General features: G+C 55.6%; 2 protein-coding genes across 6 annotated transcripts; one reads left to right on the top strand and one right to left on the bottom strand.

Moving 5' to 3' along the window:
- Positions 1 to 11,764: 11,764 nt before the first annotated feature.
- On the bottom strand, positions 11,765 to 80,209 carry OPHN1 (oligophrenin 1). 5 transcript variants are annotated; one of them, XM_082323651.1, is made up of 24 exons: positions 79,993 to 80,209; positions 59,599 to 59,694; positions 55,255 to 55,316; positions 52,750 to 52,821; positions 43,731 to 43,832; positions 42,610 to 42,720; positions 41,767 to 41,871; positions 40,641 to 40,770; positions 39,157 to 39,257; positions 36,920 to 37,011; positions 36,712 to 36,790; positions 35,475 to 35,508; positions 33,604 to 33,666; positions 32,514 to 32,588; positions 30,218 to 30,302; positions 29,809 to 29,867; positions 28,309 to 28,414; positions 26,605 to 26,764; positions 21,469 to 21,616; positions 19,828 to 20,130; positions 17,247 to 17,412; positions 15,650 to 15,700; positions 14,790 to 14,840; positions 11,765 to 14,405 (listed from the first exon to the last, which is right to left on the bottom strand). In XM_082323651.1, exons 1-23 carry the CDS (start codon positions 80,144 to 80,146, stop codon positions 14,798 to 14,800), a joined length of 2,397 nt encoding a protein of 798 aa, XP_082179777.1. In that variant the 5' UTR covers positions 80,147 to 80,209; the 3' UTR covers positions 11,765 to 14,405; positions 14,790 to 14,797. The 5 variants fall into 5 exon arrangements, with proteins under 5 accessions (XP_082179777.1, XP_082179776.1, XP_082179778.1 ...); XM_082323650.1 differs by having other exon boundaries at positions 19,828 to 20,133; XM_082323652.1 differs by lacking the exon at positions 59,599 to 59,694 and having other exon boundaries at positions 19,828 to 20,133.
- Positions 80,210 to 80,755: 546 nt separating this feature from the next.
- YIPF6 (Yip1 domain family member 6) lies at positions 80,756 to 88,343 on the top strand. Its single transcript, XM_082323396.1, has 7 exons — positions 80,756 to 80,815; positions 81,533 to 81,661; positions 82,184 to 82,262; positions 82,674 to 82,716; positions 83,737 to 83,862; positions 83,968 to 84,125; positions 84,731 to 88,343. Exons 1-7 carry the CDS (start codon positions 80,777 to 80,779, stop codon positions 84,847 to 84,849), a joined length of 693 nt encoding a protein of 230 aa, XP_082179522.1. The 5' UTR covers positions 80,756 to 80,776; the 3' UTR covers positions 84,850 to 88,343.
- The last annotated feature ends 51,124 nt before the right edge of the window (positions 88,344 to 139,467 follow it).

Here is a 139,467-nt window from a genome sequence, read left to right on the forward strand (position 1 = left end):
GGAGATTGGGAAGAAAAGAAACTTAATAGGGATTTGCATACACTGATTTGCTGGTGGAAGCATAGTGCAAATGAAAAATGGTTTAGAAGGGGATACTGCCTATGCGTCATCTGCCAGATGCGTGCGACTCGTGCCTGATGCCTCTCCAGCCGCGTGTGCTCCGAGAAGGGCGCAGGAGCTGCGGCGCAGCAGCCCCGGCCGAGGGGCAGGGGAGCGCCCGGCTGCCGCTGTCGACAGGCACGGAGCCCTGTGGGCTCCAGCCGGGCACCGGGCTTGTTGTTGGCCTCTGCAGCATCAAAGCAAACTTCTGCAACTTTTTATTCAGAAGTTGACCTTTTATGATATTATCAGAGGGATGGCTGGAGGATGCGGGAACCAGGATCACTGGCACCTGGGTGTCTCTTTGCCAGGGAGAGTTAACACTGTTTCCTTGTTTATTTTCATGGGCTGCTGCAGGAACTGGGGAAAGAAGAGGCTTAATACCAAAGTCCAGATCCTGCCATATATCTTTGTACTTTGTGTTTTCTTCTGTGTTTTCTTGTCTAGTTTCGCTTTAATAAAGCAAAGAGAATTTCACCATCTTCACAATCACGTAGAAGCTGTCCCTGAGGCTTCCCTCGGGACGGCCGAGCCCCGGGAGAGGGGACCCCCTTGGCATCGCCGCCTCGCCCAGCCGGGGAGCAAACCACGTCCAAGTCCCCCTTTGGTTTCACTGGCTCTGCTCTGGTTTATCTAGGATGTGTGGGCTTTTGCGCTGGCTTCATCTGCGTCACGGCTCAGACCATCAGCTCCTGCCGAAGGCAGCAGATGGAAGACGAGGAACACACACGTTGGCGTCGGCCCAGGAGCAGCATTTTTGCACGGAAGGGTACAATTTCATGAGATAAAGGCTGCAAGATGAGGTTGCCTTTAGTTAGCGCAGGAAGAGCTCTTCCTCAATCCCACGTAACGCCAGCAGTGGGCCAGATGACGCGGTGCAGTTGCGTGCCCGGGCAGGCAGCGTTCCTGGGCCAGCGGCCGCAGACCTTCGCCCACCTTCACGCGCCTTCGCCCAGCAGGCTCCTGCCAGCACCAGCCGCGGTCAGCAGGCAGCTTTGCTTAGCAGGAGTAAGAGCTAGGGTAGCGGCTCTCGGAGTGAATGTTTCTGGAGAGCCTGGCAGCATCTGAACACCCTTCCCATAGAAGTCAAAGGCCCTTTGTGCTTGGCTTCAGGAAAAATGGAGTTAAGCCAGAGCAATGAGCGTCGCGCACCGTGCACGGCAAGGTAAATAGGGAGTGGGGCAGCCCTGCGGAGGGAGGGCGGGACGCTCACCGCCTTTACCACCACGCGCTGGTTTCACGCTTGGCGCTCTGGCCCGTGCGGCGCCGGCGGGGTCGTGGCCGCGGTCGGCAGGGATGCTGAGGTGGTCCCCGGTGTCGCCTGCCGCCCGGGCCGCGGGGCCGGCGGCGCCGCTGGGAAGCGCTGGCCTCCCTTGCAAGGCCACTTGCCAACACAGGCTGGCTCTGCAGCTCCTGGCTACGTGCAGCTCTCGCTCCACTTACTGATCTCTCCCCCTAGATGTTTCAATAACGTAATATATGTTAAACATATTTTATATATATATATATATATATAAAAATATATATATATAAAAAAAAGGCATGCCCCATTTTATATTGCTAAAGATATCTATTTAATGTAATGCTTTAAGAGAGTTTCTTTTCTGATTGCCACTAAATATTCTTCAGGAGATGAGTCAGTATGTGCCAATGTTAATGGAAACTTTCAATTTAATATTTTTTCCTGGTTAGGTACTGCCCAGTTTTCAAAGGTCCAGCCTTTATTGGCAGGAACGGAGCATACACTGGCATAGTCTGGTGTCGATATCTGCTTCTCCAGCTTTCTTGTAGCTGATGCTGGCTAGATAGGGATAGTATTTGCACTTGGGGGACAACAGAGTGTCCTTTATTTCTGCCCTCTTTGACTGCACAGAGTGTCCTTGCACTTTAGGGCAGAATACTGGAATTATAGAGCGGTAGCTGTTTTCTGGCTGTTTCAAAGTAGACTTTTAGAGGCACAGAAGTCCTTTCTTGTACCATAACGACTGGCCGAGCCGAGCTCTGCGCTGCCACGTCCCGGTGCCTTCTGTCGGATGGCAGAGTGCCTGGAAGCCGGCAGCCGCGCGCGATGCCCGCGTGGCAGGGGGAGAGGCAGCGGTCACCAGGCCGCGGGGCCGGGACCCCCCGCGCTGCCCGGGGCAGCTCCAGCGCCTTGGCGGGGCCGGCGCGGGCCGGGGGGGCCGGCGCAGGCTGCAGCCTTCCCGCGCCCGCCTGCGCTTGCTCCCCTGCTGCCAGGCAGCACGGGGGGACTTCTGCTCGTTCCCTTTTAAAATGGCAGGGGAACCTGCGCTTGTGATTCAAAAAGTAAATATCTGCGCCACACGTAAAACCACAGCAAATTTGTAATAAGCTGCTCTCTGTGCCAGGTATTTTGTGTTCTGTGGCAATTTAATGCTGTTTTTATTCGTTAACATGTCTCTGTAATAAAGAGAGTTCTCTATATTGATATATTTTATTTTCTTTGTAATAAGCTAAAAAGCTCATCGCTGGTGCCTTTTTGCCTGGGGAGGATTCCCAGCTCACAGCTAGATTCATGGAAGTAACAAAGCGTAATGTCTCTGCAAGTAAGCGCTCCTTTCACCGTAGCTGAGTAAAGTCACGAAGCGAACACCACAGGGTTACAAAAGACGACCGAGTAGCCTGCAGAACGGGCAGAAGGACTTTAGGTACAATAACGTGGTTATTTCCCTAGGCCTGGCTCCAAGGCGAGGGCTGAGCTTTCGGCTTCCCGTGCGTGACACGAAGAGCCTTTGCCCTGTCCGGGTGGGCCTCTGCTGCTGCGCCGCGAGCCTTTGTCCGCCGCGAGATGCGCAGTGGGGTCGAAGCATGCACGTATCATTTTATTACAGTTGCAATTGTACGACAGTTGTCTTTTCAGTCACCTTGCAGAAATGGCAGTGTTTTGCCTAAATTAATAGCGTCTGAGGCCAAATTCTGCTTCTAGAAAAGGATGTTAGTTGGATTGTTGCCACTGCTCCTTTTTTTTTTTTAATTGGAGCTATGATCTGGCCCGGAGTACATTGAATAAGGAAAGCAGAGACCCGCGATGTTACGACATCAGCGAGGCTGGAGAGCAGTGACGGCCGCTGCCTTGGCCAGCGAGAGGCGGTGGGGGATGCCCGGGAGACCGCTGTCACTTGGCAGTCACCGTGCGGGACTGAAGGACAGCAATTCTCGTAACCAAACCGCGGAGCCTGTCTGCCATCCAGGATAAAGGCAGAACCCATTACGCGATGCTAGGGGGAATGAAAACACTCACTTTTCTACTGTTTCAGTCCGTGCTTGGGTGCCATGCAAGCGCTCGGCCTGTGCCGTGCCACAGGGCAGACCTTCACGCTTGGTGTTCGGCTCTTTTTGTAATCTTGAAATCTGTTGTTTTTCTAAGTATAATAAAGGCAGAATCTCATTTGTTGGAACACTGCTCTATGCGTGTATTTGGCTTTTGTTTCAGTTATGTGCATGAAAAACATTATCCGGTGTGACAAGTATGGGCTGTTGACAATGCCAGGAGTAAGGGGGTCATTTTTCAGTGGCCGAGGCTGGATGTTGGGTTATTCATAGGCTGTTTTTCACAGTCAGATTTTGCTATTAATCACGTCTGAACTGCTAATTCATTTACACATCAATTGACTAATCCTTACATATATGCCTCTTTGGGTCTTTTAAATTGAATTTTATTTGATGAATGTATTTTTCAAAGCAAGGAGCTAATAAAGGCCAGTGTCCTCCTCCTTTTGTTGTTTTCAGTATCTTTATGAGCAGTTGTAAATCCATTCTTCTGGAACTGTGTTATAAAATTGACCTACACTCTCCAAGTAATAAAAAAGGCTGCTTATCAGCCCACTTTTTAAATTCAAAGCACAGATGCGAATACTGCACAGGGTCAAGATTTTGTTCACTGTGAGACAAACCAAAGAGCTTGGGAAAAAAATAATACCTCATCAGGCCACAAAGAGCTGGCACCGTGTGGTGTGTAATTGCACAGCAGTGGTACACGTACCGATACCCCGCAAGCTGGAAGCACAATGCACTGAGCAGTGCAAAACCCCTTGCCCACGTGGAGTGGTGTCGTGTAGTCATCTGCGGAGAATCTGGTCCCGTCCCTCTGTGTGAGTCACAGTTAAAAATGAATGTGTTACTTACTTTCAAAATTCACCCTTAATCGACATTGAACAATCCGCCACTGTTCCCGGGCTGCGGTGCCGTCTCGGATACCTGTCAACGTCGGTGTCCCCCGTCAGACGGTTACTTGGCCACCAGTGACCCCGGGACCTCCAGGAGCCGCCGGTCCAACATCTCATGGGGTGATGGACCCAGTCCTTCCCGTGGTAACGCATCTCCCAGTCCTAGGCCGGCCTCTGTCCTCTTAATGGGCTCCAGCCTCTGTGGCTTGCGCGGTATTTCCCTGTATGGAACAGTGAGGACATCAGTCTGAGCGTCTGCGGAGGATTGGGTCTGGCCAAAAGGGCAAACTCGATTCATCTGAACCAGTTTTGCTCTGTTATGCTCCAGCCATTCCTGCTGCACGTCGTGCATCCATCCACCGCGATGGTCACCATGACCTACAAATTACCTTGAAATTGCTGATGCCCCTCACCGCTTCTAAGAGCGCGCGAGCTGTGCAGCCTGGCAGAGCTGGTGACCGCCGCGGTGCCGGCTCTCGTGCTGGGCCACGTGCCTGGAGTGCTCCGGAGCCGCCCTTGGAGAAGCCTCTGCTCTCCAACTGACCGGCACCGAGCTCTGCAAATAGAGTCCAGTTACCGTGAGGAATAAGAAGGTCACTGTGGTGTGCAAGTCCAGGATGGGTTCAGCCAACATTGTCCTTCTTACTCTGCCCAAAGCCAAGCACACCCAGGTAAGACACGACCAGGCAATGTCTGGCAAGGATGGTTTCTGGGGCTAAGAACTGTAGAATTGGTCAACTCTGCCCTGGCTCTGACTTCAGAGCACAAGGTCTCCAGATGAAGCTGCCAGCGTCACTTGGGTCTGTCTTTTGGGAAGTCCTTGTGATGGCTCGCAGACACACATACATACAAACAAGGGCTCCTTTGCCTCTTAACCGGGTCGTAGAGCTGCCGGTGCCACGCTGCACCGATCGCTGCCCCATCGGCTCTGGCGGTCGTTCGTCATCCCCCAGCCAGAGGAAGGAGCCTGGGCACAGGAGGCAGGGTGGCTGCAGGCGTGGAAGGGCTCCAGGGTGGGCGAGCGACGAGCCCGGGGAACCAGGCCTGACGCTTGTGTTGGTGAGGGGCACCTCAGGGCGACGTGTTTCTACACAGAAACAGAGGGAGAAGAGACACACCTAGGAAATCTCATGAAGGTGGTCGTGCAAAAAAAAAAAAAAAGACACTTTCCCCCTCCGCTGCTTGCGGCACAGCCCCGTTCCCAGCTGGGTGGCAGGGCGGTGGTGCGGCTGCTGAGCACCCAGCACCTCGGTCGGGGGGCTGCGAGCTCTCCGCCACCAGCGCTGGCAGGGCTGCCCCGTCTCTGCCCCGCAGCATCGCCTCTAGCCGAGGCCAGGACACGGCCAGCCGAGCAGGGGCCGGGCACCGCGAGCAGGGCACCGGCGGGCTCTCCCGGCTGTGCTCTGGGCCGTGGCTGGCGCTCGGGTGTCTCCGTCTCTGCTGTGACCACAGGAGAGCGAAGTCCAAGCGCCGAAGCCGCTGTGCAGGCAGAGCCAGGGCTCGGGCGGCCCAAAGGGACGCAGGATGGGCAGCTCCTGCCGGGCAAAGCTGAGCTCCTCAACCCGGGTGAGAGCCGCCCCAGCCCTACCCCCAGCGGAGACGGGGGCTCGGGGGGCTCAGCGCAGCCCAGCCTCTGGAGGGAAGGGAGAAACGCTCGGGCCAAGTGCTCTGTCCTTGGCAACGGTCTTGCTCTGGAGCAGAAACCCACTTAATAGCCATAATAACCATTCAATTTAGAAAAAGCAACACTTTTCAGCAGGGAGGAGGGCTTGCTGCGAGGTCTAAGAGGGCTGCAGAGCTCCACCTCACGCTGCCAGGTACATTTTTCTGTGGGTGTCTGCAGACTCCGGGCCCTGACCCTCCGGGCCCCGTTAGCAAATAGCCCCTCTCCCAGGGAGGCTGCCGGCTGCCCTTTCTGGACCTTTGCGGTAACAAATGCAGTGGGACTTTTTCGGACAGACCCCGCCAGCCGGGCGAGCGGGGCTGCCCGGGACACGGCCGCTCTCCCGAGGAAGGCGCGGGGAGCAGCGGGCTGCGCCTGGCAGGGGCCTCTCTGCTGCAGGAGGGGCTCGAGCAGCAGAAACCACCCGAGGAATCAATCTTGCCTCTTTTTTTTTTTTATGTAAACATCTCATGTCAAGCAGCCCTAAAATGGCTCCATGCTTTAATGCAGTTTGCTTGCCTTTGTCCTTAGAACAGCCAGCGGGAAATTTTTAAACCAGAAAAATTGTTCTATTTCCTAAAAGGATAAGGAGTCGCTTTAAACACACATGGCGACAGTGGCGTAGCTCCCCAGGGGCCCTGGGCGCGCTGCGCACGCTGACACAGCTGCGCTGGCGACCGGTTCCCTGCGTGCCCTCCATTGCAGCAGGGCTTAGGCTGCGCTGACCCTCAAGGCTGCCCCAGAATGAGGGACCACGGCTGCTCGCTGTTCGGGAGCTGTGGATGGACCTCAGTCAGCAGCACAGCCCAAACCCACTCCAACTGCAGGGACCCCAGCGGGCCGCTGGGCCAGCGTCCGCGGCCCCCGCTCCTCCTCCAGCCACGGCCACAGTCGCCGGTCCCCGGTGGCCCGGGCAGCTCCTCCGTCCCCCTCGCCAAGCCGGGCTCAGCTCCGTGGCTGGATGAGCACGGGGCGCGATGCTGAGCTGTGCCGGCAGGCAGGCCGGTGCTGCGCATGCGGCCCGGGCCACGCACGCCTCTGCATCGCACGGAGGGCTCAGAATGCGGCCGCTGAACTGTCCCGTGTCTGGCGGGACCGTACAGCACCCGGTCAAGGAACAGAAACAGGACCAGGAGCCACCAGGACACTAGCTTCCCATGGGTCTAAAACTGCCTGTGGACTAGTTAAACAAAATTTAAACTATTTATACAAACCCTAGTGCTAAAGGACTCTTGTAATTGTTTATTATGAAAGTCCTTTAAATTTAGTTTAGTTTCTCCAATTTGCGTAACATAAGTTTTTGCAACTCCCTCCGGGACAGACTAATGAAAGCTCCAGGCTTCACCTGGAGCCTGCGGAGAGCTCGGCTGCCACCGTCCCGCTGACCCCTGCGGCACCCGGGCTGTGCTCAGCGCTGCTGCAGAGCCCCGGCTCCGGCCCCGGCCCCCAGCCCCCCTTGTACCTGCCCTCCCTGCGGGGCAGCTCCCGACCGCCCCTGCAGCTCGCCCCAGCCCTGCCCGGGGCAGCAGGGAAGGCGGCAGGGGCTGCTTGCACGTTACCTCTCAGGAGATCCCGCCTGCAGCACCAGTATGTGATGCACCGGGCGAGGAGCATGCGGCGCGAAGGCGTTGCTGCTGCACTGGAGGGATGCTAGAGCCGCCAGAAACGTGGTTGTTCGATGACAGGGGTTGCCTGTTTCTCACTACCGTTGATGTTGGTGTCTCGGCACACTCGGCACCTCCTGCGTCCCACCTGACTCCGGCAAACCGCGCCAGGGGAGGCGCCGGGAGCAGCTCTGCCCTCCAGATGCGCCGGGCTCCGGAGACGCAGACCTCGGCGGGGTCACGCCGACTCATGTGCTCTTGACATGAGGAACGCCAGCCAGCTCCGGGGTTTGCTCCTTGTCCAAAATCACTGCCGCCTCCCACCACCGCCGGCGGGTAGACGCCAAGGAGGGGGTGAGCAGGGCCCTGCGCGTCCCGTCCCCACCGGAGCAGAGCGACCGCAGGGGCACGGTGCAGCGGCGCGGTGCCGGGATGAGCCCGCAGGGCCGAGGCACCGGTGAGGGACCGGGGTGTGCGGGACGCGGAGCAAGGGATGCCGGAGCCGTGAGGGGACGGAGGTCCTGGGGGGGAATTTGCTGCGGGGTGAGGGGGTGTATTTCTCTAAGCCCCCATGGGAATGGCAACGTTTTACGTACGATTTCAGGAATCTTCAGAGCTTCTGCCTTTTAGGAGCTCTCGCGCAGACTCCAAGAGAGGCTGTGAAAGCACTTCTTCCATAAACTTCTGAAAATATAAGGAAAATAAACATTACAGCTTTTACTCGTTCAAAGCATCTACTGATTTTTTTAAGCCAATTGCAGAGGTTTTTTTGGTGGCCCAACTCTTGATTTATGGAGGTATAGGCCGAGTAATGCTCCTGACGGTTGCCAAGAAAACGTCCGGTGTAGAAAGCTGGTCCTAAATCAGAGCGTTGGGCTGTTAGTTGTGCCGCGAGGTGGCCCACAGGGCGTCATGGAACTTAAACCTAAGCCTCTGAGCTTGCGAGAAGGCCGGCGCGGGCGGATTCCTGCACCTTTGCGGGGTCTCTCTGCAGCACATAAATTTAAGATGTCAGTGCTCTACTAAGTACATTTCAATTCTAAATTTATCATATAGATGTGTCTACTGAAGTCTGCCTTTAAGCTCTCCAAATTCTTCCTCTGGGAAGTTCTCACTCAAGCTTTGAAACTTCTTGTTTTGATATCTTTTCTCTGTATAAAAACCTACAAGGTTTTACTTATGCTGGAAAATATTTTTCTTACTCAGATGAAATCAAAACATTTTCCTTAAGAAAGCAAACCACGTACCTGTGGGTTGGAACAGCAGAATTGTTGGGATAGTGCCTCGGTGCTTATTCCAATCTGTAATCATTTACTACAAGGTCTAATAGAAAAAGAAAACAATTTATTTCCCTGAAACACTGTTGTTTTGAAGGCATTCATCCCTGGAGAAATTACAGCCCCAGAAGGAAACTTCAGAGAAACAAGGAGCCAGGAAAAAAGGGAAAAAACCCCAAAGCCTCGAGCTGCTGCTTCAGCTTGTGGTACCTGGGCATCGAGACCCCGTGCCCGCCCTCGGCAGGGGACACCGCGGGCACAGGCGCGGGCTGCGGCCGCCGTTCTGCATCGCTGCCGTTTGTGTTCTCCAGCTTTAACAAGGATCTTTTGTTAGTTCCTGGGCTGAAGCATTTTATGCTTAACCAGCAGGCCCGGAGCCCGAGCGACTCCGGGTGAATCATGCAGTGAGATTTTCCCCGGTACCCGCGGTGGCAGCTGCGGCTGCAACAGACCCTTTGGGCGCAGGTCGGTGCCGCAGCCGCAGCGAGACCTGGGCAGGCGGCTCGCCTGCGATGGCAGGGCAGACGGGGGCTGCTCCCAAGCCCACCCATCCCTGCACGCTTTATCCAGCCTCTCCCTGCATCCCGCACCGCTCCCAGCACATGGCCCCGGCCCCGCTCTTCATCTCCGGCTCCTGGCTGCAGCAGCACCCTCCAGCTGCAGTCCTGGCACGCTGCTCCCATCTCAGTATCACCATTTCCCTCCCCAAATTATCGCTGACAAACCGTCACCCTGTCCTTCTGTACCCTGACGGTAACTCAGCAATAACAGCCCCAAATACCCCGGGATGAAAACAGGGAGAAGGTTTCTAATCACGAGAGAAATGAGATTTTGCAGTCTGTATGCTTGCCTGGGGGGGCTAATCAAAACCTAGCTGTGGCTAAAATGGGATTAGGTTAATGTATAAAAGGACACACACAGGCTCATGCCATTGCCTGTGCCGGGGACAGGCAGGAGCCATGGAGCATCTCCAGGTGATGTCCCAGCGCCCGCCGGAGCCACCTGCCCGCTCCTGCCCTCCCCGGCCCCTCTCGGGCCCCCGTGCCGGAGGGTGCACCCCACGGGCGAGCCGATGGCCCCGGCTCCAGCGCCCGCCTACCTGCTGAGCTCTCCTAGGCAGGGATTTGCTCTGAGCCTCGCCAGGGAGCGGTTTCACCCTGCGAGCACTCGTGCTGTAATGAGCTGCACATGCGGCTGGAGAGGCTGGGAGGAGGTCTCTGCCAGGCTCCCTGGCCCGTCCTGCGCTGTGGTAATCTGATCGGGACCGCGGGCTCCTGCCAGCTTACATTGTTAGGATTAGTCTTTCCAGCTGAAGAGATGGGGAAAAACAAAAATGGAGCAAAGGAAGCCTTGCACGTTACGTGCCATGAGCCTCACACATGAACCGTGCGATTCGGCCAGCACTCGCCCACCGCTAACGGCAGAGCACAGCTATGAAGAAATCAGCATTTCACTCGTGCTCCTGCCGCGAGAGCAATCTTCTTCTTTGGTAAGAGAAGAAAGGTCACGACTGTCAAAATGCACGGAGCTGCAGTAAATCCTGCTGTGGGGAAGGTGCTTCAGGGACTCCTTTTCCATTCCTGCTCCCGGCGGTGGATGGTGCGGGGGCTGAGCAGGCACCAGCGATTCCCAAGGCTGGAAGAACGATGCGGTGGCTTTGGGGTGCTGGGGGGCAGGCGCCCCATGCCCAGCCGCCCCTCGGGGGAGCCCGGGAGTGCTGCGTGCTGCCGCTGCCGGCTGCTCCTGCCGCTGCAAGCGGGGTCCCAGGCCCTGCGCCGCGATGCCGAGCGGCAACGGGAAGGCAGGACCGTGCTCGGCGGGGACGGTGCCCAGCCGGGCGCTCGCTCGCGGGCCCGGAGCTGGGGCAAGGCACAGACCTGCTCCGAGCCTGCAAACCTGGGGCTCACGCTGCAAAGCTCAGCACCCTTGAGCTAGGGCTGGGACGGTACAAAATAATCGCAGCAAGGATACTGAGAAAAGTACAGCGATTAGCAGCCTAAAAAGGGCGTAGGTGAGAACGCTCCCCATCGTTCAGCTGAAGACCCTCAGAGACACCAGAGCTGAATTCATTCATCTCAAACCGCTGGGGCAGTTCCTGAGCGGCAGCCTTCTCCATCTAAATGCTATTAGGTTAAAAAAAAAAAAAAAAATCCCTCAACAAAGCAGCGAGTGGTGTATTTAGGAAACCTCGTGGGAAGAGGCTGCGTCTCCTCTTCGGGGAGGGCAGCGCGCGCAGGCCACGCAGGCCGCCGGGCGCAGGGGGCGGCTCGCCCGCCCCACGCTGCCCCAGGACGCCCTCCCGCTGCGGCACCTCGCGCGCTGCGGCGCGCTCCCGCGCGGTCGCCTGGGTCGGGCACTTCTCCGCAAATTCAGGCTCAAAAGCAGGTTGCAAGACTCCCATTTAAGAGAGAGAGCTGTTTTCTCCTGGGAGAGGCCTTTTTGGTAAAGAAAAGCAAGAAGCCTGAAAACCAAACGCAACGCAACATCATGATGTTGGAGTTGAGAGGGATGGGAAAACAGATGTGAGGAGGGGGACAAGATGCCGGACAGATGGAAGGAAGCCGGCACCGTGTCTGCAGTAACCATAAATAAGTAGAAAGGTGCTTATGCTGACAGAGGCAGATGAACAAGAAGCTGAGCTGAAATTAAAAATGAGAAAACATTTAAAAAACCACACGCTATCAATCAAACATGCCTCTCTCTGACAGGCAGAACAACGCGCCCCCGTGCAAACCCGCTGCCCCGAGCCGCGCTCGCGGCGACGCGCAGGGAGGGCTGGCGGCGTCCCCGGGTGCTGGGACGGCTCCTGCCCTGCCCGCGGGACCCCAGCACTGGGATCCCCGCAGCAGAGGATGGCTGCAGCGTCCGCAACACTGGGACATTGTTTAAAGTAGGAAAAAAGCACACTTAGACTCTTCTTTTTTTACTTCATGGAAACTTTATAAACACTGGAAGTAATCTACGCTTTTAAATGACAAAACAGCTCCGATGGCTGATGCCCAGGGGCCCTGCCACGCTGCGCTCCGTGAACCCCGCGTTCCTGACTGTTGCTGCCGGTTGCTCCTGCGGCACGGGGAGCAGGGATTGTGCCCCACAGCCCGCCACCAGCACAACCGAACACCCTACAGCCGCTCCACCGCAGGTCCCCAGCGTTCAGCTCTGCGCACGGAGGAGGAAAAACCAGCACAGACACACGTGTGACAAATGACTTTAAAAGGTCACAACGAAATACGTTTCTAATAAGCTGCTACCCTCCATTGTTCACAATGTCAGACTTAAACCCAAACTCCCTCGGCTTGCTTGCTTCCCACAGACCCCAGCTCTGTCCCGCAGGCTGACCGGGCACGAGCAGTGTGGGGGACGCAACAGCCAGCGTTTCCAACGGGACGGGTGCGGCGGGCGCCAGCGCTGCGCAGCGTCCACGTGCAGCGTTGGGGGTGCCACCGCCAGAGCCACCCGCGTCCGCGGGAGCCCAAGTGCTTCCCAAACCAACAGCCTCGAGGGGACCTCAAAGCACAGCCTCGAGAGGGGAAGGCATTTTGGGAAACATTGGCTTTCTGTGGAGGAACCATTGGCCCGACACCTCTGGGACAGCCACCCCAGGAGGTGACGAAGCCACCGAAGGGCAGCAGGAGACGGGGCTGACGGGGCACTGCCTGCAGCTGAGCTTGCGGGCTCCTGGAGAGGCTTCCCAGCAGTCACAGCCCTTCTGGCTCGTCAGGGCACCTCTCCCCTCCTTCGGACTCGCTGCCTCGCAGCTGCGCCTTACCTGCTCTCTTAGGTACCTGATCACAAAACCACGCTGCGCTCTGCTCTGGTGCTGCTCACACCTCCCGGCTGCTTGCGAGAGGGTGCAGCAGAAAGGGCTCACTGTAGCTTCGAAAAGCCCTGAGATGCCGATGTGCGTAATACAGTCTAGGCATTGAGAGCACTGGGGTTTTTTAAAGCCACTTTTATGCGCCACTGTTGAAAGCAGGAGTACAGGAGCGAGCAGCTGGGGCACCACCAAAGCCCGAGGGAGCAGAAGCACCATTGACACGACACGCGTGTGTCCAGCGAGCGCCAGGGCTACATTCAGCAATAAAGCAGACAGGCGCTGGATGCGCGCACAAGGCAAGCGTCAGGAGACAGCACGGGAAGGACCACGGCAGCATCCCGCCGGCAACCCTGCGCCAAGCAGGACACAAAGCGCGCTCGAGGGGACGGAGCAGCCGGGAAGCAGCTCATGGGGATGTTTGGTCACTGGTTTGGGAACGCTCCCAGCACCCAAGGAAAATCATGCAAAACAGGGAAGCTGCCTTTGGGCTGGTGAGAGGAAGCAGGGAAGCCGCTCATTGCCTATTTACAGGTAAATGCTCAGGAACTGAACCCTGGTGTCAGCTGGAACCACAAATAAGCCTCTACTCCTAACAGGGGTACTAGGGGTGGTCCTGGCCAGGAGAAACCCTTCCAGACCAAAGGGCATCCTCTACACAGCCACTGCTGAGGAAAAGAGACTGGACATCTCTTGGATTGGAAATTAATGTAACAAGCCACCAAGAAACTGGGTGCACCTTAGGAAAAAGGTGGGCTTTGACCCATATGCAGCGAGTTTCAGTTCCTCGCCACCTCTGTGCTGGCCCACCAGAATGACCCCAGGACAGAGACTTCTTGGTGGGCCTGTGGGAAGTGGGTCTGGCGGGAGAGTGCCTGGAGGAGGAGGAGGAGGAGGAGGAGCACCTGCCGCCTCCTTCTTCCAGCCACGCTCTCGGAGGCTGCTGACCTGACCGGCGCTGCCCAGAAAGCCGATCTGCAGGCAGGGGATGTGCTCAGGCAAAGCGCCTTGGCACAGCCGTGTCTGCCGGCGCGGTTTCCCAGGAGGGGGGCATGCTGACGCCAGGGAGGAGATGCGGAGATGTCCTGCAGAGCTAAGTGCAATGGTCCCCAATTCCTGTCCTGCCTGCCTTAGCACAAGCAGCGTTTCCAGTAACATACACTGCTCTCCTACACAGTGAAAAACACAGTATAGCTTACTGAGCAAGGAAAACATAACAGAAAGGAAGGAGCTTCTCATGGCAAGGGGGGCCAACCCAAACTCCAGTCATTCTACCCTTGCGTCCAAGCATGGGGAGTCAGCCCCTCGCATTTCGACTCCAATGTCTGCCCAAGGTCACCCTTGCCAAGGTGCATTTCCCAAAAAGTGAGCAGGTAAACGGCCACTCCCGTCCTCCGCTGTCCCTTCCACAGCCCGTCGGCTGGATGGCTCTGCCCAGCGCTGCCGGCGCTCACCCAGCCCTGCAAACGCTGCCGGTCACCTGCAAAGCCACACGCGGGCATCCCTCACAGCCCGCGCAGAGAGGAGTGGCAGAAGGACTGGGAACAGTTCAACACAAACGTCTGGGTAGGGTCGTCTCTCCATCGTTATCTCCCTTTCTTCTAATTTCTTGAGCCACTTATGACAGCATGCTCTGAAATTATCGTCCGGTAAGATAGCTGCTCTCCAGGGGCACTGGAACTGGAAAAGTCTTAGCTGTGACACGTCCGTTTCACAAGCACAGAAAATCTCCTGGGTCTGTCTGGGCTGAGGTGGTTACAAAGTCTGGAAGAAGAAAACAAGCATGGTCTATGCAGCAGTGTCAATTCATTAGCGATGGCAAAACCGCAACCAGAGCAAGCCCGGATCTCGGCACCGCCGTTCGCATAGCGCTCACGTTTCCCTGAGCGCTGCAGCGAGGAGGCCCAGGAAGGGCAGAGCAGGCTGAGGTACCCCACCCCGCCACTCCACCCCCCCGCGAAGAGCAGGCACCACCTCCAGTCATTATCTTCCCTCCTGCGAGGGTCTCCTACAGGAAGGACATTTCTCCTGATCTTTCTTTTGAGATCCCCATTGCCTCCACTGGATTCCCACCACCCCATAAATGCTGAATTTGTGTTACATGCGTGCTTTTGGTTTATTATTTGATTTACTGTCATAAACACGTACCTTTAGCCTCAGCTCTCATCACCTGGGATCCTGCCTTGTGGTGATGAAGAACTGTAGATAAGAAAGTAGAAGAATACAGAAAAAAATTAATGCAGTAAGAAGCTCAAACGCAGATCCACAAACCTAAATAGAGGGTTGGGTAACAGTCAGGTCAGGGATATGTTTTTCAATATTAACAAGTGAACTCACTGTCAACACTGACAGACAACGTTTACCACTTACATGCAAACCTGCTCACACTTTTGGCAGAGGTTGGTGATCTTTAAAAGCAGGAAGCTGAAGCTTATTTGAGCCATGTTATTACAAATGAAATCGGCTGCCGCAAACCACAGTGCTGGCAATTCAAAGCCCTGCCATCCCAGCCTAGCCCGAAGGCTTCGGTGCCCAAGCGATCACTCCATCACGCCGTACCTCTGCGGTGGAGCTACACCTGCACATACAGCGTGTGTAGGACCTTCCGCTCTCTGGTCTCGCACCTCTGATCAGCTGCTGCGATCTAACCAGCCCTCCTCATCTCTCCCACGATCTTATCTCTGCTCTTCACAAAGGCCGAGAAGTGAGTACAACGTGCACTACGCTGACTTAGATCCACACACGTGATAAAAGGAATCCATAGATACGTTTATTACTTAGCAGATTTATATTTAACTTATCAAGCCTGTATCTGGCTTCACGTTTTACACTTTGTGCTCTTTGTTTAGGTCCAGCACTTTAGCTGAGACCCATCTTCTGCCCACCAGTAGGAGGCAAGAAAGGTCGGGGCTGGGGCTTGCCGAGCTGACTCACTCTGCCTCAGCGGGAGCACCCCAGGCAGCAGGGCTGCTTTTATTTACATGCCAGCTTTTCAGTGCCAGGCTTACTTGCTTGTTCTTCGGGAAGCTGTCTCAAAGAACTTTGTCCTAGAGGCCACCCTGCAAAGAGAACAAGAGAGGTCACTCCAGTTATCCAAAAAGGCAATTTGCCAATTAGATCTCGTCTGTGCCAGGGAAAAGAGCAGTAGCATTAGCAGACATCGAAGACGATCACCTTTGAACGATGTCTTTTCTGCTGAGGCAGCAGCCGTGCTCCTCATGCTGCCAGCTCCGTTCCCCTCCGCCCTCACACTGCCCTGGCCAGGCAGCCCTTGATCGCTTTTGGCTAGACTGCTTACTTCCATGCTCTTGCTTATAATCTGGTTTGTACCTACAAACCTACCTGCTGGTTTATAAACCCGCATCCATCACTTTTTATGGCCTCTCCTTCAGTTTTTATGTGCTTCATATTTAGTTTCCAAACGTCCTCACAAGAAGACAAGTTCTAACAAGTGACTCAGGAGAGCAAAGGCAAGGCCTGTTCCTGCCCTGCAGGTGCGGAGCTGAACCTCACGGCACCTTCGCTGGATGCCGGAGCGAACGCGCAGGACGTGGATCGCTGCACAGCGCGGCTTTGCCGGGGGCTCTCCGCAGCGCGCGGGGGCCAGCGCAGAGCGAGCTCGGGAGCTCTCCCACGGCAGGCGCTTCCCCCAGGACCGCTGCGGGAGATCGTCACTCGCGGGCTGCGTGGCTTCCACGGTACAGAGGCATGTCGGTTCATGACAAATGTTTTTGCACCTTGTGTGACTAGGGGCAGGGTGAGGCCCCGGGGGGCGGCCCCCGCACACCCCAGGGCTGCGGCGCGGTGGCAGAGCGCTGGGTGAGGGCGTTAGCACAGACCTGGGGTGCTGCTCTGCGAGGATGGCAAGGGAACAAAACGCACGTCTTTGCTGGACGTGCAGCAGCAGCGAGCTCTGTGGCAGCACCCAGGTTACAGCCTCTGCACCAAACCAGCCCTGGCTGCTGGGCTGAGATCCCCGTGTATCTAGTCACCCTTTTTTCTTTTCCTCATTCCCATTGAAGCCAGCAGGGTTTCTGTCTCTTTAAAATCTGAAAGAAATCTGATGATGGAGCTGAACTCCATCCAGTGTCCTTAAGAGAGATCCAAGCTGGATCTTATCCTTCCCTGGAAAGTGCCTCACTCGAGAGGCTTGCTCACAGCCAGGCAGGGAGGGGCTCTCCAGCCTCACTGGCACGAGAAATAGCAGAGAAGGTGATGGGACAAAGCTCAGCCCCAGAGCTGGACTTGAGAAGGTTCAGAGCTTTGTTTTCCCTGCGTGCGTTTGCCTTTGCTATGGCCACGCTCCCCTCCGAGGCCGTGCCCCCTGCACAGCTTTCCAACGGGATGTTCAAACCCACGCCTGTACCGGTGTCGAAGGGGACGTCCACGGGCTCCAGCCATTGTACACCACCAGTGCTGGAAACCAACGTGGTATTTCTCCTCCTCCTCTTCCAAAACCCCTGGTAGGTGACACCAGCTCCTGCTCCCGCCGCCCGGGCTGACCTCGTCCCCCACGCGCTCCCCAAGCCCCCGGGTGCTGGCAGCTCCCTCAGGCCGAGCTGCCCGCCCCGGGTACCGCGTGCCCACCGAGGGCTGCTGACTTACACGGATGAAGGCATCTCTTCTGCCGTTCCTGCTATCAGATCCGGCCTCTGCTCCAGCCTCGGAGGGACAGGAGTCCTGCATGGTGGGTCCGGAGGTCTCACGGGGGGACGCGTTATCACAGGCTTATCGCCATGGGACCGTGGCTTAGGGACACCGTCGTACTCGCCTGCAAGGTTGAGGATTACAAACACTGATTACAAAGCTTTGGTGGAGGGCTAGATGTTTATGAAGAGGCATTAAACAAGTTAGTGGGCTTAGTTCTTTCTGTCTGTCTGCCCCAACATCCTCTCTTTGACAGCAGCCAATAGCCAGAATTTAGGGAAAGAGTCCCAAGAAAAGGCAGTTTCCCATGCTGCCTGCCCCAGCACAGCCTTCCTGGCACTAGAAAGAGGGCCTGATGCTGGACCCAGTGATGACAAACCTGATATAGTTGCTGATTGCAAAGACGATACTGCCTGGGAACAACACGTCTTCCTAAACAAAACCTGTGCAGTGCTGCTCTTCAAAAGCGGGAGGACTAGCACAAACTGGCGATCCCTGCAGTCCAGGGCTGCTGCTTCTCCAAGCTTTTATCTTGGACAACGGCACTACCTGTCCTCTCCCCCGGCTTTCTGCTCTGCAGGAGTTCCTGCCTCGGCTGCTTTTCTTCCCCAGGATCCAGCCAACCTTGTTATTCACTTCACCCTTGAAAGTCTTCAAGGGTGAAGTGAATACGGAATAAGTGTCAGACTTTACCTGACACCCCTGGTGACCCCACAGCTTCCCTCCAGCGCCCAGACCTCCGGGGCGCATCTCTGCAGGACAGCGATCCTTGCGATCTTCTCATCTGGACATTTATATGGGTCAAAACCATCTTAAGGGCTGGATTCCCACCCTTGCGATTTAGACATTTCCGCTGCTAGGGAGTCCTGTTTCTGATTAGAAATAAGTCAAAGATGTTTTTCTATTTGGAAAGATAATTAATTGCTGCAACTACTTAACCAAGGCTTTGTCAACCCCTTGGTTACTGAACATTATTATATACTGGTGTGCTAGCTCACACACCAGTCCTTAACCAACTTTCTTCCATACTTGGATTTGTAAATTCTGATCCTAAATTTTCTCCCTGGTAAGCTGTATAACTTGAATTTCTCCGTAAAAGGCCTGTTTTCTAATCCTTCAGCCTATACTTCTTCTTGGTTTCTCCAGTTTTCAAAATTACCCCCAAACTGTGCACATTAACAGCTCGATACAGCGCTCTAGCACTGACTGGCAAGTATCAACACAGATGTAATATAACTTTATTACTACTTCAGCGTTCTTCTAGATATATGTTCAAGGATCAACACAGCCAGTTCTGTTACGCTGTGGCTCCAGGACATGCTGTCAGCACGCTACGTGCGATAACGCAAACCCATAAAACTTGGAAGACTAGGTGCAGTTGATGTATAAGCCAACTTTAAAAGCTATCTCAATCTTCCAAAAGCAGATTTCCACCTACCATTTATGCAACAAATTTAAATAAAGCCAGTAGTGTCAGTCAGATGAATTTGATGTTTGTCCTACCCAGCCGGGCCTTCTTTCTCTCCACTGCACGCGGGAGTCATTTGTCAAGAATGCAGCCTGGTTTTTATTTTCTAAATAGAGGACTGTGAAGCTGTCAGGGTACGACAGCATCTGAAAAGCACTGGCAAGTGCACAGGAAAAGCTGGCAAATTGCAATACATTTTTTATTAATTATGACCATCATCCTGCGTATTTTATAAAACTCAGCACCAAATACCTGCGGTTACGGCAATGCGTCCTGTCCTGCAAACGGCTCCCTGGCGTTGCCGGGGAGAACGCCTACAGACAGGCAGACACACAAACACCCACCCTGCCTTCCTCCACTGAAGCGGACAACGCCAGCTCAGATCTGGCCCCAGACTAATTATTTCTACCTGTAATAAATTTCTGTATAAAGCTTCTTAGAATACAAATAATAATCATTATTTATATTTAACACCAACGGATGAACCATTGAAGTAAACGTTCCCAGTAAAGCCTGGGTAAGCCAGGAGCTGCATCACGGCGGGCCCGACAGATAAAACCATCAGAAATTAAAATGCGAAAGTGACTTTTGCCATTTTCCTTGTCTCTGCTGAGGAGAGCGCTGACAATCCAGAGTGCTTACGGCTGGTTTATAAACCTGCATCCGTCATGTTTTAAAGCTGGTTAGACCGGGTACAATTCGCTTCGAGTTTAACGGTCCGGCAGCACCAGCACCAGCACTGCTACCAGCACCGGGCTCCGCAGGCTGCTCCGAAACCCCACGGCAGCCGCACCCCCAGTAAGCAGCAGACCAAAAGTACCCACTGTCTGAAATAAAACCGGACAACTCGGGAGGCCAAGGCCTGATCAAACCCTCAGGCTGTGGGCCCGTGCCCACATCTCAAGCTGTTCTGCTCTCCCAACCCCTCTTGCTGAGCTACATCAACAGGACTCAAGGCGAGAAGCCCACCACCCGCTCCGGCCATCCCAAGCTTTCCTGGAGGATGGCACTCCTTCTGCCTCGCTTCGCCTGGGATGCTGGCGTGAGCCACGGCCCCGGGCGCATGCTCACCCTCTCTGCCGTAGATCCCTGGCCGGGGAGCCGGTCTCTTGGCCTGGAGCGTGGAGGTCCTCAGGGCAGGGCTGGCCACCACCCCGTTGGCAGCCTTGCTGGCCAGCTTCGCTCCTCCATCCTGCAGCTTGGCCACCAGCTTCCCCACCTCCGCCTCAGCACGTGGGTCGGGCCGGCCCTCGGCCGGGGGACGCCCCGGCTCGTCCCCCCCTGGCCGGGGCGCGGGCAGGCGGCTGCGGTGCAGCGGCTTGGGGGCCTCCATGCCGATGCTGCTGCTGCCGTTGGGGGTCTGGCCATGCCGGTCTGCTGCGGAGCCAAGGGGACAGACAGCCATCGGGTTAGGACGCAGCGCAGAGGCGTTGCGGTCTCTGCTCTGCAGGAGGGCAGAGCTCTCCCGCAGAGCGGCACAGATCCGGCAGCACCATGGGACACACATGCTCGCAGCGGGGAGCCTGGAGGAGACGGCTGCTTTGGCAGCGATGATTCCTCACTCTGAGCAAAATGCAAATAGCAAGTGGCTCATGCCAATGCTGAGGAATAAAGAAAACTGGAACAACGCTGAATATAACATAACATACTTATGGGTTTCTTTTAAATTTCCAGTACCCTTGCTCATGAGAAGCTGTACTGTGCTTTTATGTCCCTCCAAAATTCCTTCATCCCATCGCTCTTGCTGTGCTAGAGCCCCACGTGCAGGGTGCAGAAGTGCTGCAACGAAACTGACTGCACCCCACAGCCTTGGTGCAGTCAAACGCTAATGCTTCTGCTCCCGGTTTGGAGAAACATTTAAATGCAAGGCCATCTCTAACTGCATGATCAGTCTTGTGATCTTACAGAGCAATTTGAATCAGTCACGTTTTGCCAGTGCCAAAAACTACACTTGTAGTATTAAGCCTAAAACACCATCAAAGCTCTGAAAACTGTAACAGAGAAAAAAGACTTTTCATCTCTTTGGTGATGATGTGATCAAAGGCACAGCTTGCAGTGACAATTAGAGCAAATCAGGCGCAGAGAGAAACATGATTTTAAATTGATGTGCCCTTCAACATGATAATAAGGGCCTTACCATTTCCTTATAATCAAATGAATTTAACAGCAGAGTTGTACTTGGTCTAGAAAATACTATCACTGGGTCCTGAAAAAGCGCTCCAGTGTTCTGGCTCTGGACGTGAAGTGGCCAGCGGCTGAGCCAGCCCTGCGGACCCTCTCGGGACCGGTGGGCTCTGGCAGGACAAGCTCCAGCAGCACAGAGCCCAGCCCCAGCCCAGCCCCAGCACGCTCGCTCCCGTCCCACCAGCTCTGCTCCTCAGCTGCATTTGCATCACTTTGCGTTTTTGCCTCTGAAGCTACAAAACCTCTCCAATGGGTTTCTCATATGCAAGAAGCAGTCTTAGTTTAGCTAACAGAGAATGCGGCAAGTAACAGGGCAAAAAAAAATCCCCATGGAGTTTGAGTTGCGAGATGATGCAACCTGTGTGCGAGTATTTTTTTGCTTTCCTTTCTCACTGAACAACAGACCTCGCTGCCTGCCGTGTTCACAGCCTGGGCAGCGCAGCCCCGCTACTGTTATCTCCACTGCTCCTGGAAAGGGGTTAAAAGGAACAGGATGGGTGAGAGGCAGGCAAGGCATCTTGGACTGACCTCCGCTTTCTTCCACAGAAGCACCGAAGAAGACGGGTCTTTCCCTCAGAGGACGTTTGGAAATGGTGATGGGCTTATGCCGCCGGGCAGCCACCCTGGGAGGAGGCACTGGGGGTGCGGTGGTGTCTTCTGGGGGGCCGGAGTAGATCTGTAAGGGCAGACACATTTAGATGACCCAGCCCGACATGAAGGGACCTCCAGCCGCAGGCGCGCCCGCCCAGCACAGAGGTGGATGACGGCCACCGCCGACGCCTCCCCCGCGGCGCTGCCCGGCCTCCAGCAGCGCGCGGCTCAGAACCCCCCGGCCGGCGCCGCGCCGGCGCGTTGGGCAGCCCTGCGAGCACGGCACGCCACAGCCGCGCTCGAAGCCCTCGGGTCCCTCGGCTCTGGGAAGGGGTTTGGCGGTTGAGCCACGCCAGGAGCAGAGACCCAGCTCCTGCGCGGCAAGTGGCCACCCGCTGCCTTTGCCAAGGGCTTCCCTGCTCCCCTCTGCTCTCCAGCCCGCACAGACACGGTCTGTGGCCCGAGTCACCTCGGACTGACCCAGCAGGGCTGGAAAAGCCAGGGCTGCTCCAAACCACCCCGGCCAGCCGCGGCCCAGGAGAGCCCGGCAGGGCCCTGGCAGCCCTTTGCTCCAGCCTGCGACCCCAGCTCCTCCAGCCTCTGCAGAGGGACAGACGGCACGCACCGGCCGCTCTCAAGACTCGGCAGCCCCCGGGGCTAGCGAGGGGCTGGAGCAGGGCTGGTGCTTTAGTTATGGCTCTACAGACGTGTCCTGCCGTGGGCTTTCCAAGGGACAGGCTGCCTGCTCTGCACCTTGTACACCCCAGCAGCGCTGAACTAATTAATGCAGCAAAATCACAGATACAGACAAAATGTGTAGAAGCAAATCATCCTGGAGCAGATGAAGGAAGCTTTGAAGCTGACAGTTTCTGAGAAACATCAAGATTTCCACACCAGTGAGGCGATACAATCTACAGAAAGCACCCAACAAACCATTGCATTGTTTTAGATTTAACGCTAAAAAACCCTTCAGCTCTCGGCTTGCAATGAAGTGTGTAGCACTATGAAATTATCTTGGATGAAATACTGGCATAAAAACAATGCTGCTTAGGAGTTTTATCTCCTTTTCTCACTGGTCATATGGCACCTATTTGGTTGGGTTTAATTTAGAGGTTCTTATTTATGTCAGTGCTTTTTTTAAGAGCTGAAAAAGAATTAAGCCTCTGGGCGGTCTCTTGAAGATCTGAAACACCACATTAAGGACCCAAACCAACTGCTCTTGTGTTTTTCCCACGGATATTAATTTGATTTATATCCAGCTTTAAAGAGTGAGTTACTACGAACGGGGTGGCACGGGCTGCCGAGACCCGAGGCTGCGCTGCCTGCCCTGGGAGAACGCGGAGCCGGTCCCTCCCCGGCTGCCGGCAGGAGATGGCTCAAGCCCAGAGGATGAGAGCTCGCACCAGACCCAACCGACGAGCAGGGTCACCGCTCCCTCAGTGCACGCTTTGTTATGGAAGAACAATTTTATTGTGTCACCCAGAAAAATTTTTAAATGAAGACATTATCATTCTGATTTGATTACGTACACCATTTTTGTAATTTAAACCAAAAGCATGTTTTTTCTTCTCCCAGCCAAAGAGCAGTTATGGCAAATCAAGATGGGGGATGAGAGAGAAAAACATGGCCCCACTTTAGCCTTCTTGATCCCAGAGACCAGGCCGGGTGTGGTACGGTGAGGGCGGGCACCGGCCAGCGCTGCGGCCGGGCTCCCCACACCCCTCCTGCCTGGCCAGTGCGGGGGCAAGGCTGGACCCGAGCTGCGCCTAAGCCTGGCCTGCCCGGGCCTTCGCTCGGCAGGCTCGGTACAAATACAGCGCTCTGGGACTCCCGCTCTGCTCCCGACTTAGTCTGCCCTACTCCGCACGAAGGGAGGAGGAACGGCACGCGCTGCGGCTGCCCGTGCGGCTCCTCTTCGGCACTTAGGGCAAAGACCCAGGCGAGCTCCAAACCCCAATCTCGTCATTTCAGCTGCTTGTCCCTCCCGCTTCGGTGACACGGCGCGGCTGCTGACGCTTAATGCCAACAGGGGCCCTGCCCTTTGCAGGGGCAGTGCATTTTCTCCACTCCAGAGCACAGGTCCAGCGCGTTCCCCCTGCCTGGATTCAGAGGAATTTGCTGTGACATTAACAGCCCGTGATTTAAAAGCAGCAGCTCATCTATTATTAAAATAGCAAAGATTGACCTGCAGCAGGACAATTTTTTGGAAGCATCAATCTCATTCCTGTATGTTGACAAGTGTCCCATATTGTTTTTTAAAGAAAAAAAAGTGTTAAGTTCCCCATGGATGCTTATACAGGTACCACCGAATGCTGTTTTCACGAGATGCTTTTCAACACCTGAAAACCCTGCTCAAACCTATCTCAAACTACTTTTTTAAAGATGTGGGTGCAGCCTCTGCTTTGTTTCTGCCTTCTGAATGAAAATCCAAGTTAAACAACTTGAAGGTACAAAGATATTGACAGAGCCTCATATTTAGAAGGTTTGTACAGTGAAGAAGGTGTTTCCAGAGCAATCAACTTATTTAATTTAATCATGGCACTGAAATATAAGCTGTGGAAACAGTAAGTATCCACAAAGACTTAATGCATAGTTACTTTGTCCTTAGAGCCTTCATATTGCGCTACATAAACCACATCCCTCTTCCTCCAGACTCATTTAGAGTGTTAGCTCATGCGTGAGCTGAAGACACTTTCAGCACTGACGCTGAACTTACAAGCTCAATCTAATAAATGTTACTAACTTCACCTTATTGCTGAAGAAATTAAAAGCAAGCAAGGAGATGTCTGGCTTAATTAAAGATTTAATTCCAGCTCTTAGATGTGGCAGTGCAAATCATGTGTTGACTCAGCCTGCACTGCAGGCTGTACGAGAGGGGAGGACAGAGGCTCAGTTCTGGAGCAAGTTGTGCAAGGACCCCAGCACACAAATGACTCCCTTGTTTTGCTGTGGGAACTTATTTAAAGCATTTGCAGAGACCTACAAAGAAACTGGCTTGTGATATTCATGAGCTTCTTGTCTGGATAATCAAAAGTCTCTCTGAGCTCTTTCATCCCATTTCTCTGGTTTCAACCCTCAGCACCACAACCGACTCCCACTCCCATCTGCTCCCCATTTGGTTGCTCCAACTCCACATGCACTTTTGCAAGAACCCTGCTCTTTCGGCTTCGGCCTCCTCTTCCTTTCCTGAAAAGGGAGCTTCACTTCTTCATGCGTGCTGTCCTGTCTGCTGGGAGCACTACTCCGTCCTCCTCGCAGCAAACACCACCCTTTACAGGATGGCTTCAACCCTTCCCTAGCTCTAAGACATAAGAGATTGTTTGGACGCTCTGTAATGCAAAGCATTATGAAAAGCTGAAGGACCAAACTCACTCCTTCGAACCTGGTGCTGTTATCAGGAAAGCAATCTGGTCCCTGGTATGTTGATCTGAATGCAAATGCTCCTCAAGTTTTTAAAATACTAACATACAACTCTATCACCCTCCAGCCACCCTGAAAACCCTAAGCCATTGTATCAGCTATCACGAGGAGAACACGCTAATACAGAAGGCAGTGGAATATTCCGCTTTCCATCAGGAGACAAAATGCCACATGACAAAAAGCTGTTGTCTACACGTGAATCTTCAGCACCCACCACGGCAGAGTGATCCAGACTGCGCGTTTAGGCAATGCTCTCAGACAAAAATATTCAGCAAAGATCCCATGAAAGGCAAATGCTGCTGGAGCCCTGGGCAGGGTGCACTGCCCGTGCAGGGCACTGCCCCAGCACAACAGGCACCGGCCGCGGGCTGAACTCTTCTGCTCGGCCCCCGGCAGCAGCTCCCCTCCCCAGCCTTGCCCACGCCATCCCTACAGCTGCATCTGAACAGATCGTATGCGCAGCTGCATTATTTTCATTGGCCTTTCGATACTTGTCTGCTTTGGATTTTCTCCCCCGTATTAATAGTTGTATAGTCTCTCATCTTGGACTGTGCTCATTGAAACCAGTTATGCTCTGGTCTAGCTCCTGTCTTCAGCAAAAGAAAGTGTAATGTGTGAAGTGTAAAGAAGAGTGGCTGGAGAGCTGCCTGGTGGAAAAGGACCTGGGGGTGCTGGTCGACAGCTGGCCGAATATGAGCCAGCAGCATGCCCAGGTGGCCAAGAGGGCCAACAGCACCCTGGCTTGTATCAGGAATAGTGTGGCCAGCAGGAGCAGGGCAGGGATGGTCCCCCTGCGCTGGGCACTGGTGAGGCCGCCCCTCGAATGCTGTGCTCAGCGCTGGGCCCCGCACCCCAAGGCGGCCATGGAGGGGCTGGAGCGTGGCCAGAGCAGGGCAGCGAGGCTGGGGCAGGGGCTGGAGCACAAGGCTGGGGAGGAGCGGCTGGGGGAGCTGGGGGGGCTCAGCCTGGAGAAGAGGAGGCTGAGGGGAGCCCTCATCGCTCTCTGCAACGGCCTGAAAGGAGGCTGGAGCCGGGGGGGTCGGTCTCTGCTCCCCAGGAACAAGCGATGGGACGAGAGGGAACGGCCTCAAGCTGCGCCAGGGCAGGTTTGGGTTGGGTATTAGGAAAAACTCCTTCCCCCAAAGGGCTGTCAGGCCCTGGCCCAGGCTGCCCAGGGCAGGGGCTGAGTCCCCATCCCTGGGGGGATTTAAAAGCCGGGTAGACATGGTGCTTAGAGCCATGGGTTAGTGGGGGGCTTGGCAGTGCTGGGTTAACGGTTGGACTTGATGATCTTAAGGGTCTTTTCCAACCTAAATGATCCTATGACTCTATGATAAAGTCCTGTAATGTCCAGGCATAGAATAGGGTTTTTTTTCAATAAAGATTCCTCTTACTTAAAAAGAAAAGCAAAAAACCCTAGACTCGGGGTTTCCTTCAGAACTAGCTAAAGGCAACAGCAAGGAACATATCTGCTACACTTTGTTTCTTCTGAAGCATTTCAGAATAGAATATTACATAAAAAAATCCCAGCCCCTAAGGAGACTCCAGAAAAAGGACCCAGAGCTCCACATAGTTGCCACAGCAACAGTTTGCACGAACGTGACGGAGCAGCCCGGAGCTGCGCGGAGGTGCTCCCGGGGCTGCCACCCCTACCTTCCCAAAGTGCTCGATGAGAATCTCGACCACTATGTTTTGGAACTTGATGTTCATCATCGCTGCCACGGTGTCCTCTTGTGCTCGCATGAGCGTAGGTCCAAATATTACCCCCATGTTCGACGGTGACATCAGATTCTCTCGGCTGTGCTCACATATGCTGTGGAGCGGAGGGAAAGAAGGAATCGGTTTTAGTTTGGTTTGTTTTTTTCCAAACAGATCTTATTCCAAGCAATAAAAAAAGGACACAGTAAGAACCGGTCAGTCAATTTTCTTCGTTTTGTTTCAGCAGAATTTGTTTCCCAACCCTACCAGAGATATAACATGTCTCTAGCTATGCCATGCGTGTTTGGCTAGGACAACTGTTTGGGAGAGCATCAGGCTGACAGCATTTTTATTTGATCCCTTCCCACTCCTAGCGCATCTTTTAACTCTGCAATCAAGTGATCTGCGCAACATATACACAAAAGGAATCATTTAAATCGGAATATACTGTCTTCCCAGAAGGGACTTTTGGCTTTAATTTTTCCTCTCTCTGAAGGAGGAGGACTGAATGTAGGGAGCACACTTTACACAGCCTTTTCTTTCTGGAAGAGCAACAGTTTTCACAGAACAGAGCGTGCTCTGTCCCGCAGCCTCCAGGCTGCGGAGGAACGTGCAGGCCTGCGGAGCAGCACCGGTCGCTGACTGGGGTACCGAGCACCCCGGTGGGCACCACCGCTTCCCGAAGCGCGCCGGGGAGAGGCTCCGACGCTCACACGGAAGGAGGTTTGCCCTGTAGCTCTGGTGTTAAAGAGGTTTCTGTCAGCACGAAGGGGAGAGGGAACAGAGTTTAAGCGTAAACACTTTAAGGAATAAACACAGTGACTGCAAGTACAGCGTTAGCTTCATCGGACTGCACGCCAGACACTCTCAGCTCCGCCACTTACACAGGAAGGTTTTTAAAAACCGCACAAACACGCGCATGAAAGGCTGGAACCGGAGGGCAGGCAGGATCCCCAGCCAGCCCCCTCGCCCCGAAGAGCGGGCACGGCATCGAGGGCCAAGCACTCGCCTTCGAGTGTCAGGGGGTGACAATCCCAGATCAGCCCTGCTTATTTCTGAAATACCCAGGTAATAAGCAGGTAGCCCTGCTTATTTCTGAAACAGTCCAGTTTTGAAAACGACTTCTCCAAAGGTCCAAAGCAAGCCTTGTCATACAAAGCCATTGCTTCTGCAAGCCCTGGTCCTTCCTGACCTGCACAGACCGCTCCCTTGCGTTTGAGCTTCAGCACGGCTCAAGCCTTCGTGTTGCTCTAAGGGCTCAGGACATTGACTCCATCGAGCAGGAGATAAAACCAAAGCATGCTTCACGTTCAGCCCGTGGGCACGGGCCCTACAGCCGTTCCCAAACCCCAGACCTAACGTTCTTGTTAATTGGAGTGAGAGGTGACAATTTATAGCTCTGCTGTCAGAGGGCGTTTTCATTTTAAAATTATTTCCTGCTTGGTGCTTGTCAGAAAGGGGATGAAAGTGGCAATTAGAAAAACCACCACTTAATGCAGTGGGTAGCAAGGATAATCACACCGTTTGTGCAGTCCAACCATCAGTTCCTAGGGGAACTGTGGTGGACGCAATTTTGCAAACCCGCCACAAAAAAAAAGGCTTGTTCTGCTGATTCCATTATTCCCCTTACTTTGGCTTTAGAGAAAAATGTCTGCTTACTTGACGAGGTGCTGTATGAGTAGCTCTAACATCTCTCTGTTCTTCTCTGGTAGTTTATAGACCAGCGCGTGAATGGCTCCCAGCCTGTAATCCAGGTTCTCAGATTCTGGAAAGAAGAAACAGAAAGAAAAGTTTGTGTCCACCACTTTCAAAGTAAATATGTAAGAGAAAGATAAAGAAAATCTGTGGGAGCTGTTCCTTCTGCAATGTCGGGCTGGCTGGCCAAACCCGGCGACGGGAAGCAGAAGAAAAGTGAGATTACATAGCAACAGGGTAATCATTGTGAGAAACAAAATGAAGTGGAAAGAGGGAGAAATGAAGCTTGAAAGGGAGCTCAGGGTCACACTCTGCCTCTGAGCAGGGCTGGGGAAACGGGCTGAGCATGGCCGGGTACCCCCTTCGCACCCTCGCCCCGCACACCTGGGCAACACCCGGCCTCTCTGCTGGGTGTCTTATCGCCCAGATAGCTGTAACACTGAACAACGCGGTAAAGTGTCCCACAGGGAAAAAATGGAGTCCCTGATCCAAAGAGGTCACCCTTAGAAGCATAAATAATCAAGAAACAATAAAATACTCGGTGTGAAAAGAATAGTGTGGGATCTTGGTAGCTGGGAAGCTTAATGGTGCAAGTTTCTGAGGGAGGGTAGGGAAGGGATTATGGTTTTGCACATACTCAGCCATCATTGGTTTAACCTGTTCTGAAACTAATAAATCTTGGCCTTGAGCACAATCAGTAGGTGGTGGAAAATCTTCCTTTCCAAGAAAGAACAAGTGTTATTAATTCTCCAGAGGTCCAAACTCAGAAGAGGCGGGCGCTCTCCTACCCTCCTGTTGACTTCGAGGAGGCACGGGACTCTGGTCTCCATCTCAGCATGCCGGCACTCAACAGGCTCTGAGGATGCAGCCAGTTCGGAATTACTGTGGCTTGTTTGAAATGGCCATGACAACAAGAGAGCTGAGGACTGGCTGGCTTAGCGCCGGTGATGCCCTGTCAGTATACCCATGTTGCTTGGCTAATCTCCGTTAATACTGGCTGTGGCTCAGTCCCAAGAGCTGCAGCAGAAAAGTGTCTTTCATGTGCCGGTAGACACTTTGGATTCAACATCCCAGGACAAATTTCATGACCTAAAGGGAGCACCTAGCTGTGTGGCAACAGCACAGCCCATTCCCTCACAGGTTTTAAAATAAATATATTAATACTAATGAGAAACAATTCTCCTGGGACACTTGTGCTGATTTCAGGCTAGTTGATATCCCCTGGCTCTCCAGACCCTCTGAGAGCATGAAACCCTGTTAGAGGGAAGAGCACTGCAATAGCAAAGGAAAGAAGGGAAGAAATACCACCACCGCCCTTGCAGAATTATGCACTCGGAAGAGGGGGTCACTCCTAGAGGGGAAAGAGGCCGGACAGCCCGGTGCCGGGCTGGCAGAGCTCTGTCAGTGATCCTGAGGCACGCTGGTTGGGCTGGGGACCGTCAGCAGGGCAGCTGCGGGACTTACTGGCAGCCAGGACCAACTCTTTGTGGAGCTTGTATGTCATGACGGGCTCAGACAGGTTCCTGCAATAACCAGAAAGAAAACTGAGGTCTGGCAGGGCAGCACGACCCACTCGTGGCTGGCCTCGAAGGACCGACAGGCAAACCTGCGAGCCCTCCAGCACCACCGCTTCCCGGTGGCATCTCCCCCGCAGCCAGTATTATTTAAACAGCTTTCCCCACAGGATGTGGGCTTTTACAACAGGCATATTTCTAAAAAAAAAAAAACCAAACCAAACCTCGTCCCAAAGCCTTTGTCACTTCTTTGCCCTTTCCAACAGCCAGATGTTAACATCTGGCAGTTCACTCTGCTTTTCACCTGATCAGCCCCAAGCTCCTTTGCCTGCTCGGGCAGGTGCGACCCGCAGTGGTACCTGAGATAAAACTTCAATGAGCTGGTAATCGTCTTGATGTCCCAATCACCGCTTTGGAGATCCACGTCCCCCGGACATTTTGGATCTGGAAGAAGAACAAAATGGCTTTAAAATAAGGTCCCTTTTGAGGCTGTTCATATAGCCCGCTCTCAGGGAGGGCATGCTCGAGACAAACGCAGCTACAGCAGCACGTGAAGAAAGCTGCTGATTCCCACCGTTGGGAAAAGCAGAACAACAGTGCCAGCGTCACTGTTTTGGAAAGGCTGAGGAGCAGCGCTAACTAGGGACAAGGGAAGAGCAGAAGGTAACATTTAAGCAGTGGTGAAAAGTCAGTGAGGGCATATTCTCTATAGTTGTTTTTTTTCCCAGCACAGCCAAGACTGGCAGAAACGACACATTTCAACAGATCCAGAGCTTTCTGATATCCGAAGTAACCTAAGCGTCCAGCTCCAAACCCTCCTTCGCAGCTACTCCCCCGAAGGCTGCTCTGGCAACGTCCCCTCTCGCTGCAGGGCGAGGAGGGAGCCGAGAGGAGGGGGCACAGCGGCAGGGACGCAGGCTTTGCTCCTGCCTCCCCTCCCCGAACAGCCCCATCGTTTCTGCGGTACAATGAATAAAGGACACGGTTGGGCGATGGGGGGCAGCTGGACTAAAGAAATAAACTGCATGATTTTTTTTAAAAAATAAACAGGACTAGAGAAAAAAAAAATTCTCTCTCCTTTCTGAAGTTCAGGATGAAATCCTTCTGCAGCAGCTATTTCTGTGTTGTTGGCCTCTCCATTGTGAGGTTGTACACAGTGGGGTGGGAAGTGGTCAACCAGAGCAGTGCATACAAATAAAACGAAAAGCCACTCGCTGGTGGTGTTCAGAGGAGAAAACCGCAGAGCTACCCACAAGGAGGGTGAGAACCAAGAAGCAATACAAACTTAGGCTAAGTAATTAATCATTAGGCAGGCGTAACTGGACAGCTGTCTGAAGGCATGGCTCCATGGGAATCGCGTACAGCTATACGTCAGCACAAACCAGCCGTTTTAATAAACAACAACAATAGCAAAAGCAATAGTAAACAACAGTAAAACACAACAGTAAAAGCTCGCAGCCTGCCCTGGCCCACAGGCACCGCGGGCAGGGGCGCGATGGCCTCAGCCAGGTCCCAGCCTGGGAGCGCCCGTGCCGGCAGGGAGCAACGCTGCTGAGCCCACAGCCTGCGCAGGGAGTTTAACTGTTTCTTGTGTAACGACTACCCGCCACTTTACAGGCTTGTACAAAATGCAAAATTCAGTGCACAGAAAGGCTTACAGCAGAAATGCCTACATCGACTAATTAATGTATACATTGCATACAGTGAGGTACCCCAGTCCTTCCGAGTGAAAACCTTAAACCAGGGTAATGGCCTCCCTGCGGCGGCCACCTTCTCAGTATGGCTCTCCGTGATAGCCCACTGAGGACAAGGGTCCCCTGAGCTCGACTGGGGGGGCCGGTTTAGGAGGTGGCTGTGTGGGAGCCGTGGGACAAGGCCCCTGGCCACAAGCAGCACCGGCCGGGCGAGCTCCCTGGCAGCAGCGCGGCAGGAGGGGCTGCCCGAACGCTGGGGCCCTCAGCATCCCGCACGCTAATTAACGGGTGCTAACCTTCAGCTCTGGTTCTCATTTGCACTGCCGAAATAAGACTGGGGACACGGGCTGCTGTCAAGGGAAAGGAGTCGTGACGGCTGGCTGAGCAGCGATTCTTGCTGTTGCTCGACTGTCGGGCGATGCTGGCAAACCCGTGCCACATGCGCCCGACCGCTCCAGCCGCCCTGCTGTCCACGGCCCCTCCGCTGCTGCCGCGGCTCGACCGGCAGCTCCTGCAGCCCCAGACCGGGAGCTGCCGGCCGTGCCGGCAGCGGAGGAGAGGGCGAGAGCTTGTGTGTCTTTGACCAACGTCCCGCACCCCGGGCCCGCGGCAGGAATATGTCCCCAGCACGTGACGCCAAAATGCCAGAGTATTTTTAGCACGCGATGGGAGAAGGCTTGTTCCCACTGCTCCAGGGTCACTGCCTCGCTTTGTCTCGCTGCTGCTCACTTAACCTAAAATGCAGGTTGCACCACAAACACATAAATGCAGTTTCAAGGGAGAGGCCATGGAGCGGGTTGCAGAAAAAAGCCCAGGAAAGAAGGGGAAGATGTGCTTCGGGGGGGCCGCGGGGACCGACAGCCGCGCTGGGCATTGCTCACCGTGAAACCCGATTCTCTCTGTCCCTCTTAAACAATACAAAACCAGGACGATCTAGTTGCAGGGAATCATTAATTCTTACCAAAAAAGGCATTCAGCAGCTTCTGCACCTGGATATTGCTGCCAACAGTCCGGTAGATGCCCTCCGTAGTGATCCCTAGGCAGGAGAAAGCAGAAGAGCGTTAGCCCCGCTCCTCCCCAGCCGGTGGAAGTCCAAAAGCCCCATCTAGTGGAACCGCTCGCCCGGCTGCCGGGCTGCCGGCTCCGCAGGAAGGCTTCTGCCCCGGGAGCCCCCGGCTGCCCCGCCGCGAGGGGCCGCAGTGGCCGGCGAGGGGCCGCAGCGGCCAGGGCAGGAGCTCGGCCGGCCACCGGCGGGCACGGCCCCCAGCCCAGCGGAGCTGCACCCTCTGCGGCGCCCGTCCCCGTCCCTGTCCGGCGCGCGCAGCCCACCCTGGAACAGGCGCTCGAGCTGGCGAGCCCCCCGCCTCGATATGCTGCTGCTGGAAAGAGCGCTGCTCTAACGTCCATTTGTTCAAATCGCCGCAGAAGGTTCTTTGAAAAGCAGGTTCTCTGAAAATCCCGGTCAGGGCCAGGGAAGGCAGAACTGCTGCGTTGGCCCACCTTTGCGAGGAGGGCCACGTCCCCAGGGGCTCTGGAAATGAACCCAGCCCCCTCTCCCTGCGGCAGCCTGGGGTCCAGCTGTTCGGGAGGGATTTATCTTCCTCCCATAGCCCGCGCCAGCAACGTACGTGGGTACAGAAAGACCAGAGGGTGAGCTACCATCCATCAGCCTGCTTCTGTCCTGCTGCTTTTAACAAAATGGGTCTGAATAAGCCAGTACCCCAGTTAACCCCTGCCTGTCCCCCAGCACAGACTTCCAGAGCTGCTCTCCTTCTGCCTAACAATCAGTTTGCTCAGAGCCAATGATGAGAAACCAATGAATGAAAACAGCATAAAGGTGGAAATTAAATCCCAACCAGAATTTGGGATAACGACATTCCAGACCGCACAGGATCGCTGCTCCTCTGACACACGTTTTTCGGTCAACGACACGAGACTTTGACTTTTAACTAACAGCGCTACGCCGCAGAAAACGCGATATGGTTCCAGGCCGCGGGGCGCAACGCGTGCCAGGACGGCGGCACCTCCCGGCGCCACGGCGGGCACCTTACCTTTCGTTTCCACTGCGTTGATGCACTTCCGTACAAACTTGAAGCCGACCTCGTTCAGCTCCACTGTTTCAAAGAAGAGACGCGGGGTTAGCCGCCGAGCGCCGGCACGCGCCTCCCCGCGGGCAACGCCTGGCACGGCCCCGCACCCCGAGCCTGCTCGGCGCACGAAGCCGCGGGGCCCCAGCGCACAGCCGGGTCCGCGGCTGCGTCCTGTACATCCCGCCACGAAAGCGCAGGCTTGCTTTACATCCTGGCAAGGAATTATTAGTTCCATATGCTCTCCAGTTTTCCTTGAGTTTATTTTGAGTTACAGCGTCGCTCCCTACCTCCTTTCTGTCTTTAATAATAAAAGCGTAAATCAGAGTCCCGCCACACGTGAATTTGTGTCTGATAAGGAGTTGATTAATCATTTCCAGAGCACTGCAAAATCTGCAGTTAAAGCTCTTCCACATCATAGGATCGTGTAATTTCTGCTTATCTACTCGACCAGATTAAACAGCAAACCCAATACAGCTCGACATGCCGAGTAAAGCAGAACACAGGTTTTCGTTCCAGCCAGTTAACCACAGACCATCGCTGTGCCTGTTTCGCAGGCATCACGACGCAGGTAGGAAGTCAGGATTTTTTTCTATACACATATTTCAACTTCTGTAACCACACTACTCCTCTGCTATTTTTTCTGGGATATATGGAGGGATTGTCCAAGTTCTAATGAGAAATATCTTTTTGTTCAGTGCAAACTTTTACATTGAATTTCTCCTAAATGACCACGCTGTTGTTGGTTTTGTTTTAGGTTTTTTTTTGGGGGGATAGGGGTGAGTTGTAGGCTTTTTTGGAGTTTTGTTTTGTGTGTGGGGGTGTTTTTTAATGTAAAACAACATTCTACTTGAAAAAACAGCCACAAGACACATCTGGACCAACTCCAGTCACAGCACAGGCTGTGTTGGTGAATCCTGTGAAATCACTGTATTTTCAGCACGTTGTTTATAATGATTCTCTCTGAGCAACAGCGATGAAAAGCTCCGACATATCTTAGCTCCAACACAGCAATGAGTAAAGACACCGTTAAGCACAGAGCCACTCAGTACGTGGTATATATAATGGTATATATGCTGGTATAATATGGTATGTATATATATAAAATGGTATATATATTGGTATAATATGACTTGAAGTCTTTCTAGCTCCAATCTATTAAAAATAGAGTGTATTTACTTTTGTGAAATGCTGAGTCGCATTCTTTCCAGGCCTGTAATGCAAACCCAGTCGAACAACAGCTTTCATGCTTATGCCTCTGATAACGCTACCTCTACGCTCATTAAAGTCAGCTAATTAAAGTGCCGGTAACAGCAAGCTGTAAGATGCAGGAGGCAAGTTTTCAGGCAGCTAACGAAGCCCCAGCGCCTCGAGGACACTCGCTCAGCCACCGCCGCAAGGGGAAAGGCCAAGGGCAGCAGCCTGCGGGGGCCGCGGGCCAAGGTGGTCGGGCGGGAGCTCCCGGGAACCAAATGCCACCTCTATTTTCCTGTTATAATCTTTGCTAAGGGAAACATCCTCCAAATCTCTCACTGATCTTTTTTCCCCTCAGTTCGTTTGGGGTTTAGAGGTGCAAACTGAACTCTGCATCCCGCTAGTTCTTGCTAAATAAAAACCGCACATTGCAATCGATAACTTTTACCATTTGCCACTCATTCTTATCTGGCCTGAGTATTAGGCACTGTGATGAAAAGGAAAGAAGTTACGCTGCCGGCACGGAGGGAAAGCACAGCCTATCCAGCAGAAATCAAGGACGAGTGTATCGGCAAGGGAATACACTGCCCGACCTCCGGACAGCTTCGGCAGCTCAGAGAACAGCAACAGAAACGACTCACTTTCCTCCTGTTTCGTGATGGGACTGTGGTAGATCTGAAAAAGGGGAGGGAACGGAGGAGGAAGAAACAAAAACATAATGCAACGTGATTCAATATTTATTTTCAAAAGAAAATGCAGCACCCCATAAATCACCCAAAGACAGTCATAAACAGTAAGACAATCTCCCAAAGAAATGTCACTTTATAATTAAGGAAGATACCATTATCTACACAATAAATGAGTTTTTGCTGACTTCCTACATTTCACTGGAGCACCTATTTCTAGGAAAGAGGTCTCCCAAAAATAAACAGGAAACTTTGTCCTTTAGGTGCCCTGTAAAAAGGGCAGCTGGACAGTCCGGCACACAGGGGTATGGGTTGTTTGTTTGTTTGCTTGCTTTTAAACTTTGCTTTGTTCAGAGTAAAGGAAGGAAACACCAGCAGGCACCGAAAGGCAGGCGAACGCTGGGGCAGGGTGGCCGCTCTGACGGGCCAGACTTTCCAAACACTGCTCAGAGCAGGGACAGACAAAAAATCACCTAGAATCATAGAATTGTTAAGGTTGGAAAAGACCCTTAAGATCATCAAGTCCAACCGCTAACCTTTCACTGCCAAGGCCACCACTAAACCAAGTCCTTGAGCACCACGTCTGCCTGGCTTTTAAATCCCCCCAGGGATGGGGACTCAGCCCCTGCCCTGGGCAGCCTGGGCCAGGCCCTGACAGCCCTTTGGGGGAAGAAGTTTTTCCCCATACCCAACCCAACCCTGCCCTGGCGCAGCTTGAGGCCGTTCCCTCTCGTCCCATCGCTTGTTCCTGGGGAGCAGAGACCGACCCCCCCGGCTCCAGCCTCCTTTCAGGCCGTTGCAGAGCGCGATGAGGGCTCCCCTCAGCCTCCTCTTCTCCAGACCTCCCGCAGTCTGGAGCGTGAGTTGTGAGCAACAGAAATATCGAGCGTTCCAGACCCAGCATGGCCACGGTCCTTAGGCAGCCTAGCACAACTTGGGAATGTACCAGAGCTTTAAAGGAGGAAAAAAAAATCCCCGTTGCAAGTTGTGCTGCGAGCAGAACAGCACAAAACCCCATTTTGGCCATGCAGTGGCTGAACTGAAGCCCGAATTACGGGTACCAGCAGCGGTGGTGCCAGCTGCAGAAGGAGCCTGCCTGTGGCTGCGTCCCCGCTCCGCCGCAGGCCCCGCCGGCAGAGGACACTGCTCGGCAGCAGATGCGCGGCCGGGAGGCCGCTCCCCGAACACTCACCGGCTCCTTCCCGTCCATGGCTTCCATCCACAGCCTTCGATTGGCTTCCGAGAGCGCTTGCAGCGTGATGGTCCCAGACCTGTGCGGAGTTCACCCAGGGACAGGCAGGAAAATGAAACAAAAGTTGTTTTTAATAAACAGCAGAATGTGATTTCATCCAGGTTTACAGGGTTTATCTTGGAGGCCATTTGAATACTAAGCATCTCACCTTTCATTAGTTTCAATGTCAAAACAAAACCTTTTGTCTATAGAGTCAGTCTTTCTCCTTACGCAGGATTTCAGTGTCAGGTCCAAGGTGCCCTAGGAGAGAAAATTAAAGCCAAGATTAGAGGACAGAAATAGGGGAGATTTCAGGCTCCTCAGCACCCTTAGGCGGCAGCCCAGCACGGCACTGCCCGTAGAGCAGCAGGCTCCCAGCGGGGGCCCTGCCAGTCCGATGGCACTGGTACCAGGAGCGCAGACGGGCCTTCCCACCATCAACAAAGACAGGGATCAAAGGCTTTGCGAGCCAGGCTTCCTCTCCTCAGCCACAAAATCTTCTACGTTTCACGGCACTACCCCGCAATCAAGTGCTAAATATCTCAGCCACAAGCAATACGCCTCCTCGGAGCAGGAGCACTGCGATGAACAAACCTCAGCAGGCAGTTGCTGGGTCTTTGAGGCCAGGACCGTGCTTGTCTGACACAGCTGGGTCCTAATTTTTATCAGGGCTGAGCAGCGCTACCAATTATCCATAGCATTCGTGGTCCAAACAGCTTTACCCAAAATACCTTGTAGAAAAAGAACGTTAACTGACCAAATCTAGAGTAGAGGCACTCTGATGAAAGGCCGGCACTGCGGGGCTGAGCTCTGGCCCTTTGCGTTCACGCCCCTTATTAAGGGGCATTAATTGACTCTAAAGCAGAGTCAAGTTGTAACGTGATCGTGAGATCTCCACGACTTCGCAGGAACTCTGAAGAGACACCGGCAGACCTTACAGCCAACCAGACCCCGGGGCTGAGCCTGCAAACCTGGAACACGTTCGTCACCCCGACTGTCACTGCCGCTGCGTCTGCAAGACCTCTGACAGCAGCAGATCAAGCAGATCCAGGACGGCCCGGCGGCAAAGGCAGCCTCCTCCAAGATTACATCTGGCTTACGCGCCGTGATGATAATCTCCTGGCTGTGTTTTGTGCCTGTGCTGGTCGTTTGGGGCTTTTAAGAGCACTCCTTGTAATTGTGGCATTTGAAGTTGTGTGGCCAGCCGTGACCCAAAGGTGTAGATTACCAGACTGCAAGAGTTTGGGAAGGGGACTAACTTACATTTTTACAAGCCCCTGCCTGCATTAATTAGCCTTACTAGACATGTTTACAGCAGAGACGACAATAGATCTGGACATTTCTTTGCAAGGTCTCTGCCAAGGGCTTCCAAAAAATACAGTTTATTTTATTGGGGCAGCGTGCTGAGGGCTGCCAAAGAACAGACCATGAGATCACGAACTGGAGAAGAGCATGCCTGACCGGGAAGTTCCCGGGGGATGTCGCTCCATGGCAGAGGAGGGCGGGGGGACTCAGCTGGACGCACTTGCTGTACTCTGAGCCACGGTCTGTCATCCACGCCTGCATCCTACCCTCCTCTGTCACGCCGAGGAACTGCAGGGAACTCCCAGACACATTGCTCACTGGTAAAAACCAAAGCCCTTTCTGAAAGAAGCAGTTCCCCAAATCGTTGCCTTATTGCACAGTTCAGAGCTGCAACTGCTGCCCTGTCCTCCTCTCCTAACGCTGGTCCCACTCACATGTAACCAGTTTCAAGAACAGAAATCAAAATCACAAACCAGTGACTGTGTGAACATGCAAAGGCAGATAAATACTGCTTTTGAAAGTGCTCATTAATAACTTGAGTAATTCAAGTACTTGCAGGCACTGCCAGAGGGCTATGTGCAAACCAGGCTGCAGTTTCACTGCCCATTTGCATGGATAAATATAAAAATTAGCTTGTCTAGAAAGGCAGAGATTTCACACTTGACCAAACCTGCAAGTCACCACTGCCTGAATAACGCTGACATTACACGAACCTGCGTCTCCACTGCCAAACCCCGCAGGACTTCGGGTCATTTGGGAGAGAGGGAGGTGAAACTTCTCTTTGCAGAGGTGCTTCCTCCAGGTCGCACCGAACCGCCCGCCCGCGCGGCCCGGCAGGGAGGGGACACGAAGCCCACCCCTCTGCTCTGTGGCCCGGAGCCCTTCCACGGCCGCAGCATCGGGACCCAGCCCACTGTCAGCACGTCTTGAGGACCGGCGCTGCCAGACAACTGCTCCTGACAGCAGGGCTGGCCTCTGCTGCCCTGGACGTGGCATTTGTGTGTCTATTTGCTTATGGAAAGAGCTGACGTGGGCGGATTGAAGGTGAGACCTGATGGCTAGGTCACTGTTTGCAGACATCCCTCCAAGAAACCAACTCACTTGCTTAGCTCCAGGCTTCTGGTCCATGGGCGTCATCCGTAAGGTTTTTGCCTCTTTTTCGTACTGGCAATAATACTTCACCCAGGAGATGCCCAGCGCCCCTGCAGAAACACACGGGAAGCTGGAGTCAGAGACGGCGCCCTGGCTGGACGCAGCCGGCAGGGCATGGCCGGCGTTTCCCGCATGTCCGCACGTCTCCGGGGACGGACACCGCGGCCCCGTGGGGACCCCTCCCTCGCCCGCGTCTCCACCAGCAAGAGCCAGGAGGAGCGAGAGGGGGAGAGGCGCGGGGCGGCAGCCGCCTCCAGCGCCCTCCCAGAACGCTGCTGGTGAAAGGGCGTTTGTGGGACTCTGGCCACCAGCCAGGCTGGTTTGGCCAAGTCCAGCCAAGACTTACACTGGCAGCATCCTATGTGTCTTGAATGCTTGTTTCACATAGACACCACTATTTTTCCCCGTTGATGAAAACTTGGCAGTAAAGACAACAGCATCTTTAAAACACTCTAAAGTTCCTATTTATATCACACTAGATTTATTGTCACTTTTCTTTGTTGTCTTAACTGAACCCCTTTATGTGAAATACTTCAACTGATATTTTTTCTGGGTTTTTTTGTTTGTTTGTTTTTGGTTTTTTTTGTTTGGGTTTTTTTTTTTTTTTTTTAAGTTGCAGTTGTCAGGAAGAACAACTCTCTTCATACTTGATTTATAGGGAAAATATAAATAGAGGCAGCAAACAGTCATTGCCATGCAGGAACATGCAACATTTGTTTGTGGTCTAAAATTACTGTCTATGTGTTTTCTTTTAAAAGCAGGGTAAACATACGTACAAAGATATGTATAAATACATTTTTATATATCATCCAAAAAATAACTGCTCACAAAGTAAGTTGTCTATAGACTCAGAGGCCACAGCTCTGCATACAGGCTTTTGTCCCCTGAGCGTTCATGGAAAGCTACAGCGAGTATTTGTAAAAGACTGAATTAGGTTTGATTTGATTCTGCCCAGAATCGCAAGTTCCGCTCTCAGCAGCCTCGCTCTCGTCGCCGGTTAGCGCTTCAGCTGTGCTCAGATGCCCTGAGACGCTGCGGGAGGGAAGCTGGGCAGGACACCAGATTCGTTCTGATAACACTCAGCCAAGGTGCAATCTGCCAGAGCTCCAGTCTCTCCAGCGCTACAGCGGAGTAATAAATCTCATCTAATTTGAGTGCAGGGCAATTAGCTCCTTGCTTACATGGCTCATGTAACCCAGAGAACGCTCTGTGCCACCGCTGGGAAAGCTGGCAGCTATAGCTGCCGGTGATTCCCCGGGCACCCTGCGCACTGGCAGGCGGTGACACCCGGCGCAGCACAGCCCACAGAGCCGCCGCGGCTAAAGCTGGCCTGGGCACAGGAGCCGAGCGCAGCCCACGCAGCGGGGCTACGAGCAGGGCAGCCCAGGCTTACACATTCTTTAAGGCATTCAGGTGCATATCAAAGCCATTACATTTCTCCTGAGTGTACAGATAGCCCTCAATGGTCGGCTGCCCGGGTAGCTTGCAGGTTAGGGGGGCTTCCTTCATCCTCTTCTTCAGGTCTTCCAGCTCCTCCCGCGTGCTGGAAAAATGATTCCTTGTCTGTTAAGAGAAAACAAAAAGAAGCACATTTGAACATGAGCAAAGAACGAGCTTCAGGTATCCCTGGCCAAATTTTAGGTGCTCTGGCAGAAATGAACCGGTCCCCAATGTACAAAATGCAGAAGCCACTCCACAAATTCACATGAAAACTCCAGCTGTAAGAAGAACCGGACTCCTGAAGATGATTGAAGAGACAAGGTTCAATATATCGTACACGGAAACGGTGTTGAGGAGTGATGACTGGGAGGATACTTGTTCTTTCAATAAAAGAAACTTAGCACATTTTAAGGTTAGGTGGAGCAGAAGGAAGCACCTGAACTCCTCTTCGCACCATTGTTTAGGTAACGGGCGTATTCTCCTACAAACCTAAGGTATTGATTCCTTAAAAGATCATGCTACACGGCTTGGCATGAGATTTTTAAAGAGTCACATCAACATGGGGTACAAAATCAAGGCATTTTTATGGAACACCACTTCGACCAATGGATGAGCCAGCAGCAAACTCAGCTTGGCACAGATTTACGGCTGTTGTTCCAGAGGAATGAGGGCCAGCCGTGAAAGACTGAGGATAAAAGAAACAGGAGACAGATATTTTACCCCATGAGTATACTCAGCCAGCTGAGGAGCCTACCAAAGCATGTAGTAAGCCGACACCATTAAGATCAAGATTGGAGGCCTTTTTAAAAGACGTGCGCAATTTCGGTCTCATGAAATTGGAAGAAATTCTCAGGCTCGTTTATGCACAAGGTTAAATGATACAATTGCAACAGTCCCTTCTAGACAGAGAAAAACACTGTAATAGCACCCGCAGACTCTCTTGCGCAGGAGAGGAGAAAATACACGTGAACTGAGAAGGAAATAACTTTATCTGCACCTCCCACAATGCAAACATGGACAGGCTGTTTTGCGTGGAAAAGCCTTGCCACCAGAGGCATTTAAATACAAATGAGAATAGAAGTCACATGCAAAAAATACTTCAGCTGGGCAGGAACTCACATTCTGCAGGCTGAGCTGAAGCTGCTGTTTATAAGGGAGGAAATCCTGCGTGAGCTCAACTGTCAGGTTGTTGTAAGTAAAGAGGCTGTGGAGAAAAGCCAGCACCTGCAAAGGAGGGAAAGGACACAGATTAAACCCCTCTTCTATATTTCTAATCAAAGGAAAGACAGACAGGAAGCGGGGTTTCAGAAATTACATATACAAATTTATTTTTTTTCCTTACAACTTTAGAGTGATGCAAGTCTTAGTATGACTTATCCACCACAACGTCCCTAAAGCCCAGGTCTACCACCCACACATATGTCTTAATAAAACACACCCGAAATGAAAGACCCTGCTGGGAGAACAAGAGCAGAGCTGCAGATTGCTTGTCCGCGAGACCTACATGATCCCACGCTCAGCCGCGTCCGGCGCCAGGGCAGAGCCACCCACCCAGGGCAGGGTCCCTGTACGCAGCCACGAGCCGGTACCGCCGCAGCCTGTGCCCCGACAGCTATGCGGACCGGTAACAACTCTCTCCCTCTGAAGACAGCTAACGCTTACCAAAGACGAGGTGTCCAAGATAATTCATAACAAGAGCTCTAGCTACCTACAGCGTCCAGCCTGTTCCTCAGGATCGACTTACAGACACGAGAAACGAGTCTGTGGCTTCACGGTGCTCCAGCAAACACCACTAAGGCTGTTAAACTGCAGCAATCCAAGTGTGCAAGGTTAACTCCTGCTCCATCACAAGACTCCCCAGGACTGAATCCAACCTGGTAACTCATCCCCTCCCACGACTGTCAGCAAGTCAGCCTATCTGAGCATCAAACAGCAAGGCCTGAAAGAAGAGGAGGCTCCTACCGGTTCAACAATACTGAATTTCTTGCTTTCTTGTACTTCCTGGATCTGGTAGACATACTCCAGGGAGGACTCAAAGAAATTGTGTCTCTCTTTGTCAACCTGAAGGTCAGCCTGGAAGAAAGAGGGAGAGGTCAAAAAAGAAAATACATCACATCTAGCCTGACAATATTTGACTAGCATTTGCCTGTCAGCCCACAAATAGTTCTGTCCTCACTTAAGAAAAGCCTGCCAAAGGTGTCCGGCCCAGGTTTTGAACACTTCGCACAGAACCAGAAGACTGGAGCGTTGGCCATTCTTCTCAGGTCTGCTCTTTTCTGGCTCCCTTTCATTTATGGATCCAGAACCTCACCCCACTCTGCAAGGACAAGGCTTTCCCAAAGCGTATGTGTTATTTTAGCATAAGCTCCTTCTCCACCTGCAGCCCTGCACCAGTGAGGACAAGGCCACTGTCACGATCCTCTCACCCAGCTCCAGCTGCGACCCGAAACCAGCAATTCCAGAGCTGCAGCACCAGGCAGGACAACGTGGCATGCCGTGTTCCCACAGCTTACACAGATTTTGCCTTGCAAAGATGCTTGTAGATGCATCTGACAACTGGTTTGACAGATTTGATCCAGCTGCTCTGATGTGGGCTGGTGCAGCTGGGGCTTTCCTTTCTGTTGCAACACGCTTGGCAGCAGCATCGGCTGGCGGGCACCCCCTCCTCTGCCTGCTGCTCGCTGCCACCGAGGGCCTGCTGCCGCGACTACCCCTGCAAACACCAGGAGCTAGGCAGGAAACTGTGCCGGCAAAAGTAATAATAACCAGTTATTTGTCAGCCAGATCAGCTCCCCAAGCCAGGTGAAAGGGTGGCCAGTCCCCAGCTGTGCCAGTGTAACCGGTCACTGCCCTGTACGGTGAGGGTGACAGTGCATAAAGCCACTTCTACCGTTCAACACGCTAAGGAGAACTACGAGCTCCATTTCCCTGGTCTCATCCAGAAAATCTAGGCTTTAGGCAGATTTAACTGCTTCTCAGTTTCAACGGGTTACTGAAAAGGATGATTTCCCCCCTTTTTTAAGATCTAGAGCCTCTGGTGGTGTTGCTTCTGCACCCAGCCCTGAAGAAGACTCCATACACACCTCCTGCAACTGGGACTCCTTCTTTTTGGAAGACAAATGCAAATGGCGATCCAGCATAGAATAAAACTTCTCACCATCCTTCTCAAACTTTTTCTTTCTTTCCTGTAGATGCAAGATTTGAAGCAGAACCAGTTATTGGCATTTTCCAGACACGAATATGCAACAACACCAAGATCTTTTGTGCAATTCAGTATTCCCATGGAAACATTCTGGTCGGCCCAACCAGAAGAGGGGGCCACTTTCCACTTGCTCTGCTTTCACAGTCCGTTGCCTACACTGGATTTAGTTACGCCTCAAGATCAACCTCTGGCAATACTTTGTACACAGGCACTTGAAGTATTTTGTCATGTTAGCCTTGTGGCAAAAGCCCCACCGACGAGATAGCGTTCCCCTCTCAATCTCTTCAATGTCAAGTAAACCTGAGACATATTAATACATTGAAAAACTATTCACCATTGGCTAATGTGCTGTTTGGAAACAACTGGGCAAATACTTCAATGTCAAAGACATGTCCGGGATAAGAAAAGATTTGTTAGGAGTTTGGCAATTTTCTGTTTTGAAGCTTTTATCGTGTGTTTCTGAAACACATCAGAACAAAAGCAGAAGAGAAGAAGGGCGATACGTGGGAGGGAAGCGATCATCTCTTTATTAGCAGCGGTGGGAAGAGAGATCACAAACCTCGCAGTCCAAGCTCACGCAAGTTTTCCTGCGTAGCGCCCACCCTGAACACGGCCCGGGGGAACGCTGCCTCAAACACGGCCGTTTCCCAGCACACGATGTGGAGACTTCACCTCTTGGAGGTCTCCTGCAGGTGGGCTGGTTCTTACTGACCCGTTGTACGTCTCAAACGTGCCTACCACAGGCATGAAACACAAAGTGTGGACGGATTTGTTAAGAAAGACTTTGTGAAGGAATCGCTATAATAAAAAGTGTTATTTGCATGGACAAACCTGGAAGGACAAATGTCTAGAATGAGAGCAAAAAGAGACATTTGAGAACAAAACCCAGAGAGAAGCTGAGCTGAGGACCTGGCTGTTCGCTTACGACGACTGCGAAACCACAGAGGACTGTGGCAATCAAGAAACAACCATGAGTAGAAGCCAGGCTGACAAATACTCACATCAGATGGTAACTGAGCCATCAGTGAGGCTGAGAGGCAGTTAAATTGCTAAAATAAGGAAATCCCAGCCAGGCAGCAGCCTTGATGCCAGGTCCAAGTAGCTGAGGACTAGTGTATACATACTACAGGCTATGTACAGGATGCCCAAATCCTCTGTCTAGCTTTTGAAAGCTCAAGAAAAGTCGAAAGCAGCGTTAGGAAATCTCAGCCTCCTGCGGAATTACTGCTATCTTTCAACAGTTATCTCCTAAAAGCTCAGAAACGCTGTTCTCTTGCCCCCATTCAGAAATTCATGAATAAGCAAACACACACCAATGCCACCACAAAACAGAGCAGACGGACTCCACCAGACCGGCTGTATCAGTTATTTTCCTCATGAATTCAGCAGTGACTGCAAAGTTTGAAGCTGCATTTCCTAAATGAAGTCCTTTCTCTGCCTTCAGTCAGTTCTCCTGCCATGAAGTTTTGCTTCCCCATTCCACGTGCACGGACTGCTCAGTCTGTCTGACGGGACGCCCTGCACAGCGGGACGCCTGCGGGCTCCCGAACTGGTACTTTGGCTCAGCACGGTTAGACCTCGCCTAACCGTCTGCTTTCTTCTCAGCCCCTCGCTCATAGCGGCTACTGCCGTATTGCCTCTGGAAGAAGAAAGGTTATTTTCTGGTGGGCACACACAGGGAGACGCTCGCAGGCTGTTTACTGGAGCACGCGAAGCTTGCACAGCTCCCCGCGTTACCCATCGTGGGCAGCATCTGTCAGAGAGGGGCAAAGGCACCCACGTTCGACGGCTAGGTCAGACCTCCCGGCAGCAGCCACCTTGGCCTTTGCTGGAGGAGCAGCTTGCCATCAGCACCCAGGCTCCTGGCGGTGGGCATCGGTTCCTTACGCAAAGGGCGGCCAAGCGTCGCTGCCAGCGGCCTTCCTGCGAAAAGGGGTTCTCACCCCACAAGAGTCCTGTTTCGCTAATCCCTGCCCATTGCTACTGTGAAAGCACAATTACTAGGGAAAAACGCAGAGGCACCAACTCGAATATCCCTGCTTATATTTAACTGCCTGGAGTAGGGCAGGCTTAGACCAGCACGCCTTTTTACCCCAGTAATTACTGCCCTACAGACACCCTGTAATTACAAGACCCCTGAAGGGAAGTACATCTTCTGGCATCATCCTCTGCCGCATCAGGGATCCCGAACTCCGCGTTAGCAAATTCACGCCTCAGAATAAAGAGAGATCCATATCAAATCCAGAGGAACAGAGAGTGCTCTGAGGGTGAAACCTAATTTAAGCAGCAGTGCAGCTGCGGAGCCGATGCCAGGAAAGACTGTCAAAACAGAACACCGCCCTCGTGACTAACACCCCTGATAAGTAAATCCAAACCCAGAGAAGCAAAAGCCTTTGCAAAGCAGCAATTACCGTGTCTGTAAGGTCACACTTTGGATGGTCTGTCTGTGCCATCAGATGCCACCTCTAACACAGCCAGGACCCTAGCCTTGTTTTCACTTCTGTAACGAGGAGTCGCCAGACGCCAAGGCCACAGAAGCGCAGTGAAACACAGCTGCACCGAGAGCACCGGCGGCCGACGCAGCGCCGCGGGTCTGCAGCTCACAGCTCTCCTGCTGCTGGCTTCTGGCACCTCAGAGAGGATGGCTACGCCGGCAGCAGGCCCCGAAATGCGCCGGTGGTGGAAAGCTAGCTCTGAACCCAACCAAGAGCCCAGCTACCCCCACGGAGGAGGCACGCAGAGGTGGTCTCTCAACACAGCAAGGGACAGTGCCAGCCCCGCTCCTTAGGGGACCCGTGGGCGAGCAGCTGAAGGAGCGCCAGGCGTCCTGTCCTGCCTCTCGACGCCGGCGAGCGGCACACGTGGGGTGACTCAGGCGTCCCCACCCTGGTGGAGCGGCCACGAGGGACGGCAGCCACGCTCCAGCCCAGAGCAGGGACCAACCTCTCCCACCCTCCGCCATCCACTCCGGCTGCGTGGCTGCTCGTCTGCCCCAGGAGCTGCGGGAAAGCACAGGGCGAGGGAGCAGCTGCCCACGGGAGCCTGGTGCGGCCGTGGCCGGGCACGGCAGAGCCCGCAGGCAGGGGAGCGGTGCTGGGCAGGGCAGGGGGATGCGCCTCTGGATGCAGCAGCCCCGGCGTGCAGGGCTCCTGGCGAGACGAGCATCTCGTCCCCAGGAGAGGTGATGTTGCTGTGGGTGGCTGTGGTGCCCATGCAGAAGGCCACAAGAACATGAGCCCACGGGGGAGACCACGAGCTGTGGGTGGCCGTGGCGCCTGTGCAGACGGCCACAAGAACACAAGCCTGCAGCCGCAGGGAGACTACAAACCAGGACCCACGCAGCAGCTCTGCCACCAGCTCGCACGGGCAGCGCCCCGCGGGAAGACACGGCCTGTCCTGCAGCAGAGGGTCATCTCTGCAGTGGAAAAGGAGGGGAAAAGGTAGGTGGAAAGAAAGAAAAAGCCTGGGGGAGCAATGGAAGAGCTTTTTCTGCAGCAGGAGCTCGGAGGCCAGACAGCAACCCCTTCAGGGAGCACCTCCTCCCCCGCCAGCGCCCACGGGCAGGCAGGGGCACACGGCTGCGCTGGGGGTGCAAGCACCGAGCTCTCCCTGGGGATCGAGGGGATCGGGAACGATGGCAGACGTGGACACCAGTGTGCGGATCACAGCTCACCCCAGCAGGAGAACTGCTCCCATGAGGAAAGGAGCGCAGCACAGAACAGCATTTTTGGCCACTAAAAGGGGGCTTGCCAATCATTTCCCACTCTGGCTAATTAACATATAACTGAAAAGCAGAAGGATGAACTACAAATGCCTCCTGATTGTCAAGCCAAGGCTTCTAACAGCTTGTTGGCTGCTGAACAGAGCAAGCCAAGACAAAAAAAAACAACACAAAAAACCCACCCAGACTGAAGCACAATCTGGAAACATGAGCACAAATTAGTTCTTCATGAATATTCAGCAAAGGACAGCATTACCTTCCCATTAAGATTTGCCAAGTCCAAGAAGCCGCCCAACTTTCATTTATGTGCTCACCAAGAGAAACCGAGCTGATTTCACCTGAATGCAGGCAGAGTCACGCAGCAGCGAAGGAGGGTGCTCTTTGAAAGCTTCGCTCTCTAAGCTTCAGCAAATGCTGCTTTAACCAGAAATAAGCTGGAGCCCTTGGGAAAGCACCGGCTGCCCAGTCCAGCGGTCAGTCCACCAGCAGCTTCGGCTAGCTGTGCGTGCGGGGTCCTGCCCCGTGCACCGGCTGCTGCTGCCGGGAGCAGGGCAAAGCGGGAGCCCCTTGGCAGCTGCTTGGTTCCAGCTTAAGTGAGAGATGGAGCGGCCGAGGACTAGGGGCGAAAGGGGCAAACGGACTTGCCAAAACTCTCCCTTAACCATTAGTTGCTAATTAGGATCCTCTGAAATTCCTATCCTAGAAGAGGCAGAGTGAGCTGCAAGCGAGGAGCCCAGCTCATGTGGCTACTTCTCTTCTTCTTCAAGAAAAACAAAACAAAATGAAACGGAACACACTTTGCCTGCCGCAGCCCCCAGCTCCGACCACACCTGCGGGGGTTCGGGTGGAGGATCAGCACCCAGCAGGACACCCAGCAGGACACCCAGCAGGACACCCAGCAGGACACGAAGGGCAGACGGGCGCGCAGCCGGCGCCGGGCGCTCCCAGGCTGCCCCTGCCCACACGGCCCTGACCCTGCTGCCTCCCCAGAGCAACGTGGCTCTGAGCAGAGCTGGGGAAAGACCGCAAGTTGAAAGCCTGTAAATATTAGATGAATCCGCTTCTGCTGCATTTCCCGCCCCAGTATGCCCCGTTTCGATGAAGGCAACGATAATCCTGCTGAAACCGCAGCAGAGCTACTGCGCTCGCGACATGGACGCCCAGTAACGAACACAAACAGTGATGTGTTCACCATCTCTCGATAAAGAAGACAGCACTGAGTAAATTCAAACCCCAAGTCAGTTTGGGGAAATCGCAAGCTGTTGCTGGAGAGGAGCTGAAGGCGCGAGATGGGCGGCAGGCTCTGCTTCGGCTTGCAGCCTCATCTGGCAAAGCGGTGGAGGGAAGAAACGGGAAAAAGAGAAATATGTTCATATGGAAAAAAATACTTCATGCCCGAGTTTAATTTTTATGATGCATCAGCAGTTAATACAAAAAAAGATGATTTCTAAAAAGTAAAATGCTGTTGAGGGGTGTAGAAAGAGCATTTCTACAAAACCACACTCAATTTAACCTGGTCTTCTTCCCTTACCCACTGCGTTCTCTCAAATGCTCCTTAGATCTTGCTCCCACAGAGATGAAAGCAAGTAGAAGTTACTGTCCTCCCTTTCTTTTAAAATCATTGTTAATGAAATATTAAGAACAGAATTAACTAAGTACTTCCAGGAATACATGTTGTCTCCTACGTAAGAACTTTTTGAAAAACACTGCATTTATTCAGCATCCCAGAGCGTAGTAAACATTCCTCCCGCAGCTTACAACGTGTCCAAAGAAGTTTTTCCCCTCTGACTTTTTTGTTTTGCTTTGTGTTTTTGTTTTTTTTTCTTTTCTTTTTTTCTTAAAAAAAAAGCTGCCTCCTTCCAAGTGGAATCGGAATGAAACTTTTTCTATTCAAATCCCCCTAAACTGGATGACTGCATCATGGCTTTTAGCGAAAGCACCCCAAGCCCAGAACAGAGCTCGCCCGCAGCGTGGGAGCTGAAAGCCGAGGCTTTGCTGGCGGCGGCCGGCGGGGCGGGAGGGACAGGCCCTGCGCACGAGGCCCCGCGGCAGCGCCCCGGCCGCGCCGCGCCGAGGGCGTCTGGCCTGCGGGAGGGCGAGGAGGCGCCTTCCTCGGGCTGCCGCAGGACGCGCGCGTGGCTCTGCCGCAGGGCTCTGTAGGCCAAGAGGAACGTGCGCTAAGTAACACCGCGCTCGTTCGGGGCTTCAGGCCGCAACCCGCCCTACCGTCCTGCTTTGTGGCGAGCACGTCTCTCATCACCCCTCCTTCCCCTGCTCATCAAGAACCCCGCCACCCCACAGGCCACGCTGCTCCTTTTCAAACCCCACGGTCAGGCGCGGCTTCGCCAGGCACACCCGGGACTCGGAGCCTCTGCGAACAGAGATGGCACAAAACCCACCGAGTTCACAGCCTGCGGGGACCGAGCGCGCAGTCTGCCCTCCATAAACACCATCTAATGTGAAATGAAAAACCAGACCGCCCCACACGCTCTCTCCCTGAAGCGATCCCCGCGCCTCCCCGACGCCACCCGCGCCCCTCCCGGCGCTCGCAGCAGCCTCGATTACGCCGGCTCCCTTACGCGCTCACCTCATCAGTGCCGCACCCCCCGCCCTGAACTCTCACCGGCTCCTTAGCTTTCAGCAGAATAGGGTTCCGTGGCCAGGGCTGAGAAATGGGTCAGCTCACGGGATCCCGGATCCTCCGCTTTTATTTTTGATGTCTACACATACAAACATTTACCAACAAGTCCCGGGAAAAGCGTCGATCCCAGGGGTCTGCGGCTAGCAGGGGAAGGGGGCTGGAGGGGGCGGCTGCGGCGGGCCCTGGCGACGCGGCGGGGGCTCCCCTGGGTGGGAGCACGCCATCGGACCGAGGAGACTCCATTCATCCCCGGGAAAACGGGTTAATGCAGACTCAGATGTCTTCGTCAGACTGACTGGCTGCTCTCCAGCCAGAGTCATCACAAAGACCCAATTCAAAGGCTCTTCCTATCTGGCTTCAGCATCTTGCAAAGAGAACAGAAAACATCTCACAGAAGGCAACTCTGCCAAAATATGGGAAACGAAAGCAGAGGGCACAAATTCTCTGTGTCATGTCTCCAGTCTGCTCCACAGCCCGGCCCTGGCCTCCCTCCCCCCGGTGTAAATCAGGAAGGATCTACTCGGGTGATGCCAGTCAGCGGAGGCACAGCAGAAACGGAGAGGGACCCCTCGCTGACAGAGCGCCATTGTGAGGAGTCCTCATTTGTATTTCACGCCTTCTGCTGAGGGATGCGAATGACCCGGAGGAGCTCTGCAGGCTGGCAAGTGAAGGAAGGCTTTGTGCCCGAGGCGGTACCAGAGGAGGCAGCCCAGCGGGACCCGGGCCAGCGGTGTAGCGCGGGCTCTTGTCAGGAAAGCGCCGGAGGTGACGGCAAGGGTCTGGAGCAGGCTGGGGCTCGCTCCGAAACTCGCACCTGCTCAAGGCTGCAGGGCGGCACTGGAGACAGCGTTACCTCCCGCGCATCCCCTGCCAGCACGGGTGCACCTGCGAACGCGGCGGGGCGCAAAGCGCTCCCCTGCAAGCTCCTGCGCGCGAGCGCTTCTGCTGAGCCGTGGCAGAGCCCTTTCTCACCGAGGTGCGCCCGACACCTTTGCAGTTCATGTTCCTCACAAGAAACAAAAGCCAAAGCCAAACCACAAAGACCTCCAGGCCACCTGCAACGAATCCCTGCCCTCCGCCACCTCTCTTCGCTGCTTGTGAACAGCGTCCTGCCACGGTCACTGCCCGACGCCTCCACCTGGAGTACGCTGCCCCATCAGCAGGGACCAAGGAAGGGCTGTAGGCTGCCAGGTGAATCCCTGTCAGCGCTCCGAGCCCCCCGCTGCCGCGGCTACGGCACCAACCGTGCCGAGACAGGCGTCTGCCAGCCAGGCACCGGCCAGCTCCGGAGCAGGAGGCAGGGTACGTGACCCACGGGCAGGAGGCGGCACGGCTCTCAGAGCAGAGCGCGCTCCGGGATGTAGACAAAGTAATCCTTACACACCTTAAGGGCTACCTGAGAAGAAAACAGCCCGAAGGACACTTTAATACTGTCATCTGAACGTTTGCAGACTGTTGCCCTCTTGACTTAAGTGTTCCATAAACACAGAGGGGAAAATAAGCTTGACCTTGTCCCATGACTCTCTTCTAAATATGTGCTGGCCCTACCGTTAATGCAGACAGCTCAATCAGGAGGGAGTTTTCTCTCAGCCCTGGGCACGTCCACGTGCTGGTAACACAGAGGCTTGCTGCAAAACCCGCCGGCTGCAAAACCTTCGCCACGCTCAGACTGCTGCGGCTTCTCAGAGAGGCGCTCTACACCCAGAGCTGTGCAGGGGGATTCTGAAGGGCAGGATGGTGATCGAGTATCGTTTCTCAAATCCTGTATTTATTAAACGTCGGAGACTCCAGATGGGCTGGGCTGAATCCAAGCCCCAAGAGTTCTCCAAAACATCTCCATTTCTGAGCTGGTTCAGAGCCAGCCCCATTTCAAGCTGCCGCCGAGTAACGTGGAACCTGGACTTCTTGATAGCAGACAAGGGAAAAATAATCTTTTCTGCTCAACATGTGCAGGATTTGCTTTTTATAGTTTGTTTCTTTAAAAGTTTGGTCCGTCTGAGAGACTCATTAGATGCTTTATTTAAATATTTCATAACAAAAGCCTTATGACTATAATCAAGTTTGGACTGCCGGCCTCTGCTGCTCTTTCTCCCTCCCACTCTAACACACGCTTATCAATGAAAAGTATTTTATTCTCAGTAGCACTGAATGAACAAAAGGGAGAAGAGGGAAAGCAGCAAGGAGTATCTCCTGACCACCGGTCGAAACAAGCACTCCTCACTCAGGATGGAGACGGTGCTGGAATCAGGCCAGAAGAGAACCCAAAGAATTCAGGAAAAGGTTTTGGAGCCTCTTATGATTGAAAAATCAGACTAAAAGTCACAGCACGGGCTGTCTCCTGCCAGCAGCTGAAAGCCAGCATTGGATGGGGAAGTTTCTGAAAGCATGAAGTCAAAACGTAGTACAACAATTGTCTACTTTTTAAAAACAAGAAAAAAAACCCCAAACAAACAGGAGAAAAAAAATCAAATTCAAACATAGTAATAGAAAACAAACAAATCTGTTCAAATTTAAAACAAACAAACAATCAAGCCTTACCTTGGTGAACCCTATTTGCTCTTTCCGAAAGTTTTCCAAAGGTTTGATCAGCAGGTCACTAGCGTTTTGTACCTACAGCACAAAGAAAGAAACAGTTTAATTACAGGACGCACATTCATTTTCTCCTAAATAGAGGCTGAACAGGGCTAGAGGCCAAGAACTCTTAGATTTTAACGTCTCTGACTTGCAAACTTGTTCTCTGTCTGTAGGTGAAGTCACTTAACCCGTCCGTACCCACGTTTCCCCACCCGTAACACACAGAAAACCCCAGTCATGGCACGCGAGGCTTCGGGGACGTTCCGTACATGACAGACGGGTTTCCCCCAGCCTGCCACCAGCCCTGTGCCGCAGGCCGTGCTCAGGCAGGACAATCCCGCCAGTGACAGCACCGGCCACCCATCCTGTTTTAAGAGAACCGCTGTCCCTGTCGGGCACGGGAAGGGCTGAGAGATGTGCAAAGCAGGCTGGCTGCTGGGTGAGCTCTCACTAGGAGCAGCCCCAGCAGGCGAGGCAGGTTGTTTATCTCTCCAAGATGCACAAAACAGAACAAATATATTCTCAAAGCACACTGGAGACTGCTACTTACTTGTCAGCTCCGCTGGGCGCCTGCCTGCAGCGAGCTGCCCTGCCCGCGCTAAGGGGTGGGAAGGGAGCGGAGAAGACGTGCTGCTGCTGCAGCTGCTCCCCCTCCGCCGCTGCCGCCGGCTCCTCTGCTCCAGGCAACGCGGCCGCGCTCCCTCCTGGCACCCAGGCACCCCGCTGCACTAGCCCTGCTTTCCACGACAGCATCCACCCTTGTCTTGCGTGCAAAGCTTAGATGGGTCAGTAAGATCCTGGAGGCAGGGACCTGTTGAGCTACTAGCACCTCCCAGCGAACACAGCAGATGCTCATGCTGGTGAGTTCACTGCCAGAAAGTGGCTGCCGCAGTCCCGAAATGAGCTGTTTTTCAACGTTAAGCAACCCATAAGAGCTCAGCAAGGCCATGATGGGCAGGAGCTGCTTCTCAGAGAAGGTGTGATGAAGGCCCCAGGCTCAGGCGAGCAGAAGACAGAGCTGGGGCTGGCTCCCTGCCATGGCTTTCTCATGGTCTGGCATTTCTCACCATGGACAGCACTGGGCTTGATGGCTCTAGCAACACGGCTCTCAAATAAAGGATGGACTTTCCTTCTCCTGAGATCCAGCCAGAAGAGGAATGACAGCAGGTTATCTGTCACAGCAAGAGAGTAACAATAACAGCTAGGGAAAAAGGAAAGCCTGCCTGTGCCTCTCCCAGTCCTGCCACATGTCTGAAAGATGCTTTCCTGGGACATGCTCTGTGCTCCCTCTCCACGGATCCACAGGCAAGCTCACCCCAGTTCGTATCACTGGCTCCAGCTCCACCCTGACACTGGGACGTGACCCGCTGCCTCTTCCCGTCCCCACTTCTACGGCGACAGGCTGCCTCCTGAGCTCCAGAGAAGGGAAGAGAAGGGGATACAACACTGCACTGCCACAGCCCTTTTAGGTACTTTAAAGCTGATGAACGTGGTGACAGTGTGAAACCTTCTGAGTGAGCTACTGTAAAGGATTGGTCCTACAAGTGCAGGGCAAAAAAAAGATTTAGAAAAGTTGGGCAGCATCCCTAAAAGCATCCATGATCCCTGCAACGATCCCTTCCACTCACTTACCCGCTGCCAAAGGGGCCACTGTATCTGGGATGTAATTAATGAAGAAATATCTTACTGCTTTCCTCCTGCCTCTTACTGGTTTCCTCCCGTTCCCTGCCTGTCTGTGGACCCGTGGAGCGGACGGTGGTGTCCCGCCGGCACAGCCACCCCTGCGGCGCTGGCCCAGCCAGCAGCCTGGCACGAGCTCCCATTGCCGCACGAGGCAGAGGAACGCAGAGCCAAGCAGCACATTCCTGGCATGCTGTAAAAGCTCTCTACTGAGCCTAACCTTCGTGTTTTTCCTGGAATTAGGAGTGAAACGGGAAGCCAACACTTGCTCTGGAGGAGCTCTGGAGAGGCACAACGCAGCGGGAGACCAGAGGCAGCGCATCGCCCTGCGGGAGCTGTGCTGGCAAGGGCAGGGGCACAGGGGGACCTGCGTGTTCACACCCAGCAAAAATGAAGCTAAAAATACATCTCGCTTCTTATTCTTTAACACTTTGTTTCACCACAAAACCAGCTTGTTCCCAGCTCAGACACACCTGGCCCTGCAGAGCAAACCTGCTGCGGATGGCAGGGCCCTGGGGCTCCGCGACTGCCCAGCACGCAGGAGAGGTTTCGGACGCTGCGTGGGACCACCTCTCCCCCTCCCCGCCCAGCACCTCCCCTTTGCTGCTCGGGGCCCACGGTGATGGCACCGTGGGCCAGACATGGTACAAAGCACAATGTTCCTGGTGCTCCCAGGTCCCTCCAATGGGAAGGTTCACACCAAGGTACATGGTGCCATTTGGCCATGATCTAGTGTTTAAACATTGCGACGAGGCAGTAATTACCAGAGCACAGTTCAGATCATCTTACCATCATGGACCTCTCCAGCTCTACCTCCTGGAGCAGCTCTGCGAACTCCTTAAAGGACTCGGCTGTAAAGAAAAGAAGAGGTTGGTCAGCGGAGCTGGGATGTGGCACTGGAGCATGGGACGCTCGCTGGGGTACCCGAGTCTGGCTGCACCCCCAGCATCGCTGTCTAAAGGCTTGCCAAAAAATAGAGAAGAGGTGGCCCCTTTTGGCAGAAACTGAGCGAGGCCAGGCACTCAGTGAAGGCTGGCCACGAGGGGTGTTTATTTACGCACTGGAGAGGAGGGCCTCCTGCCTGGAGCAATGTGGGAGATAACGCCCTGGGAAGGGAAGCCGAAGTTAATTAGCTCTCATTAGGGATTGTACTGCAGAGCCGGTAAGGCAGGCGGCAGGGAGGGGGCAAACGAGGGGAAGGGGCAGCTGCCGGCAGCAGGGACCGTGGCGGGACGGGCTCTGCCGCAGCGGGGGGCTGCGGGCAGGATGGGGCTCCCTGTCCTGCCGGGATGGCTGCCGGCAGCACCAGAACGGGCCCGGCACCTCCGCCCGAGCTGGGAAGAGCTGCAGGTGCTTTCTAGGACCAAGGCAAGTCTGCAACAGCCCAGGATGACAAAGATTAGGCTCAGCGACAAGCAGCACAAAGTCCGTGTACCGACGAAGGAAAGGCAGCAGGTGTAGAAATGGTCACAGACATTGACACCACTCCCCAAAATATTACACGGTAAACAAAAACATCTCATTGATCGGCACTTTTCTTGGAGTCCACTGCCAACAAAAATAACATGAAACCTTTCCTTTAACAAACTGAAACAACAAGGTTTATTTAGCCTCGGGGAAAAAAGAGACCAGGTAGGAGCAGTTGACTCTCCCTGCACCAACAGGGTTATCACCACGAGGGAACACTCGGCCCTTCCCTCTGCCCACCGAAGGAGAACACGGGAAGGGGCTGAATTTGCAGCAGGGGGGAAACCCCTCTCATCAGGAGAGCACTAACGGCACTGAAATGAGGAGCACTGCAAAAGTCTCGGTTCCCTGGGAGGCTGCAAGGCAAGGCTGGGCCAACATCTGCCTAGGCACACAGCGTGGCTGCGTGCTGAAAGCATTCAGAATAGCCTGATTGCCCCGGCGTACCGGGGAGTTAGCTGGGACAGGTTCCCGCAGTGCCGCCCATCAGCCTCCAGCTGCGGCTGCAGCACCCTGCGGGGCTCGCAGCTGCCCTGCGCAGAGCAGCGCTGGGGACGGGCCCCGCCGCCTCACGCTCGCCTTCATCGCCGTGGGTAAAGCACAGAACGGCTTTGCAAAAGCTACAGTAGTTCTTGTGCTCGCAGCTCAGACCCTGCACTCACCGCAAAGCGCGCAGAGGCACTTGAGCACTGCTGAGCAGTTTAAAGGCTGTCTGAGAACGAACCAAGGAACCCCAGAAGGGCCTGGCTGACACCAGAGCTCTCGAGCAGAGCGGCATCCAGAGCTCCAGCATGCCTGGCTTGGCAGGGGCAACACACGAGGGAACAACTCGGCTGTACAGCGAGGCACGTACAGCAATAGCTCATCCCACAGATACGGGGATGCATTGTGCTCTGTCTGCAAGCTGAGGGCCCTCTCCCCACATCCATAGGTGGTACCTTAGGAGAAATACGGGTCCTTCTGCTAAAAGCCAGCCGTAACGCTGCTGCACAGCCAGCAAGTACGAGCTTCTGGCGTGAGGGGATTCACTCTGCAGTTGCTGAGACAGACACAAAAGGGAAAAACCACAGCCTCGTGACACAGGCCCTCAGCTGGCATCATCAAAACATAACCTTCTTGATGAGTCAGTAACTTCTGAGTTCTCTTCCGTAGCAAGGGCTTCAGAGCCTGGCACATGCGATCTCCTAACAGTGTATTACACTTGACCACAGGGCCGACCGACACGGTGACTGTCCCTGTGGTTACTCAGGACGATGTGAAACCTTAAGTGCGCACAGACACCGGGAGCCCAAGCCAGGAAAGGAATTATCACGGGGAGAAAGAGAATCCAGCCCTGACTTACAGGGAAAATGTCAGCGCCTAAAATTTTCACTACGTGTTTTTTTCCTTGCTCCACAGGAAGAGCCCAGGCACACGTTTCCTGGCTGCAGTCGCGGAGCAGCCCACTGAATTTGTCCTTGCACCACAAACACCCGCCTCCGGTGACACCCCGCTGCCAGGCCCGCGGTGCCCAGGAGCGCTGCCCTGCGCAGGAGCGCCGGGGTGGACCTGCACCACCGGCCTGGGTCAACGCCTGCGAACCCTCGCAGAGCAGGGCAGGGCAGGGCAGGGAGGCTGCCCGCGACGGCTGCCGGCCACGTCACACCTGGGAACCACCTGGGAGTGACTCAGCCGGCCTCCGCCAGCAGCACGCCAGGAATGTCAGCTCCTTAAAACCAGAGGACTTTGGGTTCCCGTGCCTGGGAGGGAGGAACACGCCATCCGACTTCATTGCTCCATTCATCTCTGAAGGAGCCGCTGATTTGGGTCCCGTGCGGGTGAGCGGCGGAGGGACCGCAGCCGCTGCGTAACGCGGATGCGTCTGTAACGATTAACGTCCCTGGGGGAAAGCGCCGCTCACGACGGACAACATCAGCCCAGCGTCCGTGCCCTGAGTCGCACTTGCAGCGTTCAAAGCTGCCACCTGACGTGCAGGAGTGTCAGCCCGCTCTCTGCCTACGCAAAAAGAAATGAGTGCGCCATTAGCTGTATGTACAGATCAAACACATTCCCTGAAGTACGATAAGAAGTGCTTGTGAATGTTTTGCTTCATTCCCATATCCTGCACATCAAATGAGCTCCTACGCTCCCACGCAGATGGCTGGCACCCTTGCAGGAGATGGAAGCTGCTATGGAGATGTCAACGCCCTGCTGCTGTTTTGGGAATAAGGGAGCCTTGCAAGGCGGCTCAGCCCCAGCAGGCACTGCAGGGATCGGTGCAGGAGGAGGAACACAGCACAGGCTTTTTCATAGGGGAAACCAGGGACCTCTTCTTGAAAAAGCAAAACAAATATGCCCCAACAAAAACAGAAGTAGAGAAACGCGCTCGTTTCACCACAGTGTGTTTTACATTTGCTGTGATCTCTTCTTCCTCTCCTCCGCCCACGATCCCCCCATTCAACCTCTGCCATTTCCAGCAGTCTTCCTCGCCCGCCAAGCGCCGCAGCCCCGCCGCACCGGCTCACCACACCGGCTCGCCGCGGCCCCGCCGCACCGGCTCGCCGCTGGCGGGCTCAGGGAGGCAGGCAGAGAGGCAGCGCAGGGGCGCGGGACGCTGGAGCTTTGTCCCTGCCAGCCAGGAGGAGGGATGCTCCTTTCCTTGCGCGGCCGTTTGCTTCGGATCCCTCTGCTCCCAGGAGGGGCATTTATAAGGCAATGTTTTACCCTCCCTTATTCAGATGTGTTTGGAAATTCAGCACCTCTATTGCCATTAGATTTGGAGGCTGACTCATTTCCAGTGGGTTTCACCTAGAGACTTTCCATAGAGGAAATCCGATTTTGAAGGGCAAGCTGCAATCTGCTTTAAAATGCCTTAAATAAAACAACCGAAAGAACAGGCTTTACTTCCTTCCCCTTTCAGCGACGGCTGAGAGACCCGACATCAGCAATATCACACTTGCAGCCGCTCTCCAACAACAGCCTGACAAAAGCTTTTTTTCTCTTTGTTCTTTTTCCCTGTGTCCAGCCCGGGCAGGTGCCCCCGGGGTGCGCCCAGCTGTGGAACCCGCACAGTTGCACCGGGCTGGCAGGGACATAAAATGGCTTCAGGATGGCTAATCCTGAACAGATGCGCGGGGACCAGTACGACATACGTGCCACAGGCTTCCCTTCCGTGACGGCAGAGACTGGCGATTATTTGCCATACAATGACACATCCAGCAATTCATTTGTCCCGGCAGCTTGCAGCCCGCTCCCTTTTTCAGGGCAGCACAGGGCAGCTCTGTTTTTGCAACGCGTTCTCTGCCGAGCAAAGGCAGCTTTAGGAGCAGCGCCCGCCTGGATTGGGAGATACACCAGTGCTCTGGGCCGCGCGTGCTCCCAGTCCACCTGCGGCACTGGGAAGCGGGACTTGCTGGGAGGCCAGCACCGTGCCGCCATCCTCCCCAGCGCCTGGCAGCACGGAGCAGGGCTGGAGCCATGGCAAACCTCCACAAACTACCCGCTGAACTGGGAATGTGAAACTCTACCCGTGAACGTTCAACTTTGTAAAATACGCTATGGAATAGCTGACTGGCAGCTGAGGAACCCGGCTCCTGATGCTGCTTAAAAACCATCAACACAGGCAAATTCCTAGAGGAGAGACTTTCTCAGTTACTGAAAGTTTGCATCAAAAAGAAGAAAACTTACCAATGTTAATCTCATCATCTGTTAGTGTGTCACCAATAAAGTCGAACTGAAAGGACTGCAAAGTCTGGGAGAATTTCTGTACTGCCGACGAGTAACCTGGAAAAGGACAGAGCAATAAGGCTGTGTATTTTTGCAATTGCTATACAGAAGTGGCAAGTCTTAGAAATTTAGCCTGAATGGAACAAAACTATAGTGAGGTGGTTTGAAAAATCCCTAGTCAGCATGAATTTGAAGCACGTTAGAAAATGTTGCAATGTTAATAACCATTAGAGGATACAGAGAGCATTTGTTTTGTTTTGTTTTCTTTTGCTTTCTCAGTGTTGTTGAAAACGCTCCTGCAGTACTAATGGATGCACCGAGCCGTACCAACGGCCCATCGATAGCCCCGTGTCCTGCAACGCGCAGGAAGAGGTACAGACGCGTTTCCCCTGCAGGAAAACATGCCGCTTCAAACGCGGCGTTCCCCGCCGCCCCGGGAACCTTTTCAGAGAAGCAGACGCGCACGCATCAGCACAGCTCCTCGGCGCACGGAGGCTGTCGGACAGGCTTCTCGCTGTTCAAAGTAGCTTTTTCATTATATGGGAGAAAAATCTGTAGAGTCCGAAAATAAACGTGGGGAAAAAGATAGGACTCGGAATAACTGCCCCTCTTTAGGGGGTCACAGACACAAACAGGCCCTAAGAGAAGCACGACAGCGCTGCAGCTGAGCGCCGTCAGCCGGAGGGCTGCGGCTGTGCTCAGCCCAGCGCCTGCAGATGGCCCTGGGGTCCGCTGGTGAAGAAACGCTCAGTCTTGAAGCAAAGACACTTCCTGACGGTGGCTGGTAGCTCAGTCCAAATTAGTTTTGGACTTTCCTGAGAAGTTTCTAGCCAGAAGGATCCTCTGTGCCTCTGCATCCTGCGCGGCTGCCTCACAGCTTGGTCAGGGGCTCCGCTGTTGGGAAGGCGCCTGCTGACACCGGCGGGAGCCGCGGCGGGACGGGGCAGCCACAGCGCAGCAGACCCCGGCGCCAAAGCCGCCCAGCTCTGACAGCCCCAGGTAACGCTTCGCCGCAGCAGACGCCGAGCCCTCCTCCCGCCGGCAGGGCAGAGGAGGGAGGCGTGACGGATTTGACAGCCTCGCATCAACCACAGCTCCCCGCACGAAGGTGCACGCTTTTTTGGGGTTTAGTCTTTCTCCAACAGCAAATACCCGAGATACAAACAGGAGGAGGCTGAACTTCCCTGACCTCAGGGAATAGGATGTAGACAATAAAACAAAACAAAGGAATAATTTTATACTTTGATTTATGCTGCAATTTTCCCTGATTTTGGACTGCAGCTCTAGGCACAGTCCCAGGCTGGATTCCTCTGGGGGGGTGCACCGGGGACGGCGCTTTCTGCGATTCAGGAAGCTGCAAGTGTGGAAGACGTGACGGCACAGACGTTAACGCGCAACCAGCTCGCACCCCCCTGCTTTCCCAAACCAGGGGAAAGACTGCTGTAACAGAGCAACGCTGTGTACGTGGGCGGTTTTTTTAATTTGTCTGTTCAAAAGAATAAGACAAGCACGATCACTTTTGGCATCAGTTGTTAGAATCCGGGGGGAAATAACGGCCAAAAATGAGGTGTGAGTTAGTGAGGAATTGTGTCTGCACAGTATAGGCTACCCCTCGCATTTCCAGCCTTAGGAAAATGGTGACCTGGGTGTATTTTCGTCGGTCCTTTGCCATTGCAGGCTCAGTGACAAAAGAACCTATCACCACAGTGGCAACCATGGGTTTTTCTGAAACACTGCTACGAAAGGGAGAGAAAAATTGGACAACACTGAATTGGACATTGGGAAAAGAAATCAAGCGGCCCAGGCCCCCCGGCCCCCCCCGAGGCCCCCCAGCACCCGCGGCACACGGGGCAGCCATTCCCCGGCCCGGGGCGGAGCGCGGCCTCGAAGCGCGCACAGTCCCCGCTCTCCCCTCAAAAGCCTCGTTCAGCAGTTTCCTCCGACGGGTCAAACCTTTGCTCCTGAATGGGCAGATTCAGGCCTGAATGTCGCTATTTAAGCACAGCTGCTGGGGGGGCTGAGAGAGCGTAAATGGGTGAACTCCGGCACAGAATGATGTCATTGATTTGATGGAAAACCCCAGCAAATAATTCACTCTCAGTCCTGCAGCGTTCGCTTCGGGCTCTCATTCAGTTGTTGCTCAGGGGAATCTTTGTTCGTCCCCCTGCAAACCCTCGTCGTCTTCCCTGGACGCTGCTGATGGCCCTCGCCCAGCCCCTCCTCGCTCCTCGACTACGTTTGTTAGTGGGTGAACTTCAGCCACTCCATCCGAACACCCGTCCGAACACCCATCCCGGCCCAGCGCCAGGTCCCTGAGCAGCCCCTCCGAAAGCCAGCGGCACCCGAGGCGGCTCACTGCATCCCACCCTCCTGCACCCCCGCCAGCATCCCTCCGAACCCCTCCGCAGGCGCTGGCAACGAGGCACCGGCGACGGGGCAGCGGCCAGCTCCGTCCGCGTGCGTCCCCGTGAGCCAGGCGCACGGCTGCACACCCAAATCCCACTCTCGGCGCCTGTGGGGACAGAGGATTTGCACGCACTGTTTTTCCATCGCGTGTGTCAGCACAGTGTTTAGCCCCAGCATCGGAGAAATGGTCCTTGGCCAGCTGCTGGCCTTTTTGGTTTTTGTAGAAACGGGGTAGGGCAATAGCAGAGAAGGGTTTAAAAAAGCCAAAGACAATATATTTTAACCAGAAAAAAAGAAATGGTATAGCTGATTTAAGTTACATTTTCCTTTCAAAATGCTGTCTGGCCTGAAGTTTATCTGCCAGTTTTCTAGCTGAAGGAAATCCAGGTGGACTTGCTATAAACCACATCTCACATTAGCTTAACAGTGAAAAAAAAAAAAAAAGAGTGCCCCTTAATTAGTTCAATGCTCTTCGGTTTCGCTTGGGACAAGGAATCTTTTTCATCTTGGGGAGCCATCCTCATCCTCGCCTTCAGCGAAGCCGAGTGTAGGAAGCCCCGCCGTGAGCAGTGACTGCATTCACCCTGGCGTGCCACCCCGCTGCCGGAGCCGACAGCCATCCCCGCTGCCCCACGCCGAGGTGGCAGTCGCCGAGGACATCCCTGGGGTGGCCGGGGCAGCCGCCTGGTGCAGCCCCCACCATAGAAAAACAACCGTGGAAGCTTTAGGGTTAGGAAAGGAGTGGACAAGCCGGAGGGAGAGCCAGTGCTGCAAACGCCTGGCGCGGCTCTGGAGGAGCGTTTAATGGAAACCAGACTCCTACGGACCAACGTGACTCGTGCTCGCACACGTACAGAGCCTTGGCTGAACACCGGCTTCTGACAAATCCTATATATACACGCAGGACGGACAGCATCAGGTACCGCTAGGGCATTACGGGTGTTACTGTAGTGATGGGGTGTTTATTGGGAAATTAACATGGGGATGACTGCGGCAGCTGGCCCCGCCGCAGCAGCGCCTGCTGGCACCACCGCCCCCGAGGGCGGAGAAGCTGCTCGCGCCCGGGGGCTGCGTCCCTGCGGGGTCCAGCAGCCAGGACAGCAGCAGGGCCCGGTGCAGAGCATCCCCACCCAGAGACACTTGGCGGGAAGTCGCCCCTTCCCTCGGTGGCACCCGAACGGCGGCGTGGTGACACCAGGGGCCGGGGAGAAAGGGATGAGCCGCGGCCACAGGAAAGCAGCTCGACAGCAGGAAGGGGCCACCGCGCTCAGCAGCTGGAGCTGGGCAGGAAGAGATCAGCTGCCTGGAAAAATGGGGCTGCATCTCCACGCTGGGAGAGATAAGCCCACATTCTCCCTCATTTTAACACACATTCGGAAGCCTTTTCCCCCTGACACAAACACACAGCTGCCAAACGCCCCCCGCTTTGCACACCCGAAGCCTGGCAGTGGGGAGAGGGTGCGGGCTGGAGAGAGGCAGCTACAGGGTCTGCCCTGCTCACGCAGCACCAGGAACGCGTGCGGAGAGCCGGACCGTTGCTGAAGGACTAACGCTCTGCTTGCAAGCCAGGGCTACCGCTGCCACCAGCATGCAAAGCCTCGCCACCGCCCGACAGCCCCGAAGGACCCTGCCTGCTCTTGGTACAGCTCAGCCTGTTTCCGTGGAAATGCACCAAAATGAATTCGATCAGGAATCCTCTCGGCCTCTTCTTCCTTACAGCGTTCAGTAAGCGATGCCAGCTTTCACAATTTGCGGTCACAGTAATTTACTCTCCTAGTGAAAATAAAGTCCCGTCTCCCTGCACAGAACAACCCCAGCCAAGCTGCGCTTGGCAGGAGGGAGGGAAGGAGTGCCAGCTACAGCCGCACTAGTCTTAGGAGGTACAGAAAGAACTTTCTGGTTGTATTTATGTATATATAAACACATCTCCAGAGATTGCAGCTCTTGAAGGATGTGCCCCACAGCCTGCTCAGCAACGACCTAGCGGGGATTCTCATTTCAGCCTTTCACAGCAACCACAGGTAACTGAAGACTACAAAAAAAATTTGCTTCTTTGCAAAAGCCACAGGCCTCTGAAAAAGCACGGATTACAACCAGGAGCCCTAAAACAGGCTGTGGTTCTGCTTTTTCCCCCCAACGCTTAGAATTTAGAATAGAAGGAAACCACCGCCGCAGGACAGACCCCGCGGGGGATGCGGCCCCGTGCACCGCCTCACGCTGCCACGGGGACGAGCGGCTGCGGCTGCAGAACGGGGCACGGCGGTGCTGCTCGAGGTGTCAGAGGCACGTCTTTAATTAGCTTTGCCCTCCTCAGAGGAGGGTCGCACTGATCTGAGCTTCTGTCTGTGCGACTGCAATGGTCCTCTCTTGCCAAAAGAGGAAACCACGTCCCCGAGCACCGGGAGATAGAAGTGCCAGTGACAACCCGCTGGTGACAGCTACAGGACCACCAGGATCTCTGTGCACCAGAAAAGGAGGGCCGTGCTGGGACTGCCTCATCTAACACCACAGGGACACAATGTGACGCCGGCTCTAAGAGAGATGCAGAAAGCAGCAAGATTTTTAGAAATGAACACTTTAAAAACCAACAGAAAACCTCCTACTGTGTAGCAGAGCAGTCGCAGAGCATACACATCACATCTGCCAGGACCAGACTGCCAGTACCCTCCTGCAGGTTATTCGTACCGAAATACCCCCTCGCCGACCCAATGACTTTCCGTGTGTCAGCTGCGCGGGGCTGGCAGAGCCAGCGCCACCTCTGCCTCTCCCTAGGGAAGAGCCAGGCGAGAACCACCGCTCCTGCAGGAGCTCAGGGGCCGAGCGGGCAGCGGGCTCAGCGGGTCTTTGGCTAATCCTCAGTCCCGCACAGCTCCCTGAATACCACACTGCAAATTAAGGAGAAAAAAAAAAAAAATAGAATAAAAAACCCACACCTCATCACCATAGCAAGCATCGGCCAGTGACATTTCTAGAGCAAATGCAGTCCTTAATTTAACCTGACTCCAGCTGAGGGTAGATACAGTGAGGCATGGACGGCTGAACTGAGATGGGGCTACAGGATGCCCATGCCTGCACTGGAAGGCGAGAGGCAACTTTAGCCGGGGTCCCTGCCTGCGCTGATGCACGGGCAGCAGGGGAAGAGCAGCCAGCAGAGAATGCCACGGGGAACAAGCTGCTCCTAAGCTTCTGCGCCCGCCAGACCGCAGCACGGAGGTGTCCTGCACGGAGCGACTCACCGACAGCTTCAACAATCCGTAAGGAAAACCCCAAACGACTTTGAGCTATGGCAATGCAAATAAACAGATCAAACGTAAGGAGGAGCTCCATTTTTGTATTTTGCTTTCCTCTTCTCCAACTTGGAAACAGAAATATCAAAACCAGCCACACGCTTTTTTTTCTTTCAAATAAGCAAACAAACAAAAGACAATAAAAGTTCATTCTGTACTTAAATAAGAGCATTTTAAGCCAAGGGCACATTTTAGGGTTAGGAACTGGACTCTGGAAATCCAGCTTTTCAGGGGAATGTTGCAAGACCCTGATGCACAGCAGCTGAGGATGCACCTAAATTTCTTCCCAACGCCTGGTTGCTACACAACATCTCCTGCTTCCTCGGGAAGAGCCGAGCAACGGGACATGCAGAACATGAGAAATGCCATTTTTCCTCCAGCTGTGATCCCTGAAGGGAAAAGAATGTGCCCATTGTTACCGAGTCCCACTGAAGAATTTCCCAGGGAGTTGCATCACGAAGGGGAGGGAGCTGATCCACGCTGCCAGCCCGGAGATGAGGTTCTGGACGCGGTGCCCGACCCACCGCTTCCAGGGGATTCTCTGTACTTGCACCAAGGCTTTAAGAGCCAACAGACGATGTGTTTGGCCACAGGGCCGGATTCTGCTCCGAGCTGCTGTATTTACACAGCGTGTACTAACGGCATGAAGTCCCCAAACGTTGTCCCACCAAAATACCTCAACTCTGAAATCAATGAAGTTACCCCGGCTGAGCACAGATGTGCCATTAGGAACGTGAGTAATGAGTCCTGACTCACAGAACGCTCCTAAATACTCTACAGCTGCTCAAACACAAAAACATGTTGATTTTTTCAGATGAGGGGAAAAAAAGTAATCTTCTGGACAGCGTTCTAGGTAGTCCCAAATCTACACAAGCATCTTGCGAGGAAAACAGCAGTCCTGTTACTCCATAAACAAGAGGTGCTTACCATTAGGTAATTAAAAAATGCCCTAGTACTGCACGGCAAGTTGTTCACGAGTGCCCCTGAAGGCTTTCTGGATGCCGTGGGGATTCAGAAATATTGACGCGTTTTACAAAGGCCATTTTTCACACACTGACACAGGTTTTCCACTTGCCAGCAGTAAATGGCTAGCACGAACTTCTAAAAATAACGTGCTATATTTAGCTGTGCTTTACAAATCTCTTGCAAAGGAATTTACTGAATGTCTAATACTTCTGTTATATATTTATCTTTCCTAATCAGTCCTTTATTGACCGAGTCTTTTACAAACTGCCATTTCACTATCGCAATCGATCTAGCAGAGGCTCCAGGGAGAAGAGCATGGCTGTGGTTCAAGCGCAAACACATTTTTCAGTAACTCTCCCTACCTAGTGGCCTTTTGCTTTGCAAGCTGGTTGTCTGCCCTCTGTACCATTACCTACACGTACACATCGCCCTCCCGCTTTTCCCCCTGCCTAATTTCTGTTTCCTGTCCTAAACCTAATTTTTCATCCTCATAAATTCCCCTCCTTGCCCAGGCAACCTTGCGGTAAGTGCGCAAACTTGCTTGACAGGCTTATTTTCTTTATTTACTGTTTAATTAAAAAAAAAAAAGACCAACACAGCAATTCTTCACGTTTATCATATATTCCTTATGCTTGCCTTATCTCCCTTACTGACTGATGGAAACCTGCTGTACCCTACCTGTCTTCACGCTCCAGAATTGCTGGCAAGCCTCACCGCGCTGGAGGGCAGAGCGGGGACGTGACCCGCGCAGAGGCCGTCCCGGCTGCCGCGAGCAGGAGGGGACTGCGCGTCTCCTCACCAACAGCTCAGAAGTTGGGCAACCTATCAGCTCAAAAAACAAAACAGCAAGCAAGCAAGCAAGGTTGGAAAGACGACAAAGTTTTGGGGTATATTGGTCTGTTTTAGAGGAAACTGGAAGCGAGTGACGTGCGTGACAGCTTCTGGGGAGAACGATGCCCGTGTGCTGCGCTCTTCCCCTACCTCTGCTTCAGTGAACGCTAATTATCCAGCGTAAGTTCCCTTCCCTAGACCTTCATAGCGCTAGACACTGCTGATCAGGCAGGCAAGCATGCAGCAAAGCCACATTTTAAAGCAAAGAGAAGGAGCAGACCATTCTCCCAGTGACACCCACTGGCTTGCAGTGGTTTCCCAGAGAGCAGCACTTGAGGCTATACCTTTAATGTTTTTATAAAGGACAGTGTACAGATTCACTTTTTATGATTTTTAGCTTCTGAACTACCAGGACAGCCATGATCTTAAGCTCCCACGAAGCGCAGGACCCTCCAGCACAGCCTCCTCCCTGGCCTGGCCCAGCCGGGACCGCACACTCACGGACACCCGCGAACTGCAGCACGACAAAACGACCACGGGCATCAGCACCTTGCTTAACGCTCCTCAGGATAAGCAAGAGGTAAAACTACACTTCGAATGCTTGACCTCCTCAAAGGACCATTTTTCACCCCTGGCATTTTTCTGGCCTTTCAAACCGATCTCGCAGCCCTGCAAAGCTGGAGGAGTTCCTTCAGCGACACTGGAAAAAGACACGAGGCAGACAGCCCACAACACGTGGCTAACTGAAACGCAAGTTAAAAAAAGATTAGCAGAGCAGCTTTAGAAATCAGAAAAAGTGTTGAAACGTGCATTAAGAAATGCTACAACTATAATTTATCTCAATCGTACATGTCATGACATCCATCCAGTATGTCAGAGGGGAAATGACTGAGTTTTCTCCATTAATTTTAAGCCCGGCTTTACAGACAAGTGGTGTTAAGAAGAGCTCCCACTGCCCCCGAAGACCACAGGGGCTGGCAAACACCCCTCTGCCAGCAGCGCGGCTGCCGGCAGCCTGTCTCGTACGTTATTTCACCCCAAACTCTCACAACAGGAACTCCTTCGTTTGCAATTCAACTCCCGGCAAAGCCTGACCACTTAGGAAATTACAATTCTGGGTATTTCAGTTGAGGTAAGGTGATGCAGAGGAAAACGTGCTTCAGGAGGACCACCTGGCCACAGCACCCAAGGGTGCCAGGAAGCGACGCCTGCGAGCACCGGGCTCAGCACAGCTCTCGGATGGGGGGACGCAGACCGCGGTCGAGCTCTGTCCCTCGCCGATACAAACGAGCACCACGCAGCATGTTTCCAATACAAGACTCAGTTCCATCGCTCAGTTGAGCTCTGACAGGTATATCTACTTTTTGAGCAAATGCTCAAAGGGTTGCAGATGCAGAGAAGATTCACCGAGGAGGAAACGCCGCCGCAGCCCTTCGGTCCACCACGGACCAAAGTCCAAGCATGGGGGCTGGCTGCTGCATGAACTTCAGACCACCCGGTGTCCAGATTGCACCGTCACTACAACAGCGAATTGCTCAGCACGGCCCTGGGGCGTAGCGAACTCGAGGGCGGTCAGCAGCTCCCAAACCCGTTACGGGAGGGCTCCAAGGGCGGCAGCACACGGCTGCTTTCCTCGCAAACCTCAAACGCGGAGGCTGCCGGACGCCTGCGCCCTGCAGCAGAGCACGCCGAGGCTGCCGACGGGCGCAGGGGCGGCGGTGCCAGGTGAGCCGTGGCTGCGGCAGCTGGGCATCACTGCGGTGACCGGGGCTGTAATTCAAGCAGGCGGCCGGATGGAAGTAGGGTGAGGCTAGGAGGTGGCTCTGTCTGCTGCACCTATTTACGTACCCATTTATAGCACCATCCCACGCAGGCCAGTCACCTTTTCTAACAGCCTTCCCCAACCCCGGGGACGGAGCTTAGCCATGTTGAATAAAGGACAGACTCTTTGAAAAATAAAACCAAAAAGCTGAGCTGCGGAAAGCAAATGAATTTTCTCCTCCCTCGGGAGGAGGGAGCTGTCGAGGAGGGGCTGAGCAGCCCACCTCCCGGGGACATCAGGAGAACCTCACGCAAAGCGGCCGGTCAGCAACCACAGGGCAGAGCTGCACAAATCCTTGCGGCGCTTCAGGCCGCCCGGAGCTCCCCGGCTCCGAGAGCAGCCGAGCAAGCTTTTGGCACGGCTGCTTTGGCGTAAGCGGCAGGAGAGGGTGTGCTCCAAAAGCCGCGGCTCCCTGCTGTACAAGCAGTACGAACACAGGGAAAACAAACACGAAAACAACAGACTCTTATCCGGGGCAGAGCATTAGCAATCCCCACTGAGATATCTTATGATCTGCAGAGCCATCAGATGCATCTTGTTTCAGCTCTCCAGCAGCCACCCTTCCCAGGCAGGGGCAAGGCGAGTGAAAACCAAGCGCTTTTGCAGGCGGCTTCAGCGAGCGAGCGGAGCCAGCGGCACGCGATGATTTCAGAGTTTCCTTCGATAAGGGCGCAGAGCGGGCCAGGCGGGAGGCCAGATGAGTCACACGCGGCGCAAGGGGAAGACTCACGAGCAGCTTATGAGTGATCCGAAGTGGTTCAGCGCGGGGAGGAACGCGCATCCCTCCTGCCCCAGGGCCGGGAGCCGCTGCCAGCGTGGGCACAGCCCATCCCGCACCAGCCGGCACCACCCGGGAGTATTCACGGGCACCTTCACCCGAGTGGTGGTGGCCCGGACCCTCCCTGCGCACCACCGTTAGGTGGGCTTCGCCGAGAGTTGCCCCACCTCTGGGCACCCCTGCAAGCTCCGAATCCCACGAGGTCTCGGGGGTCTGGCTCTGTGCCTCCACCACAGAGGGTCCCCCCACACCCCGCAGGTGCCCAGTTCATCATTTGATGGCACAGGAACAGGTCTTGTCCCTTGTTCTCCATTTTCACAGCTGCGAGGTTTAGTAAGATTAATAAAAGTACTCTCGTTTTAAAAGTATCGAGCCTCAGTACTTCATAATCAGTCTTGGCGGGAGGAACAGGATAAAAAAGGGAAAGAGAACAGACTGCAGAGAGCAACCTGAATTCTGGGCTTTACTTATATTTATAAACTTTATCTGAGGCTAGTCAGCTGCTCTTATCATCGTTTGAACAACTCATGACTGCACATTCACCTGCATGGAGAATTCGGTGACAAAACAGGACGCCAGCCACGGAGGCAGTGTTTGAACGTGCCCCGGAAAGGAAACGCCAGCAGGACCCGGGGCTCGCTGCTCCCGAAGGAGCCGCTCAGCCGACAGCGGCGAGGAGTCTGCAAGGCAAAACAAGAGCCAATGTGGAAAAGTCCACCATCACCAAACAAAAATGAGAAGTTGCCAAAAGCTTGTTTCTTCATACGTATCAGAAACTCAAATAGAAGGTTTACACAGTCTGAAATATTTGTTTGGTGCTTAGTAAGAAAAATAACCACTGCCTGCTGAATTTCACCAGCAGTTTCAAAGGAGCTTTCATTTCGGTGTTTGATGTCTGTAAAATAGCACCGCTTGTTTGCAGGAAAGAAGTTTGTCCTTTTTTTCTATAAACCTCACAGTTCTTCAAACTGCACAGACACTCTGTACTTCTGAAAGCCACTGCTGAGGAGCAGCGTTCCCGGCAGCAAAGGTACGGCGTCGGCAGCGCACGGCGCCGCGGCCCGGCACCCACGGCCTGCTCTCGCCCCTCTCCCCCTCGGGGAACGGGCCACCTTGGCACCTCAGCTCCTCCTCGCAGACCGGATCCGCAGCCAGGCAGCCAGAGATCGGTGCTAGAGCCACGTTCTCCAGGCAGGTACAACACGGCACAGGGCCGAGGAGCGGCGCGGCCAGCGCCGTGCCGCGGGGAGGTTTCCAGCTGCGGAACAACCGGGGCTGCCGTCGCTGCTCCGCGAAGGCAGGCTGGCACACAGCAGGACAGAAGCCACCCGTGAAAAGCTTGTGGGCAAACGCGGGATGCCACATCTGTAGTTACCAGTGGGCTACCGACAGAATTAATAAATAAAATATTCAAAAAATTTCTCAAGAAAAAAGCCAGAAAAGCTGAGTCTTCACACGGTGACTCAAGAGGAAACTCTTTGGTCAGCAGCAGCACTGCTGCGAGCCCGTGGGCCGTCAGACACATTACAAAACATGGATAACACCCACATCCTCCCAGGGAAGGAGCCAGGAAAGGCAACAGAGGATGGATGAAAAGCTCTCTGCATGTCTCATGTGTGGCAAAAGAAAAAAATATACTTAAACACATGAAAATGACTTAACCGCTTGCCCTGGCCCTTTGTGCCGACGTACGCAGGCGAGTTCTCAGGCAGCGTATCGGGGCTGGAAACAGTCATCACAAAATATTGTGCATTGGTTTGTTCTAAGCTGAGCCAGGGCTGGTCCACAGCCCCTTCACCAGCCCCTGCGCTGGCAGGGAGGGGGCTGGCGCGTGGCACTGCCGCAGCAGGGACTGGGGAGGGGCGGGAAGCGACCCCAGCCGATGTTCCTGCCCTGGGCACCCCTCGTGCGGCAACGGCAACACGGACGGAGCAGCTGTAATCAGCAGAAGCCAGCAGGTCCCGGGGAGGAGGCTGGGGTCCCCACCGGCTCAGCCGGGGGGCAGACCTGGCTCACGCGGGAGGGGAGCGAGGCCGCCCCGGCGCTCCCCGCGGAGCCCGGCACCGTGCAGCTCACGTGGGAGCCACCGCTGCGCAGCCACCGAGCCTGGAGCATCAGCCACATGGCAAAGCAAACATGATGGCACCGACACGCAGGGCGAGCAAATTGCTCCGTCCTGGAGCCAAATCTAACAAACACATATCAACGAGCCCCGAAACAAGGGGTAAGATATGCCTCGCAACTGGAGTAGGCAGATACTGTGCATGCTCCTTGTCTTTCCTGCCTGCTTCTGAAGATACGGCTTTGGCGGCTGGGGGGAGGGTTGGCTTTTTGTTCTTTTTTTTTTTTTTTTTTTTTTGCTATTGTTTTTTAGTTTCTGGTTAAAGCATGTCTGGTTTAGATTTGCACCAACTTGGGGCCCTAGATTCTGTGCACAGTGCCCACAGCCCAGGAAGATGAGCTGCTTCGTCATCTGCTGGCTGCAGAGAGACTCCCCTGTTCCTCCCTGTCCTGAGGATGCTCGCCAGGGAGGGCGGCGCGGGCAGCACGTCAGCTGCAGGCCGCCGTGCTGATGTACAGACACACAAACTTTTTTTGCAAGTCGAGCATCGCTTCGGAGCTGCTGCAAGGGACGGGGAATTTGAACTCCCACTCCACTCAAAGGTAGAGACACAGGCCCATAGAGGGGAAAAAAGGTGATGGGATTTTTTTCAGTGGAAGGAATCACATTTGGTGGACATCGTTATGCACATCCTATTAAGTCAATGACAACAGGGTACTTCCAGTATCACTTCTGTAAATGGTATTGTGTGTTACCAGCACTGCAGAACACTGGGCTCTCCCACATACAGATACACCCACGCACACAGAGTTTATCTACTCAAGGCCTCCCAAGGTCTCTGTGTGAACAGCTTCCAGGTGCTCCTGCTATCGCCTTTGCCATAAGATGGTGCAAACCACAGCGCAGGCTGTTGCACAGTGATACTCAGGAGCACATAGGTGTCCAAATCCCCAAGATGACATTTTCATTCTATTATTGCATCCTTCTCTTTTGCAGAGGATCCTGGTTCCTGGCTAAATTAGCATGTCCTCGATGTCTTTAACTTACTGAGTGTAATTGCTTTAGGTCTAGGAGGTGTCTAGGTCCACGCAACATCACCCTAAAGCAACTGAGTGTTTTTAAGCTGGATATAGGTCTGGTGTCTCTTCAGACAACTAGAGCTGAGAAGTTAGGAGAAAATTTTAAAAGTTAGCAGCAGTAACTGGAGCCTTTACTGGATGAAACCCCCAGTGAGGACGGAGAAGACCAGCAAAGAGAGGACAAGTACAAGGAGAATACATTATTGCTGGAGGGGAGTGATGTGTTTTCCAGCAAGTCATTTTTCCCCTGCTAAAGTCCAGAAACAGCTTAACGCTCGCTGCTATGGTGTAATGTGCTCCAGGAGAAAGGGGGAAGGTGTCCCCGCAGCAGTGAGCCATCCCCTTCTGGAGAGCCAGCCCCGGGCCGCTCCTCCCCGTGCCACCAGCACGGGTGGAAAACCAGGTCCACAGCGAAACAGGCGGCTTCAGCGACGCTTCAGTGGGAAAGCAGCAGGGAACAAGCAACAGATCTGTGTCTGCGCTCCTTCTCTGCGACGCTTTCCCCAACCTCCTTCATGTGGCAGGTGAGTGGAGAGGCAGCGGGGCTGGCACCCGTTCAAGTCAAGGCTCGGGTACTGACTGCTGCTGGGGTGCAGCATCAGGAGAGCACAAGGATACAACCAGAGGAGAAAGAAGAGGACAGACCAATTTTGAACAAGTCAGATCCACTCAGCAGCAGCTGCATTACCGACCCGGGGCTCACGGCAGCCCCTTCCCGCTCGCCTAGCGCATGGCATCAGAGAAACTGCTGATACGGGTCGTCTTTGGACGCCAGATTCCCCGGGGCATACTGGGAAGTTTAATGAGCGGCTTTCCATGAGACAGAAGGCCTCTGTGTATCCGCATGGACCATTTCTGTGCACATCTTCATTAATGTGCCATATGCTGGCTCCCAACTAAGCTGTCTTTGTGGGACAGGATATTTTTAATGCAGGCGCCCCGATGCCAAGCCCTGCCAGGAGTGCAGAGCTAATGTTTGCCTGGAGAGCTGCAGCCTTTCCTGTGCCAGCAGAAGGGCACGCGTGGGACAGACTCAGTCCTCTTCCCCCTTTTCCAGAGGACCTTTAGGTTTGCTCGAACATAAGCAAAAACCAGTATCTGGCTCTAACACGCTGTAGTAAGAGATTCAAGCCTTTGTCTCTACAGACTTTGCAGGAACCAGCCCATGGGGTTTCTGCAGGAACCGGGCAGACAGGCCACTCCAGGGCCGCTTTAATCTCATTAAAATACTGCGTTCTGTCGACACTCTGCTTTCTACACTCCAAAGCATTAAACCCTCAAGCATCACCTCTAACAACCGCACAGAAACTTGTCGAGAACGGGTCTGCCACGCTGAGGACCGCAGAGTCCCCCGAGCCGACAAGCAAGCTCCCACGCGCAGCGCCGCGCTGCCAGACCTGCGGGGAAGAGGGTGACGGCGGGACCTCCCCTGGGCCCCCCGTGCTAGGGGAAAAGCCCGAATAGTCCCTTTCGTTACAGACTGTCGTGTGCTTCACAGGCACAGACACCTCTACACATTCCTTTATAATGTTATCCTTCCAGGAGAAAACACTTACACTGCCTGGGGAGGCTGGCTGACTGATGTGCAAAGTCAGAAGCAATCTGCAAAGCTTTGTACAGTACAGAAATCAGGTTCAAAACCATGTATGCAACATTTGCATGAGAACTCAAAGCTCTTCCAGCTTCAAAGGGCAGTTTACACCATTGCAGCACTCGCACATTAATAAAAAAGAGCCTCAACTTGACATTTCTCAAACTCCATTTGATATATAATTGCAAGGGAAGATCAAAGACCAGGGGGAAATAGATGGTTTTGCATTACCACACACAGAGCAGAGCTCAGCGAGCAGGAGAGATTCCAAAAACACCAACATACTGAGCCACAGAAAGAAAACGATGTAAAGAAGCCATTCTTACAACAACTACGATGCTACGCAGTCACCTGCTCCCGACATCCTTGCTTGTGGCCTCGAGCACGCAGCCTGCGGCGAGTCGTCTGCGACACCGGTGCTGGCCACCATGGCGTGGGGCTGCGAGCTCGGGGACACAAACGCCACTGCCGGGGACGGATCCCCGGTGCCCTTGCTGAGCCCTGGCCAGCCCAAGGGGACAGACGCCAGCCCGAGGGGATGGACAGACGCCAGCCCAGCATGCTCTGAGCAAGGCGGACCTTGCGGGGGCCAGTGAGGAGCTGAGCTCGGCTTTTGGGGGCGAGCGAAGCAGCCCTGGCGCAGCACAGGCCTACGGAACGCCAAGGAACCGCGCCACAGGCGAAGACGCCGGCCGGCCGCCCCAGCCCCGGGAGGAAGGCCAACCTCCCAGCTCCTCTCCCTCCCGGCCAGGGCCGGGCCACGGGCGGGCTTCAGCACTGCCAGCGCGACGTACGGGACCAGCACCGTCACTTGGCACTGCCAGTGACTCTGCATACTCCTGGCACGAAAAGGAAGGGATGCAGCCAACTTTACAAGAAAAATAACTCATATTTCTGTCTCAAAGTCACGTATTCACTATCACTGACTTTCACGCCCAAGATTATTACAAATGAACAATATTTTTCTCTGCTTTAGTCAGTTTAATTTCTCATTTGGCACAAGCTTATACTTAGTCAGCTTATGGTGTCCCAGGTACAGCCAGCTGCCAGGGGCTTTTCAATCAGTTCCAGCCCCGTACGGAGGCAGCAGCATGACTGGAATTGCACCAGGACCCACACCAGGGCGTGGGGAGCGGCACGGCGCTCGGGAGGGCTGTACCCGCCGTATTTTATTTATTTCAGCTGGTAACACGTCAGAAGCAGTTTCTCTTAATGCCTTGAAAGGCAAGGGGAGTTTAAGGCACTGAAGTGCACCCCTCATTCAGGTAGCAGCCCCCCACTTCAGACAAAGCCCTGAAGCACCATCTGCTTTGCAGAGGGGGAAACCGAGGCACGCCGCAGACCAAGGGGAGCTGAAGTTCCCCCTTACTGCTGCCCTCCTCCATGGAGCGGGACAGCACGACTACCGCCAGTAGCACGTGCCTTCCCGTTGCCGCGAGCTGGAGCAGCCGGGGCAGTGCTTTCTGCAGCCCCCAGACAAGCCTCCTCCAATGCACACGCTCGGGAGCAGCACAAGCCATGGCTGCTGCTGGAAGCCCTCCTTCGTCCCGCTCCCCACCCCGAGCTAACCAGCGCGGGAGCTGCTCCTGGCTCTGCCCCACCACAAACCCAGAGGAGGTAGGGCTTTCCAGTGGACGGTTGCCAGTGCTGGCCCCTGAACAACCACGCCGGGCAGAGCACTCCCTCCTGCTTCTCCCTGCAGAGGAGCAAGAGGCGGGGAAGCCCTGCTGCCTGGGAAAGCACTTACTCCGTGGCCCGGGCTGCGCTTCCAGCCTCTCCCGGGTTGGGGAAGGGAATGGGAAGTTCAGCTTTCCATCAGAAACGTGAAGGGAAGCTGAAGTCGGCAGACTCCTGCAGAGGAGTGGCAGCTCAGAAGCAGATTAATTTCTTCACCAAGGCCCACGTCCCCCCGCCGCGGGTCCCCGCTGCCCTTGCCTCCCCATCTGGGACCTCAGGAGCGGCAGTTTCGGCTCGGTGGCCAGCGGGAGCAATGCTCCCGAGCTGTGTCAAGATGGACTCACCCCTGCCAGGGACAACCCCCAGCAGATCTCAACGCCACGGCATCTCCGGTGGGAAGGAGGGACTCACCTCTCCTCCCCTCCAGGACAGTGGGTGGGCACCCACGAGCTGGGTCCCCCCGAGCCTTCACTCGTCTCCTTGAGAAAGCACCGCTCATGCATGCCATGCGTGGGAATCACTTGGGGAAGGGGATTAAACGGCACTTCATCCAGATCAACAGGAATTCTCCTCTGAGGAAGGGCCTGGGTCACAGCGAGCCTCGAGACCGCTGGGTACAGACACCAGCAAACAAGTCTGGAGTAAAGCCGTGGCTGCCTTAAACCTGCTCCCCGCGGCACATCGCAGGCAGGTCACGCTCGCGTGATTCACAGCTCGCCATCACTGACCATCGCCACGGACGGGACGGAGCAGACGGGCTTAAAACCGGGAAACGGAAGGGAGTACGTGCATTTGCAAAACAAGCAATCATTTAATTAAAGCAGCGCACCTACCAGCTAGACATATACCACGGGAAGCATTTAATATTACGCATTTACAATTTCATGGTACTTGAATGACTTGTTTAAAAAATTTGCACTGGAATTCACATATTAAATTGCTACAAATATGATTATGGTGAATTAATCTACCAGTAAAAGGGCTACAAAAAAGTCAAAAGACATCCAAAAATCTCCAAACAGAAGTCACCAAAGTAGCACTTATTAAGACGTTGGACACCTAGCTTGTGCTGCTGACATAATAGAGTGATACCAAATGTTTTGGTGTTTTTTCTTTTTCAGCATCTAGACACTCTGCTAGAACACTCCTAATATTTCACTACCCAGCAGGAAGGCTGAGACAACCTTAACTGGCCGGACACTTTCAACAAGAACACTGCCAGCAACCAAGAAAAGAACAACATACGCGTTCCTCGGATCGCAGACAATTCAAAACCACCCGGCTTCATCCAGCGCGTGAACCGAAGGCCCTGCAGCGCTCCACGTAAAGTCACTTTCTTCCCCTATTACTTGGCAACCAGAAAATAAAAGGCAACTCTGGGCAGCCTCAGGGTTTTGAGCCTAAGCGCGGACCGTGTTTATAGCAGATCCCGTAAAGCCCAGCAGACCCTGTTTTCCCGCAATGGGGAACTGCATTTCTTTTCTTAGTCGTCCGCATGAGCATTGCTGCGCTTGCATAATTCACGCGGATGCATGTGTTTGTATCCAGGCTGTGCTGCGCCCGAGTCTTTTGTTCGGCCGTTTCCATCACCATGTCGGGCTGAAGAGCCCGCCAGCTGGAGACAGCAGGTGCTCGCCGTTTCTACAAGTCTGAGCAAAACCGGGGATTGATTTGCTTTAAATCTTATGTCGGAGTTTATTCATTAATTAATCAGCAAACGCAGACAATATATACATCTGTGAAGTCACCAGAGGTCTGTGCTCAGTGCAGTGAGTCAATACCTTGGAACAGCTTGGCCAAAGGTTTAACCAGGAGCGTGCCTCACCCATTGAAAGGGCAAGGCGGAGGACAGGACCTCTGGACGGGTAACAGGCAGGTCCAGTCGGAACAGTCATCACAATTAACCTTCTACCCTTGACGAAGAAATCTCACTCTCTCCTGGTGAGACTATCATCTCCTTTGCCTCCCAGCTGCCGAGGGACACATCCATCCCACGGCACTGCCACGGGGCAGAAACCAATCATCAGCCACCACTGTCACCGGCTGGCAAGCGGGATTTACCAGCCATCAGCCCAAGGTGTTTAGGCAACAGAGAGTGAGTAGCCCCAAATTCCTATCCACAGTTCCCTACGGACAGGATTCAGAGAGGAAGGCCTAGAATTTTTGTAAAGTTACCTGTTAACGGGAGGGGGTGAATCCCTGGCCCCAGCCCCCTCCCCAGCCGTGCCCAGCAGCCTGCTCTGCCCAGCCACCCCCTGCCTGCTGGTTCAGCTGCGCTCTTAAAAAGAAACCAGCACAAAAACACCTCCACAGCATTTCAGGCAAGAAATTTGGGGTTTCCTGAGTCCTGGGAGCTTATCTGTGCTGCCTGGGTGTACTCCGTTTCCTTCTCCTTCTCCCCTTCCTCCCTGGCCAGTCTCACTGGGACGGGTCTGCTGAGCCAGCAAAATCCCCTCACTCCAAGCACAGCATTACGGTTTACAAACATTAAAAACGGAAACGGTTTTGACCAAAGTGATGAAGAAAAAGCAAAGTATTTACATTAACAAGCCCGCTTGTTAAAATCGCTCTGGTTTTCTCCCCCCCTTCACCCCTGGACTGAGCAGAGATTTGTTTTTTTTTTTTAAAATATGTTTTAGCATCTTACAGCCCTGTGATGTCTGCTGTTTCAGTCGTACTAGCTTTTGTCTTCACTGTTTTCCAGATGGGCAAACACAGGCTATTCCAGTCATGGCCCTGATAACAAGGAAGCTCTGAATTATTCTTAACAAAAGGGTAGCAGCTAAACCTATTAATACCAACTAAAAACCAACCAGCTGGCAAGAAACACAGCATACGATCAGTCTGCCCCGCTGATCTTTTTGTTTGTCTTTACTCGGCCTGATGCAAGCGCAGCATTCATAGCTGTGCTGTCCTACGCTTTTGGCCATTTTTATGCACGTTTATAGAAGCAGAGATGTGAGAGACGACACAGGAAAAGTGTATCTACAGCTCTTGGGGAAAAAAAAATTCTGAGCAGAAGGACGGGTCAGTACAGCGTTAAACACGCGGGACCGCCTGCTTTCAGGTGGCACAACCTGGTCCAGGTACCCCCGTGTCTCAGCCAGTGCTGCTGAACAAGTGACTTCCTTCAAAGTCAACACTGAAATCGACGTTTAATTGTAAAAAATTCTCATCATCGTTAAAAAAAAAAGAATAAAACACCCACGACAAAAGAAGGACTACCGACTATTTCTGGAGGGAGCCCTCCCATTCTCGCAGCGGGCCACCCCAGGGAGCGGGGCTGGGTGACCCGCGCTGCCCCGGCCACGCTCCGCACGTTCTCGGGCGAAGCAAAACAACCGAGCGTCCTCCCCGACGGCAGGCTGCTCTCCGCGGCGCCCGGCAGAGCTCAAGGGGCTCAGCCGCCGGTGCCCGGCGATGCCGGCGGCGCCAGCCCAGCTCGCCCGGGCGATGGAGCCCCACCTGTCCCCAGGCAAGGCCCGCTCCGGACCGGCGCCGGGCGCGGCGGCAGGGAGAGCGGGCTGCCCGCGGCTGCCGGCCCAGCGCGACGCCGGCAGCTGCCGAGCGCCGGGCGATGGGGACGAGAGGCGACGCAAGGGGGCCCGGGCTGCAGCGGGGGGGGGGGGGGGGCCGGGCTGCAGCGGGGGGGGGGGGGGGGCCCGGGCTGCAGCGGGGGGGGGGGGCCCCGGGCTGCAGGAGGCTGCCAGGAACGCGACCGCCGGGCTGCGCTCAGGGCGCGGACACCCCCGCCCGGGCAGAGAAGCCCCATCGCCGGACCGCGGCCCCGCGGCCCCCGGGGCGCATCGCCGGCCGCGGGGGAGGCGGCCCCGGCCCCTTCCCGCTCCCCGCTCACCCCGTATGGCGGCGATGAGCGCGTTGCCGTCCTTGATCACCTCCTTGATGAACTTGTTGGTCCGCTCCAGCTCCTGCTCGTAGCACTTCAGCCGCTCTCGGAAGTCGGGGCTGTCCAGGTAGCAGTCGCTGAACTCCAGCGGCGGGTGCCCCATGGCTCCGCGGCGGCCGCTCCTCCCGCCGCCGGCACCGCCGCGCTGCGGGGCGGGCGGGCGCGGCTACGGGGCCCTCCCTCCGCCGCGGGAGCCCCTCGCCGCGGCCATGCCGCCGCCCCGCCCCGCCGGGCACCGCCCCCGGCCCGGCCCTGCCCCGGGCGGGGCCCGCGGCCCTCCCCTACCCGCCTGCGCCCTGCGGTGCGGTGCGGCGCGGGGCCGCTGCTGCGGGGCGGGCTGGGCTGGGCCGGGCCGCGCCGCGCCGGGCCGGGCTGAGGCGACCCCCGCCCCGCCGACCCCCGCTTCCGGCCGCCCCGCCGCTGCCGGGACTTGTAGTTCGGCGGGGCCGGCGGCGGGCGGCCCCGCGGCGGCGGCGGCGGCGCGGGCAACACCGGCGGCGCGATCGCCGCGGCGGCGGGGGCGGCCCGGCGGGGCGGGGGCGGCCGCGGGCGGGGTCCCCGTGCGCGGCGAGGGCGCCCCCTGCCGGCGGGGCGGAGCGGGGCGGAGCGGGGCGGAGGGGGCGAGGCGGCCGGGCCGCGTTGCCATGGACGCCCTGGCGGCGCGTGACGCGGCGGCGGCGGCCGCGCGCGGCGATGACGTCCCGACGGGCTCCACGTCGCCCGGGCAGCCAAGATGGCGGCGGCGGAGGGGAGCGGCGCCGCGGGGCCGCTGGTGAGCGGGGCCGCGGTGCGGGGCCGGGGCCGCGGGCGGGCCGGGGCGCTCGGCCCTCGCTGCCCGAGGCAGGGGCGGGCCCCGCGCAGGGCCGGGGCAGCGGGCGGGGGCCGGCAGGGAGGGCAGGGACGCGGAGCCGCCGGCCTCCTGCCGCTCCCTGCCCGGGGCTCGCCGAGGGACCGGCCGGGCTGTTCGCCGCTTGCTGCCCCCTCCGGGAAGGCGAGTGCTTCGGCCGTCCGCCGGGCGGAGGGAGCCGGTGGCGTTACGGCTCGGCGCCGGGCAGCCCCGGCCTTGTGCTCGGGCGGCGGCGGCCGGCGCGGTGTCTCCGGAGCTGTTTTCCCCCGGCGCCCGTGCGAGGCTGCGTCCCCGGGTGCGCTGCTGCGGCTGTGCAGCCGTCCGGCGTCGCGTTACTTAAAAACGGCAAGCGAGCTTTTTACTTGCGTTAGTTATTGCTGTCCAAGGAGCGGACGCGAAGCAGGTTACCGGGAGGTACTGAAGAGGACGGAAATGCCTTGCTTGTGCGTATCTGCTCACCGCTTTAAACTGTGGGCTGTTTAAATCAAGCAGACAACGGCTGGGCCCTGTTGTTGACCGTGCTATTAAGCGTTGTATCTTTGAATTCTGAGCCGTTGTTTGCATCCTCAACCCAGCTGAAAACCATCTGAGCTATGAGCTGGTTTGTATTTCTTTCTTTCTAAAGGTTTTAAAAACATTTAGTTTGCAGGTCTTGCAGATGTGTCGATATCTGAAGATATTCCAGTGGAAGGCGAGATTACTGTTCCCGTTGGATCTCGCTCTCCTGATGAAGACTATTCCACACTGGATGAGCCTGTTAGGGATACTATTGTGAGTCTGTGCCCGTTTCTGTTGCGAAACGCGTGTTTTGCTGATATCTTTGGGCAACTGTTATGCAAAAACTGTATTTGTGCATAGCTGTGCTTGACTTGTGCTTCATCGTAAGTTTGGGGATTTGTTTAGGACTAGCTATGTAAAATGAATTCCTGTGGGTCAAAACGATCTGAATTATGGCCCCAAAGTTTCTCTGTGATCTCAAAATCTTTGCAAGGGTCAAGGCCTCAGATGAAGCTTGGAAGAAAACTGTCCCGGCTAATAGGATTTTTTCATTACTTTTCCTAGAGAAGCAAACAAATTTTGTTCTTAATTAAGTGTTCTTAAAGGATAAAATACTGTGGTTGTTAAGGATTGTAGCAAAAGTAGGCGTTGTTTGTTGCAGAGGATGCTACAGAAATTTTTGGGCTGGATCCTATCTAGATTTACCATCAATACTTATCTTCTATCTTGCTGCTTTTAGTTGTGAGCTGTAATTTTTATGAAGGGATAAATTGAAGTGTTGCTTCTTTATTTCAGATGAGAGATCTGAAAGCAGTTGGGAAGAAATTTGTCCATGTCATGTATCCGAAAAAGAGCAGTGCGCTCCTCAGAGACTGTACGTATAAGATATTTCAAACCTTGAAAGGATGTTTTGCCAACAGGCTTTGCCTACATGGAAAAGGAAGAGTTCAGGGGAACAGGGATGCAGAAGCGTCTGTTCTATGTTCCTTCTGTTATTGTAGAATGCTGCATAGCAAACACGAAAAATCAGAGTGTTACCAAAGCTCTTTAAAAGTGGAACGTGTGCCAGGATATCTACAACAGGTAGCTTTAACGGTTGGCAGGCTTTCAATAGATTATATTATGGAATATGGCTTATAAGGTGCTAAATAAGAAAATTATCAGGAAGTATAATATGCAAAATGATACATTGGGAGTTGGAAAAAAGTGCTTTATTACTCTCGGGGAAAATGAAACTGAGCATCATTCGGTGATGTTTATGATTTTATTTTTTCCTTTCCTACAGGGGATCTTTGGGGCCCTTTGGTGCTTTGTGTCTCACTTGCACTGTAAGTACTTGTAGTGGGTAGATCTGGGTTTTTATAGTCTTTCACATTGGAGAAGTGAGAAAGTAAAAATTTCTGACTACGTGTGTTGAGAAATAGTTCATCTGATCCTTCTCTGGTCCTCTGCAAATATTGCCTGTTTAGATTTTCGTATGAAATGTATTTCTGACACTTCAAGCCCAGTAGGACCTCCCTTCTTTAAAGTTAGGATTTAAGGGTGAACTCTTCCTAGTCCCCTGTCTTACTGTTACTGAAAGGTGTCCCGATTCACGTTGTCCTTGATGCTAATGCGTTTGGCCGACTTTGACCCTAACCTGCAGGCCAAAACCTTTGTCTGAGCGCTGCTGTGTGCGTGCTCCGTATCCTGGAGAAGCGATGGAAGAAGAGAGGCTGTTGTAGATCATAGGCGGGAGATGATGGTGGCTCCCAGCAGTTTCTGGTGCTCCGCTGGAGCATAGGAGTGCAGATGTGCCCGGGGCAGGATGGAAGTGTTGGTCAGATCTATCAGCTAATTGAGGCACACCTAGGTACTCAATCTACAGAAACCATTCAGTAAAATGGTGGTAAAGCTTCAGCAGAAGTACACGGTGTAATTCAAATATTCAGATCAATGCATGCTCACTTTTCCAGGCTTTGTGTTGCTTGTGCCCTGTAGTTATTACAAGCTTTCCTTAAGGCTTTCGTGTTTTATCATGCACGGCACTGCCTGCTTTGAGAGGTTACCAGACTTTTGGTACTTTAATTTTCATCTTTTAGCCTGTTGTCTGTGGTTTTCTTTTCCTCTGTATGCTTACGCAGTCCTCAAAACAAATAAACAAATGGACTGAAATGCCCTCAATTGAGCCACAACCATTTTCTTTTTCTATACAAAATCGAGGATGCTACTGAAAATACCAGATGAAAAATAATCAGTCTGCAGCCTAGCTGGGGATCCATGTTTCGGGCTCCCGTTCTGTCATCTACTCCAAGTCTACGAACACTCAGTCGTCAATTGCAAATGGCTCCTTTTGTCTGTTACAACAGGATGCTTCAGGGTGGATCAGCAGACAGTAAAGATGACGGAGGGCCGCAGTTTGCTGAGGTCTTTGTCATCATCTGGTTTGGTGCAGTTGTCATCACACTAAACTCAAAGCTTCTTGGAGGAACTATGTGAGTGCTGGTTTATTTCGTAGCAGTTAAAATGCTCCCACGCATGGAGTTTCTGCAATGCTTCGGTTTGACTACTTTTTCCCCATTTCTGTCTCTCCTTTCCAGCTCCTTTTTTCAGAGCCTGTGCGTTCTGGGTTACTGCGTCCTGCCGCTGACGGTCGCGATGCTGGTGTGCAGGCTGGTGCTGCTGGCAGGTTCTGGGACCATCAGCTTCATTATACGCCTTATTGTAGTAGTGGCTATGTTTGGTTGGTCAACGTTAGGTGAGTACCTTTTTGCATTACAGCGCTGTTGTGCGCACCGAGAAGTGCCATGCTTCAGGAGGTAGATCTGCATGCGTTCGGTTGGGTAAAGCCAGCGGATGTTGTAGTTTAAGGTGCTTCCTAGGCTGCTGAAGCGTTGTAGAAATAGTTCTTCCAATCCTTGTGTTGGCAGAGATTCGGCCTCTGCCTGTCCTCCCGTTGATTTCCATGGTCATATGCAAATTGCCTTCGGCAGAAGGATGATTATTTAATATGAAAGCCCATGTGAGACTACTGGGTATTTTATTCTGTGATCTATGTTATAAATACTATTGGAAAATGCTAATTTCATACAGATGTATTTGCATTATTTCTCCTGTTCTTAATCTGTAAGCCTGACTCTTGTTACAGAACGTTAATCAGCATTTATATTTCGATACAATAAAGAAAGCTTTAATTGGTGATTATAGACCATTGGTATTGAGCAGTGGATTGCTCTGTTTTCTCTTTCAACATAATTGTAATGCAGATCCTAATTCAAAATTGCTAACATCTGCAGTGGATCTTAGACTTTCAGTTTTATGCTGCTCATGTGTCAAGTCTTTTTTCTTTTTCTTTTTCACCAGCATCTACAGCTTTCCTGGCAGACAGTCAGCCTCCAAACCGCAAAGCTCTTGTTGTGTACCCCATCTTCCTCTTCTACTTCGTTATCAGCTGGATGATTCTCACCTTTACACCTCAGTGATCTCCGATCAGAAGAGAAGAGACTCTGTATTACGGACTGAAGTTTTTTCATGAGCGCTGCAGTTAATCATTGGCTTTATCTCTTTCTAATTTATATATAGAGATAGCTACTGTAAAAAGGCAGGTTATGGGATAAAGCCAGAGAACTGCAGAAATCGGTCGTTTGTGTGTCCCTCTTTTTGAAAGATACAGAGGTCCAGCTGCTGAGGGGTTTTTTATTTAGCCCTGCTCTTTAGTTGTGTTAAATAAAAAATGCCCACTGTGACAGGGATTATTCTGCCTGAGGAACAGAGCGGGAGATTCTGGAATTTCAAGACGTTGGGTAGATGAAGGTGAAGTTATAGGATCGCACGACTTGGCAGAATTCTTGCTTGTGCTTGGATTCTCACTGAAGATGAATATGCCTTATGAAATAATAGAACTGCATTGCTCTTATGGGTTGGGAGGGAAGAAATGTGTTTGACTCCTGTTCTTTTTCATTCACTTACAGAGTGGTGAAATGTACATAAAGTGCATCCTAGGACTGTGAGCTTTCACTTTGAAATCAGATTTCAGCAAAAAATCAGTTGGGTCCATTTTACAATTAATTGGAGCTGGGTGGAAGGGAGCTGCCTTTGCTCATGTTCGTGTATTGTGTATTTATGTTTCGTCCCTTCATCTGTCAAGAAAGCGTGTTTCAGCCAAATGCCTTCAGCGCTGTAGTTACACTGACTAATCCACCTATCGTGTGAGAGGGAGCGTGCTTACACTGGATAGTTACAAGTCTTTTCATGTGAGCGTAGATCAGAGAGTTAAAAGTCCTGGAGAAACAGTCAAGACTGGTTTGCAACAGGGACGTAGCTGTCACTCTGCATACTGAGAAGGGAAAATTGTCTGGAGAGTACCAAGTAAAGTGTGTGTGTTTATGTATATGTGCTAAAAAGAAGAGAAAAAAAAAAAGGTTTGTGAAGTAAGCTGAGGTTTTGATACATAAGATATTTGGGTGCTGACTTACCACACCAGGACTTATGCCCAAAAGTTTTAAAATGGGTTGGAGGAAGGAAACTAAGTCATGATGAAGGTGGTGGCTGCTACGAAGTGGGATATGAATTCCAGTCTTAACTGCTGGTATGTGACTTTTCATTTGGGTGTTTACATGGACAGCGTTTTGATGTAAAAGTGTACAAATTTGCGTGTTGTTTCTTTGTACTTACAATGAGATGTGAGAAACTTTTCTATAGGGTTTTGGGTTTTGCCTTTTTTTTTTTTTTTTTTTTTTTTTGCTTAATACTTTTTATAAAGGGGGAGGAGGTTTCTTCTCCAATTCCCTGTAGGTGCACTTATGTACCTTGCCTGGAGAGCCACGCCCAGGCATACAGGTGTGCCACTTTCATTTCAGCATAGGGCTGGAGACCTGGAGAATTGCTTTTTGAAAACTGTACAGAAATTATTTATGTTGTCCGTTATTTTCAGTAAGCAATCCAAGGGGAGAGCTTTGAAACATCTTGGGGTGAAAAAGCTGCTGTTAAAATGTCTCTTTTCCTAAAAACGAGCATCGCGTTTCCTTTTTCCCATAGTAATGCAGATAGACCCGAAATTGATGTAAGCGGGTCCTGCGGAGGTGTAAATATGCGTAATTTATATGTATATATAAAAGTGCCGTTTCTGCTATAAACGCTGTAAGTATTTGATAGTTGGGATGGAAATTTCTAAATGTGCAGATTGAAAGTGCGTTTTCGCATTTCTGGGAGCGTGGAGAAGAGGGACGGAAGAATCGGCCGCGCTCTGCAGGGAGCCGGCTTTGCTGCCGGCGCGCGGGAGGCGGGCGGCTCTGCCTGCTGCCGCCCTCGCGCGCTGCGAGAGGGTACGTGGGTATAAAATGGAAATGGGGAATTTTTAAACTTCCATTAAATTATTACTGATACGGAATGTGGTTTTTCTCTGAAGCGTGCAGTTTTCCATTCATTTAAATGTTGGCTTTGCTTTATGAGGCGGAAAAGAAATATTCAAGGGAAGTAAATAAAAAAAAAAAGAATTCAAGGGATAGTAAAGCTACTGATGGCTACAGTGGGATTCTTTGAGCCAAATCTTTCCTATTGCAGCACAAGAATTTAACCATACTTTTAGAGAAATCCTTGGAATTCTGTCTCTGCAGTGTCCTGTGACTTAAGCTGATATTCTATCTGAAAGATAATTGGAGTAACATTTAATTGATCCGGTATGTTTTTGAAAAGAAGAACAATGATTTCTAAGAGGAATTAAAATCCCAGCTTTTTCCTTGCTTGTTTTTGACTTAGATACAGGTCTCATGGTGGTTTGTTCTGTAACATCGCTCTTGGCTTATACAAGAGAGAAAATTATTTTTATATTAACTAGATTTACTTTTCAACTGGTCACTGAAGTTTTTCATTGAGAGGTGTTTTTAATCTGAAAGAATATGCAGAAATATACTGGTTATATGGCGAAGGTGTGAGTTTGTTTGTTTTTTGACTCATGGCAATCCTTCTTTAGCATGGAAGCCATCATCTTCTAAAGCTGTAAAATCTTTAAGTGGACTCCTATCGCTAAAGATGTAACTTGCCCTAAGGTTTTTGCTGGCAGGAGGCAGGTAGGAAACCAGATTTTCTGAGTTTTCATGCCTCCGGTTGAATAAAGTTACACATCTTGCGTACGGTGGTTTTTTAATCGTCATGTCCTCTAGCAGAGAGCGGGGGACGTTGCCGTCCTATTGAAAAACTTAGCAGCCCTTTTTATTAGAGGAATGTAATTGCTTAGAAGGGCAGGGAGAGCAAGCGATGAGCAGCAGTGCAAATGAGCGTCAGATCGACTGATTGAAGATTAACTCTCTTAGGTGACTGCAAAAAATTCAGAAGCCAAAACTGGCATTTGTTCCTCCGCCAAACGTTGATGTTCTGCAGAGCCACCTCGTTTCTTGAGCCGCCTTGTCCCTCGGCCAACGGGTGGCTCCCAAGGCAAACCAGATGTGGGCACGTGGAAGCACGATTGAAACATGTCAGGTTTAGGCAAGTGAAATACCTCGAGCTCGGTTGATGTTCACAGAGTGCCTGGAATGAGTGTTGATGGTTAAAGACCGTCCTTTAAAACGATGGTCTTACGCGAGAGAGGGGAGAGTGCCTCCTCGCTGAACGGCACTGCGTCTTGGGCAGCCAGTTGCAGAACGCGTTCCTCCGAAAACGCGTGCCGGTAAGTAATGCTTCCAACCACCACGTATATTTTTAATTTGTTATGAAAATGTATGTGATAACTCAATTGTCATGCTTTCCAAGGGGAAAAAGTCTCTTCTTGTTTAAAGCCGGCTGAGGGAAGGGTAGCAAGGAGAAAAGCAGATGTCTTGCCTTTAATGAAGTGTTTTAACTTTTCTGTAGAGAAAGTGGATGATTTTCTGATGCGTAAACCAGGCTTGCTTTCCTACTAAGAGTTTTTTAATACTGTTTATCAGCTGAAGTTGTATGTGTTTGAATCTGAATTTAATTTTGATCTATTTAATACCAATGAAAAGAATTTGTTTTAACTTTAATATTTCTGAATTAAAGCACACTGAAAGGCACGTGAGCAGTCTTAGGTGTGGATGAGGGTACCGTGCCCGCTGTGCTGCTGGTGGGCGGTAGGGCACGGCGGTCCCGCGGGGCCCTGCCCCAACCTCGGCCGGGGAAAGGCGTTTTATCCGGCCTGGGGGTTTGGAGCGAATTAAAAGAAGGTGGGGCAGAAAAGCAGCTGAATTCTCTACTCCTGTGCCTATCGAATGCTTTTAAGTGTTTGATTTGTGTGTCTGCGTGTCGGTGAGCTCGTCCGTGCTGGTAGAAGCACCAGGGTGAGGTGTAAATCCCTTTTCCCTCTGCGAGGAGAACGTTGCTGCTATCACAGACGCACCTAAGTGTTTGATGTTCTGTGTTTTAGCCAGGTGTGGTAGCGTCCTCTTGGAGCGAGGACCGGGGTGAGCATTTGGTCTGCGTGTGTTGTGCGGCCGTCCTGTGCCGGGCGGTGCTGCAGGGACCGGCGCTCGTCTCTTCTGGGGAGGCAAAAAAGGCCCTGAGGTTCCCGTTACGGGTCCAGGAGGGAGATGCCCAAGTGCCAGTAACGCCGGTTGCTCGTGCTGAAATCTTGCCCGCGCTCCGGTCAGGTTCCCGGTGCTGCCGAGGGGAATGAGCGGCTGGGCTGGCTTACCCTTCGGTCGGCACCCGTGCCGGTGGCCCCTCTCACTGCCCGCGGCTTCAGGGGAGGGAGGTCTCGGTAGCCACCTAAGCGGTACCGCTCTGCCCGAGGGCGCCTGCCGGCACGGGGTGCACCGACGGTAAAGTCAGAGGGGACTAAACGAGGCATGGGTAAAGAGGGAGCAGCAACTTGGCAGCAAGGTGGCCTAATAAATGAACAGTAATTAAAAGCCATCGCTGACCAGTACTGGCATTTGAAGTACCTGAAGTACGTCCGTGGTCTTGCTCTGTGCCGAGGGGTGACGGCGGGGACTCTCCTGCAGCAGCCTGGCACCTTGGCTGAAGAACCGTCCATCCGAGGCGGCGGCCGTGGGGACGCGGTGGGCCCGCAGCGCTTCGGCTGGAGAAGGCCACGGTGTCCCGGTGGTCACCAGAGGGCGGCACGGCCTTGCAGTCCCTTAGAGCTTGGCTTTTACTCTCTCTCTTTTTTTTTTTTTTTTTCCCCTTCTCTTGGCTTTCTCTGTTCCGTCGGAGGAGATGTAGGATGCGGCAGTCCATTTCTTCGTGTCCTCGGCTTAGCGAGGGCAACTGCTTGCAGGCAGCCTCGGGAGGTGGGTGCTGAGCTTCCAACCTCGGCCATCGCCGGCGGGCGAAGAGGCTGGTGCTGTCGTGCCTGACCTGCTCCTGCTGCAGGGGCTCCACCTCGTCTGCCTTGTCTGTAACACTTGGGCAGTTTTGCACAAGAAGATTACTTTTGTTCACCAAGGGGCATTTTTTTCAAAAGCCTATTTACTATGGCAGTGGAGAAATGATTAAGCATGTCTCCCCAGATGATGGCAATCAGGATAGGCACTAACGTTACTTCACTTAGAATTGTGCGTAGGAAACCATTAAGACCTTCTGGATTATTTCCAGTCAATTAATGCGTTTCTGCTGTGAAGCATACCATGCCCTTACACTTCTGCATATCGCAGGGCAATTGCTCCCTGCAATTTCTTTTACCCTTGCCCAAGTCATTGGTGGGTGGAAAACGGAGCAAATTTTAAGATTGTTTTGTACAGTCAGCGTCAGGGCTTATTAGATGCTTGACGTTTTAAAATTGATCTTACATAAGCACATGGCAAATTTTAAGATAGTCTTGCTTTTGGAGCCATGCTAGAGTAATCCAAGTACCTCGCCTTGCAAAAGCGATGTTATCATGGGTGTCAGAACTGTCAAAAAACTCGACCTTTTTGCAGAGACAGTGCTTTGCAATCTATTTAGCTCTGCTCCTGGGAGCAAAATTGTTGCACCTGAAGGAACTGCCCTGAGACCAGCCTGGTTTGTCAGCAGCTGGCCCGCGGTCCAGTGCTGATGCTCATCGAGCAGATGGGTTGTTGCCGCCTCCTCCTCGATAGCCTGTGTGAGCTTGCCTGTCATCGGTGCAAGGGGGAGGATGCTTCGCAAAAAGAAGAGTGGAGCTGAAGCACAAGTATAGACTGACTGGTAACGAAGGACTTAAAAATAGTAAGATTTTGCCAGTGACTACAATGATGTGTTTTCTGTGGGTTTGGGGTTTGTTTTCTGGAAACTTTGTATATCATTAACGTTGGTCAATATTAACTTTTTTTTTGTTTTTTTGCAATGTTACCATAGACAAAATGACTTCGCTCTTTAGTGCAATTTTTAAGAATTGTAAGTAATTTAAAGTCAGAAAATCGGCGTTGGGAAGTCCGGGTGACAGAAGAACCAAGGGCCGTAGTGGAAGCTGCTGCCCGGGAGTATTTGAGACGTGGCTGTAAGACAGACCTGGCGACGTGCGTGGTGGGGCCGCTTTTTACTGGCAGACGCTGTGTTGCAGGATTGAATGAGAGTTCTCTGCATGTATTTTAACAGCTAAAACACAAATGGTGGGCACGTACCCGTTTGTTAATCAGACTCTTCCGAATACACCTCTTCAGTTGATCGGATGGTCGGAAACGTTGCCCTCCGTCACCCACGTTCCTCTTCCAGCTGGGAGGGAGCCACCTCCTCTTTCTCCTGCCCAAAGGTCCCGGCGTAAGAGGGACCTGCCCTCCCGCGCTGCGGGGACACGGGTGCGCCCTGCGCCTTCCTCCTCGCGTGCAAACTGCAGCAGAGGGGGAAACTGAGGCAGCCCAAGCCCCTTGCCCCTGGGCCGCCCTGCTTGGCCAGGGAAGGGTGAGCCTGTGTGCAGGGTGCTGCACAGCCGGGCTGCCCCGGGGAGCAGGAGGAGGAGGAGGAGACCCCAGCTGTGGTGCAGGGAGGGGGGGACCCTCCACCAGCGAAAGGCCCTCGGTGCGGCCGGGCTGAGCAGGGCTGGGAACACCCCACCTCCCTCGGCGCGGCAGCCGCGACCGGGTGGTAGGGCCCGGGGTGGCAGGTGAAGTCCCCTCGCAGCAGCTCGGGGGTACCCCCTGCACCCCCAGAAGCTGGAGGCTGCAGCTTTACCAACGTAGTTTTTAGGATTTTGTTTGTTTCTTTTGTTGTAGGTTTTTCCCCCCTCCAACTCGTGTGCAAATGTTCTGAAATGCACATTCACGGCCCAGAAATGAAGGGTGGTGGTTTCTGGTTTGTTTTCCTCCGCACAGAGACAAGCCCTTGCTCCTAGACAGAGCCAGCTCATATCCTGCAAAAGTTGAAAGGCTGGACTCTGAACCCTCTCCGGGAAAGCAGCAGGGCCGGGAGCCCTGGGCTCTCCGGGCTGGCGGGAGCGGGCACGGCTGAAATCCCTTCTCGGAGAGGCAGCGGCTGGTGCTGGGGGGTCCGTGCTTCCCGCGTGCCTGGGGTCGCCGGGGCGAAGGGTGCTGCAGCCCGCTTGCAGGCAGGCAGGAGCGCGGTTTTGTCCTTGGCGGCTGCTCCTGCAGACCGCTCTGAGCCGTGGCGGGGATGCTCTCCCGGGGAGCGGGTCTGGCCTCTGGTCCTCCCGCACGCTGCGAGGAACCGGCGCTAAAAATGCATCTCTTCTGCTCGAAAGAAGGGGTTCCTGGATGCAACTCAGTAGTTAGGCATGCTGCTTTATTTGGATAAAGCTCGAATTTAGCATTTTTTCCCCCAAAGCTAATCTTTTAAGGCTAATATTCTGCGTGCTGGAGTGTACCATAGAGCAAGTGAATGGTGCAGCCAAGGGAATGATTTTCCTGGTAAAATCAGGGAGTGGCTCATCCAGCGAGCCCATTGACTGCTGGCACAGTGAACCTGTGGCTCCTGACCTTTTGCCTTTCTCGACGAGTGGCTGCTCAAACGGCTGCAGGAGCTGCAAGTCAAGCTGGAGACTGCTAAATCTGCCCGTCGTTTTTACTCTGCCCAGCGGCAAGGCTGCGCTCCCGGAGCGTGCATGCCGAGGTTTCGCCCTTTGGGGTGCTCGCTTCCCCCGGGAGCATGGCGGGGCGAGCCTTTCTGCAGGCAGCAAGGGGAGCTGGACGCTGCGCTGAGCGAAGCAGGTATCTGAGCGCAGACGCTGGAGGATAGCATCGCTAACGGGAGCGGCAGGGAGCTCGGCCCGCTGGGGCCGCTGGTGTTGGCGGACGTGGGGGTCGCTGCGCCGATCTGCTGTCAGCTCCTCCGGGGGCGATGCCCGTCCGCGCGGGGGCTCGGCGTGTGCGCGGCAGGGGATGGGTCCCTGAGAGACGGGAGTAAGGAAACCCTTGGTTCCAGGGTTTGCTCTACATTTTGTTCTCAATCCTACTGAGAATAAAAAGCTATAAAAAATGCGCTTGCCAATGTGGGAAGCATAGCTTCGTTATTTCCACCTTGGTTATTTTCCTTGAACCTTGTCACCCTCTGCCCATGTTTCAGAGTTCAAAGCCATTCGCTCGTACAGGAAAGCGAACAGGGACGGTTTTGTTCCGTGTGTTACAGCCTCCCTGTGCCTGGCACCTCGGCACATCTGGCTCTCCGAGCCTTCTGTGTCTGACAAGCTGCTGTTTGTGCCGTGGGCCGACGCGAGGGAGCTGAATGTCAATAGGAGCCTTAGGGACAGCGAGGCAGATGCAGGCGGGCAGCAGCCGGGCAGACTCCTGCTGCCCTGATGCTCTGTGCCCGTGCGGGAGGAGACGGAGCCATCGCCATCTCTCTCGGCTGAACTCCTGCATGGGCAGAAGGCATGGCCCCAGCTCCTCCCGGGAAGCCTGAGAGCATCTCCTGGGCTGCACTGGCTTGAAACGAACCTTCAGACGGCTCCCAGGCGAAACGTGTCTCCATGAGACCTCTGCAAACCCCATCTCTTCCCCCAGCCCTGTGTTGCTGGCAGTGGGAAGAGCATAACGTGAAACACAAGCTCCCTCTGAAAGGGTAAAAGGAGCTCTCTGTTTTAAGAGAAATGAAGAACACAAAGGTGGGGAAAGGCTGAGCGGTGGTCCCAGCGTGACTGCATAGATAGCATCGTTTGCAGGAGGTGTGTTAGTGGACGACATAGAGGGAACTGCTACAGAATGGACAGCTCTTGCTGACTGCTGTTGTTCCAGCGTGTACAAGGGATTTTAAAGCACCTGTTGACCTGACTGCAAGTTAGGCCCGCCAATCTGTGCTGCAGCCTCAGAAACAAGTGGTGCAGGGTCTGGATGCTCCAGTGAGTAAAGCACGGGCATACCTGGAACCAGGACCGTTACATCCCTTTCTAGTCAAGTGGAATGGAAAGGAAAATGAGGAAAAGCAAAATAAATGTTGTTTTCTGGGTGGGTCTTGCTAAGAAGTCATGTTTTTGCATTGCCAGTTTTCCCTTCGTTGGGCCGTGGTTTCTGTCCACGGACAATGGAGATGAGTGCTGAACGCCGAGCAAAGCTGCCTGCGCCTCAGGGCCAGTGGGATGAGCTTCTGACCTGGTGCTCTTCAGCTGACGAGGAAGATAAGGAAGGTGTCTATGGCCTCTTCTGTCAGAGGAGCAGCGAGTGCAGTCCTGAGGATGAGCCTGACTATGCATTGGTAGATGATGTCTTCTTGCCCTCCCTGGGTGGATCTTTCCTCAGGAGAACCTGGGAGCATCATCCAAGATTTATCAGCCTCCCAGAGGATCATGCGGGGTGCAGAGGGGATGCTACAAGCAAGAGAAAGCACAGGCATGTGCTTGAGCATGAAGAAACGGATCCAGCACGGCTGCCCAAGCTGCTCTGGGCAGACCTGGAGAGGGACCACGGCATCCCAGACTGGGAGGAAGATGAGGATAACGCCTTCTTGTTGCCTCCTGGGGAAATGAAGGTATGGCCCAGCCGGCTGGTAAGCGTATCTGTATTTCTGGCATGTTCACGGCCAGAGCCGAGGCACCTCAGAGCGGCGGTGACTGTGGGTGCCCCTTACCCGCACCCCGCTACCCGCACCCTTGAGGCGCCCGGCTGGTCCTGAGGTTGGGCTGCTCTGGCAGATGTCGGGTGTCTTTGTCTTCTCTGTACCCTCAGCTCCTGCTTCAGGCCGGTGAAGCACAGTTCAAATCCAGTGCATGAAGCTGACTTCGTACCCTTTCGCAGTCAGTCTCACGCCCTGCAGGTTTCTACCCAAACAGGACCCGAATGCCTGCTCGCCCTGAGGCGGTGGTCGAGGGCAGCAGGGAGAGCATCAAGGGGCTCAGGGCAAAACGTGTGCCCCGAGGGCTTGCAGGAGAGGCTGCTGGGACAGGCAGCTCTGGCCTGGGGAGCCGGCGCCGTCACCGGCTGGCTTCCTCCGCGTTCGGGTCTGGTCGATCGCGGGCTTTGCTCAAGGCTCCTCCTGCAGCTGTGGACCAGCGGGCTCCTGGGGGGGCCCCCGTGCTTGTTGTATTTGTGCTCCTTGTGCCACATGGCTGTCTGTTGGGGTCCAAATATGATCTCTGTCCCCCCTTTTAACCCTCTCTGTTTACAAGAAACTCATATGAACATAATTACCCTCGAGGCCTCTGGCTCCCTGTTAAATTTGGTTACAAATGGCTGACGGGCTCCGGAGCCCTTAAAGCAGAACAGCCGTGCCGGTACATGGGTGCGCACGGAGCCACTGGACAAGCCCTGCCCCTGCGGCTGTTCCCCAAGCACAAAGTGGGCAGAGGGGCTCCTGGCAGCCCCAGCCCCGCCGCTCCTGGTCCTGCTGCACGCCAGGCCAGGCCTTCTGCTCTGCTTTCCCGTGCAAAACCGCTCTGCTTGGTTTCTCTTGTAACCAAAGCTGCAATGAAGCCTTGGACTGGGCGCTGCTGTTAGGGCGGCTCTGCCATTGCCGCGGTGGCTGCTAGGGTGCTGTGCCGTTTTCCTGCCCAGCCTCGGCCCTGTTTCACCTTTGCTCCTGCGCAGGTTCATTGCCACGTTCATTGCGCATCTTCCTCTGATGTGGTTCTGGTAAGAGGTGTCTGCTCCCGTGCTGAGTCAGCCGGTTACAGCCCTGGCCAGGCAGGTAGGACGCAGCGGTAGCTGCTGCGCGTCCTGCCTCGCGCGTCCTGCCTCGCCCCTCCCTTGGCTACGCCAGGACTCAATTTTCCCTGGTTTCCAAAGGAGTCTGTGTGCCTGCTGCTGTGCCCTGTGTTGGGTCCGCTGTACCGGGCACCAGGAGCAGCGTGGCACTCGATCAAGCATGCGTGGCTCCCGTCCAGCCCTGGAAGTGCCCTGGGGCTGCGGTGCCCGTGGGCACGGGATGGGCGCTTGCTGTCCCCCAGCAAGAAGTGTCTCTCCTTATTTGTGCAGTTGGTGGCCTAAAGAGCGAGCATCGTTGTGGTAGCGATTTTGACTGAAAGGGTGCCAAGAGAAACTGTGCCTGATGCTGGTTTGTTTTAAATGCCCTCTGCAATGCTCCTGACCGGGAAGAGCGCTGCGCAGCCGCCCTGCGCGTTCGGCATGCCCCCGCCGCTGCCGCCCGCTCCGTGCTCGCCGGACCCGGCTGCCTCTGCCCTGGGACCCCTCTCAGCTTTGGTGTGTTTTGCTGTCACGTGCCTGCAAGGTCGGCCCAGCTCTGGCGGGGTTTGACTGCAGCTGCCGTAGCAAACCTGGGCTCTTGAGGACAACCCGGGCGCGTTCCCAACCTCCGGGCTCTGTGCCGTGGTCCTCGGTACTTTTGCGAGGAGGCTTGCTTGGCCAGGCAGCCCTGTGCTCGTGGTGGCAATCCTCCAGAGACCCCGGGGTGCTGGAGCATGGTGGCAGAGCCCAGTAAGCCAAACTGGGCACAGGCTGGCTTGCAGAAACCTTTGGATCCTGTTGTCTTTGTGCTTTGGCATGCTCCGGGGATGCACATGCTGATGCTTGGATCCATCAGCGAATCTCACTCCTGGCTCCGCACTGGGTGGAAGCAACAGTGCTGCATCCAGGGACCAGCATCCCACGAGCAGAGCGAGAGGCTGTGCTGGGCAGGGCTTGCCTCTGAATTTGGGATGTGGAAAACTCGGGACATGGATGGTCCAGCCCTGTGCAAGTAAGCGGAGGCTGTATGTGAATTCATCACACGGGGTTAAACTTGCAAAGACCTGCCCTTGCTTGCAGGGAGCAGAGCACTGCACCTGACAGAGATTCCTCTGTCTTGTTAATTAATCCCAAACCTCGGCCAGGAATAGGGCTGGGATCTTCCCCAGACAACAGCTGTTGCTAGAACTATGAGCGAAAATGTATGAGTAGGTCAGATCTAGTTTATTAAACGGCATTTAATTGCGCAAGCCTGAAAGACAGATGTGTCCCTGTTGCCTGTGATTTATTTTTTTTTTTTTTAGCTGCTGAGCGTGTTGGCTGTTAGAGGCAGGTAGCCGGGCACCGGCAGAGCGTGTCCCTTGCACCCAGCCAGCTGCTGGCCCTGCGGGTGCCCCTCGCCTGCGGGTGCCCCTCGCCTGCGGGTGCCCCTCGCCTGCGGGTGCCCCTCGCCTGCGGGTGCCCCTCGCCTGCGGGTGCCCCTCGCGCGATGCCAGCCCGCCCCGCGCTGTCCCTGGGCAGGGGAGGCTGGCTGCGACGGGGAAGGGCTCCCAGGCTCCCCAGCTAACTCGGCTGCGTGTCTGGGCCTGAGCTCGTGCGGGGAGCGCGGCCGCTGGGGACTGTCCCTCCCGGCAGGGCCAGGCCGTGCCCCGGGCTGTCCTCTGGCTGTTAATAGCACAGCCCTTTGCCTTTCCTATACATTTGCTGTAGGAGCCTCCCTGCTCTTGCTAATAATAAGAGATGCTCGCAATTCCTTGTGCTGCTCTGGCGCCTGCCTTCGGGGCAGAGGATTAACGTCCCAGCCGGGCTCTAGCAGCTCGGAGATATTCCCATGGGGAAGGGAAAGCTGCCTGGTGAGCGTTCTGCTTATGCCACTCTTGTATACGGAAAAATGCAGCCTGTATTATATTTCTTTTTATCTTTAAGATGCATATATGGAAACTATGGCATAGCAGCGGCTTTTTGCTAGAGTTCTGCCTTGCGTGGCAATCTTTGCAGACTCTTCCCAGACACTTAGTCTCAGGTGCTTGAATATAAATAGAGTTAAAATCCATTAGGTATACAGGTCTCAAAAAAAGCCATTTTCCTTCCCTATCACTTGGGTCTATTTGTAATTTAACTTGTCTATAGTATCTCAAAAACATTGCAGTATCAGTCATGCTCTTTTAAATGCGTTTAAATAGTGCGCTTCCCCCACGCTGATCAAAAGCCCTGGGCGCCGCAGCATCGCACCCCGCTTCTGGGGAGAGCCAGGACACGCTCGTTGGCACGGCTCACGTTTTTATGTTCATGGCATTTGCTGGTGCAAACCTTCTGTTGTTGAAGTCTTCGAGCTTTCTGGCTGACAGCTGCAGGCTTATAGATCCATAGAAATCCAGTGAATCGGGGCAGAGGCACTCCCCAGCTTGTGCATCAGAAATTCCCCCAAAATTCCCCCAAAACATCGTTGACTATGTATTATGTCTCTTGTTTAGTGAAATTGAGCAGTTTTGCCCATCTGTGAGGACTAGTCATCTGAAAAGTTTATTTAGCTTCTGTGTGTATACTAAATAAACCGGTATTTGTAAATACATTCACTGGTATTTACAAACCAGAGCATCCTTTGGGGGGAAATGCACAGATTCAGCCTTTGCCAGGACCTTGGAGGGGACTGGGGAGGGCGAGGGGCTTCTTGCAGCCGTGGGTAAGGCAAGGGGCCCTCGGGTCGCTCGAGTCGTCCGAGGGAGCTCAGCGTCGAGTCGTCCGAGGGAGCTCAGCGTGTGTCCGGGCTCGGAAAACGTACCTGGGGCCGGAGGGGGAGGCAGCAGCAGGATGCGAGGGCCACGCGTGCTGGGAGAGGGGGACGTCCCGCTCCTCTGTCTCGGCCTCCGACCAGGGGCCTGCCGAGGGGACGCCGCGGGAGCAGCTGGCTGCTTTGTTGCTGTGGGGCGGGGGATTTGCACCTTGGGCCCCAGAAGGATTACAGGGGCGCTGCCCTGCTCACGGCGCGTTTCCTTTTGCCGCAGGAGCTGGCATGTGGGGATTAAGTAATTGCCTAATTGTCCGTCAGAGAGGGAGGCTTTCCCGCGGCGCTGGGCCTCGGCGCAGCCTGCGGCAGCGCGTGGCATCCCGGCGGCCGAGCGCCTGCCCGCATCCTCCCTCGCAGGCAGCGCCCGTCCCCGGCACGTCCCGTCCGCGCCCCGGCAGGAGCCACAGCGGAGCACGCCGCAGCCGCCTGCCGCCGATGCCGGCTTGGGTACAGGGAGGGAAGCCTCCCCAGGGGCGGCGGCGCGGTGCGCTCGGGCAGCAGTGGACCCGGGCGCGTGCCCCCCAGCCCGGCGGGCTGCTTGCCCCGCTCCAGCCCCCGCGGCGCACGTGGTAGCCGCAGCACAAGGAGCGGGCTGGCTTGGCAGGCGAGTGGCATGTGCCCAACAGGCAAAGGCTGGGGCGTTTCCCCTTGTCCCGGTTGCACCACCAGCCCAGGCGGTATATTCATAGCTTGTCTGTCGCTCCTCAAAGTAGAAGCAGCAACTGTTCTGCTGGAATTAACTCTCCTTTATCGTTAAATGGTCTCTTTGTTTGCATGCGTGCCTGTGTCAAGGCTGATCACGTTGGATCTTTTGTAATCAAGCCTGCACTGGTCAAAACTGTTCCCGTACTGATCGTCATCCCACGGCATCCCTCCTGGTGCTGCAGGCCCCCTTCCAGGGTGCTGCTCTCTGGCGAGCGGGGCTGGCCCGCTCGCCGGGGCGGATGGGTGGCAGAGCCGTGGGTCCCTGCCTGCCTGGGCTGGGGCCGCCACCAGCGGGACGTCTGGCAATGTCGGGTTGAGCAGCAAAGGCCAGGAGCCCCGTTATGAGCGACAAAATTAGGTACCTGTCCCAAGAGACGACATGACTTCTGGTTGAATGGTTTGTTTTCAGAATCAAAACCAAACAGTTTAGACTCACCTGTTAAAAACAAAATCCGGATCTTAACAGTTTTCTCATGTTCCCGAATGCACTGTTGGAGACTGGAGCATACATGTTGGGATTGTTTGTAATGAGGAACTTTTTAAGGGAAAAGCAGTGGTGGCAGGCGGGCAGGGGTCTCGCTCCTCGCCAGCGGCACGGGGCAGCCCTGGGGCAGCGGGAAGCTGGGGAATGTCAATGTCTTCTGCCGCTCTGCAGCGTTCACATATCTCAGCAGGCTTCTCGTGGTCCAGCCGTTGTGCTGCCTGGTGCCTCACCAAGAGCAGGGCACCAAGCCCAGCAGAGACCGTTGGCCTCTTGGCTGGAGCCCAGTGCCGAGGTCTGTGCTGGGGATGGCATCGCAGCCCGAGCCCCGGCCGTGGGGTGCCGTGTGCCGGACCTTCCCGGGCAGAGCCCCTCGCCCCCCGGGGGCACGGGAGGGCTGGGCCAGCCCAGGAGGGCTTCAGCCCCGTCCTTGGAAGGGCACGGTCTCCGCAGCCTCCTGGGTGATGCTTCCCGTGGGCAGCAGGTTTTACGCCTTCTCCACCCCTTCTTCTCTCGCCACCTGAGCGGTGTTGCAGCCCCTGCCCAGCGCTGCCAGCCCTGCCCCGTCAGCACCCGCCCAGCAATTCAGCGTTATTAAAAGAAAAGGGTTACTGTTCCCGCTATGCTAATAAGGCAAACGCCTGCTCTGTGCATAGCTGCTCCCTTCCTGACCTCGGGGAAATGCCTGCATACAGCAGCAAGTGGAAAATCACTGCATGCTAATGGCTCGCTGGGGCTGCTCGCTGGCGAGGCAGCTTGCCCCCTGCTCACGCCTCTTCAGACGCCCCACGTTTTCCTGCAGAAGCGGGGCCAGCCCTCGGGAGCGGTACTAGCAGCGACGGTGGCTTCTCTTGCCGGCGGGGACGTTGCCTGGCAGGCTGCCAGCCTTTAGCTGTTATTAATACTGTGCCCGGGTGCTGCTGAGCAACAGCCGTGATGGCAATAGCTCATCAATGGGACAGGAATAGCCCCTGGCCGCAGGCCTGTTCGAGGTGACATGGGATCCTCTGGGGGATGATCTGTTGTGAGAAGAGGCTGTACCTGTCCTCCAAAACACTGGCCCTGTCCCATGAGGTTATGGAGAAAGCGAGATGTTTGTTGCAGAGCAGGGTCTGGTTGGTGAGCATCCTGGTGTCCGTCCCAGCTCTGGGCACTGCGGGCAGCAGACGGGCAGGGCTGGCATTCACACCTGGAAAACTCTTAGCGAGCCTGTACCGTGTGGAGTTTTCCTTAGAATCAGCCTTTTAAAGTTAACTCGAGTTTAAAATGAGCTTTCATGTAAGTCTGAAGGTGATAGTGATACAGAGAGAGAGAGAGAGAGAGAGAGAGAGAATGAATAGAAATTGCTTTTGTTTTTCCTGTAGATGTCTGTGGAGCCGGTATATTAAATGTTGGGAAGAGAAATGCCGCAGTGGAGCCTGCATCCTGGCATCGCTTGGCAGAAATACTCACTTTGGTGTGTACAGGCTTCAGCCACTTTGCAGGGGATCCAGTCCCCAGGACCTATTCTTACTGAGGGTGGTATCCTGGTATGCTGGAGAAGGATCCTAGATTTAAAATTACTTGAATGCTTTTGGGATGACTGGATAGGAAGAAGCTGCACAAGTATGCAGAATCCTCTGTGGTTTGTCTCCCAGGTCCTGGGAAGGAGACAGCTTTCTTCTGTTTGCACTAACTTGGTTTTTTTTTGCTCTTGGAGGAAGTGGGAAAAGGACTTAACGCACCAGAGCAAGCAGTGAAGCGAGGTGCTGGTGGGGTCGTTTCTCTGGCAGCGCCGTTCTGGTGGGCCGGTATAGCTGCGCCTGTGCCGCTGCATGGCTGCCCCCCTTTCCGCAAGGACTTTCCTGGGCTTGGCAGGACAGGCACGTCCATCGGTCTGTCGTGATTGCATTGGGGATAGCTGTTTGCCACCTGATGTGCTGCCTGTGCTCGCTGGAAGGGGCAGTCGCCCGTCCTCCCCCCGAAGCAGAGCGCGGCGCTGACGGGCGAGCCCCTGATGGGAAGAGGAGCCCAGCGGGGCAGAGCCCGGCAGCGCCGCCGTCCCTGCAGGGACGGTGCCTCCTGTGACGGCTGCCTTCAGCCCCAGCCCTGCCAGAGATGGAAACGGAGTGTGTCTCCTGTACCCAAACCTTACCGAGGGCAGGAGCGCTGGGTAGCCACTGGCCCATGCACATGCACGGGCCACTGCCCACTTGCCAGTCTGGCAGTGCGTTCTGCAGGCAGCGAGCCCTGCTCTTACAGCCCGGGGCTCCACGGCCAGCTCTGCCCGTGCACCCCGGCTCTGCCCTGCTCTGAGGGGAAAGCCTGTAAGAAGGGTTGAGACGTTTCCCCGGGCTGCCCGGAGTGACAGTGGCTGGGAGCACCTTCTGCAGGATCCTCTGGTGGCAATGCCATTCGGTGGCAATGCCATTCAGTGGCTCTGCCACGGTGATGGGTCCCCTGGCAGTTTCAACACTATGGCAGCAGTACCCAGTGAGATGGATGCGGACGTCTGGAAACGGGCATTTGTCCCAGATGCCTTCATCCACTGCGGGGAAGTATTTGCAAGTCCTCGGAATAAAAACTGTGGCCCTTGAGGCAGTGGTGAGTTATGGAGGGTGACTGACTGTCGGGCAGCAGCGTCTGGATTTAACTCCTACGTGTGCTCTCCTACGGGTGAAATGCCTGCTAGGAAATGTGGCCCCCGGCAAGTGTCCCATAGAGGTGAGGCCATCTTCCCAGCCCCAGGCATTTAAAGAAGGAGTAAAGAGGCCGACGCACAAAGCGTACACTGTGCCTCGGTGCCCCCAGCCCCGCTGTGCTGGCCCAGTAATGCTGGGGACACGGCAGAGGAGCTGCGGCCGGTGCCAAGCCCGGGAGCGGTGCCAAAACGCTGCTGAGGAATGAGCGAGGGGGAGATGGAAGGAGGCAGCTGGAGCCGGCGCCGGGACTGACACCACCCGCGTGCTGCTGCCGGGGCCATGCCGGGGCCATGCCGGTGCCATGCTGGTGCCATGCCGGGGCAGCGCTGCGGATCCGGGGGCCTGGGTGTGGGCCAGGTCTGCGGGATGCTGCAGGGGTGGCGGTGCCCAATGCCATCTTCTCCAGGTGGGTGCAGCTTCTCCAGCTCTGCTGCATCATGGTCTTCTGTGCTGGGGTATCACACTACAAATGTCGCCTTGTCCTGGGGGAGAGCCACTGTGCTCCTGCACGCCAGCACGTGCCACCCGCCCGCCGTCGGCGCGCACGGGCCCCGGGCTGTGCACGGGCAGGATCGTCCCGTGGGGCCCTTGGAGCCAGGCGCCAGCCTGGGGTGGCTGGTGGGCCGGAGCGGTGCCACCAGCTCGCTGGGCATCCACCAAGTGTCCTTGGCTCAGCCTGGGCATCACTGCTGATCAACTTGCTGTTGCTTATTCTGAAATAATCTCGTTAATGACCTGTTGGTGAGGTTTTCTTATGTGCCTGCAAGAAGACTTCTCGCCTGGGCGCCTGTGCACCGGATGGCTTGCACAAAAGTTTGTGGCATTGCCTTTTATTATGGTACTTTTTGTGAATAAATGCTAAGCTTGCACAAATGTTTGCGGAAGGAAGATAAGGAGCTGTGAATGGAGTCGGAGTGAATGGCTAGGCCGCATCTGGTGGCTGGGCGTGTTTTTTCCCCCATGTTTTTCTCCCTGCTGGAGTCACACCTGTAGGCTTGCTGAGCGGTGCCCACTGCCCCATGGAGAGACCGGCTGCCCGGGGTGCCTGCGGTGAACCTGGCTGCACTGGAGCATGCGGGAGGCTGCGGCAGGGGCATCCGGGGATGACAACATGACCTTGTCCCTTGGAGAAAGATTGTCAAGAGCCTCCCGAGTGCATCTGTGACCGCTGCTGGTGAGCTGGAGCAGGGGCCAGAGTGAAAACCTAAACCGTCTGGGGTTTGGGTTTCCAATGTCCTACATGTGCCTTTGACAGCCACACTCCCATTTCTTTTGCTCTGGGGAGTTTCTTTTCTCTCGCTCCTTCCCGCTGCCTGGGAACAGGAGCACTGCTCGGTGCATTCGAGGCAGGAAGGAAAGCCTGGAGCTGTTTAAAACTCGCAATCTTCAGGGAATTTCAATCGCCGTCCAAGCCTGTTCGCAACCAACTGAATAACGGTGCAGGGTTTGAATCGCTGGCCCGCCTCCGCCGGCAGCGCTGCCTCCTCCCTCCCTGCCTGCCTGCCTGCCTGTGCGAGCTCCTGCCCGCACTGGGGCTCTGCCCGGCTCTGTGTGCCGCAGGCAGCAGCCATGGGGGTGCCGGGGTGGGCTCTCCCCGGGGCCGGGGGCAGCGCCGCGGTCTAGGGGGGCTCCGTGTCTGCCCCCCTGCCCAGCCCATCATGCCATTGCTGGATTTTTTCTGGGCTTGCTTCAAAAGAGCCAAGGTAAGGAACCCTCTGTTTAATGGTGTCCGTCTTTCGACACCCTCCTAATTTCAGGAGAAGCTGCCGGAAGGGAGGTGGGGGAGGCGTCTCTAGCGGGGCTGGGGTTTGTGCACGGTGCCTGACGTCTGCTCCGGAGGGATGTCGTGCCCGCGCCCCACGTGCACGTGAAAGGTTAATTTTGGATGGGCCGCATGCGGATGCATTGGCCAGTGTGCCCAGTGCTCACCCGCTGCCCGTCAGCGATGGCACCCGCGTCTTGGAGCCCGCAGCCACGAGGGCAGGCAGGGTGCGGCGCCCGGCCGAACGCGGGCGGGGTACGTGTACGGATGCAGGACCCGCGGTTGTAGTGCCGTCGTTGGTGGGCTCTGTGGCCGTGTGTGTGCTGCCAGCCCCCCGATGTGGCCTGTGCACACCAGCCCGGGTCCTGCCGCGCACCGCTCGGGTGGCGTGGCCGGCTGGGCTGGGGGCACCCTGCAATCTGGGGCTCGCCCGGAGGCTCGGGTCGCTCCCGGCGCGGCAGCAGGACCACGTCTGGCTTCGCCAACCTGAAGCAACGGGGCGGCTGCCAGCGGGATGACAAAGGAACAGTGAGACCAGAGGCCCCGAGTTTTTAATTTCCTGCAGCAGTGGTTCTCATGGCATCTGGTATTTTTCATTCGGGTTTAATTTCTCATCTGCCGCCTTAATAATGTGCAACTCTCTCTCTTTGACTGCCCCTGTTTGTTGTGTTGGATTTTTTGTGTCACAGCCTGTGCAGTGCCGGGTAGGTGTGCCGGGTAGATTTTGGAGGTATTGTGAGTATGGATTTCAGGAGCTTCAGACTGGAAAAAGCACTAAAATCCCCTTCCAACCAGTGCTGTACACCGGGCTGTGTCAAGCGAGTGGATCTGCCGTGGTGAAATGAATGTGGAATGCACGCTGTTCCCCCGGGGTTTCAATGCAAAGCTTAAAATAGTTGAGTCTAAAAATGACATTTGTGAAATTCATTAATAATATTAGTAGCTGTCTTGTCCCTGCTGTCTCCAGAGAGCTTAGCAAGTCCTTGTTAACCCTCCTCGTCCCTGTGAGCTGCATGTTGTCATTGCCATCGTGCTCGTGGTGACAGGGAGACAGGGACCAGGTCCTGCATCCCCCCTTGAAGAGCCGCAGCTCCCCGAGGGCTCCAGCCTGGCCCGCACGGGGTTCCCCGGTGCCTGTGGGCTTCAGCGACGTCGAAAGCAACCAGCAGACCGCTGGTAACATCATGCCTGAGGAAAGGTCTGGTTGCCCAGCTGGTGTGGGTGGCGTGGAGGAGGTAGCGAGCTGCTGGGAGCTGTGAGATGGCTCCTGCCCTCGCGGGCACCGGGCCCCCACGGCTGCAGCCGCTCCTCTGGCCGCGGCCCCGGGCAGCGCGTGGGTCTCCTCCCCACCCTGGACACGCTCCCAGTCCCCCCCGTCTGAGGATACTTCCCCATCTGAACCCTCCGGTTTTACTATTTAAGTCGATATTTGTACCTGCTTCTTGCTTAGAAAACGCTTTTGCAGTGTGCCTAGAGCAGTGTGGGGACTGAGCGTCGGCAGAAGTCATTCATGGGCCTGGGAGTAAATTTGTCCTTAGGTTCTGGGGCTCTTTCTCCCCACCATCACCCCCGAGCCCTGAGCTGTCATGGCCAGGGACCCATGCAGGGGCCTGTGATAAGAGAAGCTCCAGACAACTGGGGGCTCCAGAAGATATTTGCCATGAGGTAGCTGGGCTTTACCTCAGAAGGGATGGGCTCTGCCCAAGGAGAACAAGCCCTGGAGAACCGGGGTGAGAGTCCCTTGGCTCACCACCTCCGGCTACCTGCCATGGGGAAAGGGGAAATCTGTTTCGGTAGGTGTAAGCAAAGCGGTGCTTCCCTCGGAGCGGTGGCCCAGCAGTGAAGGATGGGGGACTCCGCCTGGACGGGAGCTTCCCCAGTGCTCAGAGGTGAGGGCCAAAATGACAGTTCTGCATTTTGTGCTTCCTCATTAGCTCAGCTCGTGAGGCTCCTGTTGAGTTTGGCATCGCAAAATCCCAGAATGGCAATAAGGATCTCCCTGCTAGATACTACAGGTGCCTTGCTCCCAAGTTCAGCAGTAGTTGTGCTCTTTGCATAGTTTCCTTTGCTGGTTTTAAGTTTCCCATTGCTCTGCTTGCAGCAACACAAGGTGTTCTGGTGGACGCTTTGTTTCTCTCTTCTTCTTCGGTTGGCATGCTGCCGTTCCCATATTTCCACGTCAATTCCACAGCAACCGCCCTCCCACCAGCCAACGAGACCTGGCTGATCCCCACCTGGGTCCCACAAGTGCTGGACAAGTCCTCGTGGAGTGTGAGGCTTTGGGAGAGGGGCAGCCGGGAGCAGCTCTGCCCGGCCGGAGCCGAGAGCTGCTCCCAGGGCCGAGCGGCTGGGTGGGCTTTGGGGCCAGCTGGGTGCCCGGGAAGCCGAAGGGACGGAGGACACCACCCCCCTGATTTCCCTCGGTGAGCGCCGATGGCCTTGCGTGGGGCTGAGGCTTCTGCTTCAGCCTGGTTTCCAGTTTTCCTCCCCGTGCCGGTGTTGCTCAGCTACTCTCTATGAACAGCAGAGGAATTTCTTGAAGAGGGAGAAACATGCAGGGCTCTGTCCGTGGGGTTAAAGCTTTCCAGGTTAAATGAGGTGGAGCTGTAGCTGGTGGAAGATTTCACGGGAAAAAGGTGTTAGAGCCAGGACAGGACAGCAGGGGCGAGGGGGTTCCCCAAAGCTGCCTCAGCCCTACCTCACTGCCGCCGGACCTCGCCCCACGCCGTGGGTGTCACCTGTGTGTGCCTCCGCAAGGCTGATGTTTGCAGAGCTTGTGATAACAGACACGATAGGGCGATCATCTCCCTGTCCAAACATTTTCGGCTCTGATGCTCTCCAGTTGCCCACACAATGCCAGAGCGGGGCTCGGGCGTCTGCGCAGGCTCTCCTGGGGGAGCACAGAGCCGAGCACGCAGCCCTCAGGCAGGCGCTGCCCCGAGAAGCCCGGCAGCGGGGAGGTGGTTAAGCCCATCTCCCCCCGGGGCATCCCCAGCCCCGCTGCCCCGGCAGGAAGAGGGGTCCCGGGCGGCCGTGGGAAAGGCCGGCTCAGCAGCACGCTGCATTCCTGCAGCGATCCCCGCTGCCCTGCCGGCACCTCTGGCCCCGCTCGGCGGGGCTGCAGCTGCACTGGAGGGGGCTTGCCTGTGCCTGGAGAGGGGTCTGGGGAGAGTCCTGGGCTCTGCGGTCACCTCGGGACCTGGGCAGCGCCAGGACCCTCCTGCTCCTCCATCTCCGTGAAAATCGCCATCTTATCCTATGTGCTGGTGAGGCTCTGCCATCTGTAAATCCCACTTCCCTTGGCTTTGTCCCCATGGAAGTCCAGCCCCAGGCGAGGGGCAGCCCCTGTGCGTGGTGCTGGCGGCCCCTTCCCCACCCCATGGAGAGGCTCGCGGAGGGGACCCGCCGGTTTCCTGCGGCAGAGCCCTGTTTCCAGAGGGCTGCGCAGGGGCTGCGGGAGTGGACCCGGGTGTGATGCACAGTGCACGGTGCGTGGTGTGCAGATGGCTCACAGCGCCACAGAGCAGAGCACCATGGTCTGCACGTTTGGAGGAACAGATCGCGTCCTCCCGACCTCTGTTTTGGTTCCTTGCTGCAGATCTGACAGCCTTTGCCTGCCTACCTGTTCCCTCTCTGGCAATTTTGCAGCATCCTTTTCAAGCTGTCGGGCAGAAAGGTCTGTCTCCCCAGCCCTCCCTCTCTCCCCGGCTCCCTCGCCTGCCCCAGGGATGCAGAGCCCCTGGTCCCGGCTGCTGCTGCTCCTCTGATGACTTCCAGGAGGCAGGGAGCCACAGTAGTGGGTGCCTGCTGGGCACGTCCTTTGCTAGAGCTGTGCTTGTCCTCAGAGCCAGAGCAGGCACTGCTGGTCCCAGGTGCTCTCCGGGGAGCAGGGAGGGACGTGGTCCCCGGCCCACGGCCCCGCGTCTCTCCTGGGGCTGCCTCTGCCCTGTGCCTGCTGCTCTGCCCTGCGCCCACTCTCCTCCTGCCCACTGCTGCGTTCATTTTAGGGTGGAGAGGCACTGGCACAGGTTGCCCAGAGAAGCTGTGGATGCCCCAACCCTGGAAGGTGTTTAAGGCCAGGCTGGACGGGGTTTTTGAGCAACCTGGTCTAGTGGAAGGTGTCCCTGCCCATGGCAGGGGGTTGGAACCAGGTGATCTTTAAGGTCGCTTCCAACCCAAACCATTCTGTGATTCATTTTGTGTGTGTGTTTGTTGCCCTCCGTAGCCAAAGCCAGACAAGGGAACCCTGCGGCACCTCCCAAACTCCCCCTTCCCAAACTCCAGCGGCACCCAGGCGTGGACCAGCAGCTGAAGGGGCTGGAGCAGGGACCGGGCCCAAATGTGAGTGGTAGGAGACCATGAATGTGAAAATCAAAAAGATAAAAAAATGATTTCTGTTCTTTTTTTTTTCTTTTCACAGTGTTTCACATTGCTAGAAGATAAAAAAGATGCAGGTAAGCTGTGACAATGTTTTTTGGGGCAGGAATGACGTCACTGTGGGGTGGGCAGGGGTTACAAGAAGAGGACCATCCTCTTGCTGGGCTTCTGGTTTCTTCAGTTTTCCCCAAACTGTTATTTTTCAAAGGGGCAGCAAAGGCAGCCAGCATGAGGCAGTGCCAGCCAGGGCACCCGCCGAGCCCCAGCGGTGCAGGAGGGACCCCCCAAGATGTCCCCAGCCCCTCCTTCGCCCCGTCCTTTCAAACGCAGCTTGGCCGTACGTTGCACTAATCACCAGTTAACGGTGTGAAATCCCGGCCGCTGCGTGTGCGGAGCAGCCCTGCGGAGAGGAGCGGGCCCCCTCGCCGGTGTGCGCGTGCTGCCGTAGCTGTGCCGACACGGTGAGCCGTTTAACCAGGGCAGCCCAGCCCGGCGGCGGCTCTGCTCCTTTCTGGTTCCTTTTCAGTTCCTCTCTTCTTTGCGGTGAACAACTTCATGCTCCGCAGATAAGCTCATTAGGAGCTCCAGACCCTTGAAACTGCCGTGCCGTGGGAAGGAGGGTCTCCCCCGGCTGGGAGCCCCCTCCGCTTTGCGTGATTGAGATGTCTCATGCGACAGCCGGGCAGGAGGGAATCGCGTTGCAGCTCCCGGCTGATCCGTGGTTGTTGTCCTTGCGTCCGTGGGCTGCTTCTGCCCTAACCGTCCCTCTGCAAAGGCGGGGGGAGAGGCTGGGGGTCGGGGCCACCCCGCCGTGGGGGGCTCGCGGGTGCCGGCGAGGCCGGGGGCTGGCGGTGGTCTGCGGGAGGAGGAGGAGGTGTGCGCCTGTGGGGCTGGGGACCAGGGAAGGGACAGGGCTTGTGGGCTCCCAGACGGGGCATAGCCAGCTACTTGTTTTAAGAAAACTGCAGGGCCCCGCTGCCAAACTTGTCTGGAACGGTGTTGCTGGTCCTGGCTGCTGCTCTGCTGGGTGGGAAGAAATGCTCTGGATCGTGCTTTGTCCTCGTGTTCAACCCCAGAGAAACAGCCTCGTGGGCAAGATGGGTAGAGGTCCTGCGTTTTATAATCTCACCTGTTGGTCTAATGGAGGCTCTTTGCTCGGCAACGCCTCCAGAAGTAAACCTGGTCTGGTCCTGCAGTCAGCTTATGGTCACTGGCTCCCAGCAGCTCTCAGCTGGAAGCGGAGGGACCCTGGATCACTCCCCTGCCCCGTGTCGGCTCCTCTGCTTTCGGCACAGAGGTCAGAACAGATCCCGCGGACGATGGCTCTCAAACAGCAGCGATGACGGGGAGGAGCAGTGCTGCCCGCGCTGCCAGCTGGAGCCTCCGGCGCTGTGAAATGGGAAACGCCGCCTTGCAGGGAGCCCGCGGGATGTGCCCGGGGATCTCCGAGCAGTTCCCCATTGCAGGGCAAGGACCCGGCCTCTTGGTTTTCATCCACGTAAGGGTTAGGTGAGCTCTGAGCCCGGCTGGCGCAAGAAAGCTCTGGGCAACAAAAGGTGCTTTGTGAACAGAGCTCCAGAGATAACCCTGGGTAGTCTCTCGTGCCCATTCACGGGATAGATTAACAATGTGAATATCAAGAGCTTGTTAAAAAGGGATAGAGAACCCTGTGCAAGGGAAGGGAAAGGGAAGACTCCTACAGATCACATCCATGGCTAGGATTTTGGGCGGAAGAATGTTTATAGGTTTTCTTCCCCCTTGGTTAAAGCTGCCTGTAAAATCCAAGTCTCTCCTGGTAAAGGCTCAGCTACATCCACAGCTGTCCCAGCCCGCACCTTCCTGGCCACACGTCCACGTCCCACGAGCTCCGTGCTGCTGGAGGGATGCTCGGCCGCCACGGCGTCACGCTCGCATGGGGTCTGAGGGCAGGAGGAGCAGGAGCCCTCGCGTACGTGAGCAGCTGCGTGGTTTTACAGCAGAGAATTTGTCACCTGTGACCCGATGCATCGACTGGAGCCGCAGCGGGTACTCAGCATCACTGCAATCTGCAGCAGCGCAGTGCCCAGCGGAGCGTGGTTGAAGCTCTCCCTTCCATGTGAATTACGCTGGACTTGGAGCCAGCCTGCTGTCGGTTCCTACCCTCTGCTGGGGTTTTTAAAGCTCTGAGAAGATGCCGGTGCAGTTGCTCGCTGTCCTCTTGGCTGATCGTCCCCAGAAGCTGCTCTGACAAACAGGGGTCACTTAAGGAAACATTCAGTGGTCTCAGGAGACACCATTCCCTTCTTGGATGATTTTTTAGTCTCTTTGGGGCAGGTGTCAAGAGGACCTCAGCCCTCGAGACAAGGGCATGAGGCAGGGTTGAGCTGGTTCTGCATTTATCCTGCTCACTGTTAGGAACGTGCCTCTCCTGGCCCTTCCATCGGCTCCCGGAGCCTGCCCCTGATTCCCCCCCGCAGCAGCGCTCCTCTCCCGGCGCGCCCGGCAAACTCCCTCCGCCGCTTCCCGAGGCGCAGCCGGACCCGTTCCCGGCTCCGGGCCCCGTCCCTGCCTGCGAGCAGCCGGGAGCTGGGGCTGTGCTGCCGCGGCCCCTTCCCTGAACGCCAGCTGTACAAAATGTGCTGCTTCCCGCTGTCATTAAAATAGCTGGGTATGCCGTGCTCAGCTCCCTCAGCAGTAACGGGGGAAAACAACTTGGATTTCATCCGCTTGCTTGGAGGTAACATTTCAGCAGGGCTCAGTCTCCTCCTGGCAGCGGCTGCCAGTCCAGCGGGGCATCGCCTGTGCCGGCAGCGAGCGCCGAGGCAGCCGCTGAACAGTCACCGCCGGTAACCTGCCTCCATGGGCAGGCTCACAGCCTGTCTCGCAATTTAATTGAAGGAAAACCCCCGGAACTTTGATTTTTGAGACAAACCAGCCAAAACTGTGCAGTGTGCTACCCGGGGAGCTCTCCCTTCCTGTGGTGTGAGCAGGTAGCCCCGTGTCCCCGCCGTCCCACCGCCTGCCCAGCCGCAGGACCCCAGCTCGCGTGGCCCCGCGGGTCCCCTCCTGCGGGCAGCCGCCGGCCGCCTGGGACACGGTGCCGCTGCGCGGCCCCGAGCCGTCCCACTGGAGCAGTCCCCGCTGGGGCCAGGTTTCCATGGATTTCCTAACCCTCTGCTTCCTCTCCGAGACTCACTTCCCATGTATTGTTCTGGACAAAGCAGAAAGGAAAGGCTTGCACACCAGCCGTGCGCGTGGAAACTGCATCCTCCAAATAAACTCCTGCCGATAGCAGCATCGGGCCTCTCCAAAAGTAGGATCGGGAGCGTGCTCTGCTAATGTCATTAAGCAGTGGCCTCCTCCAGCTGCTGAGGGACGGGGACTGAGCTCCCGGCTGCTGCCAGTGCAGCCAGGCAATGATGATATTACAGCGTTCCAAAGTGGGCTTCTGTGGCTGGAAGTGGTGAAATAATAGCGAAAAGAAGCACGAGGGACTCTGCTGAACTTTTGCCCCTGCATGAAATAATAAGGCTGTATTTACCCAGCATCTGGATCTCCAAAAATAACTCGCTAAATTTAGCTGTTGTTGATATGTTGTCACAGCTGAGTAGTTCTTCTCTCTTTACACGAATATCTCTTGCGCTGGTTCTGTTGGTTTGTAGCCGGAGCACAAGCCCTTCGGTCCTCGCCTGGCGTGTGCCTGCACGTTTGCTGCCCTGTTTTTTGGGGGAGAAGAAGGGGGATTGGGACCTGTTTTTCTGTCATTGCCTGAACGGGTTGAAAGGGAGAGGGACGGGGGGGCCGGCAGGGTGGCTGCTGCGAGGGTGCGTGGCCATGCCGGGACACGTGGGAGTGCGGGGACCGGCACCGCTGCCCTCAGCACCGCGGTGGCTGCAGCATCGATGCAAGGGAGGAGAGCGGAGGAGATCCATGGCCTGGAGGCGTGGGGTGAGGTGGGGGGTGATGCTGGCCACGGCTGCAGGGACCCATTTCTGGGGACTTCTGGAGCTCCTTGAGAAATTGCTGCCTGTTACATGATTGACAACACGGTCACGGGTCTGGATCCCGAGTGAAGAGGTAGGAAGTAGAAAAGCTGAACTGAATGTGATTATTAGTGGGTTTGGTGTGACATGTGATGAGAGGGAGCCTGCGTTGCTCCTTCCTCTTCCCTGCCCACCCGCGGGGTCAGTCCCGGGCTTGGCTGGTGAATCACGCTGAAACGCCGGCTCCATCCCGGCGTAACTTCGGGTCCCGTCCCAGGGCCGCGCTGGTGCTGGCCTGGGAGCAGCGGCAGCCGACCCGCGCTCGGACGGGCTCTGCCGCGCTTTTGGCTATTTCCCATGAAGGGAGAGAGTTGTTTCTCAAATACTCTCCTTTTCCTTCTGTTACAGCCCCCGTGGCCTCACTCCTGAGCACTCTCCTATCACTGGGGATTGATCCCCTGCCTGGCTTGTGCAAAATGCTTTGTGATCAGCCCTAAGTAGTAGAAAAGTTTAAAAAAAAGTACAAAGATAATTCCTAAACAAGAATTTAGACACTAAAAATCACCCTGCCAGGGCAGCTTCAGAAAAAACAGTTTGTGCTTCTTTCCGTCAGCTGTTTTCTCAGGAGCTGGGGACAGCGTCTCCGGAGGCTCGAGAGACAGCCCCAGCGGCTCAGCCTCCTCAGCAGACCCTCGAGGTTATTTTTGAACCGCTGAGCTCTTTGATCCCTATTTCTCCGTGTTGGTTTAATTCCCCCTAGGAGACAGGCTGGTGCTGAAGGCCCTGGGCAGAGCCAGGGTTGCAAGCTCTGACGTTTCGTGCCCGTCCCCGGTGGGTCCCTGGCTGGGGTATCTGCGGGTAGGTGCCTCCTGCGCTCTTTCAATCACCCCCTTCCCAGCGCTGTGCTGGGCACTGCCCGGCCCCGTCGGTGCCCCCCTGACGCCCAGCCGCTTCCCGGGAGCCGCTGCTTCGTGCTGCTGCATCTCTGCAGCCCCCCGGAGAACGGCTTGCAGGAGAGGCAGGTCCCGCGTAGATCCATGGAGCCGTACATATAATTACATCCTTCGTTAATTAACAGGAACCGCCGTGGCAGTGATAGGGGCATGCAAAGGACTTCTGTTAATATCTTGGCCTACAGCAATTTTAAGCACTTTTGGTTTGTTCTTGTGTCACCTTTTTGCTCTTTCGGCAAAAACGCGAAGGCTGCTGGATCGGCCCCCGTTCCGCCCGCTCTGCCCCGCGGGACGGGCAGGCCGCCGGGCGCTCCTGCTGCCACGGCCGGCTCCGGAGAAACAAGCCGAAACCCTGAACTGAGAAAGAATGCTTTAAAAGAAAATCAAAACCGACTTGGCCACAGTTCAGTTTTTCCAACAAATGCTTGTGGGGAAACCATTTCTCAGAGGCAAGAGGCCCCTCCAGCCCATGAAACGAAGCCATTCCTTGTCCTTGCTCCCCTTCTGCCCATAAAAATTTCTGTAACTCGGAAACCCAGCGCCTGCTGCAGTAACCGATCCCCATCCCCCAGCTCATCTCCCCTGTCCTTCTGGGGCTTTCATTTCGGGGTCTGCAAGTTTTTCTGTTTCCCGTAGCTAACAAAATGCAGATTCCCCCCCTCTGAGCAGCGGGATCCTATCACGAATTGGGTGATTTTCTTTGAAGGCCAGAAAGGAAGAGCCTTGGTTAGAGAGGGGTTTTTCCGTGCGGCGGCTGGGCTGCGGGGCGCTTGGGAAGTGCGGAGACTGAGCCGGGAAAAGGCCCCTTTGGCCGCCTGGTGCCCCTGTGCCGCCGTGTTTTTCCCACGGCAGCGAGGAGCGATTGAGACAGACCGGAAAGAAATCGCAGGCAAGAAAGGACATTTCTATCTGCATCCTCTGGGCAGTTTGCATGAGAGCAAAAGGATCAAGAGGGAAGTTTCGAGTGTGGTTACTCCCCTGAAATTAAATGAGAAAATACATCGAAAACTGACAGAAAGGTTCGGCTGTACAGTGTTTTGTCTTTGGTAAGAGCTTTGGCTTGTAAGCAGCATCAAAATCGCAAAGAAAGGTAATGTTTCCTGTGTCTGAAATAACCTGGCTGTGCTTCTGGAGAGAGCTCTGCTGGAAAAGAAGGAGGCTCCAGGCTGTGCAAGCAAACACGGCCTCTGTGGGTGCTTTGTAATACTCGTGTGGTTTTCTTTTCAAAGCGTGAGAGGTCAGATGGGAAAAAAAAGGTGTGAGGTGTTTGCAGGCCAGTCTGATCATGTTAATTCCTTCTCTTCGTAACGAAGAGACTCTGGATCCTGCCTGAAACATCCGCGGTGCCTTGACTTCCAGCTTGCCCTGGGGAGCAGAGGCAGGGAGCGGGAGCGTTCCCAGCCGCAGCGGTGCCGTGTCGGACCAGGCCGCCGGTGACCCAGTCTGAGGGGGCTGCAGGTGACACGCGGGACGCGTGGGTCAGCGCCGCAGGGGCCCGACCCGGCACCGGTGCCAGGCGGCCCTCGGTGGCCGCTGCCGCCTCCGAGGCACCGCGCTCCGGCCACGGCCGCGCAGGGGAGGCTGCGGAGGGCGAGGGGCGGCGGAGGGAGCGGGAGCCTCCCCCGGGGCGAGCGGGAGCCTCCCCGGGGCCAGCGGGAGCCTCCCCCGGGGCGAGCGGGAGCCTCCCCGGGGCCAGCGGGAGCCTCCCCCGGGGCCAGCGGGAGCCTCCCCGGGGCCAGCGGGAGCCTCTGCCGGCGGCGCTGCCCCTCGCTCTCCGCCGGGGGAGGACACCAGCGGGCAGGCAGCGGGCGCTCCCCCGGCCCGCAGCGGCGGGGCTGCGCTCGGCGGCCCCGGCCCGGGGCACCGCGGCCGCCGGCGGGGGAGGAGCCGCCGCCGCTCGCCCTTCCCGCGGCGGAGCGCAGCGATGGGCAGCCGCGGGGCCGGGCCGGGGCCGGGGCCGGGCCGGGGCCGGGGTCGCCGCCGCGCTGGGGCTCCGGGCGCTCCCTGGGGCTGCGGCTCCGCCGCGCCGCGGCCGCCGCTCGCTGCGAGCAGGTGAGTGCGGGCTCGGGCGGCAGCGGGACCCCGGGGCGGCCGAGCCGCTGGGAGCCGGGGCTTCCTTCGGGACAACGGCCCCGCAGCCCCCCGCTCCTCTGCCTCCTCCTCTGCCTCCTCCCGCTCCCCGCGGCGCGGCTCGGCCGGTGGGAAGCGGCGGGGAGCAGCGCGGCTGCCCGCGGGGGTCGGGCCGGGGCCGGGGGCGTAGCGGTGGGTGCGGAGGGCGGTGGGGAGCGCGGGGGCTCCGGGCCGGGGCTGCCGGTGGAAGGGGGCTCCGTGAGGGCCAGCGCGGCGGCGGTGCCAAAGGCAGAGCGCGGCTTGGGGTTTGCCCTCCTTTCGGTCCGAAATCGTGCGGATTTGGTGATGTTCCGGCCCGGGGTCTCTGCTGCCTGCTGTGCCCGAGCGGGCTGAGGCTGGGCCTGGTGTGGCAGGAGGGACCGGTCGTGTCTGCTGATGTCCCCGAGGAAAACTGCAGTGCTGGTGAGGTTTAATGTGTTTATAGTGGCTGGAAAGGATGTTGAGCCTCGAGCCTTATCACTTTAACGTTGCAGGTACTAACCCTGCTCTGTTTGCCAGCCCCGTGCTAGAGACTGGTTTTCGGTGTGTCGGGGTGTGATAGAGCGGGGATGTCTCAGTGCTGCTGCAGCCCCCGTCGCTCTCTTTGCTATGAAAACTCTGGGGGAGAGGGAAGACGCTGGGAGCGGTGGAGGGTGGGGGGCATCACCAGTGGGTGAGGAGCCACGGGTCCCAAAGCCGAGTGGTGCCTGTCCTGGGCCAACTGGTAGAGCAGATAACCTGCCTGCGGGGCCGTCAGAAGAAAAGAACCCCACACTTTTCATCCAAAAAAGGCATTATTTTGTATTTGATAGTGTCTTAATGCTGCTTGTATGAGTCTTTTTATTAAGACTGTTGAAATACTTAAGGAATTTTTCTTCATTTGGAACTCCAGTGCTAAAACTGGTTTGATGTGGCTTTTAAAGATGACTGTGACAACGACGTGTGGATAACAATCTTGGAAGTGATTTATTTTGGGTTGTGTGAAAGAAGAACCGCTGTGGCTCGGTTTCTCAGTCAGCTGCGATGCCCAGTGAAGGATTACATCTCGTACCTCCCCGAGACTTGTGCTGGAGACTCATTCCTCCTGCTGTTAAACGATCCCTTCGGGAATGGCCCAAAACGCACTGGGTGGACACAGGTTATTCCTCAGGGATGGGGGGGTCAGCTTAGTTTGTCGTAGGCAAGGGGAAAATGGAGTTTTCCAAAGAGCTCCCGCTGCCGGACCCCATGCCGGTGACGCTGCCCACCTCGGGGCCGGCACGCTGGGGTGAGCTGTAGCCAGGGGCTGTCGGCCCAGCGGGGCAGGGGACAGAGTGGGGAGGAGGTTGTTTTGGGATGATCTGCACGAGAGCTGGGAGCACAGCCGCATATCCTCTCTGTAGCTGCTCCCAGGAGCCAGCCGTGCCAGTACGATTTCCAGGAGATTAATCAGCATCTTGTCTCTTTTCACTTGTCTTGGTAAACCCTGTACGTGCTTCCCAAGGCTGGACCAGAATAGAAAACCACTTTCTTAGACTTGCAAACCACCGCTGTTGTCTCTGGAACAGCAAACCACTCTGGTGTGTTGCATCCCCCTGTGCTGACCTGCAGCAGTCAGCATCGCTTGTGGCCCCTGACTGCAAACACCGTGCCGTCTCCTCTGCCAGGCTGCTCTTCTCTCTGCCCGCGGTGGCAAAGTCCATGCGTGGATCAGGGGACCTGGTTCTCCACCATCCCCTTGGTGCTGCTGTTTGCACGGAGCGAGGACTAGCAGCAGTGATGCCCCCTCGATGTAATGGGAGGAGGCTCTGGCATGGGTGGGTGAAGCAGGAACAGTTGGGGTAATTGAGCTGCTTGCTGCTTCTCATTGCTCGCCAACGTGTTTACCTTCCAGGAGCTGGAGGCTTTTTGCTCTGGTTCAGCAGTGGCCACATAATCCAGATTCCTCAGATAAATTCCTGCTGTTTCTCTGAGATCTGTGGCTGCTGTTTTAATTGCCCTGAGCTCTGGGCCAGACACAGGACCCTTGTTGCACAAAATCAGCTCCCATGAATGATGCTGTTGTGCGTATGTCTCAGCTTCTCTTTTCCTCCCTCTTGCCCTCCTCCCTGGGAAGCTGGGGAATTCAGGACTGATGAAATCCTGCGGGCTGTACTCATGCAGCTGGTGACACTGGCTCCGCTGCCATTTCGTGTGTGCCAGTTAACTTCTTTCCCCTGAGTTTCCTCTCGTAAACAAGGATATTGAAGCTATCCTCCTCCTCCTCCTCTTGGCCAGAGCCAGCTTGCTCACTTCACGCTGGTGCTGACCCTGTGCCGAGACCGGCGCTGGAGCATCCCCGCGGCCCCAGAAGCCACCCTGCGAGCGGCCAGGGCTGGCTCTTGGGACGTGCCTCCCCCTCCTCCTCCTCGGCCTGCCACGGTTGAGTCTGACCTCCTCCTCCTCCTCGGGATGCAGCGGGGCCCAGCTGGGGTCAAGGTGGATGGGGCAAAGGCGGTTTCTGGGTTACCTGTGCTGCGGAGAGATCCTGAAGCGGGCAGGAGGGGAGGAGCAGGCAGCTCCTCTCCCGCTTGCTGTTACGGGGGCCCTGAGCAGGATGCCCGATGCCAAATCAGGTTTGTGGCCATTTATGAATAACGCGCCGGTACCCCGCACGGATCCGCGTGCTGTGCAAGGGCACAAACGCACCCGCGCTGCCGTGGCGGACCCCAGCAGGACCCGCGGGCAGGTTTGCCGCTTGCAGGCATGTCGGGGATGCTCTGTGGGGCCTGGGGTCCCTGTGGGGGCTTTACTGGGGACCCAGGGGTCTGAAGGGCGGCAGTGGCAGCGGTGTGGGTGGCTGCTTTTATAGCTGGGGATTGAGAAAAGCCAACGAGCGTTCTGCATTGGGTGGCCGGAGAGAGAAATAAGTCAGGCACCCCGAGGTGGGAGAGGGCAGCAAGTGTGGGCTGACGTGGGGTCAGACCCGGGTGAAGCTGGTTCACGTGACAATGTCGTGGGCTTCTCCTGGTCTCCATCTGCGGCAGTGGAAAATTATGAAACATGAATAATGCTTGCATTAGCAGAGCAAGGGTCCCCTGAGCCTGTGAATAAATTTACCCCAGGACACCCACTTCTGGTCTGTTCGTTTCTGCGGTAGGTTTTTATTTATACACCTGAAAGAAAAAGTTAACTTCCCCCCCCCCTGTTTATTCTGGTGGTTGGAGCAGCAGATGATGACCGTCTCGGGGCTGCCCAGGATGTGCTCGCTGTGGCTGCGTGGGTTTTCCTTTCGCGGTGGGCGGGCAGCTGCGCCAAAGGCGCTTTCCCATGGATTCGCGTTGGGTTTTTTCCCATCTTTAGGCCGTGTCCTTGCTTTGGCTTCTCCAGGCCGTTTCCGCCGGGCGCGGGGTGCGGCGCGCCGTGGCCGGCAGAGGGCGCCCCGCGCCGCGGGGTCACGGTCACGGTCACGGTCACGGTCACGGTCACGCGTGGGTGGCCGGGGCGCGGCGGGCAGTGCTGCTGTTGCTGCCGCTGCCCCCCCGGCTCTGCAGGCCCGCCGTGACCTGGCCGGGTGCTCCCCGAGCGATTTGCCCTCGCGAGTGCCCGTGGCTGAGCCTGGGGGTCCCGCTGGAGCCTGGGGAAGCCCCCCGTGGGGGGAAGCCCCCCCTTGCCCCCGGCCGGGCGGGGTAAGCCGCATGCGTCGGTGTGCCCGTCACATCTGGAGGTGCTCTGTCCTCTGGGGTGTCTGATCCAGGGATATGCGGATCCAGCCCGATAACTGGCCTTTTTCAGCATCAGTGTTCAGCACCCCGGCCCCGGCAGGGGTGCTCAGCGTGCATCTCTCTGCGGTCTGTGCCGCAAAGTGAGCCTTCTCCTGTAGCGGCGGCGCGGCCTGGCCAATTTTCCCACCGGACCTCGCCCAGAGGAGGGAAGGGTTTTGAGCGCTGGTGGGCAAGGAGGCAGAAGCCAGGCTGCAGTGCGGGCAGCACGAACGGCTCACCCGCAAGTGCCTTGCCCTCAGGTCTGTGGCTGGGGCCGGGCGGTATGTGCACGCTGCTCTTTACAGGTAGGGTCAGGATTCAACCCGGCTTTCCCTGGGGGCGTGGGGCTGAGGGGGCTCCGCTCGCTCAGCCCTGTTCCCCTGCCGGGCTCGGGGTGCGTTGGGGTGCACGCAGCTCTTCTGAGGTCCTGTTTATGGTCCCCTGTAAGCGCCAGGCCAAGGTTATTCCTTCAAGCCCGTTACTGGAGCTTTCTCGGGTTTAGGTCTGGGTGTCCTGAGCAGCTGGGTGGCACCCACCCTCCCTGCTGGGAGGAGGAGGAGGAGGCAGCTGCCCAGCCTGTTCACCCTTCCTGATGTTTTTTCCTAGTATTCAGCCAGCCCCAAAGGGCCTTTGTTGGATTTTTTCCTACCCCTTCAAAGCGACACCCTTTGGGCCACCCAGAGCAGCCCCTCTCCCCTTGCTGCGGTGGTTGCCCGGGGCTGGGCACGGCACCTCCCGCCCCCGGGCGTGCTCGGGCTGGCAGCCCCGGTTCCTCCCTGCCCTGCCCGGGCGGGCAGCGTGCTCCAGGCTGTTCCATGCCCGTCCCTCCTCCGCAGGCTGCGGGCCGCCGGCAGCGTTAACCCCTTTGCTGGGCGCCCGGTGTGAGCGCATGGGTGTGCACACTGGGCAGCTTGTGCAGGCGGCGGGGTGGCCTGAAGGCGAGCCCGGGGACGCTCTGCCATTCCTCGGCAATACGCTGGGAACTATTAATATCGCCGGGCGTGAATGCGGCCCATTCATGGGGCGGCGCGGGGGGGAGCGTGCGGTATGCGCCATTTCTGCTCCTCCCAGCATCCGCCCCAGCAGCGCGGCCTCGGCTTTCCCGGTGCGAGCGGGGCAAGCATGCGCCCACGGGGTCCGCGTGGGACCGGCCACTTTGGTCCTGCCCTCTTCGCCGCCTGTTTATAGCTCAGCGTCTCCAGGAGATTTCCTGCCTCTCTGCCCCCACACCCTCCGGTTCCCGCTTTGCAGGAGGAAATGAGTGGAAAATGCTTGAAATCCTCTTCTGAGCCCAGCGCTTTTTCCGCTGGCCGTCACCGTGCCGCTGGGGCTGCCTGGGCGCTGGTGCCCGGCTCTGACTGCTGGTGCCAGGCGAGAGGCGAGCCCCGGGCCAGCCCGTGGCAGCATGAAGCGTTGTGAGCTCTGCCCTTAGCTGGCCGTGCTCCCGGCGCTGGGAACGGTGCCGTGTGTTTCTGCCTCTGCCCCTTTCCCTCTTACGTGGCCAGAGTGAAACATCCACCCCGGCCGTCCCCTGGGGTGCTGGCTTGGCGGTCAGCACCCCGAGGCTTGGCTTTGCTGCCCCTCCGTCCCTTTCTGTCACCCTGCCCAGGAGCTGGGGAGCAGCGCGGTGTGGATGTGGGTACTTCTCGGGGTCGAGGCTCGGCTGGGTCCCTGGTACCCCAGCTCCCCTCCTGCCCCCTCATCTGCTTGTGGCTCTGTAGCAGGGTGCTTGCAGCCTCCACCGCTCCTTCTTTTAGTGACCTTCCGCCGATCTCCACCGGTGCAGATCCACCGCCGCTGCCTTCGCCACGGCTGACCGCAGGGGTGGCACCGGCTGCTTGCCCTCCAGCAGCAGGAGCCCGCGGCCCCCCCGCCCGCCCCCCGCTCCCTGGCTGGCGAGAGGCTCCCTCGCACAAAGCTGTATGGAGACTTTCAAGGCAACAACGGCCTCATTGAGAGGCCTGCTGCTGCCAGCCCTTCCCGCCAGCGGCCGGGGCTGGGGCGGACAGGCGGCTCCTTGAGGGGCTGCGGGGGGGACAGAGGCAGGGGCAGCCGGGGGCTTGGTGGGAGGAGGGTCAGGAGCTTGGGGCTGGGGAAGGAAGATGTGCATCAAAAGCCTCTCAGACTCCGAAAACAATGGAAAAAACTGAGATTTTTTCCCCTGATCCTCACATGTTAGGGTGCTTGGGCAACCCCCCAACCCCAACCAGTAATTTCAAGAAAAAAGTGGCTTTGTGGCATTCCTACAATGTATCTGGTCTCTTCTGCTTTTCTGGCCATCCCCACGCCAAATCACATCGCCACCGGTCTCTCCTTGCGTTGCATCTCTGCTCTGCGTTCACTGCCAAGCCTCTTGCCCGGTGTCCCATCATCTCCCTCTCACTCTCTGCCTCCTCTCTGCCTCCTCTCTGCTGCTGCGTCTCCTTCCACGCCCAGGCTGCTGCTTCCTGACCTCCAGCCCTTGTCTCCCCTTTCCCACGAAGAAATTCCTCCTTCAACTCCACCTTAAACACTGTTTTTCCCTCTTAACCCCACTATTCCACACCCTATCCCGTTTTCTTTTTCACCCTCTTGCAAATAGTCTGCGGCTGGTCCCATTGCACGTGACACAGGTCTGGGATCCAGAAGCCGGATCGTGAGATGTGTGTGTGCTGTGGGAAGGATCTTCCTCACCCTGTGCTGTCGGAGGAGGAACTGCCGAGCAAGAAAACCCCCTGCAGCGTGAGGGGGATTTTTTGGAAACTAGTCCTGCGGGAGCAGCCTCTCTGCTCCTCTCGGCGCCTTGCTGCGGCTCGCACCCCTGCTTTTGCCACCTGCTTGGTTTGATGGGCAGGGAGAGCTAGGGACAGCCGGGCGTCCATCCAGAAACTGTCCTGGGGCTCATCTTTGGGAGGGAACAGCCCGAGAGACCCTCACGGGTGCTCAGCCTGGCGGGGAGGTTGCAGCTGTTTGGTGTCCCTGTCCTGGGGCCCCCGGCCCGCTCCCAGTGAAGCCGGGGCCAGGACAGGGCCCTGCAGTTGCTGCTGCCGGTCTGGAAGCGGAGGGAGGGAGGCGGCTGAGCGGAGCGGGGACCGGGGTCTGGGGCGGCGCGGGATGCGGACGGGGTCTGGGACCGTGCTGGGTTTCCCATGTGTCGTGGCAGCCCCTTCCCCAGCCCGCAGCCGATGCGGCCCCACGGTTTGCCTTGCCCACGCACGCACGGCGCAGCTCCGGGCCCTTCGGCCCCGCAGCCCGGAGCTGGGGACCCGCACCTGGGTTCCCCTTGGAGCACGGATGGGTGCCGCCGAGCCGGCCGGTCCCCGCGGGGTGCTGCTCCCTGCGGCGGCCCTGCGGAGCCGGGGCAGCGGGGGGCGGGCGGCGGGAGGAGCCCGGGGGCGGCGGCGGGCGGGGCCCGGCCGCAGCCCCGCAGCCCCTCAGCCCCGCACCTGCCGCGGCCCCGCGCACACCGACAACAGCCGGAGCCGCGGCTGGCACCGGCCCCAGCCCGCTGCCGGGCCCGGGAGTCCTTCAGCCCCCGTCCTCCTCCTCCGCCGCCGCCGCCGCCTCCTCCTCCTCCTCCTCCTCCTCCTCCTCCTCCTCCTCCTCCTCCTCTGCTCGCCGGGACGCGGCAGTTCCCCCCCAGGCACCGCGGTTTTGACGAGGCGCAGCACAGCCCGAAGGTAAATCGGAAACCTGCGGTTCCTCTGGGCGCCTGCGGCGCTGTGGGCGTACGTGTGTCTGGGCGTACGTGTGTCTGGGCGTACGTGTGGGTGTGTGGGTGTACGTGTGGGTGTGTGTTGGGGATAAGGGGAGAAGAGGGGGTGGATTTCAGGAGCTGGTGTCCGGCAGTCTGCTACGTGCGGCTCTGGAGGGAGGATGCTGCTCAGGCCACGCTGCCGGACGGAGCTGCCTCCAGCAGCAGCAAAATGCTGTCAGGTGAGTTACCTGTTGCTCGGCACCGGGTATCTGTGTGTGCAGATAGGCACGGTGCTGGTACGAGGTGGCTGTGGCTGTAGCTGGGGAGGAGGAGAAGCTCGGAGCTGGTACGCGTTTCCTGACATACCGGAGCGTTACTGCGTCCCCGTCATTCCCGGGCTGAGTCCCAGCAGCCGTGGGGTGAGAGGCTGCGGGCTGCTTCCATTGGCATTGGCGGGTTTGGCGCGTGAGGCTGCCTGGCTCCTTCTGCGGCCGACCTCTTCGCTGCCAGCAGACCCATCACGCAACTCGGGGAGGGATGCGAATGGGCTGGCTGCGGGTTTTGGACTGCTCGGATTCTCTCAGGGCTCCTCTTCACCCCTCCTCTAGCTGGGATTACTGACAATTAGATCGGTGGCTGGAAAAGCACAGATTTGCGGTCTGACGCAGAGAGCCAGTGAGTTCATGGAAAAACTGTATTGACATCACGAGGCTTCGGAGCAGGCCCTTGCGCTGTAGTGGGGGGAGGCTGGACGCAGCATTCTGGCTCTTGGTGCTGTGGGCATGCGTTTCCAGTCCGTCGTCTCTTTTGGAGACTTTTGTCTGTGGTAGAAACAGATGGGTTTGCCGTGCGTGCGTAGTTTGTCACGTTGTGAACGAGCAGTAATCTGGCAGAGCATGCTGCCAAGGTGAGAAGCTGGTTTTTACACGGGTTGTTTGATCACGGCTAACTCAAATACCAGCTCTTTACGTGTTTGGTTTTGTGGTTTGTGTTTTAGAACAGCTCCTTGGTGCAGAGGGCAGAGGAGCCTCTTCTTTTAAAGACCCTCGTACGGTCCCAGGATGTCAGAGCAATATCGTGACGTTACTGGCAGAAGTCTGCATTCTTTTGCATATACATACTTCAGGTCTTATCGACGAATGTGGTTTTTTATGTTTACGCTTTAACTGAAGCACAGTAAGGAGGTGGCAGGGCTGGCGGAGCCGGCGCAGCAGCCCCGGGCCGCTCTCCGCACGCGTGCGCCAGCGGGGTCCGCTCCTCGCCCTGCGCCGGGCAGGGAGCCCGGCTCCGCGCCACCCCGTCGGCCCCTCTCCCTTCTCGTGGGGAAAAAATCAGCTCTGGCCCTTATGCCCAAAGCTCGTCAGCGATTTCCTTGTGTGACAAAACAAGTCCCAGCGCGGAGCAGGTGTCAAACCTGGCTTCTGGGGAGCTGCTCATTCACTTCATGTACTTGCGCTTCCTCTGAGAAATACTTTTCTAATAAAAGACTGACTGAATAAATCCAGTCGTGCTCCTGTTAAGCATTCCTTGTCTGCGTTGCCTCAAATGTCCAAACCTGAGCGTATGCATGGGACAGGCTGCCAGCAATTTAGTTTTGTAACAGAACAAAATATGGTTATGCCCTAGGGCTCTTCAGTACTTCCCCTTGATTTCTGTACTAATTTCAAAAAGATTTGAAGGTTCTCAAAGTCAATCGAAGTGGAGTAGGGGAAAGAAAGGTTGCCCTTTCCCTGAGGGCATAGCAGAGGTTGCTGGGTGGCTGTGCAGGGAAGGGACAAGCCGACACGCTGGCTGGCACCGAGCCCTGCCGGCGCTGCGGGTGCTGCTGAGGGCAGAGCCTGGCGGCAGCGGCCCCAAGGCGGCAGGGGAGCTGCTGAAAGCCAGGCGCTGCCCCGGCTTCACTCTCCTGGGGGACAGGGTAAATCATCCCCCAGCGGAGAGGAGAACCGAGTCTCCTTCCTTGCACCGCTCGTTCCTTGCGGAGGACAAGACAGTTCGCCCGCTGCAGGGGTTTGCAGACTTGAATTTGCGCTTTGCGTGGTTTTGGAAGAGCTTTTGCGTTCAGATGTATGTGGGAGTTTGATCTTCCAAACACAGGCAGCGTGCCGGCAGCGAGGCTGCGGAGGCAAGAAACGCCTCCCGGCGCGGCCGCTGCGGCCCCGGCTGCGTGGGGAGCTGGGGAGGCTCCTGCGGGACAGCGGGACCTCAGCCCTGCTCCCCGGCTCATCTCCCCGGCCAGCGGTGCATCACGTACCACGGGTATCTCCTTCCATCTCCGCCAGCCGGATAACAGAGACAACATTCCATCCCTCTGCCCACCAGATTTGGCAAAACGTTATCGCCAGAGCCCAGGGATGAAAGCTGAGCTGGTTTTGTGGGTGTAAAAGGCTTTCGGGGGCAGCATGCGGGCTGCAAAGGCTGGGATGCCGTTGCTCTTGCCAGGATTCCCGTCCCACGCCGTGCCCGTGCCGGTCCTGCGGCAGCAGCGGCACTCTGAGGTGAGAGGAGGCACCTGGAGGAGCAACACCCCAAACCGTGGGTGCTGCCGGCATTGCCGGGGGTGAGCTGAGGTGGGAGCTGAGGCACGTGTGGCAGTGGGCACGTCGGCATGGAATTCGGGTCTTCTGGTTTCTCAGCTTTCCTTCATCCACGCGCTCTTCCAGCCCCGCCGGGAAGCGTGAAGGAAGCGTTGGGCTGGATTTAGAGCTGGAAGAAAGGCCGTGCTGGAAAGCGGCCGGAGCTGGCGTGGATGAGCCATTCGTTAACCTTTGTGTGGAGCTCCCGCATGCTCCGGAGAGGACCGGCAGTGGCGGCGGCAGCGCGTGGCCACATTCCAGCAAGGCCGGGGGTCTCCCTCCCAGTTAATCATTGAGCCACAATAACCCTTCTTGTGCGAGCCCTTCTGAAAGTCACCTCCGGATAATTATATTAACTTTTCCTGGCTGCTGGGGCTGGCCACAGAAATTTAAAGAGACAGGGTCTTTTCCTATATTTCCAGCAATAAATTCGTTTTTAGGTGCAGGAAGTGATGGCTTGCCGGTTTTCATTGTCTCGGTTTGCTTTCTAATTAATTTGACACGTCATTTGCACGGTTCTGCACCAGGGACTGTTGGAGGTGCAGAGCCGTGCTGGCCTTGCGCTGCCCTGCTCCGTGCTCGTCCCTCCTCTGCCCGGTGCTCCCCCAGGGTGACCCTGGATGCCAACCCCGAGCCCGTGGGATGCGGCTCCCACTGGGTCCCGGAGCGTCCAGCCCCGTCTCTGGCTGCTCGGCTGTGACGCCCGCGGGTGGGTGTCTCGCCAGCCGGCTGCTCTTCCCTCCGCCTCTCGGTTAATAATCGACAGGGTCCTTGCGCCACGTGGGCACGCTCGCCCAGCGCGCAGCGGCGGAGCTGTTTGTCGAGCCAGTTGAGGGATCACTTATCAGAAAAGGGCACTTGTTACCCAGTGCCGGTTACAGGCAGAGTAACCGTTAATGGCTGGCGCTGGGAACGGGCCTTAACAAGCGCAGCAGCTTGGGGGACTTTCCCCAGGGGGCTCAGCCGATTCATATCCCGCTGCACAGAGGCACGTTGCCAGCTTGAGTTCCTTGTGCTGTCCCATGGCTGAACTCGGCCGTCCCCTTCTGTGGCTTCCTAGTGTCAATCTTACAGGTCCCACTGAGATGTCCTGGTCTGTGTCACGGATTGCTGCTGCCAGTCAGGGGGAGCTCAGGGCTACCAAAACCTGCTGGCCAGCGCGGCCAGGCTGCGGTTTGGTGTCACGCTTCATGTATGTATGTGAGGTGCAAGCTGGTCCCTAGCAGAGTCTCTTTGAGCTGGGTCTGGCATTCGTGCGGGGCTCGGGAGCGAAGGCAGCAGGAAAACGCTCGCTGCTGCGACTGCGGTTGCTGTGCTCGGTGCAGGGAAGGCAGCGGGAGCTTGGGGCGGTCACCGGGGTGGATGTCGTGTCAGCCTCGGGTCCGCTGACCCGCGTGAGGGGCGAGGGCAGGAGGGGGGTGGCAGCTGGAGGCCGAGCCCCGCCGCGGCAGGGTGGCGGGTCCCTGCTCAGCCTCGTCCGGCGCCGGCTCTGCGCCCGCCGCGCTGCCTGCCCGGGGCGGACCCAGGCGGAGGTGCGCAGTGTCGCAGCCCGGGGTGCTGCAGGAGGGGACGAGCCTTCAGCGGGGTGTGCTCGTGCTCTGCCGTTGCTTTGCCCCCTGTCTATTCGATGTGACGAGGGAGCCCAGGCTGACAGGGCGGTCAGGATAACTCCCGGGAAGGCAGAGCGGTCCCAGGGTGAACATCTGGATTTCCATGCACCCTGCAGCCAAGTCTTGGGCCTCCCGTTGCTTAATTGGGAGCAGGAGCTCGGCGGCTCCTCCCGGGATGGCACGCCGCTGAACCCAAGGGGCCCCGGGAGCGCAGCCGGGTGTGCCGGGGGATTTCCTGCCCTTCATCTGGGAGTGGAAAGCATCTGACTGCAACATGTGCATGGGTCCTGCAGAGCCTGCGCCTTCCGCGCCGCTCACAGGCTCGCTGCGCCCCTTGGGAGGAGGCTTTGATGCCTGTGTTCAAAGCTCGCTGGGGCACAAGTGATTAATGCCACTATTTAAGGAAAGTGGCTGTGCTGGCAGGAGCCTGTGCTGGGCTCCACGCTGCCAGCGCTGCCCGTGCAGCGGGAGAGGGTGCTTCTGACCCGCAAGTGTGGCACTGCTCTGGTACAATTTATTTGCAAAGGTACAGGATGGGGTTTCTGTTCTCCCTCTCTTCCCCCGTCCCCCACCCCGTGGATTTTACACGAATATTTTCACTGCTGTCAAGGGCACGAGTTCAGTTTGTGAATGCCCTTTTGTCTGGTGCAGCACAGAGGAGTCACGCTCTCTCCCCATTCCTTCTAGGAATGGCAACAGACCGCTTCCACCGCACCCCTCGCCGGGTGCTCCAGCCCCGTGTTTTGGGGGGACGAGGTCAAGCCGACGGCCCCACGGCAGGCCGCCAGCTGGAAACCGGGCGTTTGTGGAGCCAGGGCAGTAAATCTGCAGGCGTGGAGGGATCCGTCCCTGAGCTGTGAGCCTCCCATGCGACTGCAGGCTGGGCAGGGGTGACGCAGAGGGGCCGGGGGACTTGTCCCCCTTCCTCCTGCCCCTCCTGCCTTCCCCCCAGGGACCCCTGTCTGCAGGGTTGCAGCCGGCAGCTCAGCCTGGGGGAGGAAGCGCAGGGAGAGAGGAAAAGAAAGAGCATTTAAAGAAAAAAGGAATTAAAAAAAAAAAAAAAAAGGCCTGAAGAGGATGAGGCTTTGTTGCAAGAGCTGGGCTAAAGGCTGGGCTTGGGGGCAGCGGGTCAGGCTGGGGAGGGAGGTGGAGCGGTTCCCGGGGCTGCAGGCGGAGGTTTGCTCAGGGGGGGCTGGCGAGGGGCGGCTGGGGGTCGATTCCCTCTGCCGCTCCCGGCGAAACTGGGAATGGCTGTGGGCAGTGGCAGGCAGAGGTGTCACGAGGCTGCGGGACAGCGATGCTCAGCGGTGACTCGGACTGCACTTGACCTCGTTTCATCAGTGTCGTTGGGCAAGAGCAGGATGTCTGGGCTGGCAGGGCCGGCGTTTCAGCTTCGTTTTCCCAGGCAGAGAATTGCCCCACGGCCACTGTACGCCTTCCCGAGCAAACCCCCCGGGGAGGCTGGCCCCTGGTGAGAGCCACCGGCATGAGCCTCCCGGGCATGGGCATGCACCGGCCTTAAGGGTTGGGGCTGGACACGGACCGTGTCTGTGTGATTTCTCCTGGGATGAAGTCCTGGGAGGTATGGCTGTGTCTCAGGAGCAGCAAGAATTTAGGAAGCAGTGGTTCTCCCCCAGTTAAAAATAATGGGCTTCTAACAAAAAAAATGTTTGAAGGACTTAAGCGCACCTGAGATTGTATGTGAGAAGACAAGTCGTCAGTACCTGCCTTGTGCCGGGTGCCCCGCTGCTCTGCACGGGTCCCATCGTCCCGCTTCCATTCCCCTCCAGCCTGGGGAGCCTTCCCCTGCCGATGGGATACTGAGCGTGGCTTGATGGGCCACGGCAAAGCCAGCGTGTCCCTAGCAGCGGTTTCTCTCCTCCTTTTTGTTTCATTCAGCATCCTTGCGCCCACCTCCAAATCTTTTTATCTTCCATTGCAAATGTTTCTGATTTTGATCTTTCGTTGCTAATTTGGAGCAGGGAACATTTCTTGCGGGACAGTTATATGGCCTCATTAGTTTCTGTGGTGCGTAAATCGTCTCTGCCTACAGGCCAGCTCGGCAGAGGCTGTTTGGTAGTCGCAGAGGAAGGTACTTGTGCGTCTGCTGTTTGTCTTCCCAGGGCCTCATCCTGTCGGGAGGATGGATGAGTGCTGTGTTGTGGCTATCCTGTAACGTGGCTGGTAGTGTGACAAGCGGGCTGCAGAAATTAAGCTAAAGTCCAAATAAGTGATTTACAAGTGCTGCTGTAGGACGTTGCAGCGCTTCCTCCCGCGCTGCTCGCGCCGTCTGGCGGGAGTTACCGTCCCGTGGCAGAGGCACCCGAGTGCGGCGCGGAGTCCGCGGCCGGCGAGGGCGCCTGCTGTTGAGATGCCGGAGCTGCTCAGCCGAGGTGCTGCGTGTGCCCTGCCAGCCTGGCAGCACGGGTGCTGGGACGCCAGGGATGTGGGACCAAGTGGGTAGGGATGGGGCGGTGGTGCCAGCATCCCAAACCCCCTCGGCCGCCTCCTCACGCAGCAGTTGGGGCTCTCAGCCGACACCGCAGCTCCCCATCCCCAAAGGCTGAGGGAGGTGCACTGCTGGCAGCAGCGACAAGTGCATGCCGCGGTTCTGCTGTGAAGACTGTTTAAGTTTAGAGGTGCTTTTACCATCCCACTAAAATGTATCCCAGGCGCAGTGCAGTGGTGGGAGTGCTCGGGGCTCCCCTGGTTCTCCCGGCTGGGGCTGTGTTCCCAGCACGTACCTCTGTGCATTTCACATCACTGCAGACTTCAGCTGCTGGAGACATCCATCCTCAAAACTGCCAACATCAGCTGGACGGGAGATCTGCTGGGCCTGCTGCGTGATTTGCTCTTCCTTAACACCTTCCACGTGGGCATCTCCAGAGGCTTTAGGTACCAAAATGCTTACTTGATCATTGGATTTCCTTGCACAGCTTGTCTCAGCACCGCCAGAGAAATGACCCTGCTCTCTTGGACCCTGCTTGGCCATTGCAGAAGTGTCTTTCTCCTGTAGAGCTCTCCCAAAGCACTTGTTACCGCTCTCCAGGATAACTGCCAGCTCGTGCAGGCTCTCCTCCTGCAGGGATCAGGGCTCTTGGTGCTGGATACATCAATACGTGAGGCAAAAAATCATGGACTGAGCAGAAATTGTCTCTCTTCTCGGGAGGCAGGCGTGATCTCCTGCTGAACCCTTGACTTGTGCTCCGGACAGGCACTTGCTTTCCAGCCAAGTGGAAGCTGACCCCGCTGCTTTCCTTTCCCACGCCCAGGGCCTGCACACACCTCTGCAGCACAACTTTTCCAGTGCTGCTGCTGTTCAAAAAAAAAAAAAAAAGGCAACAAGTATTTTAGGCATTTTGCAGCAGCAGCTGAATTGTATCAAACTACTTTGTGCATCTGAGACTTAAAGCCCTGAGTATACATTTTTTAAGGGGCACGTTTAGGGAGGCGTTGCGGTCCGGTGACAAGGGAAGCGCTTTTGCGAATGCAGGGAGCTGGGCTGTGCTCTTGGCTTTGCTCCTGGCTCTGCTTCAGGAGAGGCTTTGCCTCAGCTTTCTCCTCTGTAGAGGAGAGATAACAGAATTGCCTTCTCTCTAGATTGTGACCTGTGAGTGCATGGGGACACTACTGAAACCTGCCACCAAGTTTTATTTATTGGCCCTGCCCCATTGCTGTTCCTTCCCGGCAGCCGTGGCAGTGCCTGTGCCCACGGCAGTGCTCGTGCTGGCGCGTTGGTCGGAGGGCTCTCCTGGGATGCCAGATGCTCTCTCTGCCGCAGCAGGACCGGGGAGGGTGAGCTCTCCTCTCCCCGTGCTGGGCTGTCTGCTTTGGAGCTTCCTTGACTGACTGTTTTGAGACAGCTGCCTCTGTGTCCTGGATTTTCTGGATTTCTTCTCTTTTTTCTTTCTTGTATTTTGTGTAGGGATGTTGGTATGAAAACAGCGTTTGTCCTTCCCAAGCCTCCATACGTTGCTTTGCTCCCCAGCCCGGCTGGAGCAGATGCAGCGCTGTGCCTGCGCAGGGCAGGAGCTGGGGTTTGGGGGCTGGTGTTGCCGGGGGTTGGGGGGCTGGCCCGGGACACCCCGCTTTGCCTTCCTCATGGCTGCTTTCTAACGGCCGTTTCCACACGGGAACCCCGTCCCTGCCTTCCGCGGGAAGCTCGGGAGCCGCATTTCTAGCTGCAGAACGGCACAGCACACCTCCTTAGGGAGCCTCGCAGCTGACCCGGGACCGAGGCACCCCACGGGAGGGCTCCTGGAGAAGGGGTTGGGTGGGGAGGGGGAGGCGCAGCCCCCGACCCCGGCCTCCCCAGCTGCGTGGGGCGATGCAGGACCTCCAGTAATGCGAACAACTGTGCGAGTTCCTCCTCTGCCCGGCGGCTTTGGGAATGGAGCCTGCGTTTACCTACAACTAAGAGTGGGTCCCAGGCTATGAGCCTGTTTTGAGGGTCCAGTGCCTTCCTTATCAGAAAGAGTATTTGCATTTGGATTATGGATTTTGGACCATTTTTGGTCAAGACCCAGTGATGGTGCAAGGACACAGGGACCTCTGGCAGGAGGCTCCTCTTGCATCACCAATCTGGAGCACAGACACCTGGAAACACCCTGAGGGCCTGAGGCATGTGGGTGATTGAGTTTGCAGCAGGGACTGAAAGGGTTAAAGCTGCTTTGCAGTGTGATTTTAAAAAAAAAAGCCATTTCCTTCATGTCCAGAGACAGTTTATTTTCTGGGCATTCTTCGGGACTCAGGGAGGTGCCTTTTCTTTAAGGCATTTCCTGGAAGCAAGTTTATATTTGGACTGGGGAGGGTGGGGAGAGGAGGTGGGTGCTGGGGAGGGGTCCGGTGGCCCGAGCCGAGTGACCTCAGCTTTTGGCTCCTTATCCTAAATTGTTCGAGGTGGCAGCTGCAGGAGCAGTGCCGGCGGGACCGGCCGGCTGTCGGAGCGGGGCGAGGAGCGGGGTCCTGCGCGTCCTGGCTCCCGGCAGCGCTGCTGCCCGCGGTGGGGCTGAGGTGGTGTGTGCAGGGCGTCAGGGACCCGAAACACCCGCTTGCACAGATGGGTGAGCGTGAAGCTGTCGGTGGAGCAGCCAGCCCAGATTTACATTAAAGCCTCAGTGTTTAAAAATAGGAACAAAATGCTGTTACCAAGCCCTGCCCTTGCAATCCCCCCCACCTTGTTCTTGGGGCTGGTTTGCCCCCTCGGCACGGTTTGGAGCCAGGGGCCGTGCAGAGCAGGTGGCCGAGTGGGTGCACTGTGTTCCTCTGCAAAATGGAGTTACCGTGCAGGGGGATTATCTGCGCCGGGCTGTCCTCGTGAGCGCCATGCTGTGCCGTGCCGTGCCGCGCTGGCCGCTGTGGTGTGGCTGAACCACAGGGTGATGTACCCAGCATGGGCTCGCTGCTCTCCTGCACCTCGTGGGGTGACGGAGGGTGGGGGCTGTTCATTCCTTCATCTGCAAAAGCCATCAGAGGGGGACCATGTGCTCTGGAAGACGAAGCTGTCCCTAGCCAGAGACCGTGATTTGGGGTAAGGATTCGAGTCAGCCTCGCGGCTCGGGCAGCAGCTCTGGTGGGAATTCACGTTGTGCTGGGTCAGCGAGCAGCTGCCTTGGGCTTGGGGCTGAGGAGCTGTTGTGTTTGTCTGCCCTCTCATTGCTTCTCCTGCTAAGTAGTGACCTGCTAAGGCACCGTTATCCTTCTCTAATATCTGTAGGGTTTTTAGGTTAGCATTAGGAATTTATGGAGCAGGCAGGTTTATCTTCACAGTAATTCACCACTGCTAACACCAGAAAATAGCTGTCTGTCTTTGCCCAAGAAGTGGTCAATGCCAAGAAAAGGCAGACCTGTCATCCCCTTTCACCCTTTAAGACCATCCCTTCCATCACCTTTAAGATGATGAAGCTAAGTCATGCCAGACCCCAAATTCTGAGGCTCGTTGGCCACCTCTAATTCTATTCCCTCCCCCAAGATGGCTTTGATTTCCGTTAAAAACAAAAAAAATCAAGCAAGCAAGCACAGTAATATGTAAGATCATCAAAATTTACTGTGCTCTTGATGTCTGTAGTGCAGAGTTAACTCTTTTCCCATTGATATTTGATCAGACCTTTATTCTTGTGCAAGGTCCTTGGAGCCTGCAGCCGGAGCCCCGCTGCCCCGGGTGAGACGCAGCAGGCTGGGCTCACCTCCGAGGCAGCGCCGTGCTTCAAGCAATTCTCCCATTGTTCCCTATGCCAAGTTTCTTCTCCCCCATTTTGTTTTCTTTTTATTACTGTGATTTCCTAACATCAGAAGAGGCGAGTTATGAAACTGGAGTTATCCAAACACGTCTTGTTTGAAGATAGCGTTTCATCCAGCAGATGCAGCTTCCTGCTCTGTAAATGGTTTCCATTGTTCCGCGTTGGCTCCTGGCCCTGTCTCTGCCGGGGCCACTGGTAGCATTGCTCAGCTCTGGCAACCCAAGGAGCGGTGGTCCCAGCCACGAAGTGCTGCTGGCCATGAGGCAGTGTGAAAAGGCTGAACTGGGAACACTGGTATTCTGTAGATATCCTTCAAAAACGTTTGGGAGGCTCACTGGAGGCTGCCTCTTTGCAGGGGTTAACAAGGCAGTGTGCCTGCTGTGAGGCTGCTGGCTCGGTTGGCCGCTGCTCCAGCAAGGGATGCTCAGATTTTCCAGTGCGTGTCCACTCTTCCAACAAGACTCTGTCTGGAGGGGCCAGTTGGTGCCACTTCTGCTGGAACACACCCCAAGCCAAAATGCTCCAAATATCCACCTGCTAATATTTGCTTGTGGGTTCCCGTGTGTCTGAATGGGATTCAGACCGTGGGGCCCGTGACCAGATGCCCGCTGTTGAAATGGAGACAAGACACAGCAGAGAGAGCAGTTAAAAAAAGAGTTAAAGATGCAGCACTGGTATCAGCACCGCTCTTTCACATGTCGGTTGCAAACCCGGCCGTGTACAATGATAGCCGCTGGTCTACTGGTTGACATCCAGATTGCAAAAGAGGAAGGAACCAGGGGAAGAGAGGGAGAGGGTAAATAAAATAAGGTGGTGCTGGTCAGTGTGATGAGAATTATTCCCAGCACAAAAGAAGCTGCATAATTTCTATATCTTTTGTAGGTACTGCAGAGAGAGAGGGTTTGGAGACCCTCCAAGGGACAGTCCTCTGGCTGAGGCTGCGGTGCGGTGGGTGCCCAGCCTGGCCAGGGCTCCTGCCGGCGGCCAGGGGTGTTCCTTGCACTGGTGCAGGGTATTTCTCCCAAACGTGACATGGAAAGCATTGGAAAGAATTGAACTGATTTTGTTTAAAGATGTTTTGTTTTCACTGGGAATCGGAGACCTGAGGTTGTGTTTGCTGGAACGCCATCGCGCCCTCCGTCCAAGTTACCCGCCGTAGGGGAGCGGGAGGAAGAGAGGCCTTCAGAAGCGCGTGCTGCACCGCGTTTGCTCGGCGTGTCCCCGTCATCCAGCAGAACCGCTTCATCTGGGGCAGCACGAGTAATGCCCAAACCTTCCCTGCTTCAGGGTCAAAAAGCTTTGGCTTTGGCTGTGTTGGTGCCCTGGCCTCCTTTCCCCTTGCGTTTTGCATCTGTTAAGCTTCTCTGGGTAAAAAACCTGCAGGCTGCTCTCCGTCAGATTTGTAGCCGTGCAAGCTACAAAGAGACACCAAGACTGTTAGGTAACTGGGAAAATGCCAGCTGACTGTTAGCTCTGGTTTTAAACATTTGATCCAGAAAGCAAAAAAGTGTGAATTAATTTTCCCATAGGATGGTTAAATAGGAAATGTGACTGAAGAAAACAGTGATTGGCTTCTTGAATAGCTGCTACAAATAGGATAAATGTGATTATTGGTGAAACAGGAGGCTGGTCTTACTTCTTGTTACTGCCTGCTAAGATGGGTGGTGGGTGGAATGGGTGTTTGGTGGTGAAAAGCTGGAAATTCCACTTTGCAGCACAGATGTGGGTGCTGGGGGAGAGGGGCAGCTTGCCCCCTCCTCCCTGCTGGCATGGCCATGACATCTGCTGGCATCCAGGACACCCACTATGAAAACAAACCTGCACTGTTGGGTTTATTAATTCTCTAAAGTACGCTTTTAGTTCTGCTTTGCAGAGAAGATGTGAGATGTGGTCCCCAGAGCGAGGACACTGAACATGCTTAAGACTCAGCTGGACAGGGTGCTGGGCCATCTCATCTAGACAGTGCTCTTGCCTAGAAAGGTTGGACCAGATGATCGTGGAGGTCCCTTCCAACCTGGTATTCTATGAGTCTATGAGACGCCTGCCATGAGGGGCGCGTGCCTCTTCATCCTTCCCATTTTGGACTCCCTGGTTGCCGGGTGGCACGTTGGCAGGCATGCCAGGCGGCTGAGCTGTCTCCCCCGAGCCTCTGGTTTCTCCGCGGGCTGCCGGGGCCCTGGGAGCCCTGGGGCAGCTTTTGGGGAAGAAGAGCTGCAGGTCCTGGTCTGGTTGCTCCTCCCTGGCTGTCTGCTCTTGGCCACGGATGGGAGTGAACCCTGGTCTGCACGGTCCTCTGCTCTTCTGCTGCTCGCCTCTGGGTGCCTCGCCACCACGAGCGACACAGAGGTGAAGCTGGGTGGTTACTGGGGGGGGGGTCCTCTTGCAGCTGAAGGGCTTGGGTGAGGGCGTGTTCATGCCTGCTGGAAAGCACACTCCTGCTCTGGCACGCAGGTTGAAAGAGCTGTGTGAGGTGCCCACGTCATTCCCAGTCCTGTCCTCCTTGACTGGTCCCCAGACACTGCCAGAGATCCCTGTGGTGGTGGCAGGACAGGTAGCATGGGATTGAAGAAGCGGTCAAGAAAGAGGAAAGGCAGGGCTTGCTGGTAAGCTGGAGCTTTGTGCCTCACGCTCCATTCCTTGGGCACACGGATGCTGTTAGCCATGACCTTGGACTTGCAAGAAAGAGGTACATAGCCGGCAACTCGAGCAGGCTGCGAGTGGCTGAAGGCTTCTGGGCAGCAGGGAGGTGGAGGCTGGCTGGGACTTGGCTGAAGGCAAATTTTCGGTGGATTGGCTTTCTCTGTCGGTGGAGCCTGTTCTGAGAGGAGCTGGGTGTGCCCCAGAGCTCTTCCTCCAGCGCTGGGCTGCGCAGGAAGCCACGGTGGGGGTCACGCCGTCCTCAGGGCTGGGGCACAGCTGTCCTGCTGCAGCCCGCGCCGGCGGTGCCTGCCTCTCCCGCTCTTGTTCTCCACAGCTTTCCCACCTGTTTGAGAAGCAGTGATTTTTTTTTTTTTTTTTTTTTTTTTTTTTAATTGCATGAATGGAGTGTGTTTTTGTGAATGTTCTTTACGGGATGTGAAACCACAGATGTTTGCTCATTAATTAAGTTCTGCAAAACTGCTGCCGGAAGCAGCGCCAAGCACTTGGCAGAGCTCCGTGGTTTGACGTTTTTCCTTCCTGCCCCCTTCTCAGCTAAGCAAAGCCTGAGCGAGCCCTTCACGCTGCGATGGCAGCCCCTGCCTCTGCCCCCTCTTCCCTCCCCTGGCCGAGCTGCGCTTTGGGCTGGTACCTCTCGTTTTGCAGTGGTGGACTGGGGTTTCCCAGGCAGGGTCCTGTGAAAGGAGCCCACATCTCGCACCTCTGTTTCTTTGGCCGCAGCTGCCAGAGAAGGCAGAGGATAATGAGGTCGGAAGTCTCAATGATTAGTATTTGATGAGGTTCACTGACATTTTATCTTTTGTTTCCATAGAGAGGAGGAAAACATGGTGAATTAAAAACACAGGTCTTGGCAGGGCCAGCCCTCCCCGACTGCCCAGCTCTGGGTCGGGATGGGGTCCTGCCTCACGGGACCTGGAGCCTCTGAGATCCCAATCTCCTTACCGCAAATGAACACAGAGATCTCGGGCGTCCTTGGGCTTCTCTCTGGCTGCGCTGGCAGAGCCGGTCGCCTGCCCAGTGCTTCACCTGGGGAAGTTACCTGCTCTCTCGTGGTACGTGCCACTCTTTGAGCAGGAGCTGTGCTTGTAAATGGCTCCTGGCAGTGTGGAGATAGCACGGATATATATAAATATAACTCGACGTTGCGTAAGTCTGTGTTTTGCGGATTATTGAGGCACTCTTGTTTCTTGGCCAGGCTCCTAAGCCCATCGGGGTATCGAGTGTTGCACTAGCGGCTCTGACAGCGCTTTCCCTGTTTTCTAACAGGAGCTGCTCCCCTTTGCCCATCTCCCGCTCTGCCTGGGGGCGGCAGCGGGCAGGGCTCTGCCGGCCGCGGGCAGGAGGAACCACGGGCTGCCAGCGAGCTCCTGCCTGCACGGCCGCCGCAGCCGGTCCGCTGCCCCGCCGGGGCGGCGGGTGGGTGCCATGGACCTGCCGTGGTGCAGAGCTGCCGGGCAGCCGGTGGGGGATGTCCTGCCTGCCGCGGGGCAGCTGCGGACGCCTCCTGGTTACTGCCTTGCTATCCCTCTGGCCCAGCCGGTTGGCACGTGTGATTTATCCAGTAACAGCTCCTTGTCCGGAGGGGAAAACAGTAACGGCAGGCAGAGCTTGGAAAGAAGGAGAGCAAATAAGGGAAAATGAGCACAGGTAATTTCAGCTCCACTTGTCTAGTGATGCTGGTGGAGTAAATCAGCAGTCGAGGTTGTGTCAGAGGGCAGGAGACCACGTGCGGGTCCTACCCTCTTGCTTTGGGCTGGCATCCTCTGGCAGGGTGGGCTGGTGGCTGCGCTGAAACCTGGAGCAACCCCACCTTTTGGCAGGGCTGTTTTGATGGACAGCCTGGACCAGTATTTGGTATGCATTAGACCTTCCTCGGGGCAAAAAAAGCGGAGGGGAAAAGTTGTAGGCTGCACGGAGGAAAATGAAAGGACAGAAAGGGGTTCTGCTCAGCTCCAGCCTCGGCAGGCGCAGGAGGGAGGAATGGCGTGTGCTGCTTCCCAGCAGCGCAGGCGGGGATGGCAGAGGAAGCCCCGTCCACCCGTGCCGAGCCGTCCTGTGCATCCCGCTCCAGTGCCAGCCCGTGGGTCCCGGCGTGGGGATGGGCACAGGTGAGTTTTGCAGTAGAAGTGGGATGAGGTGCCGTATCCCACACCTCTCTCTGGGAATGCTCTGGAAAGCTGGGGAGAGCTAAGATCAGCTCCTCCGGTCCAGCGTGGTGATCTCAGCCGGGAGGCACCTCGTGACGCTCTGCAGTTCTGCAGGCGGGTTGTTGGCAGGTGGGAACGAAACGCTCGGTGAGCAGCCGGCAGGCAGGAGCAGCGAGTCCTTCAGTGCAGCCGTCACAGGTCAGCGTGCATGTGTGTGTCTGCGCGTGCAAGCCGGCGTGTCGGGCAGGGCGTGGGAGCGTGCCCGTCCGTGTGCACGTGGCTGTAGCTCGCTCAGCCGAGCTTCGGGCGAGCAGCCGTGCATCCAGGCACTGCAACTTGCATTTTTTCAGACAAAAGTAAGGTACAGGCTGGGGCTGGATAGCAAGCGACCGCGGTGGCTGGTGCTGCTCACCTCCTCAAGATGCCAAGGCTGACCAGGACTCGTGCTGGGCCAGCCCTTCCCAGAGGGATGGGAACAGAGGCTTTCACAGCCTGCTGTTTCAAAGCAGCTCAGCACTTGCTTTTCTAGCCACTTGTGAGTGCCGAGTGTTAATTAGGGGCTTTGAGTCCCTTCAGAAAACATGCATGTGTGAGTCAAAAATTAGCGACTCATAAAAATAGACACAGATGAGTTCCAGAAGGATGTGAGCTGATTGCTTTACCACAAATGACGTTAGCCTGCAGCTCTACGGTAGAAGTTTTCTGAGGCAAAGGTTTCCTCAGAAATGTCAACAGGAGGGTTGCCGCACGCTAGTGAGACTGAGAAGTAGCGCTTGCTTGAGAAGATATAAACATTTTAAAGCGTTGTTCTGCAAGATGCAAAGATGACTGCTGGGGAGGTTTACACATGTAAAATACTGCCGTGCAAAGCACCTAAGTATGGGACTGAGGCGGCCCTGGGGGGCTCCACGGGCGGGCGGCCCCTCGGAGGTGCGGGGAGGGGGACGATGCTGCCAAGGTCCCTCACCAAGCAACACATGGTCGTACGGGCTTCGAGCCCTGCAGGGCAAGCACTGTGACAGCCTTTACTTTGATCCTCCTGCCCTACAACGATGGGGAGAGTGGGACTTCCCCACTGTGCATGGCCACTGCAGCAGAGGGTTTTTTGGAGAGTTTCCTCCGTGTGTGATTGCAGGTGGATATTCCAGTATGACTGTCTTTAGGGCAAAGTTCTCCTTCGTCAGCCCTGTGCACAACCCCGCCATCAGGAGGGGAATTTGTCTCCCCTTAGCAGCAGACTCCTCCTCGCTGTGTCCGGCTGTGAGCACAAGCGAGACCATTGTGCTGTCGGGCAAGAAAACCCCGAGTAGGTCTTGCTGCGACAAATCTTCTTTTACTTACACAGGGGCTTTCACATGGAAGGGAAGCTGGAAAAAACATGCCCATTCCTGCCAAAAGGCGCTGCTTTGCCAGTAACTGGCCTCTGTTTTCTACTGCTGCTACTGCAAATGGTTGATGTGCTGAATTAGGGCTTCCTGCTGTCTTCTAACCCATGGGCTTCTCCTTGGCCTGACCCTGGGGAGGTCTTCCTCTGCTTCTGACCTTGCTGTCTGCAGCCACAGCACCGACTCCGATGCGTTCAGCGTCATAACTTCCCTTGAGCTGGAATAGCTACGCAAGGGGGTGTGAGCTCATATGCCTGTAAATCCCTTGGAAGGCTGGGAAGTACTTGGTTAAT

The sequence above is a fragment of the Platalea leucorodia genome (assembly GCF_965183815.1).
Source record: "Platalea leucorodia genome assembly, chromosome: 10".
In the NCBI taxonomy this organism is placed as follows: domain Eukaryota; kingdom Metazoa; phylum Chordata; class Aves; order Pelecaniformes; family Threskiornithidae; genus Platalea; species Platalea leucorodia.

Bases quoted from the DNA above. Each gene is read 5' to 3' on its own strand.
- OPHN1 (XM_082323650.1), bottom strand. From the start codon at position 80,146: ATGGGGCACCCGCCGCTGGAGTTCAGCGACTGCTACCTGGACAGCCCC. The intron at 28,415-29,808 runs GTAAGTCCCGCA...TCTTCTTTCCAG, and splicing joins AGAGTTGGTCCTGGCTGCCA to AATCTGAGAACCTGGATTAC. The intron at 21,617-26,604 runs GTAGGGGTGGCA...CTGCCCTTACAG, and splicing joins TCATCGAGCACTTTGGGAAG to ATCTACTCCGGCCCCCCAGA.
- YIPF6 (XM_082323396.1), top strand. From the start codon at position 80,777: ATGGCGGCGGCGGAGGGGAGCGGCGCCGCGGGGCCGCTG. The intron at 80,816-81,532 runs GTGAGCGGGGCC...AAAAACATTTAG, and splicing joins GCGGCGCCGCGGGGCCGCTG to TTTGCAGGTCTTGCAGATGT. The intron at 81,662-82,183 runs GTGAGTCTGTGC...TCTTTATTTCAG, and splicing joins AGCCTGTTAGGGATACTATT to ATGAGAGATCTGAAAGCAGT.